The 144,179-nt window shown below is 39.2% G+C and overlaps 1 long non-coding RNA gene across 1 annotated transcript; it reads left to right on the top strand.

Annotated features, from left to right (window-relative positions):
- Positions 1–34,815: 34,815 nt before the first annotated feature.
- LOC134761498 (uncharacterized) lies at positions 34,816–127,799 on the top strand. The gene is made up of 7 exons (XR_010140179.1): positions 34,816–34,943; positions 72,887–72,963; positions 73,110–73,211; positions 79,726–79,865; positions 106,969–107,172; positions 122,276–122,420; positions 124,854–127,799. It is a non-coding gene; the product is annotated as an uncharacterized LOC134761498 (long non-coding RNA).
- The last annotated feature ends 16,380 nt before the right edge of the window (positions 127,800–144,179 follow it).

Here is a 144,179-nt window from a genome sequence, read left to right as displayed (position 1 = left end):
TGCAAAAATCACAAGCATTCTTATACACCAATAACAGACAAACAGCCAAATCATGAGTGAACTCCCATTCACAACTGCTTCAAAGAGAATAAAATACCTAGGAATCCAGCTTACAAGGGACGTGAAGGATCTCTTCAAGGAGAACTACAAACCACTGCTCAAGGAAATAAAAGAGGACACAAACAAATGGAAGAACATTCCATGCTCATGGATAGGAAGAATCAATATCGTGAAAATGGCCATACTGCCCAAGGTAATTTATAGATCCAATGCCATCCCCATCAAGCTACCAATTCCTCACAGAATTGGAAAAAAATACTTTAAAGTTCATATGGAACCAAAAGGGCCCGCATTGCCATGACAATCCTAAGCCAAAAGAATAAAGCTGGAGGCATCATGCTACCTGACTTCAAACTATCCTATAAGGCTATAGTAACCAAAGCAGCATGGTACTGGTACCAAAACAGAGATATAGACCAATGGAACAGAATAGAGCCCTCAGAAATAATACCACACATCTACAATCATCTGATCTTTGACAAACCTGACAAAAACAAGAAATGGGGAAAGGATTCCCTATTTAATAAATGGTGCTGGAAAAACTGGCTAGCCATATGTAGAAAGCTGAAACTGGATCCCTTCCTTACACCTTATACAAAAATTAATTCAAGATGGATTAAAGACTGAAATGTTAGACCTAAAACCATAAATACCCTAGAAGAAAACCTAGGCGATACCATTCAGAACATAGGCAAGGGCAAGGACTTCATGTCTAAAACACCGAAAGCAATGGCAACAAAAGCCAAAATAGACAAATGGGATCTAATTAAACTAAAGAGCTTCTGCACAGCAAAAGAAACTACCATCAGGGTGAACAGGCAACCTACAGAATGGGAGAAAATGTTTGTAATCTACTAATCTGACAAAGGGCTAATATCCAGAATCTACAAAGAACTCAAACAAATTTACAAGAAAAAAACAAACAACCCCATCAAAAAGTGGGCAAAGGATATGAACAGACACTTCTCAAAAGAAGACATTTATGCAGCCAACAGATACGTGAAAAAATTCTTATCATCACTGGCCATCAGAGAAATGCAAATCAAAACTGCAATGAGATACCATCTCACACCAGCTAGAATGGCGATCATTAAAAAGTCAGGAAACAACAGGTGCTGGAGAGGATGTGGAGAAATAGGAACACTTTTACACTGTTAGTGGTACTGTAAACTAGTTCAACCATTGTGTAAGACAGTGTGGCAATTCCTCAAGGATCTAGAACTAGAAATACCATTTGACCCAGCCATCCCATTACTGGGTGTATACCCAAAGGATTATAAATCATGCTGCTATAAAGACACATGCACACGTATGTTTACTGCAGCACTATCCACAATAGCAAAGACTTGGAACCAACCCAAATGTCCATCAATGATAGACTGGATTAAGAAAATATGGCACATATACACCATGGAATACTATGCAGCCATAAAAAAGGATGAGTTCATGTCATTTGTAGGGACATGGATGAAGCTGGAAACCATCATTCTCAGCAAACTATCACAAGGACAAAAAACAAAACACTGCATGTTCTCACTCATGTTCTCACTCATAGGTGGGAATTGAACAATGAGAACACCTGAACACAGGAAGGGGAACATCACACACCAGGGCCTGTCATGGGGTGGGGAGAGTGGGGAGGGATAGTATTAGGAGATATACCTAATGTAAATGATGAGTTAATGGGGGCAGCACACCAACATGGTGCATGTATACATATGTAACAAACCTGCACGTTGTGCACATGTACCCCAGAACTTAAAGTATATATATAAAAAAAAGAAACAAAGAAGGCCATTGCATAATGGTAAAGGGATCAATTCAACAAGAGCTAACTATCCTAAATATATATGTACCCAATACAGGAGCATCCAAATTCATAAAGCAAGTCCTTAGGGACCTACAAAGAGACTTAGACTCCCACACAAAAATAGTGGGAGATTTTAATCCACTCCACTGTCAATATTAGACAGATCAATGAAACAGAAGGTTAACAAAGATATCCAGGACCTGAACTCAAATCTTCAACAAGCAGACCTAATGGACATCTACAGAACTTTCCACCCCAAATCAACAGAATATACATTCTTCCTAGCACCACATCGCACTTATTCTAAAATTGACCACATAATTGGAAGCACTCCTCAGCAAATGTAAAAGAACAGAAATCACAACAAACTGTCTCTCAGACCACAGTGCAATCAAATTAGAACTCAGGATTAAGAAACTCACTCAAAACTGCACAACTACATGGAAACTGAACAACCTGCTTCTGAATGACTACTTGGTAAATAACAAAATGAAGTCAGAAATAAAGATGTTCTTTGAAACCAATGAAAACAATGTGTCTCTGTGTCTCTGGGACACATTTAAAGCAGTGTCTAGAGGGAAATTTATAGCACTAAATGCCCACAAGAGAAAGCAGGAAAGATCTAAAATCAACACCCTAACATCACAATTAAAAGAACTAGAGAAACAAGAGCAAACAAATTCAAAAGGTAGCAGAAGACAAGAAATAACTAAGATCAGAGCAGAACTGAAAGAGATAGAGACACAAAAATCCCTTCAAAAAATCAATGAATCTAGGAGCTGGTTTTTTGAAAAGATCAACAAAATTGATTGACTGCTAGCACGACTAATAAAGAAAAAAAGAGAGAAGAATCAAACAGACACAATAAAAAATGATAAAGGGGATATCACCACCAATCCCACAGAAATACAAACTACCATCAGAGAATACTATAAACACCTCTACTCAAATAAACTAGAAAATCTAGAAGAAATGGATAAATTCCTGGACACACACACCACCCCCCCAAGACTAAACCAGGAAGAAGCTGAATTGCTGAATAGACCAATAACAGGCTCTGAAATTGAGGCAATAAGTAATAGCCTACCAACCAAAAAAAGTCCAGGACCAGACGGATTCACAGCCAAATTCTACCAGAGGTACAAGGAGGAACTGGTACCATTCCTTCTGAAACTATTCCAATCAATAGAAAAAGAGGGAATCCTCCCTAACTCAATTTATGAGGCCAACATCATCCTGATACCAAAGCCTGGCAGAGACACAACAAAAAAAGAGAATTTTAGACCAATATCCCTGATGAACATCGATGCAAAAATCCTCAATAAAATACTAGCAAACTGAATCCAGCAGCACATCAAAAAGCTTATCCACCATGATCAAGTGGGCTTCATCCCTGGGATGCAAGGCTCGTTTAACATATGCAAATCAATAAACGTAATCCGCCACATAAACAGAACCAACAACAAAAACCACATGATTATGTCAATAGATGCAGAAAAGGCCTTTGACAAAATCCAACAGCCCTTCATGCTAAAAACTCTCAATAAACTAGGTATTGATGAAACACATCTCAAAATAATAAGAACTATTTATGACAAACCCACAGCCAATATCATACTGAATGGGCAAAAACTGGAAGCATTCCCTTTGAAAACTGGCACAAGACAGGGATGCCCTCTCTCACCACTCCTATTCAACATAGTGTTGGAAATTCTGGCCAGGTCAATCAGGCAACAGAAAGAAATAAAGGGTATTCAATTAGTTAAAGAGGAAGTCAAATTGTCCCTGTTTGCAGATGACATGATTTTATATTTAGAAAACCCCATCATCTCAGCCCAAAATCTCCTTAAGCTGATAAGCAACTTCAGCAAAGTCTCAGGATACAAAATCAATGTGCAAAAATCACAAGCATTCTTACACACCATTAACAAACAGAGAGCCAAATCATGTGGGAACTCCCATTCACAATTGCTTCAAAGAGAATAAAATACCTAGGAATCCAACTTACAGGGGACGTGAAGGACCTCTTCAAGGAGAACTACAAACCACTGCTCAAGGAAATAAAAGAGGACACAAACGGAAGAATATTCCATGCTCATGGGCAGGAAGAATCAATATTGTGAAAATGGCCACACTGTCCAAAGTAATTTATAGATCCAATGCCATCTCCATCAAACTACCAATGACTTTCTTCACAGAATTGGAAAAAACTACTTTAAAGTTCATGTGGAACCAAAAAAGGGCCCACATTGCCAAGACAATCCTAAGCCAAAAGAACAAAGCTGGAGGTATCATGCTACCTGACTTCAAACTATACTACAAGGCTACAGTAAAAATCAGCATGGTACTGGTACCAAAACAGAGATATAGACCAATGGAACAGAACAGAGGCCTCGGAAATAACACCACACATCTACAACCCTCTGATCTTTGACAAACCTGACAAAAACAAGAAATGGGAAATGGATTTCCTATTTAATAAATGGTACTGGGAAAACTGGCTAGCCATATGTAGAAAGCTGAAACTGGATCCCTTCCTTATACCTTACACAAAAATTAATTCAAGATGGATTAAAGACTGAAATGTTAGACCTAAAACCATAAACACCCTAGAAGAAAACCTAGGCAATACCATTCAGGACATAGGCATGGGCAAGGACTTCATGACTAAAACACTAAAGCAATGGCAAAAAAAAAACCCAAAATAGACAAATGGGATCTAATTAAACTAAAGAGCTTCTGCACAGCAAAAGAAACTACCATCAGAGTGAACAGGCAACCTACAGAATGGGAAAAAATTTTTGCAATCTACTCATCTGACAAAGGGCTAATATCCACAATCTACAAAGAACTCAAACAAATTTACAAGAAAAAAACAAACAACCCCATCTAAAAGTGGACAAAGAATATGAACAGAAACTTCTCAAAAGAAAATATTTATGCAGCCAACAAACACATGAAAAAATGCTCATCATCACTGGCCATCAGAGAAACGCAAATCAAAACCACAATGAGATATTGTCTCACGCCAGTTAGAATGGCGATCATTAAAAAGTCAGGAAACAACAGATGCTGAAGAGGATGTGAGGAAATGGGAACGCATTTACACTGTTGTTGGGAGTGTAAATTAGTTCAACCACCATGGAAGACAGTGTGGGGATTCCTCAAGGATCTAGAACTAGAAATACCATTTGACCCTGCAATCTCATTACTGGGTATATACCCAAACGATTACAAATCATGCTACTTTAAAGACACATGCACACGTATGTTTACTGCAGCACTATTCACAATAGCAAAGACTTGGAACCAACCCAAATGTCCATCAATGATAGACTGGATTAAGAAAATGTGGCACATATACACCATGGAATACTATGTAGCCATAAAAAAGGATCAGTTCATGTCCTTTGCAGGGACATGGATGACGCTGGAAACCATCATCCTCAGCAAACTATCACAAAGACAGAGAACGAAACACTGCATGTTCTCACTCATAGGTGGGAATTGAACAATGAGATCACTTGGACACAAGGCAGGGAACATCACACATCAGGGCCTGTCGAGAGATGAGAGGCTGGGGGAGGGATAGCATTAGGAGAAATACCTAATGTAAATGATGAGTTAATGGGTGCAGCAAACCAACATGGCACACATATACCCATGTATAAAACCTGCACATTGTGCACATGTACCCTAGAACTTAAAGTATAATAAATAATAATAATAATTCTAACAATTACAATAATATGGCTCACAGTCACAAAATAACACTTCAGAAATCTTCTCTGCAGTTTCACATGCTCCTATCATGAGAGCAGACACCAGTCTTACAGCCATATTGGTATTTTGTCCAAACAGGATAAAGCGCCATTCAGTTGCAGTAAGTTTGCGTATTTACTTGAACTTCTAAACATGGCAAAAATGACAATATTATGAAATGACCGGTGTTTTCAAAAATTCTTGTTGAGTAAATAGAAAAGCCACATATTTGTCCAGAGTATTGATCAGCCTTCTCTAGTGCCAGCCAAAACCTAGAAGTCTGAGGCTTTTTGAGAATAACTACTTAATTTATTACAGTAATCATAATACAAAGCATTAGCAACATAAGAAAATGAATCTCTTCAATATTGCAAGCTTCAAAGGTTGTGTTTGTTTGCTATGCTTTTATAAAAAATCCTAACCTGTCCTTCTGGCTCTCTTATCACTGGGTTTGGCCTGAGAAGAGCCAAGGAGTACTCACAAACCAATCCATGAAAATAAGAAAGCACAAAAGAGAAGTATAAATTAGGTCTCTTATTCCACTTGTCAGTCTTATGACCCTCAATGCCATGACCCCCCACTGTCTATAGAAACTTGAACTTCGTGTCCAACAGTCTAACTCCAAGGGCAACTTTCGAATTTACTTCCACCCTGCACTGTCAGCATGCCCACTTCTCTCAGGGACACAGACTAACTCACCAATCTGGACACCAGTTTGGTGGTTTCTGGACTCTGTGCCTTTTTTCACATTGTCTACTTCTTCTTGGTATATCATTCTCTACTTTTGTTGATAATATTCCTCCTCCACAGCCCAACTTCAGTGCTCCTCTGCCATTGAGTCCTCTTTAGACTCTCATTTGGAATTAATTCATCTCACTTCTTAAAAGCCTTCAATGGTTTCCCATTGAATGGAGGAGAAAATTTTGCATCCTTTTGCCTTATGATCTGCCTGGCTATCTTCCCTATCTCATCCCAAGTCATGATGCCCCAGTCACCCTGGATCTTCTTAATTTTCCAGGATTTCCCTAGAGTATTCCAGTCATACATCCCTTACACTCTGTATTTCCACTGCTTGGAAGGCTTTTCCCTCGGCTTTTCTGGAAACTGCCTCGTTGGCAGCTGGAAGGTCTCAGCTGAAATGTTACTTCTCCAGAGGTCCTTCCCTGACACCTAGTAGAGCTATACATCTGCCCTACTCTAGTACTGTTACTGTATACTATTAAGATGTGTTCTCTATCTTCATACACCTTTTCTGAATGTATAATTACATATTTATTTGTTTAATTGTCTAATGTTTCTCTTTCCCACAAAAAAACGTAATTTTCAAGAGGTCATGAACTCAATATATCTCATTGATACAACTCTAGATCTCACATTTAACATGATGCCTCACATTGTAGAAGTTCAACAAATATTTTTTGAATGAATGAATATATCACTTCTTCCTCTACACATTTATAACATAGTTGGATCATAAGCTGACATATATTACAGATGTTGACATTAGTCTTGTATCTCACACTAGATTACAAGTTTCTTTATAGCAAAGGATCATGAATAAACGAGATAATGCTTGCAAAGCACCAGGCCCAAATTAGGTCCTCAATCAGCTTTTGCCCTCATAAGGTTGAACATCAGAGACTATGTGGAGGTGGACAGTCTTGGGTTTTCATAAAACTTCGCCTATTCCCGGCTCCATAATTTTGGCCAAATTTGTTCAGTTTCTCTGGGCCTATGTATTAGTCCATTCTCACAGTGCTATAAAGAAATACCTGAGGCTGGGTAATTTATAAAGAAAAGAGGTATAATTCTCATGGGTTCTGCAAGCTGTGCAGAAAACATAATGCTGACATCTCCTCAGCCTCTGAGGATGTCTCAGGGGACTTACTGTCATGGCAGAAGGCAAAGGGGAAGTAGTCCCTCTTATATGGCAAGAGCAAGGGGGACAAAGAGAAGGGGAAGGTGCCAGACATGTTTAAACAACCAGATCTTATGAGAACTTTATTATGAGAACAGCACCAAAGGGATAGTTCTAAACCATTCATGAAAGATTCACCCCCATGATCCAGTCACCTCCCACCAGACCCCCTCCAACACTGGGATTACAATTCAACATGAGATTTAAGTGTGGACACAGATCCAAACCATATCAGCCTATCTCCTCATTTGTAGATTGTTAATGATGGTACTTACTTTACTGGGTGGTTGTGAGAATGGTATTAGCTAATGAAGGTCAACTGCTCAGCACAATGTCTGGAAAGTAAAAAGTGTTCAATATGGTGGCTATTACTATTACGTTATTCATACCAAGAAACAGAAAAGCTGTGCAAGACATCCAGGAGCTGATCTAGTACTGTTGGCTAGGCCTTGATGTTCCCTTTTGGAATGTAAGCAATTTCAAAGAGCATCAACCTCAGACATGGTCACTCTGCGACCACGATGGAGTGAGACAAAGACAAGACCATTCCATAATATTGTCTGAACACAGAGAAACTTCAGCATTGTTCAAACTGCAAAAATGCTCAGTCTCCCCTCCCTCCTGGCTAATGTGAATGATTGCTACTTCTTAATCAATTACAGCCTTAGAACTGTTCTGGCATTCCCTTCTTCTATATAAGACTGATTTAGATACTCAACCTCCATCTAGTCTCTCCCTCTAAATAAGATTTCTTTAGATACTGAATCATAGGATTATTCCTACTTCCTGACAGCACCAATTCAGAGGAAAACTTCTTCCTTAAACTCTCTCCCAAATCACCTAATACAAGCTTGTGTCCTACAAGTCCTTTCTAACACTCTCTTACTGAGATGACTTATAGTTCCTCATGGTGTGCATTCTCTCTCACTGAAATTAGTAATAAACCCAACTTGTTCAACAACAGTATTTTCCTGGTGGTCTTTGGCTGAAGGGCATTAATCATAGTCATAAGAGTAACAATATCTATCATTTATTGAGCATTTACCAGGGCCTCTTCTAAGCAATTTATATGTGTTAATTTACTCAATTCTTCAGTCAACTTTAGAATGTAGGTAAGAAAAACTAAGCTAGGAAGAGGTTTAAAACTTTCCTGAAGTTAGACAGTTAATGAGTGATGAAGCTGGGCTACAAACCAAAGCATTTAGATCCTTACCCATCACTCCTTACTGTGCCTTCCTCGGTCCTATCACCTTGCTTTGAACAAAGAGATCACTTCAAATTTATAAGGATCTGAAGCCACCACAATGTGAAAGGCATGAGGCAGAACTCAGCCAGCATACCAGAGACTTCTTCAACATGTATCAGTGGCGATTTCCTTAACATTATTATGGAGGCTGCAAAGAAGTATACATCATAGTCCCTGACCTCAAGGAACTTATGAGCTAATTGATGAGACAAGATTTAAATGCACAAAAGTTTCAATAACAATACAAGCTGCAATATGAGAGACACATTAAGACAGAAGAATGCATGATTCAGTGTCAAATAAGGTGTGCAGATGGCACTGGGAGGGAGCTCGCTGTGGGCTACATGCTCAGCCCACACACTCTAACCCAACTCAAAACCATAGACAGGAAATCAGACAAGAGGGCTGCCTTGTCAGAAACAGACAGAAAGAAAAAGAGTAAAATCTTAATGGAAAGAAATCTATTAAAATTATATTTGCAGGATATGTGGCTAGATGGCTTTTAAATTTTACTTTTTGGTAATTTTTTTGTTGAGGAATTATAACCCAGTCTCTGAAAGGGACTCATGTGGTTATGTCCAAGGGACTCGATATCAGGAACTCTCTGGGAACACACAAGCAGTACAAAGTTCCCTTCTCTTAGGGCAAAGCTGAGCCCTGGCCTGACCCTATCTATCCTCTCATCTATGGATCACTCTCAGGTTCATGTCATTGCATTCTGGTGTCATAGAAAAACGTTCATGACAACTCCAGACACAATATCACAGAAGGATTCTCAGCCATTGAGGGCCATATTAAGATAGCTTATTTCTGTAAGGAGATAACCAAGCTCTTATAGTGTCTTACAAAGATTCATGGAGTCTTCCAGCACTTTTGGACTGGAAGAGATAAAGTATCTCTCTTGAATGATTTAGTAAATGTGTCAGAGCAAGGGCTTTGATATCAACTTGGGCAATAACATTAGGCAAGTTATGTAACCTCTTTATCTGCAAGTAGAGTTAATGACAATAACCAACTCATAGGATGATTGTAGGGTTAAATGGCATAACACTTTCAAAGGGCTAAAGGTATCCAACACATAGAGTACATTCTCAGAACATGTTAGTAATCAATATTATTGTTATTATTCTCCATATCCATATTGTTCTTAAGGACTAGGAGAAATGCAAAAGAAGCATGAGACGTGTTCCTTCTGGATACTTCCAAAGACTCTAAATTAGGGATTTACCCATCCTGATAAGGCAAGTAATTCAGTTCTATTATGTAGCTGTCATCCTATTATACACAGGTTTAGGAGGCTCAGTTGCCTAAATTTGATTCCCACCTCCACTACTTACTTGGAACTGTGGCCATTTCCTTAGCCTATCTCTGACTCAGTTTATTTATAAAAGCAGTGGGATTAATAATGGCCCCTATATCTTAGGACTGTTGTGAAGAGTAAAAGAGATCATGGATACAGAACGAACCCTGAGAAATATCCAGTACATCATTGGCTCTCAATGGGTATTATTTTTTATCATCATCATCATCATCATCATCACTACCATCCTCATCATTAAGTATATCCTAGACTTTGCCTTTTACTTCCAGAGATTCAAGCTCAATGATCTCTGACATGTCCCAGGCAGCTGAACTTTCCAAAGGTTTATTTTAGAACATGTGCACTGTTGGAAAAGACAAAGTTTTTCACTCCATTCTAAAGTACTTGATGGGGATGGTGTACACTGCCAGCCACTCTTGTCTTATGAAAAATGGTCCATATTTGCAGGTTTGCCAGCTGAGGTCATGGATCTAGTTCTTGGTGAGAAGGAGGAGGAGATGGAGAGAAAGGAGAAGAAAGAGAAAGGAGAGGGAGAAAGGCATGCTACCGGTGCCTATTGGGATTGAAATCACAGTTGCATCTTGGCTGAGTGATTTGGGGCAAATTACTTCACCTCACTTTTCACATTCAGAGGCAGTGCTAGTGCCTCTTTTCTAGGCACGATTGAACTTTAAAAGAAAGAATACATCTATGAGTACAGTGCCTAGCACATATTATATTCTCAGTAAATTGCAGCCAGGTTATCATTACAGATGTTCTCTGTCCTATAAGCAAAATAACTGATCAGAGACCACATCAGGATAGCATTATCCACCAGCTAAGAGGTCTAACATTATTCTTGTATCCTCTTTCTTTTTATAAAAATTTAATATTGAGTTCAGACTATTGGGGAGAGCACAACTGCGTTCTGTTTCAGGTTTGAATGTGAAAACCATACAAGTGCAGTGGAAAGGGTTTTGGAGAAATTTAACAGACTTGCATTCTAGTGCTGACACCATTTACTTTCACTTCTGAGTCTCAACCTCTGAAATTAATATTGGAGGTTAAGACTATACTAGATTATATGTAAAGATCCCTCCAGCCATTCTCCCCTAGTATTCTAATTCCTTAAAGCAGTACTTAAGAAGGAGTACCTCATGTGAGATTATTGGGTCTCTTGTGATAAAATGGGTATTCCTGGATTCCCACCTAGGTTTACAGGAATCAGAATCTTTAAGCCCCTAGTGGGAACAAGGCTTAAGGCCAGGAACACACACACACACACACACACACAGATGGAATTTTGCTCTTGTTGCCCAGGCTGGAGTGCAACAGCGTCATCTCGGCTCACCGCAACCTCTGCCTCCCCAGTTCAAGTGATTCTCCTGCCTCAGCCTCCCAAGTAGCTGGGATTACAGGCATGCACCATGATGCCCAGCTAATTTTTGTATTTTTTAGTAGAGACGGGGTTTCTCCGTGTTGGTCAGGCTGGTCTTGAACTCCCGACCTCAGGTGATCCACCTGCCTTGGCCTCCCAGAGTGCTGGGATACAGCCACCATGCCTGGCCCAGGAACATACATTTTAGTGACCTTCTCAGAGATACACTGCCTGAACTGCAGAGGAGACAGACTTTGAGGTAGTGATGGAAACAAGAGAAGGGAAATGGTAAATAAGAGGGAAGTCCATTCCTGCTCAGGTACATCACTGTGATTTGAACCACATGTAGAACTTGCTGGACACTTAACCCATTAAGATTGCTGAAGATGCCAAGAAGAAATATTTATAGGCACTTTTTAACATAGTCTATAAAAGAGGAGGTTGATTCAAACATAAATTACCTACCACATCATTCTTTAACCTCTAAATCTTTCTCTAATGACTTGAAAGGCAGCTTATTAAAGCAAAGTGCATGTTTAAGTACTAGATATACACTGGTTAGTTTACAAACATCTAGAGAAACAGAAGTTACTAAAACTGGCAGGTTTGCTAATAAAAAAACAGCAAACAAAGAAATTTTAAGAAATTTTCAGTCTGGGCAAAATGGCTTAAATATTGTGGGATGTGATTTTCTCTCTTTATCTCAGATCTACCTTCTCCTGAGTTGGCTCCATTTTCTGGATAAATCTTCCCTTGTAATAGCAAGATGGCATCCAGGAGCCCCAAGGATACATCATATCCTGTCACAATCCCAGAGCAACTTGGGAAGGCCAGGTGTCTCTATTCAAGCTGTTTTAGGATCTTGGAGTAAGCTCTCATTGGACTAGCTTGAGTCATGTCATTGCCACTAAGCCAATCATAGTGGCCTGAGGATTCTCCTATGGTGATTGGCAGCTTATGTCACATGGCTACTCCTAGAACTGGGATGTAGGGTTCACCACACTCAAAACACAGAGTGAGAATCGGTTTCTGTACACAAAAACAGGGTGATGTTACGAGGAAAAATAACATATGGTGGTCAGGCAAATCAACAGATGTCCCTTGCAACATCTTAAAGTAGCAAATATCTTTTATGGGCTGAATACACATTGTTTTTTAACTGTGTGGTAAATTATGCCTCACCCAGTATATTTTCTTATTTGCTTTTTTTTTTTTCTGTGTGTATGATCCTGTATGCATTTGACACACACACACACACACACACACACACACTGTCTTAACAGCCAGGGGAAATTAGATGACATTTAGTGATGGAAAAAATGAGCACAGTTTTGATCATTGTTTAATTTAGTAAAAGAACAGCTCCACCTAAGATTCTTCCTGCCTATTGCCAACAGTGACAAAGTAGCTGGAGATATTGCAAATGTGCTTCTGAGACCTTCTGCAGCTGTTGCAGAAGTGGGACTGAAACCAAGCTCAGGGAGGGTAATCACCAGGAAAACATTTTCTGTCTCTTTAGAATTCCTCCAAGAGAAATCTTTGGGTTTGTTCACCTCTGAATTCCCATTACCCAACATAATGGTTAGCACATAATGGATACTCAATAAATAGTTATTGAAAGAATGCATGAATTAATCAATGAATGCTTTCATTTTTAGAACTGGGTTTTAGTCAGAAACAGATTTTCAAAATTACTTAATTTGTGGAGCTATTTTATGAAACAGTATGGTCATTTCTAAAACGTAAAAATGTTTTTAGAAATATACATTCATTTCTGCCCCCTCTTCATCGTTTACAAAGGAATAAACCCAATTGTGGTATTTAACAGAACAAAATGGCCAGGCGATGGTAGAATATTTTTATTCACAGACTGAATTGTATAGGATTTCCAGATGCTCAAAAGCCTGGTGCTATTCAATGTTTCCTATAGTGTAGGAGGGCAAAGGCAATGAAATACAAAACTCAAGAGCGAGAGTTACTTTGACTTTAATTAGTTATACATTCTATACAGAATTGGTTTAAAATTTGCCTAACAATGAAAACCTCTCAAGAAAGATATACAGAAAATAGAACTGAATTAAATTTCAGAACATTCTATCAGTTTTCAGATACAGAGTATCAAGAGCTGCATTTATATGTCTATATCAGAATTCTAGATGGAGGAAACCGAACTGAAAAAATATCAAACACCATCTCCAACCAGGGTGTATCCAATTGCATCAGAGTTGGAAAGGGTGAATCACAAAATATCTAAACTCTTCTCAAAATTATTTAATTTTGTTTTTGTTTTAAAAAGGAGGCCTAGACCAGAGCCACTAAGTTATGAAACCAAACTAAGAATGACAGGTGTCCCAGTTATTTATAGCTGTATAACAAACTACCCCAAAACTGACTGGCATAAAGCAACCACTATTTTATTATGCTTGCAAATATTGTGGGTCAGGAATTCAGACAAGACATGGTGGAGATGACTTATCTCTGTTTCATAATGTCCAGGACCTCAGCAAGCTGAGATAATTCAGCTGAGGGTCACTAAAACAACTTAGGGCTGAAATCTTCTGGAAGCTTCCTCATTCACATGTCAAGGCCTAGGCTGGTATGATGTGAAGGCTGACCTTCAGCTAGGACTGATGCCCAGAGACCCTACACATGACCACTCTGTGTATCTTGGGCTTCCTCACAGCATGGTGGCTTCAAGGTAATCAGACTTCTTACATGTTGACCAGGACTGGGTCATGTGCACTTGCTGAACCAATCACAGACAAGGGGAATGAGATTATTAGTAACCCAATCAGGCCCACTTCTGGGGCTGGAGATGGGGTCAAGTTTTTCAAGGCACAAGTCTTCATGGGGGAGAGGTTGATACCTGAACAAAGTCAGGGTTCCTCTAAGAAAAAGGAAGGAGGAATGGATGGTGGGTGGTATCAACAGTGTCTGCTACCCTCTTCTCTGGTCTGCTGAAATGATTTCAACTGTTTTCTGTTTGCTTCATGTGATGGTAATTTCCTCATTTTATTTCTCTCTAAGATCTGAGGAATGTGGCTTTCTAAGATGGTAAAACTCATCTCAGATATGAAGTAAACTATTAATCACTGGGATGAAAAGTTTTGGAGAAGGTGAATACTATTTGTTTAAGAGAACCAGACAAGCCAGTGCAAATATTTCTCGAAGTTTATTCTGTAGACAATTAATTGTTTGTTTGTGTGTGTGTGTGTGTGTGTGTGTGTGTGTGTGTGTAGGGGAGGAAGTAGATGAAGTGGGAGAGAAGGTTCCATTGTTTAAAAAAAAAAGTCTAAAAATGCTGCATACTCTTTCCTGTCTTCTAGAGTCACAGTGTGAATGAGCATATTTAAAGCCTGGAGAAGTCCTGCAGCAGAGCAATCTGTTGTTTAAGCCGGTGTCCCCAGCCTCTTTTAGCTTGGAGCACTTCTGAGCATATCTATTAAAACCCTGCAGAGCATGTATGCTATCACTTCTTGAGACATACTGATAATATCCTCTCTTGACTTATGACATAAGAATTTTTTTTTTTGAGATGGAGTCTCACTCTGTCGCCCCGGCTGGGGTGCAGTGGTGCTATCTCGGCTCACTGCAAGCTCCGTTCCCTGGGTTTACACCATTCTCCTGCCTCAGCCTCTCTAGTAGCTGGGACTACAGGTGCCCGTCACCATGCCCGGCTAATTTTTTGTATTTTTAGTAGAGATGAGGTTTCACCGTGTTAGCCAGGATGATCTCAATCTCCTGACCTTGTGATCCTCCCACCTCGGCCTCCCAAAGTGCTGGGATTACGGGCGTGAGCCACCGAGCCTGGCCATGACATAAGAATTTAATGTTCTTAAGTTAATGCTCTTGTAATTAATATGAGTATTAATTTAAGCATATCAAGAGTATTATAGTTTTAAAATCTTACCAATTAGTGTTTTTCTTGGAGTTCAATTAAATAATCGATGTCCAGAATATAAACGTGATGTGCGTAAACACACACACACATACACACACTCATATATATACATATAACTGTATATATATGGAGAACTTTGACTGAAGTCAGCACAGCAGTGGAGTGAGTCTGAGGAAGGTAAACATTTCATCTGTAAGATGGTGGGTTGTAGGTGTCTCTAGGACCATCAAGTGGAAAGTTTGAACAAATATTTGGATATAGATGTACACATCTAGAATTTCAGAGATGCCAGTTTCAGCTCAAAGGTGTGAGAAGAACTCATGAGGAGGCTGGGATTGAGCATGTGAAGAGGTTGAGGAGGGAGGGCAGTATGTTACTCATCCAGTGGAAATTTCGGAGGGCATAGTGGGAAGGATTAGAAAAGAAAGGTGTTTGGCCAGGTGTAAAGCATGGAACGAGAGCACATGAAAGGACAAATGACAGAAGAGCTAACATGTCTGAAAGTGGCCAAGAGCATAAGGGATGTAGGCATGCTGGGTCTAGCTCTCTGCAAGCTTTCTAAGGCAAGGAGGCAGCACATCCTCTGGTAGCAGGTGGGGAACAGAGGTGACTTGTATGGGTACAGGAAGAATTCTTAATTTTGCTGTGCCATAAACCTGCACAAATTGCTCACTAGTGAATGCAGAGGACCTTCACTGGTCCTGTGTTGGCTGTCGCCTTATGTATCAGTTCCTCTCCTCCCCATTCCAACAGCTTCAATTTCCCTAAAGAATCAACTCCATTCTGACCTCCAGCATTAGAAGATGTGATTATGACTAAGCCTACCTGAGCACCCCATCTACCTGGCCGCCGTGATTAGTTCAGGTTAAGCAAATAACCTGAGCTGGTCTAAGAACAATTCTCCGGATTTTTCTGAGAACACTGGGACAAAAATATATTCCCATTTCTGTAGCATGTGACTAAGGAAACAGATATGCCAGAAGCTGCTGGCAGCAATGTTTTGAATATGAAAAGATCCAGTTTTAGGATTAAGATGTCACAGTAGAAGGTAGACCAGAAAGACAGAGAGAAACAGGAACTCTGGCGGCATGATCTGAGCTGATGGATAAGTCCTCACCTGAAGCAAGTCCTTACTCTGGACTTTTCATGTTCATGAACCAATAAAGTACATTTATCATTTAGGTTAGATTGAGTTAAAATTTTACTAATTTCAATCAAAAATTAATCGAAGTATGATACAGAGAGATTCCAGTTTTTGATGGAGTCAGCTGTGTACTGAGCTGATTACACAGGCTGTCAGAAAGACATTCTGGGCTGGAGGCTCTGGACATGCAGGATCCTGGGAGTGATTGATTAGATCCCTTGTCTTGGTTTACTTAGATTATATGCCAGTCACTTGTGAAAATTTATGGTCCAAGTGGAATTCTTCAAAAACTATTTGTACAACTGTAATTGGATATCTAATATATTGGTCAGCTGGATGATGCTTTCAAAACAGTCTAATAAGAAAGGGTGGTAAGTTCTTAAACATCATGATCAGCAGCTGTAACTGATTGTTGGCATGAGCTATGCTTCCGTCCTGGAGTCATATTCCACATGACACTGATATCAAGTCACCCACATTTATATGAATTTATTGTCTTATATGAACAGAAATTCACCATTCACTAAAGCAGCAAAATTTAACATCAAAGCTGGCATCATTACACATAACATATTTCCTTTGTAAAGTAAAAGATGTATTCAGGGAGAGCTCTAATTAGGTTGAGTAAACAGTGGGCTATGAAACATTTCTTTCAGGAAAGAGAGGGCAGCACAAGCACCAGCTCTAACTTTCAATGAATTTAATGCAATGAGCTGTTCTACTAGACAAGGGGTCACAAAATCTGGCCTATGGCCTGTCTTTGTAAATACAATTTTATTAGAACATAACCATGCCCATTCATTTACATATGTTTATGGCTATTTCCATCCTACAACAGCTGAATTGAGTAGTTAGGAAAGAGACTGAATGGCCTGCAAAGACTAAAATATTTACTACCTATCTCTTCATAGAAAAAGCTTGTGGATCCGTACTATTAGTCTGTGAATGAAGGCAGAACTATATGATTTTCATCTTTGTATATATTCTTTACTGTATATTGGATGCTCATCAGATATTAATCATTGTGCTACTGCACTTAACATTTTAAGTCCTAAATAACTCTATGGGGTTAGATCTTCTTCTCTTGGTTCTACAGAAACCAATGAGGCAAAACAATTTTATTGAGGATACACAAGCAATAATTCCCAACCTGGAAATCAAACCCAGATCTGCCTGTCTGACCCTGTGCTCTTAACCACTGCACATCCTACACTGTTTCTCCATCCCTTTAAACAGTTCTAGGTTCATAAAATGACTCAATACTGGATGTTGAATTGAAATGGAATCAGAATTACTACTTTAAAATATTTGGTAGTAATAAAAAATTATTAAGGTAAATAAGTCATTTACCTACCAGGGAATACCTTGCTAATTGAATTCACATAAATGGCCTGGGGAAAATTGGCAAGAGGGAAGCAGTTCTTTCCAATAGGAAGGAAGAGTCTCATTGGCCCTTTTCATACAAACTATCTGCTCAGTTTTGGTCTCCAATGGAAGCATTGACAAATCAATGAAGTTGACCAAAAGAAAGAAAAACAGAATGATTGTTAATAGGATGATATCCTTGATTTATGAAAAAGAGAGTAGAAAAGTCCACCATCACTTCAAATGGGATAACTTACTACTTTTGTGTTGCGTTTTGTGCTGGGGTGACTCAAACCAACAAAACATGCTCTGCGGCTCAAGGCTTTACACAGGTGAAGGACCTCACTTGCTTACAATGACTAATGAACAGATGCAATGCTTTTTGTTTATTCCCCAGCCTCAGGATGGCTAGGTCATGTGGATTGCTATACCATGGCTTGCTACTGCGCCTCTCCCTTCCCACTTTTCTCATTCTGGGCTTTCTCAAATGTGATTTTTATTTTCATTTACATATTTTTTGAGATGCAGTTTCACTCTTGTTGCCCAGGCTATAGTCCAATGGCGTGATCTCGGCTCACTGCAACCTCCACCTTCTGGGATCAAGCAATTCTCCTGCCTCAGCCTCCCAAGTAGCTGGGATTACAGGTGCCTGCCACCATGGCTAATTTAGTATTCTTAGTAGAGACAGGGTTTCACCATGTTGGCCAGGTTGGTCTTGAAGTCCTGACCTCAGATGATCCACCTGCCTCAGCCTCCCAAAGTGTTGGAATTACAAGTATGAGCCACCGCGCCTGGCCTCAAATGTGGTTTTTATAGATAAAACTATTGCCTCTACAGACAAAATGCAAAGATGAGTTGCAATAGTAATGGAGAGGCACTACTGGATTAACATTTTATCTTTGCATTTGAGAAGACTCCCCTTCCCAAATCATATAAGCAAGAAAAAGGTAGCTATTTCTATGGGAAGAATGAAACAAAGTTTTCAGTGCCAGAGGCGGTTTTGGATTATACTTTGCTTATTATTGTGGAATATTATTTTTTTTAGAAAAGTAGAAAGCTCTGGGACAAAGGCCTCAAACACACTATGAACATTTGTAATGGAAACCCCCATTCCATGTGTACTACAGTCCCATTTCCAGAAAAAAACCTTGTCATGCCAGAAGCCAGGGTTGTTTTCTGTTATTAAGCATGCACTGGGATTATCAGAGGCACCTTGGAGAGTCAGGGATGCTGCTGGAAGAACATTCTGGGAAGCAGATAGGAAGATAGTTACAGAGGTATATCTCTGGGGTGTCTTGGTGCCATTGCCAGTGTTTGCATTGTCCCAGCTAACATATGGATTCTTTATCATTTTTTTTTTATCCAAAAGCAGAAGTTAGCAGTAATGCTATAAAGGCTTCACTCCTCCACACAACACTAATTTTAGGGATTCATCTTAGAAAAATTTTCTTTCAGTTGTCATTTTTTTTTCTAGACAATTGCAAACAAGCCTATCTGAGCTTTTCTCATCCATTTTGGAGAACAAAAACATTTTTTGACTAAGGCAAAAGTTGTAGAAATTACTATTCAGTTATTATTTAACTAAAATTCCCCATCTTCTGTAGGCCTCCTCCAATAAGTTCAGCCAGCCTTGATGTCATTTTCCAAATGACTCACAGCCTTTGCTTCTCATACCTTGACTTCTCAAAGTGTTGTTTTTGGATTACCTGCATCAAAAACACCTAGGTGAGCACATTACAAATGCACATCTCTGGACCTTACCTCAGTCATCGTGAATCAGAATATCTGAGATGAGACTCGGGCATTTTAGCAAGATGCCGCGATTCTTCCACTCACTGAAGTTTGAGAATGGTGGTTGCATTGTTTTCATTTTGACCATGAGTAATTCTCAGATGATCCCTTTATATGTCCTGTTGCAGTCACATGGGCAAGTTATAGCCTGCATAAAAGCACCTGGTCAACAGGGAGGGAGGATAAAATCAAGATGTTCACTCTGGTGCAAGATTGTGCCCACCAGAGGAAGAAGGTGCTTTTTCTAATTTGCACAAATGTCCCTTGGTTGCTCACTGGTTACCCACAAGCCTACATCTGCCTGGAAGGGTCATCTTTTTCTAATTTACACAAGGACTCTGTGTGGGCTGGCAGTGCCCTACTTGTAGGTCTAATTTGTAAAGCCCATGAGACAGCCATTGTGTGTTAAGCTTTTTGTCCTCCTTCCCATTGTACCACACACACCAGTAAAACTCAATATTTGTAGAATCAAATTGAAAATGCTAATAACATATTAATACTAGAGAAAGAAAGACAGTTTTATCACTCAAATAACAATAGTCTCCTTCATTTCTCTTCTCCCCTGAATTAAGCAAAATCAGCAGAATTTTCCACTGCAGACCACAAATTGAACATACAGTCTGTGTGGGGGGCAAAATGAAACTCTTCTTTTCCTTCCTAGTGGAAATAAAACTTTTTGGCAGTAATTCTTGGATTGTTTTCTTTGGAAATTGCATTCATGTGATTTTCAAGATGTTTCCCGGGCTTTGTTGAAATTTGATCCATTTAACAAGAAACACATAACTCAATTCATGTTAAAATTCTCAGGGTTACTTAAGAATAATTATGAGTTGTCCATGTGTGCTAGAAAAACAGTCCAGACTTCCTCAAGAATGGGAAGATTATTTGTCTCTCTAGGGTAATGTTTCTCCTGGTTAAGTATGCCCAGTGAGAGTTTGCTCAAAAAGTGACTCCAAGTTTTTCCCTGCAAAGTAGTAGACAGGCTTCATGAGTTTCACTCCCAAAGCCATTTTCAGAGGTGATTTATCATGTGAACCAAGGGTCTCTATGAACTTCTATGGAAATGACAACATAACATCTCACACACCTAAAGAGAGTGAGACTTGGGCTGAATTCTGAGATGTAATGGTTGGATTTCAACTAAATCATAGTTTTCTGAGCTTACTTTCTTGGCTAGCCTTTCCTTCACTTGTACCCTTCTTTTTTACTAAACCCTCTAAGCTACAGCTAAATCAGATGAAGCCCCGTAAATCTCCCTTGCACTCATGCCACTCCTCTAACACAGAAATGGAATCCCCTGAGCGTTCATGGACTCACAAGCAGCAAAGATGAAATACATGGAGAAGTGGGGTTGGACCCACTCCAGCCTGCGAGTTGAAGCTCCGCTGTGGCCTAGCAAGTCAGGAAATGTTTCTTGTTCCACCAATATTGAAAAAAAAAAAAAAGGGGGGGCGGATCCCTATTCGTCTCTTTCTTAGCTGAGCCTCTTCTGGTTGGTTACAGATAACACACACCCATTAGTTAGGGGTATTCATTGCAAAGATACAGGAGTGTATCATAGAACCCAAAGTCCGCAGAAAGAATGAGAACCAGAAATCAGTGGTCATCAGTACACAGGCAGTGTTTTCTCACCACTCTTCATCTTTGCTTCTCTCACTTCATGCACTAGCTTCTTAACCCAGTTCTACACGGGGAACACAGTATTCTCTGGTTTAAATTTTCTGTTTCAAAGGTCAGCCCAGATTTGCTTTTCTTCATCCTGATTCCAAATTCCCAAGGAAGGGAGGTTGATTGACTCATTGTAGATCTGTAACCTCTTCTGGTATAGTCATCTGTGGCTAAGGATAGAGTCAAGCTGGACCAGCATGAGTTCTGGGAGCTTGTCTCCATTCCCTTCTGGATGGTGGGAAGGAACATCCCTGAGAAAGCAAACTGGGCAGAAATTGAAAAGGAAACCTGTAAAATCCTAATGTCTATGATCCTAGAAACAAAATAGCGCTTTAGGTTCATTTATCCCAACCACCCATTCATGGTAGGGATAAGTTCTGCCACACACTTGACTAATAATTGATAATCCTTCAGCCCTGCTTGATTCCCCCGCATGAGGATGGAGAGTTTACACCTTATGATCCATTTAACAAGAAACACATAACTCAATTCATGTTAAAATTCTCAGGGTTACTTAAGAATAATTATGAGTTGTCCATGTGTGCTAGAAAAACAGTCCAGACTTCCTCAAGAATGGGAAGATTATTTGTCTCTCTGGGGTAATGTTTCTCCTGGTTGAGTATGCCCAGTGAAAGAGTTTGCTCAAAAAGTGACCCTGAGTTTTTCCCTGCAAAGTAGTAGACAGGCTTTATGAGTTTCACCCCCAAAAGCCATTTCAGAGGTGATTTATCATGTGAACCAAGGGTCTCTATGAACTATGAAGTCTCAGTATTATTAACATTTCTTTCTTAGGTTACAACAAAAATTCTTGCAGCAATGCCCATCCAAAGATCGTTCTAACTATTAAAGCAGCTTGTATCTCTAACTTTGAAGTGATATATATATATAATATACATTATAAATTACGTATATTCATATATAATATATTATTTATAAATTCAGGAGCTTAAAAAGAGGTTAGCAAGAGGAAAGATGGTATGAGAAAAAGAGCATAGGTTCTGGTGATAGACTGCCAATTTTCAAATCACTATTCACCAGCTCTGCAACCTTCAACAAACACTTGATCCTCTATTTCTTCAATTGTAAAATGATCACAGTGTCATGAAGATGAAATACTGTAAAGTGCAAAGAACATTCAGCTAAGTGCCTGACACAGAGTTGAAGCTCAGTATGTGTTAGCTGCCATCATTTTCCTTTAGCATTACTCACTTGTAGAAATACAACAAAATCACATATTTTCTAGGCCTTCTGTCATTCTGCCACTGATATTTCTCAGTTTGACCAGATAACTTTCCTCAAAGGACCTTGTCCATACCAATGTGTAAGGCAATGACAGCACCAAAATGTTTTTCAGACATAGCCTGGGACTTGTTTCTGGTGAGCAGGCTGGAGAAACATTCGTGCTTCACAGACCACCTGTCAAAGGGGTGGGTACCATTCTATTTGTTATTCAAGCATGAAGCTGAAGCCTTCTCGCTCAAGCTGTAATGATGGGAACTGAGTGGAGAGACTACTGCACGTATAGTTTACAGAATTGAAATACAGAAGTTGACATTTTATGATTTTCATAATCTTTGTGAGTAAGTGGTGTAGCCAAAGTCAAGGAGCTCTGCATCTGTTCTCACCTCTTGGGATTGGTGTAAAGGTGTAGAGAGAGAAAAGAAATGGAAACAATTGGAGATACCTGAGGGATGCATTTGCTCTTTCCTCTCCCTAAGGAGCCAAGGAGGGTTGCATAATATCAGGCTGCCCTAATGCATGGGGACAGCATTACTCCCTAGGCTGCAGGTGCCCTGAAAGCAAGAGGTACCAAGAATGTGGTCAGCTAACATCTGTTTAAGAGAATTACTATTGCATTTTGGCCTTGCTGTGAATAGTGTGCCTGTGGATCTTCCTGGCAGCAAAATGGAGTAGAATTGAGTGGGTATCTTGAAGCAGAGCTTCTTCCATGTTCTGGGGTCACTGAGGGCTTTGGGAATTGTGCCTGGGCCACATGAACCACATTGGTTTCCATAATGCTTGCTGGGCAGCCAGAACTTGGCAGATGTATCCCAAGATCTTACTGCTGTGCAGAGATATAATATTAAAAAAGAAAAAGGGGCTAGAGGAATGTCACATGTCCAAGCTAACCATTTACTAAACACAAGATCTATGTGAGGCATGATCTTTAAATCAGCAAACATTTACTATGCGCTTGCTATGCACTCTATATATGGCAGTGCCATTACAAGGGAGGACAGAATGTATCCAAGAGCACTAGGAGTGTAGAATATAGCCAGATTCTACCTGGGGTCAGGGAGAACTGAGAAAGTTTCTCAGAAAGTGTGATATTGATGAATGCCTTAAACAATGGTGTCAGTTTCCAAGAATATGTAATCACATGAAAAATGCCCAGGGTGTAATGCTGAGTGAAATACATATATACTAAATATTTTATAGCACAATTGAATTTGATTACACAACCATAAACAAAATATAAGCAGACACTTTTTTCTATTTTATCTTCTATTTATACCTACCTGATGAATAGATGCAATTATTATCTGCATTTTGTTATGTATTTAAGAAAAAAAAGAAAAACCACCAAAATGTTAATCTGAGTAGTTGATTATGAGTGAATTTGGTTTGCCTCTTAATAGGCTATTATAGCATTTAAGGTGTCAGATAAAAATAACAAACATGTTATTTTAAATAGACTCTTACATATATGGCCAATTAATTACATATATGGTCAATTGACAAAGGTGCCAAGACCATTACATAAGAGAAAGGATAGTCTTTTCAACAAACGGTGCTGGGAAAACTAGACATCCATATGCAAAAGAATAAAGGTAAACCCTTACCTCACACCATATACAAAAATTAACTCAAAATGCATCAAAGACCTAAACAAAAGAGTTAAAACTCTAAAACAGTTAGAAGAAAGCATAGAGGAAAATAATGACATTGGGTTTGGCAGGGATTTCTTGGATATGAAAACAAAAGCACAGACAACAAAAGAGAATAAATAAATTAGGCTTTATCAAAATTAAAAACATTTGTGCATGAAAGTACACTATCAAGACAATGAAAAGGCAACACATAGAATGGGACGAAACATTTGAAAAGCATACATTTGATAGGAGATTGAATTTCAGAGTATTTTAAAAACTCCTATAACTCAACAACAAAATGAACAACCAGTTCAAAAATGGGCAAACAAAATGTGGTATATACATTAATGGAATGTTATTCAGCCATAAAAAGAAATGAAATTTTGATGTGTGCTAAGAAATGGATGAACCTTGAAAAACATTATGCTAAGTAAAATAAGCCAGATGCAAAAAACAAATATTGTATGATTCCATTTATACGAGGTCCCTAGAATAGGCAAATGCATACACACATGAATTATAATAAAGGTTACCAGAGGCTGTGGAGGAAGAGAACATGGGAGTTATTATTGGATTGGTACAGAGTTTGGAATGATAAAAGAATTCTGAAAATAGATAGTGGCTACAAAAAAAAAAAAAAAAAAGAATAAGATACTTCCTGAGGAAGGAAAGATACTCCAGGCACGGAACAGAGAAGTGAAAGCATGGAAGTGTGACTGGTCCCATGTTTGAGTCCAGTGAGGCTGTGTCATGGGTTGTATTAGAAAGAGAGGCTAGTGTCTGAGGCCTGGTTGAGCAGGGCCCTGAATGCCAGTCAAAGAGGGGGAATAGCTTGAAAAAAAAAAAGGCTCTCAAGCTTACTTTTACATGCTAGACTTTTATCTAAAAATCCCTCAATTGTTTTGTGCTACTCTTGAAATAAAATGTAGGCAGTCCAGCTGTGATTGTATTCACAAGATATTCTGGAATCTTTTTTTTGCATTGGCTTGAAATGGTTTCTGGTTCCTTCAGATGAAAAACCCTTGAGTATGACATGAGCAGCCTTGGTCCATCCAAAGTCCAGCTCACTCCAAATCTCACCCTCTTCCTTCTGCTATTCAGTGAAGGCCAGGAAACACATCCTGGATGCCCTGCCCCAAAGCATGGGGCAGTGTTCTCACTCTCCCCACAGGTGACCTATTATTGCTAGGCCTCACTAGCCTTTCCCATGCCACTAAGGGACTGGGGAAATGTGATGACTCAGTTTTAAAGCTTACCACCCAAATTTTAGTGATGCCACTGAGTGTACAAAAGGGACATCTGTGTTTTCCCTTCCATGTGATAAAGTTACTACTCATAATGTTTGATTTTTCATTTTTCGCAACCCAGGACAAACAAGAGTCTTGGGCCAGCAAACATTTCCCAGGCATCATCTCATAAATGCATTTCCACTTGAAACAGTCCTTGGAACTTGGTGCTAAACTTAAGGCCTCACTTATGGGGTTGTCTGAAGACCCATTTTTAAATGAATATGAGGTTTCCTGATTCTTGATTGAGCACCTACCAGGAACAAGGCCTATGGGATATACACAAATGAATAACAAGACTATTGCCGATAGGATATATACAAAGGTAGGGGTGGAAAAGATAGATATTCCCACCTAACTCAAAAGACAGAGGGAAGTCATTACCACACCAGATACACAAATAAAGCATTGCATGGAACTGCAGGGGAGGATCATTCTGTTCCACGTCAAAAATTGCAATTGATATGACCCTAAGATGAATACAGATTCAATGAAGAAAAGTGTTTCAGCTTAGGAAGCAACACGCACAGAGGCAAGGAGGGAAAATGTTCTAGGAGTGAGGGGCTTTCTGACATGGCAAGAACTAGATTGCCTGGAGCTATGCTGCCCAATATAATAGCTAATAGGCCCACAAGGTGATTTAAATTTAAATCAACCAAAATTAAATAAAATTTAAAATTCATCTTCTCAGTTGCACTAGCCATATTTCAAACTTACATAGATTAGCCACATGTGGCTAATGGCCACTGTATTGGACAGCACCAATATAGAATATTTCTACCATCACAGAATGTTCTATCGGACAACAGTAGACTAGAGAGGAACAGGAACAAGAAGTAGTTAGAGTTGAGGCTTATTCCTTACCTAGACATTTGGTAGAAAAAGTCAACATAAATTTTAAATTTTAGGAAAGTATTTTCATATAGTATGCTATGCATTGACTATTGCTCCAGATGTGAACCAAATCACCTGATTCACATATGTGATTTCTCTACCTTGTCAGTCAAGATGATTAGATTATGCTGCAGTAACAAATAATCCCTTATCTCCATGGTTTAATACAACAAAGAATTATTTCTTGTGCTCACTACATTTCCAACATGGGTGGTCACTCAGGGAACCTGGCTTGTGAAGACATCATATTGACAAACACTTCCTTAATTGCCAAGACAGATAGAAAAAGAAGGTTGGTGCTGAGCACCAGCAGCTAAATGCCTGAGACAGAAGTGACACACATCACTTCCGTTCACATTTTGTTGGCCAAAGCAAATCACACAGCCACCATCAAGGGAGTAAGAAAGCATCTCTTCATGTCACCAGAAAGAGAGACTGCAACCAGAATACTTGTGTATAACCCTAAAGACTGCCACTTATGGTAATAATCAATTACCCACCAAGATGGCCAAGCAGAACAATTGACCACAAGTGTAAAAAAAATGTCAGAGCTGCAAAGATTGACAGAAATCTGACCAATGAGAGGCCTTAAACAACATCCAGGGACTGTTCTAGAATAAGTACCACTTATTTGCTTCACATTTCTGGGACATCATTTATAAGAAAGAAGAATGAGAAGCCACAGCCATGACTGTGGGGCTTTCTTCCCTTCCCAGAACTGCTCCTTATGTAGCTGTCTATGCCACAGTGGCTCCAACTTTTCTATAGGAGGGGTCTAAAAGCACAAACCTAACCAAGAGGAATGGAATGAGATTTGTCTTAAGGCTGGGTTTGCTTAGCAAGATTGCTGTTTTTACTTAGAATGAATGTTTATTTGGAATGGCTTATGGTGAGGGGACTGCTGACCAATGTTATAGGAGGTAAAACACTTTCAAGCCCCCACCTTGCACTGTCACCAGTCTGTGACCATGGAAGGGAATCAAAGAAACATGTGTTGTTCTGCTTCAGACCAAAAAAAAAAAAAAAAGGGTAGCCCACTAGGGTGGCCAGCCATAGTGGTTTGCCTGCGACGGAGTGATTTCCCAAATGATTTACCAGTGCTTTGGCAACTTTTTAGTTGCCTGGGAACAATCCCAGGCAAACTGAGATGGTTGGTATCCTATGGCCTAGAGAACACGCAGCTCTCAGACATATTTTATTTTGTCATTGGGTGTTATTTTTAAGTTTCAGTAAGTTACGATCATTTAAGAATTAGGTTTCCTTACCCTCCAGATACATGCCTCTTTAAACAATTCAGAAGATGTACCCACTCTGAGACCTGTATTCCCTCAGGGCAGTCATCAACCAGGGACAAGTGGTGGCAGCTGCCCCCTTTAGACAGTTCATGTTCTTCGCATGTCTTCACAGACCTCACCTGAGCTGTTTTCACTTATTTATGTCACCTTTCGGACCTGAGGCACAAGGCTGCACATTAAAAACACCCAGGTGGCCTTTACAGTTCCAATATTTAGACTGTACCCCAAAACATCCGTATAAGGATCCTAGGTTGGAACTCTGGCATCCACATTTTTCTTAATACGGTAAAATACATATAACATAAAATTCAGCATTTTAACCATTTTGAATATACAATTCTGTAAACTAAATACTTTCATATTGTGCAACCATCACCACCATGCATCTTCAGAAGTTTTTTTCATGATTCCGAATATAAACTCTGCACCCATTAAACAATAGCTCCCCATTCTTCCCTACCCCAGCCTCTGGTAACCACTGTTCTATTTTCTGTCCATAAATTTGTCCATTCTAGGTAGCTCACATAAGTGGAATCACACAATATTTGTCTTGTTGTGTCTAGTTTATTTCACTTAGCATAATATTTTTAACGTTCATCCATGGTATAGCATGTGTCAGTATTTTCTTCCTCTTTAATGAATAATATTCCATTGTAGGTATATACTACATTTTGTTTATCCATTCATCCTTCTATGGACATTTGAGTTATTTATTCTTTTTGGCTGTTGTAAATAGTACTGCTATAAACATAGAGGAACATGATTCTATTAGAGTCCCTGCTTTCAATTCTTTGGGGTGTATACTTAGCAATGGAATTGCCGGATCATGTTGTAATTATGTTCAATAACATTCATATTTTTAAAGCTCCCCAGGTGATTCTATTGTGCAGACAAGACTGTGGACTTCTGTATTAGAACTTGTAAACTCTGAAGAATCTACACTTTCTCGTTTCCGTGCGTGTGTGGCAGGGAACAAATGAACATCTTAGTTAATTCAGCCATAAAATAGGAGTTTAAAAACAGTTTTGAGAATACATAGAATGTCTTTCTGCCATCTTCCTCAAGCCTCTGAAATTCTCTGCAGTCCTTTATTGGATGCTTCCATCAATCTTTCAGAAGAACTACCCTCAAAGAATATTTCAAATTTCATTATATATACTGCTTTAAAATTTTAACTCAATCTGTAGAATTTTATAAAAATGCACTGGATTAGAAAATGACACAAAAATAATATCCACTGGTTTTCTTTTATAATATCATGCAACTAAAGTGACACATTTTGGAGTAGTACTGTTATTAAAATGCAGCCCTGTGACGGTATGAATGTCACTTATATTTAAAAGGAAAGTAATTTTACATTATTTGCTCTCTTATCTTTTGTCCTAGCAATACAGAGAGATTTGTGGATTCAGTGACTTCATCAGATGGTCTTATTCCCTCTACCATACTACTTTAAATTAAGACTGGAAGCTTTTAGAATCCTTCTTCCCAGGGGAATTTATGAAATGTCAAAATGGTCACATCAGCCACTTGGGGCTGGCCTGGGAATAAAGACTTAATTTGGCCATGGGAATAGAAGAGGGATATTTCCTTGAACTCCTTTCGCCCTCCTGGTCTTTCTCCTATGAAAACATTCCATTGCGCTGTATCATTGTCCAAACAGAAACACAAGCAGCTGAACTCAATTTATCAGGGAGCTCATTTAGGTATCATCTAGGGATAGGAAACCCAACTTCAGTGACTTGAACACTGAAGGGAGGTTATGAATTCATGTAATCAGGAGGAAGAAGGGTAGGCTTCAGATGAAGTGAGATCCAGAGGTTCAATATTCCCATAGTATGCACTTTCCCTCTGTTGGGTATCCTATAGTGTTGTCTTCATCCTAAAGTGGCTGCCCAGCAGGTCCACACTCTCCCCTTATGTGACCAAAAGATCTGCTATAGTTCCGTATTTTCCCTCTTTACACCACACTGCCCAGAGGGAGTCATGAGGGTCTCCTCTAATAAAGCTAGCAACGTCCCCTCCTTGATTGGGAGGCACCAATCCCACCCAAATCAGGTGACTGAGAATGGGAAGAGCCTGTTCTCCCATAGGAAACTCAGCATCCTTTTACCAAGAAAAGAGAGCAATCGATTCTGGGCAGCAAACAGCATGTGTCTATGATGCCAGGTGTGTTCTGTCCAATGCAGAGCACAGCATGACTCTTAACCCCCCTTGTTCCCAACAACGCTGTCCAACGGAACTTTTTGCAATCACAGAAATGTTCTCTATCTATGCTGTCCAGTGCAACAGCTACCTAACTATGTGTGACTGACTATTCAGTACCTGACATGCGGCTAATGCAACCGAAGCACTTGATTTTTGAGTTGTTTTAAAAAGTAAATTTAATTTTAATAGCCATATATTGCTAGGGGCTGCCATATTGTGCAGTGCAGTTCTAGAAACTGATACTCCATTAAAGCAACAGAAGATCACATTCGTTTCTCTGGGAAGCACATAATATCTATGGCATATAATGGAGCATATTATCAATAAGCTTTCATATCTTTTTTCTGTTTATGAGGTTACTGTATCATGTCTTTGTCATTCTGTATATTTGCAATTAATTATTTAGACTTAAGTATAAAATTTTACATTTATTTCAGGTTAAGTTTTCAGAGGATCCCCATCCTTAAAGATATTTCTTATTCTGAATTTTAAAAATTCATAATATTACTTGCTCTACCAATCCTATGTTGGTCTCTATCATGAAGGGAATCTATCCTATAGCGGAGATTTTTTTAACCTGTAGATTATGAATGGCTTCTAAGAGGACATGAAACTACTGAAGATTTTTGTGTGCGTCTACTATGCTGTTTTTGTTCCCTCCAAGGGAAAGTTCAGTTCATTAAGTTTTCAAAGATTAAAATCAGTCATCAATAATTTGCACCTTTGCACAAATTATTAAAGCGTGGCAGAAATCTATGACCTGCTGTTAAAAATGGCCATCCAGGTAAACAGGTAAACACCAGTGTTTAAACTACAGGCTCTGTCTCTGGTCCCTGACTGCTGCTCACCATGTGGCAGAGCCACAAAAATCAGAAACTTACACATGTTGGTCTCTTTCTTTAAGTTTTGACTTCTTCCTCAAATTTGCTAACTGTTGTTCACGCTCTAGAGCCCTTGGGTAGTTTTTGTATTTTGTCTACAGTTTATAGTTGTTATGTGTGACAGTGTCCTTCTTATTACATTATGCATAACATTTATTTAACCAGCTCTCTATTAATGACCATTTAGAATCTGACTTTTTTTTCCAGTCCAATCATTTCTGAAATGAACATCCTTATTTGTGCCTCTTGAGCAAGAATGCAACTAAAAATTGAGAAGTGGAGATGTAGCTTACGGAGTAAGTACATTAAGATTATAAAACATGTGGCAGAAGGTCTGAAAACCAATAATTTTATCATAAATAATATCATCATATGAATTAACTATTTGGTATGAATTAATATACATAATAGAAGTCCAACATTTATTCATTGTATCAAATGTACCAAAATGCTTTCAGACAGGGTGGCCGCCCTGTAGTTACCACCAACATGCTTTCCAAAGTGCCTGAGTGCTGCCAGTGCCCTGGTATATACAGCTAAAGGAACTTTGAATTTTTTTCCTCTGGAACATTTGAAGAAGAGGCATTTCTATCCATTTGTAGTGAATTTTACATGACTATCAAAAGTCACAAGGCCAGAGAAAGTGGAAGTAATTGGGCAATCCAAAGCACTTATTTATCCTTGATACTCTTGCTCACATCTTAAAACTGGGCTCAGGACCATAGGGACCATCCCCGCATGCTTTGCCTTGTCTCATGCTGTGAGGCCATCAGGGAAACATTGTATTTGTACAATCCCGGAGCCACAAAGTTTGCAAAAGTGCACACTGTGAGGACAGGATGATGAAAAGGAAGCTCCTCTCAACTGTCCACCCCTAATTTATGCCAGCCCCACTCTAAACAAACAGCAGCCTTCCCAAAGAGCAAATGTTAAGGATTATTAAACCTTCATTTCTTAATTTCCATTTTGATTCAAAAATCGCAGCAGGCTATGATCTTATGATTCTTTCCCTATGCAGTTGGAATTGGTGATCTGACATTTATAAGCTGGGAAAGGTAGGGTTTTTCTTTTTTTTTTCCTGAGACAGTGTTTTGCTCTTGTTGCCCAGGCTGGAGTACAATGGTGCGATCTCGGCTCACTGCACCCTCCGCCTCCTGGGTTCAGGTGATTCTCCTTCCTTAGCCTCCTGAGTAGCTGGGATTACAGGTGTGCACCACCACGCCTGGCTAAGTTTTGCATTTTTAGTAGAGACGGGGTTTCACCATGTTGGTCAGGCTGGTCTCGAACTCCTGACCTCAGGTGTTCCACCCATCCCGGCCTCCCAAAGTGCTGAGATTACAGGTGTGAGCCACCACGCCCCGTTATGGCATTAAATATTCTTTTTCGTGATGGTGTTTCACTTTACAAATGGCAAATATATCATGATGTGACCTGCGTAGAAGTGTTTTGAAGGGAGGTTTGGGAGTTCTGAAAAATTCACCTTGCCGTGTGGCATGTTGAAAGCCCACTATCACGTCTGATGCACTTTATGCTGGCACCATGCACCATATTGGTGAGAGAAAGCTAACCAATACGGGGAAAGACTTGGAGTTTCCGTTTCATATTCAGCAAAGTTGTTTTTCTAATGAATTCTAAGAACATAACAAAGATGCCATTGGTATCAAGCTCTTTCATATTTTTTTTTCAGTCAGGTGTTTATGCAGGAAATACTAAGCATTCACATGTGCCAAACCTCAATCTAGACCCTGAGGGGAATACAAACATGAAATATCCTTAGACCAGCTTAGGGTAAGGTCCTAGTTAGTTTCTTGCTCAGGAGAGCTTCCAAGGTCAGGCTCAATGTGGCAGTTCAATGTGGCAGTATTGACATTTTAAGAGAAATACAGTTTGTACCTTTCTGGAAAGAATATAGAGCATGTGAATGTTAAGTAAAAAATTACAACTGTGTGAATTCACAGTGACGTGAAAGATCTCACCCTGCTTTATAACTTAAAGCCAGCTGAGTTCGTGTCCCTCCCTCCCCATTAGACAGTCTACATCCAGTGAGCAATGAGCCTCTTGCTTTTTATCCTCCCAGTTCATTTCATTCTTTCTCCTCCCTTATTGACGGAGTGACCCCTATGTGCCCGGCACCCTGTAAGAATAGGAAATGCACACTATGCCCCCGGAACTCTTGCTTATGCTACCTGAGGATTTGAAGGCAGGCTTTACCTTCATAGCTCCTACAAGGTGATCATGCCTTTTCCTTCTCTTAGCAGAGTTCTAAGAATGCCCAGGACCATAAATCAACAAGTTGTCCATGGCAAACAATCTACCAGGGCTTGGGGATATGTGGGCAGTATTTCTCTAGGGAACGAAGGCTGGCTCAATAGCCAAAGTTTATTGAAGTGCTCCATACATTGCTTAAGACTAGAATTCACAGTCAACTGCCTGGGGTGGCTTTCACTCCATCCTTCCTTCCAAGAACCACAGAGATGAAGTAAATGAGCCACAGGAATAGGGATTTCTTCCAGGCTGGATGGAGATATTACAACCCTTCTCTCAATATAAGAGTTGGCTTGAAAAGGCAGCATTCACTATTGAGGGGATAACTCTAAAGAGGGCTTGTGGTTATAATGGTTTTATGATTATTTTGGATCTTTGTAAAGACTTCTGTGTTTGGGTAACTGATTCCACACTGGAGAGATCACACAAACATTCCTTAACATTAGTCTGTGGCTTTGTTAGACAGAATTGAAAGAGCTCTGTGTCCATTCCAGTCCCCAGTCATACCCAAAATCATCTGTCATTCACATGACTGTGGATTTTTTTTTTTTTCAAAATTAGACTCTTACTCTTCTGGGGTTTTTTTTATTTGTTTTTGGTTTTTTTAAATTACATATACAAAAACAGTCTCCAGGAAGTCTGTGCTATGTGTTGAAAACAAAGGATACTTAAGTGAGGTTGTTGTCTTCCAAAAGCCTATAGATAAGAAGGTAATATTTGCTAGTTTAAGTGCAAACATACATACACATACATATATATGTATAAAAACAAACAAATAAACAAGTTGGAAAAATATCTGTCCCATTTATCTATCATTAATCAATGGATCAGGAAATATTGCCTGAGAAGCTATCCTTTGGGGGAAGTCTACACTATATGTCGAAAATAAAGATGTTTAAGTCAGGTTACTGTCTTCCAAAAACCTATAGATGAAGAGATTTTTCATTGAAATACACACATACATACATACAAATAAATATTGCATGTTCTCACTCATATGTGAGAGCTGAAAAAATTGATCTCATGGAGTTGGAGAGTAAAATGATGGTTACCAGAGACTGGGAAGAGTAGTGGGTGTGGCAGGGATTGAGGAGGAGTAAAAACCCAGTTAATGGGTATAAAAATATCGTCAGGGAGAAAGAATAAGATCTAGTGTTCAGTGGCACAACAGGGCAACTACAGTTAATAATTTATGGTACATTTCAAAATAAGTAGAAGAGTGGAATTGGAATGTTTTTAACCATATTTATGCTATATTTCAAAATAACTAGAAGAGTGGAATTGAAATGTTCCTATCACAAAAATACGATAAATGTTTGAGGTGATGGATACCCCATTTACCCTGATTTGATCATTATACATTGTATACTTGTATCGAAATATCGCATGCATCCAATAAATATGTACAACTATTATGTATTCATAACAATTAAAAATTTAAAAAAATTTAAAAGAATTTAGCAAAAAACCCCACACAGACATACATAAAAAAACAAATCACAAGGTTGGAAAAAAAATACCAAAGATGACAAAAGATATGCATTGAGCAAATATTTTCAAAGTATTTGTTTACTAGGCATGTTCTAGTGCCAATAGAGAGCTTTTAATTTAGGGAGATAGACAAATAATAAACAAGTAAATATATAATTTCAGGTAATAGAAAGTTCTACAGAGAAAAAATAAAGTAGGATAAAAATGAATTATGAGAGAAGTGTGATATTTACATAGAGTGTGGTCAGGAAAGTCCCCTCTGAAAAGGTGATATGTGATATTAGGCCATGTGAAAATGTGTGTGGGAAGTAGTCATATGTCCGGATCATGCAGGACCCTGAAGATAACAGAAAGGGCTCTTCATTCTGCTATTTTCAGTAAGATGGAAGAGAATTTGGGGGTTAAAGGTGAGGACTGGCATGGCCTAAAGTGTGTTTTAATAGGATCACTGTGACTTCTGTGCTAAAAGCATACTGCAAGGGACAGAAGCTGAAGCAGGAGGTGAGTTAGAAGGTTCCTGCAATATCCAGGTGAGAGCTGATGATGGCTTTGCCTGGGCTGGCAGTGGAAGTGATGAGAGGTGGCTGAATGAATATTTCGAGGATAGAATTAACAGAAATTGCTTATTGGTTAGAAGTGAGGTGTGAGAGGAAGAGAGGAGTCAAGGAAAATACCAAGGTTTCTGCTTGAGCAATTGGGAAAATTGGTAGTTAAAATAAGGAAGACTGTATGAGGATCTGGACTGCATGGAGGTAGAGATGAAGGGAGGAGTGGTGAATGTCAGGAGCTCAGTTTTGGCACACTGAGTTTGACATGCCTATTAGACTTCCAAGTGGAAGTGTTAAGTATGCAATTGGATAAACAGGTCTTGAGTTCCAGGGAGAGGTATCAAATTGGGGATACAAATTTGGGTGTATTTAAAACCTTTATACAACCTGGGAAGTGTATATAAAGAAAAAAAAAAAGGTGTATATAAAGAAAAAAAGGACTGAACTAAGAGTGGTCCCAAAATTTAGAAGTCAAAGAATCAGAAAGACTCTGCAAAAGAGATTGAGAAGGAGTGGTCTGAAAGAGAAAAAGAAAACCTGGCACATATGATGCCCTGGGATTCAAGAGAAGAAATTATCTCAAGGAGGAGAAATTTATCAACCATGTCAAAAGCTATTGCTTGTGCAAATAAGGACTGAGAAATAAATTAAAAGCTAATTAAAGTAAAAAAAAAAGAGGTAGAAGTATATAGCTAAAAAGTGAATACAGAATATTAAATAGAATGTCTAAAAACAAACAAAAAAACCCCAAAAAACTGGTCTACTACAAAATAAAGTGGGAAAAAAGAGAAAAAGGCAAAAGAAGATATAGGACTTTCTTAAATAAAATATAGGACATATTTAAACCCAAGCATATTAGTAATTATATTAAATATAAACTGCTAAGTACTCCAATTAAAAGGCAGAGACAGTCGGGCGCGGTGGCTCATGCCTGTAATACCAGCACTTTGGGAGGCCGAGGCAGGTGGATCACGAGGTCAGGAGATCGAGACCATCCTGGCTAACATGGTGAAACCCCGTATCTACTAAAAATACAAAAAATTAGCCGGGTGCGGTGGCGGGCGCCTGTAGTCCCAGCTACTCAGGAGGCTGAGGCAGGAGAATGGCGTGAACCTGGGAGGCGGAGTTTGCAGTAAGCCGAGATCATGTCACTGCACTCCAGCCTGGGCGGTAGAGCAAGACTCAGTCTCAAAAAAAAAAAAAAAAGAAAGGCAGAGATTGCTAGACTAATTAAAAGTAGCAAAATTCATACATATGGTGTGTACAAGAAAAAAACATTTTAAATATAATGACATAGGTTACAAGTAAAAGGATGAAAAAGGTATACCATAAAAATACTATTATATAAGAAAACTGGAGTGAGTATATTCACATCAGATAAAGTAGACTTCAGAACAAAGGGCATTGCCAAAGGAAAAAAAAAGGATATTTCATAATGATAAGGTTAACTTGTTAAGATAATGTTATAACCACAATGCAAAACCATGTGTTCCCACTGGAATGTTAAAATTTAAAAGACTGATAGCATCAAATACTTTTAAGAATGTAAAACAACTAGTATTCTCATACATTGCTGATAGGAGTGTAAAATGGTATAGCCAGTTTAGAAATCAGTCTACTAGTTTTTCATAGTTAAATTTATATCTACTTATGACCCAGCAATTTATTCATATGTATAGAGCCAAGAGAAATGAAAACATATGCTTTTAAAAGATGTGGAAAAGAATGTTTATAGGAGCTTTGCTCAAAATAGCCCCGACTTCAGACAACCCAAATTTCCAGGCAGGAGAATGGAAAAAAATATGATATAATTATAAAATGGAGTACTACTCAGCAATTCAAAGGAATGAATCACTGTTACGCATAGCAACGTGAATGACCCTCCAAACTATTTTTTTTTAGCAGAAGAATTCAGATACCAAAAAAAAAAATGCGGTTTTTGCAATTACTTTTAATTTAAACTTTTAAACCATAATTATGAAGTCCTGGGACAAGCAAAGCTAATCTACAATGATAACTCAGAAGAGTATGTACTTCTGGAGTAGTGGGTTGGTGACAGGGTTTAACTGGGATTAAGCACAAGGCTGCTTTCTGGGATGATGGAAGTGTTCTTCAGCTCTATAGGGGCATGGTTACTTCTCTATAGTTCATCTCACTGTATGATTATTATAACTCAAGAAAATTGTTTATGTAAAAGGAAAAAGTTTAGAAATAAAATATTTTAAAAGTAAAAAGATAGAGATCTATGATACTTGCCACTTATGCACAAAAAAGCCAAAAAATCTCTATACTTCTATAGATACTATGCATATGTGTAGAATTAAGAGACGCATTTTTACATTAAAAGAATCTGACTCAGTAGCTGTTCCTGTCTGACTCAGCACTAATCATAACTAACAATAGCATTTTCTCGCTTACATTTCACAACACTCTTTATGTAGTGGTTTGTTTTACTTACTCCATTTCACACATAAAACAACTGAATACTAGAGAGTAAAAGTATGACCAGGGTGATATCATTGTTGAGCAGTAGAGTTAGAACTTGACTGCATGTTTTTATTACTCCAGAGTTGGTGCCTTTAAGCACCACGTTGTACTTCTTTTCTAGAAGGGACACAGGCACTCTCTAAGGGGTCTCCTGAGTCTCTGAAAGATCTCAGACAATCTCACCATGTATTCTCTCTGTCTCCAATCATGCTGTCTTCTGGGGCTTCCAGATTCTATCTTACCCCCCTGTACCTGGTTCTAAGCTTCCTACCTAGCTCCTTTAGACCGATGCTTCATTTAGAGTCACTGCTTGGCTTTTGTCTTTGGTTTTATGCCTATGTACTATCTTTTGTCTTTGGTTTTATGCCTATGTACTGTACTACTCACTAAAACAAAACTCAAATGTGTTGGATCTTAGGAAAACCAATCCTTATTAATCAGAGTTTTAAAAGTCTGACTTGCAGATTCTGATAATTCAACTACTTTGTGTTTTCCAAAATTCAAAATTTCTAAAGGCTAAGGCTAGATCTGGCAAGAAAGCAAGAGAAATAAGTAATAGGTTAGAATGTAAAACAAACAACCTTTCAGCAAGCTATGCCTTTTAACCCTGGGAAATACTCTGGTGCCTTAGAGAACACAGGTCAGTGTATCGCTCTTCCACTTTATTAAATTATTAGTATTAAAAAATAACTGAGCAAGCAACAAAACACAGCACAGTGCTTTCTACAAATAAAATTTAATTTGCTATCTCAAGAGCTGCTGGCTTTTATCGCCATAGATTGGAGCATGGTATTTTCAGGGATAAAGTTTTTTTCTTCTTTTTATCTAGTTTGGAGGAAACATGGCCAACATTAGTTCCAAATATTTTATTTCAAACATAAAGCACAGAACCAATACTAATAAACAACAGGCTCTTATGCCAACATTGGTGCATGTTTTTGTTATTGCATTATATTCCATGAGAGTTATTGTGCATAATTAAATAGAAAAAAAACCCCTTGAACTTGGAATTATAAAACCATCACCACAAACCAAAGATTCCACTTGATGTGTATTAAGTCATTAAATTTATTATAAAAATAAAGAACGAGAGAAAAAAATCTTTCCCTTGTAAATCATTAAAAATGCATGAGAGTTGAAAGCAAAGCAAACAGCCCATACGTTTGCTTAGGGAACTACTGCTGAAGAAGGCACTGCAATTCAGAACAGAAAATAAGGTTTTGTTGAAATCAGAATGCCCTGTTATCCAAATGACTACCACGTGGGCTGTTGGGTAGAAAGGACTTATAAATTGGTCCTGGCATCCTGTAATAAAAAAAATGCTTGGAAGGTGGCTGCAGTCTAAAGGAGCCTCATGATTGAACAATTCAAAGGATGGGCTGCCATGGGATCTGTGAATGGCAAGAAGATCCAGAAAAACACATGCTGAGTTAGGACCTGTCTTCTGGACAAGGGTCAAGATGCACCACCTTCACACCAATAGCAGAAACAATGGCTTTACAGCCAGTTATTTAGGTATCAGTCTATTCATTCTGGAGGATCGCCAAATTCATGTCACAATTCAGTCTATGTCACCACTGCCTATCTGCTCAGAAAAGCTTTTGTTTAATATGCTATAACCATGAGACATTAATGAAATGGGCAGAAGTAGACAGAAACGGACCAGGTGGCACATGTGTCAATCAGCATTCTTTCCATTGCTAGGAAGATGTTCATTCAAACTGGCTCAGGTAGAAGCATATCTTTACTGAAAGGAAAGTCTAAGACAGTCCAAGACTGGTGTATTAGTCCCTTTTCATACTGCTGTCAAGAAATACTTGAGACTGGGTAATTTATAAAGAAAAAGAGGTTTAATGGAATCATAGTTCCACATGGCTGGGGGTGCCTCACAATCATGGTGGAAGGCAAAGGAGGAACAAATGCATGTCTTACATGGCAGCAGGTAAGAAAGCATGTGCAAGGGAACTGCCCTTTATAAAACAATCAGATCTCATGAGACTTATTCACTATCACAAGAAGAGTATGGGGAAACCCACCCCCATGATTCAATTACCTCCCACCATGTCCCTCCCACAACATGTGGGGATAATGGGAGCCACAATTCAAGATGATATTTGAGTGGGGACACAGCCAAACCACATCATTCCACACTTGGCCCCTCCCAAATTTCATGTCTTCACATGTTAAAACCAATCACATCTTCCTAACAATCCCGTAAAGTCTTAACTCATTTCAGCATTAACTCAAAAGTCCACAGTCCAAAGTCTTCTCTGAGACAAGGCAAGTCCCTTGTGCCTATGAGCCTGTAAAATCAAAAGCAAGTTATTTCCTAGATACAACGAGGATACAGGCATTGGGTAAATACATCCATTCCAAATGAGAGAAACTGGCCAAAACAAAGGTGCTACAGGCCCCATGCAAGTCCAAAATCCAGCAGGGCAGTCAAATCTTAAAGCTCTGAAATGATCTCCTTTGACTCCATGTCTCACATCCAGGTCACTCTGATGCAAGAAGTGAGTTCCCATGGTCTTGGGCATCTCTGACCCTGTGGGTTTGCAGGGTATGGCCTTCCTCCTGGCTTCTTTCATGGGCTGCCATTGAGTCTCTTTGGCTTTTCCAGGTGCAAGCTGTTGGCAGATCTACCATTCTGAGGTCTGGAGGATGGTGGCCCTCTTCTCACAGCTCCACTAGGCAGTGCCCCAGTGGGGACTCTTTGTGGGGGCTCCAACCTCACATTTCCCTTCCATACTGCCCTAGTAGAGGTTCTCCATGAGAGCTCTGCCCCTGCCACACACCGCTGTCTGGATACCTAAGCATTTCCACACATCCTCTGAAATCTAGGCAGAGGTTCCCAAACCTCAATTATTGACTTCTGTGCACCCACAGGCCCAACACTACATGTAAGCTGCCAAGGCTTGGGGCTTGCACCCTCTGAAGCAATGGCCTGAGCTTTACATTGCCCCCTTTTAGCCATGGCTGGAGCTGAAGCAGCTGGGACACAGGTTACCATATCCTGAGGCTACATAGAGCAACGGAGCCCAGGGCTAGGCTCACAAAACCATTTTTTCCTCCTAGTCCTCTGGGCCTGTAATGGGAGGGGCGCCATGAAGACCTCTGGCATGCCCTGGAGACATTTTCCCCATTGTCATTGTCTTGGCGATTAACATTTAGTTCCTTGTAACTTATGAGAATTTCCACAGCTGGCTTGAATTTCTACTTGGAAAATGTTGTGAGTTTTTTTTTTCTATCACACTGTCAGGCTGCAAATTTTCCAAACTTTTACCTTCTGCTTCCTTTTTAAACATAAGTTCCAATTCCAATTCCATATATTTGTTAATGAATAAAACTGAATGCTTTCAAGAGCACCCAAGTTACATCTGGAACACTTTGCTGCTTAGAAATTTCTTCTGCCAGACACCCTAAATTATCTCTCTCAAGTTCAAAGTTCCACAGATCTCTAGGGCAGGGGAAAAATGCTGCCAGTCTCTTTGCTAAAGCATAGCAAGAACCACCTTTGCTCCAGTTCCCAGTAAGTTCCTCCTCTCCATCTGAGACCACCTCAGCCTGGACTTTATTGTCCATATCACTATTAGCATTTTTGTCAAAGCCATTCAACAAGTCTCTAGGAAGTTCCAAACTTTCCCACATTTTTCTATCTTCTTCTGGGCACTGCAAACTGTTCCAACTTCTTCCCGTTACCCAGTTCCAAAGTTGCTTCCACATTTTCAGGTATCTTAATAGTAGTACCCCACTCTACAGGTACCAATTTACTGTGTTAGTCTATCTTCATACTGCTATGAAGAAATACCTGAGACTGGGTAATTTATAAAGAAAAAGAGGTTTAATGGACTCATAGTTCCACATGGCTGGGGAGGCCTTATAACCATGGTGGAAGGCGAAGGAGGAGGAAAGGCACGTGTTACATGGTAGCAAGCAGGAGAGCATGTGCAGGGGAACTGCCCTTTCTAAAACCATCAGATCTCATGAGACTTATTCACTATCATGAGAACAGCATGGGAAACCCCCCCCCGCCACCATGATTCAATTACCTACCACCAAGTCCCTCCCATGACACATGGGGATTATGAGAGCTACAATTCAAGTGAGATTTGGGTGGGGACACAGCAAAACCATATCAACTGGAGACCAAGTTCAGTTAGGCCACTTAGAAAACTCTATTGGAAGATGAGGCAGAGAGTCTCCCCTCCTTTTCTGCTTCACACAGAGTCACATGTAGGCCTTTTAGAAGAAGGGGCTATATGTGAATAGAGTACATTTCTATTAGTCATCTATTTTTCTAGGCTCACTGGACATATGGTTTTTTAATCCATGCCAGTTCTTTCTGATCGAATGATGGCTTTGCTGCTCCTTTCTAATTTAGGTTATTTGTAGCATTGGTTTGTCATGGCCCAACACTGGCCCCAACTTTACAACTTTACGTCCCATCTAATTGACTTTGCCTTTCCCCTTTCATTTTTGTTTGTTTGTTTTTTAGAACAAGTTGTTCTGGTTTGAATCAAGGATTTATTCCTGGCCCAATCAGTAATGGCCAGAAGAACTCGTCAACTTCCCAATCACCAGAGATCAGGATGAAAACAGATTCTCTGAGAAAGGGATGAGGACATGGCAAGCAAATTGACTGGAATATCCACAATCATGTCAGGCTCTATGAACAGCCCTAAAATTATCAGAAATTGAACTTGCAGAAAATATATCCTATCCCAGGGTTGAAGACATATATTACTTAAATAATTACTATAGTTCTTCAATTCTAAAACGAATATATTTTTCACATTTTAACATTTTTCAAATTGAGACATAAGACTGCAATCAACCTGTACATTTAACACAGTGTTTTCCCCCTCCACATAATAGCTGCTATTAAATTGATGATGCATCTTAAGTTAAAGTTTCTCTAAAAATTAAGGAAACATGGAAAGCATAATTCCACTGGCTCACAGTTTTGTCAAAAGTGAGAAATTAAATCTTTTTATGTAAAATTACTGTTAAGCACTATCTTCCTAATTGTTCTGTTTTTGTCTCACTTTCATGGGGAAGATGACAATTTCATCATTTCCTCAGGTAATTCCCCAATCTCATTGTGTTACTCTGTCCTCTGGTATCATGCCTAAATCATGTCTCCCTGGATTAACTCATTATTCCAATTAAAGTCCTTGATATATGTCAAAGACATGCCCTTATTTGTGACAAAGCCATAAAAAATGTGTTGCTTTAATTCCCTCTATAAATCAGTTTTTCTACTCCATTCCCTTAATTATGTGTCAGTTTTCTCTGGAATCACTCCAATGTCTAGGATTTTTGTTCCTTAACCCAGAATGTTTCCAAAATATAAGTGTGGGATACCAATATGGTCTGACAAACCTGCTCTTCCTCTTTAGTGATACCCTTTACACCCAGTTCCAGTGACTCCTTTCTCTTTGTCAAATGATTCAAAAAAGAACCAAACTATCTCTAGATTCATCCCACATGCTTATTTGTAGGGGCATTTGTTCATCATAAAGACTATCCAATTTGAATTATTTTTCTATAGATAGCTAATTTTTCACTTTTTATCCTCCTATGGAATCTCTTATTATTATTTTTAACTCCGGAGTTATTTATTTAGTCTGGTAGTTAGCACCAGGTGCTGTGGACTGGCATCATCAAGGAGTGGAATGGTATAACAGGAAGACCATCCTACCCCAATAGAGGTTTTTGGTTTTTTGTTTTGAGACAGGGTCTTGGTCTGTCATCCAGGCTGGAGTGCAGTAGTGCAATCTCAGCTCAGCGTAACCTCTATCTCCTAGGCACAAGCGATTCTCCTGACTCAGCCTCCTGAGTAGCTGGGATTATAGGTGCACACCATCAAGCCTGGTTAATTTTTTTTTTTTTTAAGAAATGGGGTTTCATCATGTTGGCCAGGCTGGTCTCAAATTCCTGGCCTCAAGTGATCCACCTGCCTCGACCTCCCAAAGTGCTGGGATTACAGGCATTAGCCACCATGCCCCACCCCGTATCCCAGTAGAGTTTTAGTTCAGGTTGTAGTACTGACACACTATTTGGCTTTAAAGAAGGATTTAATGTCTCTGGGCCTAGCAAGCGGTTAGGAAGACAGAACTGGGTGATTCCTAAGACTTTTTCAGTTCTAACATTCCACAGTATCATTTCTTAATGGTCTGGTTAATATCTTTTCTGAGTTCTCATAGGCTCAAAATCAAATGAAGTCCTGGACCAACACCTGTAATATCTCGCCAAGCCTGCATTCATTACCCATATTCTACATCTGTCAGGAGGTGACCATCCAGGCTCTTTCAAAGTCCATACCAAATGTACATGTGTGTTCATGCACACACATGCATGCACACACACTTAGCTTCGAAAGTGAGCATTTATGAAATCCAGTCCCACAGAAGTTCAGCTCTGTATCTTTTTCCCTGCTGGATACGCAAGAAAAAAGAAATGGTGTCCTTGTCCTTCACTCTGATAAGAAGGTGGCACACTGCCTTCCCCTCTGATAATCTAAAGAAGGAACTATTTATCTGGAATGATTTATGCTATTTTCTAATATTCTGATTATAAAAACGGGTGAATATACCACAAACTTACCTTCACAGACTGTGGCCTGCCCTTTGCAATCTTTTTTGTGTATTTTTGGTTTAGGACATCCCTCCTTCATGCCCAGTCCCCTTGATAGGAACCAGCCATGCCTGGACTGAATAATCACCATTATATGACTTCTCCCTAGTTTTGCAGTTTAGAATTCCATTCGTTTGGCTTCTGGGTTCATCTCAGATCACAATTCTGCTTGCTAAATGAAGAAGTAACTACCCAAAATCACATAGGCATGTATCAACACCTTTAATCTCCTAAGGCATATTGTCCTGACCTGCTGATTCATATAGTATGTGTTATGCTCAAATTACTGAAGAATTCCCTTACCAGCCTTTTGTCAATAGTTATTTTTGCAAGGTCTTCGTTACTTTCTAATTGACTAAATTCATTTTCTTCATTTCTTTCATTAAAGACAGGCTTAGAAGTGACATCAATTATGTAGCTTTTCTAATGGCTTTCTTCTTTCAGGCTTGTCCTCGTTTCGAAACAGGTCTGTATTCTACCCTTAGCTTGTATCTATCTATCTATCTATCTATCTATCTATCTATCTATCTATCGATCGATCGATCTATCTATCTGTCTATCTGCCTACCTACCTATCTAGCTACCATCTAGCCATCTATCTATCATCTGTATTTGTGGATTTAATTGAGATTTTGAAAAGTCGCCAGTAACTGGATGTCTAGCTTTATAAACTTAGGTATGAATAACATTCCTCCTAGTAAGATTTTCCCCCTTGCCTTAGTGCAATATGCATGGAACTACATGGCTGGACTAGGAGGAACCCAGCCTCTTTATTTCCTGACCATCATTTTCCCCTGATCTGGGCTTCTAAGATCAAGTCATCCTTGGTCTTTTTTACCTAGTGGATCCAAAAGTTTGATGTGCCTTCTTGAGGCTAGAAAATGCCCTACTACTATATAAAGTTCATTGCCCCAGAATGAACTACATCCCACTGGGCTCTGGGTGCTGCATTCCTTGCCAGTGCAAGTTCCTATTGAAGATTCAACAGGTCTTTCTTCAATGGCTACGTTTAATTTGTTTCATGGCAAAAGTGCCCTGAATGCCCAAATTATAGTTGGGGTGTGTGTGTTTGTGTATGTGTGTCTTAATTCACTGAAAAAGTTGCTTCCCAAGGTTCAGTATTGCACCTAGAAGATCTGAATCTGTGCATGTTCCAGGGTCGTCTGTTCCCTGGGCCCAGAAAAACCATTCCCTTTACCATTTTAATGGAGGGTTGAAGTCCTAGATCTGTGTCTTTCCAAATTATGTAAATAACCCTCAGTCATTCATTTTAGGAGCCTTGAAACCTCCCTTCACCAATGAGTCAGTAAGAGGCACCCTGGCCACTTTACTAGATGGAGACAGCCTAGAATTATAGAGAAAAGGAGGGGCTCCATCATGACTCTCTTAGAAGGTCTTCAGGCTCCAAGGAAAATGTTCTTCCCACTCCTTTGGGCTTGCTTAGCAATCGTTTTTCTGGCCAGATACCTCACTGTACACTCTAAATATTCTTAAACATTAAAGCATTTTGCTAGTGACTTCTTTTAGCATTTCCTTCTGAGACGCTATCCACACCTGGCTGACAATTTTAACCGTCTGTGTGGCTGGCCAACTTGGCTCAACAAACCACAGTAAGGGTGTGGGTGTTTTTCATTGAATAAACTGCTTTTGCTGTTTTTACTGGCTTGACCAGTCAAGCAAATTAAAAGAAGTTGCATGTGCTTTTAAAAAATTAAACCATTTTGGGCACTTTGATCAGTGTTTTGTTGAAATCTAACTGATTTTTACTTGAGTTTGACACAAGTTGAGGTTTAAAATTGCTTTCATCTATAGACCTCCCCTTTCTATGAATAACCCATAGAGCCAGTCAACCCAGTATCACCATTCAGCTTGTCGGTTTTGCCGTCTGCTACTTGGGCATAAAATCTAATGGTCCCCATTCATTGCTTAAGATCAAGATCTTTGAATATGGTAAGACCCTGAGGGGGTCTTTAGCCTGGTTTTGCCCTGCACTAGCTACATGATCTTGGGCAAATTACTTCCCTTTCTTCGTGCTTCAACCAACAAATGTGAAATGGGTTATTACTTTCTCTGTGATAAGTGCTCTTGTGGGTACAAAGATTATCAAAATAAGATCCCATGATCAATTAATTTATATTCTAAATGGAAGAAGAAGACAAAGGCACAAATAAGCACATTGAGTAGTGAGTTCATGAGACATCTACAGAGGGCCATGGGGGAATTAAAGAAGGAGAGATTACTTCTCTGGGGAAGAGGGTTATCAGGAGGCCTCCTTAAAGAAGGTGATATTTAATGAAGAGTTTGATTCAACAGGCAGCAGTAAAAATAAGAAGAAATCAGCAATAGCAATAGCAATAGCAGCTAACACTTTTAGAATGTCTCCTGCAAGCCAGACCCTATGCTGAGCAGGTGACTTGTACAATGTCACTCAACCCTTCCCACTGCCCCATGACTTAGGTATCATTAGCATATTTTATTTACAAGGCGGAGAGAGGTTCAATAACTTGCTGAAGAACACGCATCTTGTAAGGTTGTGCCTAGATTTCAATCCAGAGCTTGTGTTCCTAACCACTGGGGATGTACTGCTTTCAGATAGTTGGAAAGGGGGTGACAATAGAACTAGTAGGAAGAGTTTATACACACGCAAAGGAGGGCTGCAACAGTGTTCAAGGACAACTGGGTAATTATGTTTGGCCGCAGGAATACATGAGAGAAGGGCAGGAGTAGGAGGTAAGGATGAGAACACAAGCTGAAGTCCCCATAGGGAGAGATGGCCTTTAGGAGCCCTACAACCAGAGTAAGTCACACAGTCAGAGATGTGCTTCAGGAAGACGGATTTGGAAAGGACGGTCACTAAGGCTGACCTGAATGGACTTTGGACTGGTTGGATTCAGGGGAAAGGAAGGTCCCTAAGGCTGAACTGAATGGACTTTGGACTGGTTGGATTCAGGGAGATGAAGGTGGGGCATGATTGCCAAGTTTCCATCAGGAGACAATGTGGAGGAAAGCATGTTGATAATTAGCAAGTGCCAATCAGATGTAAGATTTCTCTTTTCACTCATGCTCAAGTTGTGTAAGAATAGGGATTCACCATGCTTTTCTCTCACTAAAGAATATTCAGAGTCCCCCAGAAAATCTCCCTCATGGAACAGGGTGGCAGCAGGGACACCTTCCAATGTCCTTTCTAAAATCATACGTCCATGCAGTTTCCTAAGCCACAAACACAACACACATAATGTTAACTGAGTTCTTCATCCCTTCACATCCCTGTCAAGAAGAGGGTTAGAGGTAAAACAGAAAGGTATAGGGCTAGGGGCCAGTTTGAAACACATCCTAGTCACTTTCAATTTACATTATTTTGGACCAAGTCACTGATCTCTGTGCACCAAATTATCTCGTTAAATCCTCTTAACCACTCCAGGAGACATAGTTAATCCCATTTTGCAGGTGCAATAAACTGAAGCTCAAAAAAATTAAGTAAATTACCCAGTGGAAGGGCTGGGGTATGAACTCACATCTGCCATGCTCAAAAGACTGGGGGTTATTAGATCACTAAAGTCTTTAAAAATGTAACATTAATTTATTTGTAGTACTGACAGTCTCTATCTTAAGTACTCTAAAGTACGTGTAGCTCCTCAAGTGACCTTCCAATACTTCTTAATCTTATAACACAGAAGTTTCTAGAATAATTTTTCCAAGCATCTTAGGTTTTGCTGAAAGAGGCTCTTGCATAATTCCAACCCTGGCAAAACTCTCTTAATGATGTTATTTTACACCATAGGCATTGTGGTTGGCCTGAGTCAGCCTTTTTTTTTTTTTTTTTTTTTTTTTTTTACTTTTGATTTTTTTTCTCCCTCTACCCCCTTCTTTTCCAGTCAATATTCATTTTAAATGCAAGAAGTCAGTCTCCTTTTTAGCTGACGAGGCTGGTTGTTCACACATCTTTCGGGTGTATAACTGACAAGTGTCCACTTAAGTGTGGGGCTGATTCTAAAGAATCCCCTGAAATGTTCAAAGGAGAAAATGCAGGGGAAACCAGGAATTTGCTGAGCAATGAATGTGCTGATAGTTACAGCCAAAGTGGTTCCTAAATGTTGTTCTGAAAAGCCTGGTGATTAGAAAAGGTGAGATTGGCAGCCTTCAAGCATTTCCACTCCAGCCCCCTGTGTCTTCTTTACTAATTCTTTCATGGATGAGAGGAATCTGCCCACCTGGGGCAGCAAAAACCCCTCTTCCAGATGCAACTCTTCATCCAGCCCCAATCTCACAGCTCCTTTTCCCTCCTAGTGCACTCAATAACCCTCTCTTTGTGGACAAAGTGCCTGCTCGGTGGTGTTTTAATCCTGACTGCACATTTGAATCACCTAGGAAGCTTTAAAAAATGTAAGTACCTTTGCTCACTAATACTAGTTGAAATTGTGTTCATGGAAGCGGGTCCTGAGGTCTGCAGGTTACTCTAATGTGTAACATGTTCAGATCTACCATTTTAGGGGGTCAGAGCTCTGGGCCAGGGTAATTCTGAAGAAGAAATGTTTCAGTAAAAGTTTGTCTTGAGGTCTCACTGTCATCCTTTTTCAAGAGTAAGACATGTTATTAGAGAAAAAAAAAAAAAAAAAAAAAAAAAAACCTTACATTTAATCAGGAGTTAATCTGATTTTCCAAAAAGCAGAAAGCAATACCCATTCTAATTTTGAAAACAAAGGAGAATCAAGCAGCAACGTGTATTAAGATCTCACCATGGTAGCTTTATTTTCTCCACTCCCCTTCTCTCCATCCCAACCAGGCTGTATATTTTTTTGAGAAGATGGCATCTCGCTCATCTCTGCATTCTTCAGGCAATATCTGGCATAGGGTCTGGTACTGAGTAGATATTCAGTAAACGTCTATTAATGGAAGTGAATCCGTAATTTACTCTTTGCAACATATGTAGAAGCTTCTGCAACCATTGGCCCAGCCAAGGTGAGGCTCCTATTCCCTACACACTATGCGGAGATGCAAATACTCTTCGCAAAGCGACTTTCCCACAGCGTCTTGTTGAACTTGACTTAGTTTCTCACAGACTGTATCCTTAACACCAATTTCCATTATATGAATGTATGCCAATGATCCCTACAGAGATCAAACACCTGAAGCCTAGTCCAGGTTTGCTTTAAAAAAACAAAATAAAATAAACTTTTACATTTTAGAATAGTTTTAAATTTCCAGAAATGTCACAAAGAGATTACAAAGAGTTCCTGGATACTCCTTTCCCAGATTTCCCTGTGGTTAACATCTTACATTACTATGGTACATTTATCAAAATAAGGAATCAACACTGATACATTACTATTAACGAAACTCCATACTTCACTCAGATTTCACTAGTTTTCCTCTAATGACATTTTTCTGTGCCAGGATCTTATCTAAGTCTTTATGTTACACTTAGTTGTCATGAATTCTTAGCCTCCTCTGGTCTGTGATAGTTTTTCCGACAACCAGATTCTTGTATTTGATGACCCTGACAGTTTTGGGAAAAGCTAGACAGGTTCTTTGTAGAACATCCTTCAATTTGGGTTTGTCTGACATTTTCCTTCATGGGGTCATGGATGGGTTGGGAGAGAAAGATGGCAGAGGTGAGGTACCTTTCTCATTACAGGATGGTGCCATTCCTTTCAGATCTTTGGGCTTTACTTTTGAGAGAACTATGCTGTAATGGTAGGCCTAGAGTCAGATGGCCTGATCCCACACGCTGTCTCCACTACCTACTCATGTGTAATGTCAGGCAAGTCCATTGTTCTCTCCAAGTCTCACTTGCTTTATTGGCAAGCTGGAGTAACAAATACATCAGTCGTATATGTTTATAACATTCACCACAGTACCCGGCACATGGTTAAGTGTTAAAGAGATGATAACTATTCTTACTATTTATCATTGTTAATCATTATCTTGATAAAATTTTCCCCATGTTTTCTACATTGAATATGAGAGATGAACAAGGTAATATTTAAGGCGCCTTTAGGTTATAATATTCTTGGATTATGGGTAAATGTATTCAGGTATTTTGCATATTTTTTAAAAAATGGATTCATCACTGTATGCTGTTTCACAATTTCCCAGTCTAATTTTCTAATTACCCTTTGTAACTGAAAGCTGACTTAGCAATTCTGCCAATACTGGTTTAATTGGGTTTCTCTATAGATCAGAAGCAGCTACAAAGTATGAAAAAACAGTAGACGTAGAATGAGAAGATGTGAGTTCAATCAGGAGATGGGAGTTGACATTATCGGTTGTTAAGTTAGTTTGGAGTGTGTTTCAGTTCTAGGGATGGGTTGACCTTGATTCAGCCAGGCTCCCTTGAATGAGTCCATCCCAATTAGACTGTAAATTATTTGAGAGAAAGTGGCATCTACCTCCATGGTAGATGAAGGGCTGAACCAAGGGTGTGACCTAGGATGATGAATAGAATGTGGCATGGCACAGTGTGAAAAAAGAGGCACCTTATGGAGCATTTAGCAAGCCTAGTCTAACAGGCGAGAATTGTCTAGCATGGCTCCAGGGCTCTCCCTAAAGTATGGCTGGCAGTTCAACCTCAAGTTCCTCATCTACAAAGTGAGAATAAAAAATTCCCAGCTTCTGGAATTACTGAGAGGCTCTAATGGGACCATATACTTGGAAAAGCGTTATAAACGTGAAAAATGCTATTTAGATTTACTATTACTTGTGAATGTCTAGGATGGAAAACAGTGAATAGTAAGTGGAAATGGGCTTATTATATTTACACAAGCACATAGATTCTTTCTGTCTACAAAGGTCAATGACATGGCCCAAGCATGAGCCTGGCAAAGGTGAGCTTTGCTCTCTGTAATGCTTAGGAAGTTTGAGTTTAGGAACTCTTGTAAATCTTGAGGCCACTAGGGTAAACCTTGGAACGACTCAGTCAACCAATGGATATACAGGAGTCCAGATTCAGTGGGTTGGGAATTAATGGGAAACTTGCTTCTCTCAGATAACAGGCTCTGTTAATTAACATTTTAAATTTTAATGTGTCAATAATTTAGGAGCCTAGTTTGCTTAGGTTGTGGTTTGGTTCCCCCCCCCCCCACCCCCATGAAGAATAATATTGCAAGGGCAAAATCACTGAGCAGAGAATTTCTGCAAGTTTATTAGGAAGGTGAGAGGAGGTTTGTAGATTATCTTAACATAGTCATTTCTTTTGTTGCAGAGGCTGGTTCCTGATTTTTATTTTATGAGCTCAGGATGATGAATCTGATCCTAAAATCTGAGACACATGTCTTGAAATTGGGGCTATCTCAGAAAATAGAGGTAAATGGTAAATAAGAAGTTTTGCTATTCAATTATTGTCCAGGTTACTGCATTTAGACTGTACCTAAAATGAACCAATATAGTCACCTAGAAAGTGAAAATATCAATAAACACATTGTTTCATCTAGAGCAGGAGTTGGCTAACTATAGCCCATAAGCTGAATCCAGCCCTCCTCCTGTCTTCATAAATAAACATTTTATTAGAACAGAGCCATGCCCATTTAGAGTATGCATGCCCCCCATGGCTGCTTTCACACTGTTGTGGTGACAGAGATGGCAAGACCCACAAACCCTAAAATATTTACTATATGACCCTTTCCTGAAAAAGTTTGTCAACACAAGACCTGAGATAATTTTAGGCAAAGATTGTTTTATTTGAATTGTTAAGTGTTCATTTTAATATGTATTAGAAAAAGATAAAACTGCCAATATGCAGTTTTATTTCATAGATTTTTGTTATTGTTGTGAGGACAAGTTAAATAAGATAAATAAGGAAAACTCTGAGTCAGTTTAAGGAAGAATACTACATAAATAATACAAAAAAAGGTCACAGTAAAATGTAAAACTCTAATATTTGAGAAACACAGACACATTGGGCAACAAACAATTTAATTTGTTTGATTTTTGTAGTGAATTGACCTCTTTGGTTCCAAGAAAATTGGCCTGAGAGGTTTTTAAAAAGTGTCTTTTTAACTTATTTCTAAGTCTAAAATAGTTTGGGCAGAAATTAATCAAGTAGCATTAATGGTTTCCCACTCCTACACATGAAGAAGAGATATAGATTAACACCTCATTTGTAGTAACACAGACATAAGCAAACCTGTTGTGGTGGGGGAGAAGAAACAAGAAAAGAATTTTTGAAGTAAAGCCTTAATTCTAGTCTTTGATCACCAGAAAATGGTCTTCACTAACTGGAAAATTCCTTAAGGTGTGAAATCAGACCTTAAAGCTGTATGCTTTGTCATGTGATCATGAACAAAAGAACTCAAACTAATCTGGTTCTACCACCAGTGGGCAAGTATGTAGGCTATAAAGAAAACCATGTACAGCCCCCATAATGTACCACCTTCAGCTCATTCTAGGCCCGTATTTCTCTCAGTATATGCCATGGAATATTTGTAGGTTCATTTTTTTTAAGAGTTCAGTAGCCAAATAACCTCATGAAAGAAACACTGATTTAAACAGAGTCAAATCTGCTCAGATTAACTGCAGAACTTTCCAGGATCAGCATAGAGATAGAGGTTGCAATTTTGCCCAAATCTTTCTGACTATAGAACTCTTTTCTCATGGGGCATTTTGGGAAAGGCCTCTTTTAAGGATCTAGAGAAAAATGGACATAGATAGGCATCAATATGACTTGGGGTCTAGAATTTATTTTATTTTGACTTTTTTTTTTGGAATTCCTTTTCTTTTGTTTGTATCATCAATCTAATGAGAAGTGAGTTTCATGGCAGCAGATGGTACAGCTTCCAAACATGAGAGGATTTGTGCACAGAGAACACTTGGGAACTTTGAAAATCAGTCTGTGTTAAAACTCTTAGGAGACTAATTAGACATAGATACCAAAATCCTTAAAATTGTGCCTTATCTTGCATTATCTTCAGTCAGCAATTTCACTTTTACAAATTATCCTTTGGAAATAACCAGAGATATACGTGTAAGGGGATTCCCTGTAGAGTGATTTATAATACTAAAAAATTAGAAACAATTTAAACGTTCAATAATGAATGATTGTTGAGAGGGCTTAAATATATTGGAATATTAAGTAGGCAATAAAAATCATAGGACTATAGAGTACTTATTGACATAGGAAGTTGTTTATAATATTTATAACATATGTAAGGGAAAGTACTATTAAATGGTATTAGTAGTATTCTACTTTTATACAACTATGCAAGTGAATAAACATGAAGGATATTAAAAAGACAGGCAGTATAAATAGTGAGATTATTTTGGGTGGTGGAATTTTGGGGAAAATATTCCTTAATTGTGCTTTTCTGTTTGCCAGTTATCCTGCATTGAGCTGATATCATTTAATTAGAAAAAAAGTTAGACACAATCACAGTAGAAAATCTTACAAAAACAGATTTATCCTTACATCACTTTTTCCAAAAGGACCCACGACATGGAACATCTCACAGATGTACCAGGTTACATACCGCTAGGACCAGAAAGGATTTTCTTCCAGGTGCAAGTATGGCCAAGGATGATACCAGAGCCCTAGAGGTTTCATGCTAAAAATTGCTCTTTGTGTTTGGTCCTGTTCAGAAACACGTCAATGTGAGGAATGACTGGGCCAGTATCTCAGGAAATGACCTCTGGTTTGTAATCCACATGGACAATTTCCCTGTAGCACATCAAAGCCCTGAGTCAGCTTGTCCTATAGATCTGCTCCCCCTATATGTAGCTTAGATCTCCACGGTCTTGTCACTTCCTTCCTCTGTCCACATTTCACCCTGACATGACAATGCCAGAAGTAAAGTATTTGAGTCAGAGTCAAGCTGGAGAATGACCCAGTGTAGGCCAGGCATGGCATCCCAGTTGCTTCTGCATCGGATAGCTAGCCCTATTTTCACCTTGTTGGGTAAAACGAAACTAGCCAGCACAAATCTCTGTCCACTGCATCTTTAAAGATTCTTCCAATGTCAAACATTATTTAAAGAAAGAAATTTGTGACCCTGCTGGATGGCACTGGCCTGAGGTGGTTTGCTATGAACTCACTATGTGACCTTAGACAAAAAGTCTCCCTGTTCTAGACCTCAGTTTCCTTGCCTATTTAATGAGATGCCTTGATTCACTTTCAAATGTTTATTGAGTTTCTACTCTGGGGCACAAAGGTGCACAAGACAGACATATCCCTTGCCACAGTGGAGCTTACAGTTTAGTGGAATAGACAGACCACATTTTAAAAAGCAAATCTAAAGTAGTGTGGAAGTATTCCACAGAGGAGAAATTATAGAGATTCCACTGAAACCAAAGGACGGGCAGCTAGGCCAGAGTCAGGGAGTCAAGGAACATCTTGGCACCAATAATATCTGTGATGGTTAATACTGAGCGCCAACTTCATTGGATTGAGAGATGCAAAGTGTTGTTCCTGGGTGTGTCTGTGAGGGTGTTGCCAAAGGAGATTAACATTTGAGTCAGTGGACTGTGAAAGGCAGATCCACCATCAATCTGGGTGGGCATAATCTAATCAGCTGCCAGCGCAGCCAGGATAAAAGCAGGAAGATGAAGGTGAAAAAACTAGACAGGCTTCGTCTCCCGGCCTACATCTTTCTCCTATGATGGATGCTTTATGCCCTCGAACATCGAACTCCAAGTTCTTCAGCTTTGGGACTCTTGGACCTTTGACCGCAGACTGAAGGCTGCACTATCGGCCTCCCTACTTTTGAGGTTTGGGGACTCAGACTGGCTTCCTTGCTCCTCAGCTTGCAGATAGCCTATTGTGGGACCTCACCTTGTGATTGTGTGAGTCAATGCTCCTTAATAAATTCCCCTTCATATATACATCTATCCTATTAGTTCTGTCCCTCTAGAGAACCCTGACTAATACAACATCTGAAAAGTGACTTCGAGAAGACATACTGAAATATGAGTAAGAGTTAGTGAAAGAGGGTGATGGGAGGAAACAATTGCCTACCAAAGGCCCAGAAACAGGAGGGTAACTGATTAGTTCAACAGGTTAAAAGAAATTCATATAGTCAAAATGGAGGCTGCAAGAGGGCGTGGAGTGGGATGAAGGCAAGCCATGTCAAAGTTTAGATGGGTGCTGTCCAATAGGTATACAATGTGAGCCACGTGTGTCATTTTAAATCTTCTAGTAGCCATATTTTAAAAGTACAATGAAACAACTGAAGCTAATTTTAATAATATATTCCAGTTAACCCAATTATCTAAAATATTATTTTAATATGTAATCAATATAAAATTATCCATAAGATATTTTACAACTTTTTTTCTACTACATCTTTGAAATCCGATGTTTACATTTAAGCTTATCTATGTTCTGAATCATCACATCTTGAGTGCTCGGCAGCCTCACATGTGGCTATTGCATTGGACCAAATAGGTTTAGACTTTATCCTTAGGATGACGCAAAGCCACCAAAGGGTGATAACAAGGGATGAGATGCAATGATCACCAGGCTGCTATGTAGATAATGGATCTGAAGGGAAAATGTGAGAAGCAGGGAAACTGGGAAGGAGGACACTAAATAAATCTATAGAAAACATTTGGTTAATGGCAGGGAGAATAAATAGATCTCGATGGAGTCAAGAGATATTTCGGAAGAGATTTAAACATCTTGACATGCACATGAGCCCATGAAGCACTCAGACCCAAGAGTTACTTCACAAGGCATAATGATGTATTTATTTTTTCCCCTTTGACCTCTTCACGCTGAAAGTCACAGGCCTGGGTGAGAAGTCACAGAGGCAAGATTGGTTTCCTGGGAGCCGTGTAGCAAATAATTTTGGTGAATGGTTTGTGGTGCTGTTTTGACCCTTTACAGTCTGTGGAGAGTGAGATAGAGGAATCATCAGAGAGCCTGAGAGTGATTATCACTTTTTTTCTCCTCTTTCCATCAGCTGACACATTGAATTTGTGAAGAGATGAGGGGAGGAGGAGATAGGTGGAGAAAACTGCTTCTTAGGAGTGATTACAGCCACAGAGGGACTTGAAGAGACATCCTTGGACCCCATATTTCTTTTGCCACCAGTGACTTCCAAATCAAATGAGTCCAATCTGCAGATCAAAATGAGATTTTTCTTATTGACTTCCCTGAAAGCTTAGCCGGCTCTCTGCAAATCGAGTCATGTGTATCCTGCATCCTCATCAACCATTGCTGATCGCAGGGATGTCGAAACTGGGCCAAGATTGGCAAATATGTCACTGATGCATGAGGCTAGGGAAAATCCAGCTCTTATTGGCCTGGCAGTGCTGACCTGGTTTGTCCATAAATGAAGAGCAAATGCAATTTGCAAAACACATAGAACTGATAAGGGATTACAACAAGGCGGGGCTGAAGCTGCTTTTCAAAGAGCAGGCCCTCTTGAAAAGGGGACAAAGCCGATTTCAAGATTGAAATCGGACAGTGTTTCTTAAAGCGTGCTCTGTATGCCATCTTTATCATAATCATCTGGAGTTTATTTTAAAAATATGTATCTGGGTCTAACCACAGGCCAGTTGAATTAGAGTGTCTGGGGGTAGGGCACGGGAAAACTCCACATTTAACAAGCCCCCAGGTGATTCTTGTGCACATTAAATCTAAGATATCCTTGAAGAAGGAAAGTTTTTCCACCTGGGTATTGGAAAAAACACTGAATTTGGAGTCAGCCGACTTGATCCTTCATATGGACTCTGCTGTTAACTGGCTGGATGACCTCATAGTGAAGGGGAAAGGAAACGGGATGTGAAATCAGAAGCAGGCACAGGCCTACCTTTCACAGAAGATCTGTGTAATGACAGTTAATAGCTAAGCTAAGTCTCACCTTCACCACCAGAAAATGCAGAGCTGGGCTCAGGTGACCTTGAAAGGTGTGGTAGCTCTGACGGTCTATTTTTTTAAATCACCTAACATCACTTTCTTCATCTGAAAAATGGGAAGCTTATGTTCTGTTTTGGCTATGCTTTTTGGGGGATTCAATAAAACAATGTACATACATTTAAAAATATGTACATACATTTAAAAAATATGTACATACATTTAAAAATATTTTTAAAGGTTGACACAGTATGGAGAAGTAGTATTAATTTATGATAGTTATCTCTACTTACAGCAAATTTGTCAAACCAATGCCCCATGGACCACATGTGGCCCAGGATGGGGGCTTTGAATGCCACCCAACAAAATTCATAAACTTTCTTAAAACATTATGAGATTTTTTTATTTTGCTATTTTCTTTTTTTACCTCATCAGCTATTGTTAACATTAGTGTATTTTATGTGTGGCCCAGGGAAGCCAAAAGATTGAACACCCCTGACTTAGAGTATTATTTGTCATAAGACTTCCTACACTGATAAAGTCTCCTTAAAAGCATAGTATTTTTTTTTTTTTAGCAACACTGAAATCAAGGTGCATTTTACTGTTTATGGCATTTTCCAATTACAATAGGCAACAATATTTCTTCCTTATTGCCACACAAAATAATGGTGCATCTTACAACTGATGGCATCTTAGATTCTGTTAAATACAATGTATTTTTTACAGAGTTGGGGGTATGTGTTAGCGATACACAGGTTCATATGGAATTATGTTGTTCTCATAGCTTTCATACATTAATTTTTCCAGTCGCTCTACCTGCTAAGTATCAGAACTTTTCATGTATTATGTTTTTTTCTTCTTCTTCTTCTTCTTCTTCTTTATTATACTTTAAGTTCTAGGGTACGTGTTTTTGTTTTTGTTTTTGTTTTACAAGGCACAATACCAAGTACAAAGGGATTTTGTGTTTGTTTTCTACAGCTCACATAGTGTGAAATGGGCCATGTTAACCTCTACTGATCCTCTGTTTAACACTACCACCAGCCTTGGAGAGGATAAGAGACTCACTTTGTAATACTCCAGGTTTTCTTTCCAAATATTCAGAAACAGCCCTTATTAATGGCTATACCTTAACTTGGCATTCAAGTCTATCAATAATTTGGCCACTGTCTTCTTATACCTACCCAACACTAGCAAAATTTGATTATTTGATGACATACTTTATATTCTCCTGACTTCACAACTTTTTGCTTTTTTGTGCCATATCCTTGCTCTGAAATGTCCCCTTTATCACCAATATCTGCCTAACAGATTCCTACCTATAAAAATATTTCAACTACTCAAGAAGCTAAAGCAGGAGGATCACTTGAGGCCATAAGTTCGAGTCCTGCCCAAAGAACATAAAAAGACCTTCTCTCTTTAAGAAAAAAAAAGTCATGGATACATGCAAATATTTAGCTTCAAGAATGTTGACTTTGCTGCTGTATATAAAAGCAAAAGCAAATATGCAAACAAAAATGGGACATGACATAAATGTCCAACATTAGGGGTTTGATTACATAGGTGCAGTTGTACAATAGAATACTACATGCCAGTTCATGTGTTGTTTTAAAGACTGTTTAAAGACATGGAATTATTGTCATGATATACTACTAAGTAAAAGAGAAAAGTACCATTATAAAAAATCATCTATAGATAAAACATAAATAAAAACAGATGAGAGAAGGATACACACTGTTGGTTAGGATCTAATTTTTTATCATGTCATAGGGTGATATGGTTTGGTTCTGTGTCCCCACCCAAATCTCACCTTAAATTGTAGTAATCCCCACGTTGTCAAGGGCAGGACCAGGTAGAGATAATTGAATCATGGGGGCAGTTTCCCCTATGCTGTTCACATGATAGTAAATGAGTTCTCATGAGATCTGATAGTTTTATAAGGGACTTCCCTCACTTCACTCTGCACTTCTCTGTCCTGCTGCCATGTGAAGAAGGACACGTTTGCTTCCCCTTCTGCCATGACTGTAAGTTTCCTGAGGCTTCCCCAGCCATGGGGAACTTTGAGTCAATTAAATCACTTTCCTTTATAAATTACCCAGTCTCAAGCAGTTCTTTATAGCAGCGTGAGAACAGACTAATATATAAGGAGTTTATTATAAGGCCACACAGAAGAAAGGAAACACAGGGAAGTTCTTGGAACCAACATGGAGATATCACAGAGAACACAACATCCTACACACTATTCAAAATTGCAATATTGTTACAGTCACATAATGCAACTTCTCTCAGCTTCTGCTTCCCTCTCCGCTATTTTTTTTCTATTTCCCAGTATGTGTCTCAAATTCCACATATGAGTAAGAGGGTCTGATTCACTCACTTAGTCATCACCTCATACAGAGCCCCTGCACTGGACAAACCTCTCAGGCCAGGCTACTTCATGGCCAGTGGGCTACTCAGCCCATACACTGGTGCCTTTGGCCTTGATCCAATCAGTTGTGTGCAGGGTGGCATGATTGCCTGACAGAACAAGGAATTGTAGAGGTCAGGAATTGCTGAGGCTGCTCCTCTGAAATGGGGCTGAAAGTAGAGCAGACACTCCAAGACTCATACACATTCTTTTCCAGTACATTCATCAAAATAATATTTGTGGTTATGACTGAAGGATGAGGGAAAAATAAATTCATTACAGTTGGATTTGGCTCCATGAGACAGAAAACCCCAAATTACAATGGTTTCAACACAGGAGGGTTTATTCTCTCAAGTGGAAGAAGTCTGGGATGGCAACTCACAAAGTCATTAGGAATTCAAGTGCATTCTAACTTCCTGCTCTTCATCATAGCACATAGTATGGAAGTCATTATTTATGTTCACTAATACTCTTTTTCTTCCCTCGTTTTGGGAACATGATAGGACTTCACTTCCTTCCCCTTTGAATGTTGGTATGTCATGTGACTTGCTTTGAAAAATGAACTATAAAGGGAAGTAACATGAATCGCTTCTAAGCAGAAGCTTTAAGAGTCAATGCACAATCCATTATACATCCTTCCACCTACTACTGTGATTTTAAAAGCACATGTTGAGAGAAAGCTGCCATCAGCCTGGGTGATGGAGTGACTCTAGTTAGCACAGGTTCTTTGTTGAAGTCTATTGGATATTTAGGTAAGGTAGAAATAGAATATCATTAAGGTTAGGGGACTGTTTGTTATTATAGCATAACTTGGTCCATTCTGACTAAATACATAGAGGCATCATCAAAATCACTTCCTGGTCCACTCTGGCTGCTAGAGATTTATCCATCACCTTCATGTCCCATCAAGAAGGAAAACTAGAGAAGGGCAAAAGGGCCAAGCTTCCTAGTGAAGCCATCTCCCTTATGGAGTCTTCCTGGAAGTCCCACACAATGTTTTAACTTACAGTGCTCAGAATTTAGTTACACAGCCAATGTATTGATAACTGGCTGCAAAGGGTTCTGGGTAATGTAGTCTTTTAGCAGCACATTGTTGCACTGAATGTAATTAAGGCTGAGTTTCTAAGAAGGAGAAAAAAGATATTAGATAATCAACCAACACCATCTGCCATAAAATATGACCCTCATTTTCTTCTTTTATTTATATTTTCTTAATTTCTTAAATAAAAACTTTTATAATTTAATATAAGAAAAAAGTTATTGGGACCCTCTTATTTATTCATCAGGACAGCTCAAAGTCTCTCTTAATCACCCCCATAGAAGGCCAGTCTTTCCCCTCTAAGTTCTCCCGAAATCTCATATGCCCCACCCTTCATTTTCTGATCACATTTGCCACCATGTCATAGTTTCATACCTACCCTACAATAGATCCCCTGAGGGCAGGGCTCAGCTCTTATTTCCTTCAGTCTTCTAAGATTCATTTCATGTATGGTAGATGTTCTATATTGGAAGGAGGAAGGACAAAAGGCTATTTCTCAACTGCTATTTATTTTTATTTTAAAATCCCAAATTGGAAGCAGAATTAGCTAATACTTTCTCCAGAGTAAGTACATTAAGGAAGTGCCTAAGTGCAAAGCACCACGTTCCTATCCTGGTCAGAGTTCAGACAGTAAACCAGCTCCACAGACATCTAAGAGGGGCAACAACGTGACTTCCATGGAAACATGGACAGGTCAAATCTAGGTATGTTTGAACTTAAGAGACATATGGACAGATTGTTCTGGCAGCTGACCATCATGAAGACTAGCACAGGAATGTCATCCAGAGGATGCCAGAGCTTCCCTCCACACTGCCCATGCCTCCTGGCCACCTTGCATGTGACACCTTTTTAGAATAAAGTGCATGATAGCATTTAGTAGCTAAAGTCCCTGAAATTGTATCCAAGTAAATTTCATAAAAAATTTCAATCTACAGCAGAGTATTGTGGGAAGAACTTGATGTACTGGCATTACCCTCTAGGCAAAAGTGTTTTAAATAAGTAAGAGGAGACTGAAAAAAGTCCCACATAACTGGGGCAGGAAAAAGGATCCTTATTCTAGAATGGCAGTCCAAAATAACAAATTGAAGAGCTACCACCCTGAGTACTTGTCATATGTGCTATGCACTAGGCACTAAGCTAACCACTTTATATATATTGCTCATTTTATTCCTACAATGTCCCCATATGACTGGTAGTATTTTAACTCCTATTTCTAAAAATCAAGCTAACAAAAGAGCTCAGGGCTTTTAGGAGATCAGTTATAGTAATGGTCCCATTTAAAAGCCCCCATAGGCACATTCTTTGGTGACTTTGTGGTTCCTCTTATCAAGGGATTGAGCCTATTTTCCCATTTCTTGGATCAAGGCTGGTTTCATAATTGCTTTGGACAAAACAGTTTCATAGAAGCAACAGTTCTGAGCTCTGAGGACAGTGCTAGTTCTGAGTCTATATCTTGAGAGGGCTTGCATGCTTCTCTTGTCTCTCTTAAAACTTTGCTACTGCATGTAAAAAGGCTGGGCAAGCCTGCTGTATTGTGGAGACTCATGGAGCAGAGATGAGTCATACTAGCTGGGATCATCTTCAATCAGCCAGCCCCCAGCTGACTCACCAGCTGACCACAGAAGTATAAGGGAGCCCAGCCAGGTGCAGCAGAACCACCCAGCCAACCCCTAGACTCTTGAGCAAAAATAAATGTTTATTGCTGTATGCCACTGAGGTGTTGAAGTTGTTTGTTAAGCAATATTATTGTGGCACTAGAAAACTGGTAAAGGGATAAATAAATAACTTCCTCAGGGTCACCTACCTAGTAAATGGCAGAGCTAAGGTTTGAACCAAGTGTGTCTAACTTCAGAACCTGCCACGTGTGCAGAAGACTCGAGAAAGAAAAAGCCCCTCGCGATATGAAAAGTTCCTCAGGATCTCCAGTCTCCTAGTCAGAGGCCCTGTGTTCCAACCTGGGGTCTCTGTTAAGTAGTCCAGGCCTCTGGACCTTGGTTTCTTTATCTTTAAAATGGGCATAATAAATATTTATTTTAACAAGATTCCTGTTAGCATCCGATGAGTTACCTGATGGGAAAGCATTTCACAAATGGCTATGCAGATGCCGACTGGGTTAATGATCAGGCACATCATCCTCTCTACCCCTGCCAATACTCAACTACCCAGGGCATCTCTGCCTGGAAGAGGCTTTGCCTGGAAGTCCTCCACACTTCTCCACTCAGATTAATTATGGAGTGTGGGTGTGCCTGTGGAGGAGAGGATATGGATGGTTTGTCTTTGCAGCAGTCCCACTGCTGATAGCAGGAAAGCTTTAGCTGAGTTTGAAATGGGATAAAAAGGGAGAGAAAAAAAAAAAACCAACAGCTAAAGCTGCTATCAAACTCACAGAGGCCCTTAATGGTGATTTAATGCTGGAAGATCTAGCTTGCCACAAGACTGTGACAGGACCGCATTTTTTTCTGTCAGGTTTAGGTGAGTGGTAGTGTGGCCACATTTAAAGGCGACAGAGAGGGGTTTGTGGAAGAGGCATTAATCACATACCTTGGAGCATGGTCTGGACTATGAGCAGAATTAAAGGGACAGGGAGACCAGGAGATGACTGAGGAATGACGCTTGGGGCTGAACATTATCAAGGAAACACAAAAAGGAGGGCAGATCCACCCCTTGCCTGCACTTACTCCTCTCATTTTTATACCTAAGATCCTCATCCCTGCATCCCTCGCACTCATTCCAGCAAAGCCTTTACAGAGGCAATTTAGTGTCCCTGGTGGTTCCAGATGTGGTTTCAGCATGCAAAAGATCAGAATTCAGAAGCACCACATGCACACCTTACAGTGTCTAGTTAACTCTTCCTTTCACCTTTTGCACATCTAAATACTTTTGAAAAACATACTCAGATTTAATATTTAACCCCAAAAACTACCCAGTACTGTGCACATACCAGCATGCATTTATTCATTCACTTATCAAACACTATTTGCACTGCCTATTATGTGCCAGGCACTGTGCTAGGCCCAGGGGATGCAAAATTGAGTGACATATGGTACCTGCCCTCAAGGAGAACCCAGCCCATCAGAGAAGCATAATTGGAGGAGAAGGCTTATCTGAACTTGGAAAATCAGAAACTGTTTCCTGGAGGAAGTAACATCTGAGCTGAGGTATGCAGGATGAGGGGGCTGAGAAGCATGCACAGGCACAGAGGTAAGAAGCAGCATGGTGTGTGGGGTAACGGGTGTAGCTGGAGACACAGGGAAGAGAACCAAGGGGCTGGAGAAGAGTCTGAAAGGTAGGCAGGACTCAGTCACTGTGGACAGGTGGGAGCTTGTAAGCCAATTAGAGGAGTCTGCAGGTGGCGTGAGACCAGCAAGGGCTTAAGCAGAGAGGTATTATGGTTTAGTTTTCTCCACCTCTACGACTGGCACCACCCACCTGCTTGTGCCAAAAACCTGAGTCAACCTCATACTTATCCACCTCTCTCCTTTCTCTGCATAGCCAATCCATTAGAAAATCCTATACATTCTTCCCCTAGTACATAGCCACTGGTCTTCACCTCACTGCCCCCATACCTCCCAAAGCCATCTCCTAAGAGCTCCCTACTGCCACCCTGGCGTATCCCTGTTCTCTCCTGCAGACAAAGTCCTCTTTTCTAAACATAAATCAGAATGCATCTCTTTTCTGCTGAAAACTTCCCAAGGGCTTCCTGAGGGCTAAAATTCCAGCATCTATCTCCTTGTGCTCCACAGTGCCTTATGTAATCTGGCCTCTGCCCACCCCTTTGGCCTCCATTCCCTGAACCCCCGGCTCACCCACCCCGCCCTGGCCATGTGGAAGCCCCTGCCACTCCTTCAATAACGGGCACTCCGGCCCAACTCACATCTCACTGCCTTTGCTCTGATCGTCCTCTGCTTAGTACTCCTCTATCTCACATCATCCTATGATTCACTCTCAGTTTATTCAGATCTGTGCTCAAATGTCTCCCTTTCAGAGTGGCTTTGTCCAGGCTCTCTAAAATACCCAACCACTACCCCAAGCCCTACCATCCATTTCTGTCTCTTATTCTGCTTTACTTGGGGAGGCTGAGGTGAGTGGATCACTTGAGGTCAGAAGTTCAAGACCAGCCTGGCCAGCATGGCGAAACCCCCTGTCTACCAAAAATGCAAAAATTAGCCGATGTGGTGGCGGGTGCCTGTAATCCAAGCTACTCAGGAGGCTGAGGCAGGAGAATTGCTTAAACCCAGGAGGCGGAAGTTGCAGTAAGCCGAGATTGCAACACTGCACTCCAGCCTGGGCGACAGAGTGAGATTCCATCTCAAAAAACAAAACACAAACAAACAAAAAAACACTTATCCAACCTTAAATTGCATTGCTTGTGTATTTGTTACTCTCTTATTCTCTGTCTTCCCTTCTAAAATGTTCCGTGAGCGAAGACAAATATGTCTATCTCATTCACCGCCACATCCCCATCCTTTAGAACCATGGTCTCGGCTCATAGAAGGTATTTAAAAAAAAAAAAAAAGTTTGTTGAGGTGGAGCATACAGGAAATGAGGAAATGAGCATGTTTAAGGTAAGATGATGAATCCCCTTTTGGAATGGTTGTGGTATCTAAAATCCAGGCTCCATAGCTAAATTCAAATTTTTCTTTACTGTTCTGCACCCACGCCTCTCCCTGACACAAACCCAGATCCTGAGACCACTTTCTAAGGTCTTTAAAAAATAGTATTTTACCTCTCTGAATCCCATCTGTAAAACAGGAGTAATGAGACTTCCTTAAAAGGTAGCTGTGAGGAGCCAATGAAGGAATATCAGTGAGATTTACTCCACAGGCCTGATGACAGATTTAGACTCCAGGAGATCATCACAGGATATTTTAATTTGATGGATACATAAATATTATTATACTATATTCTGACATTTAATATCTATTTGAATTTAATATTTTTTTCTACTAGACTATAAAGACTAATTCTTATTCTTTTTATGCTTCTTCATTTCCCTACCCCAGTGCCTAGCACAGTGTTTACTGTTTATTTCACAGAAAATAAAGAGCTTCTGCTCCAGAATCAGGAGCACTCAGGAATTTTTGGCTTTGTTAGAGCCATGACCCAGCAGGACACACTGATTCTCTGACTGCCCCATCACCAGGATCCAATTAATCCTCCCCAACTCCCTGATCTCCTGTTCCCCGACCTCTCTGCTCCTGACCACAAAAGCTACTGAATCCTTCATCTCAGTCACGACTTCCTAGAACATGTGCTTACAAGGACATGCATGTCTTTCTCTCTTTCTCCGTACTGACATGGTCCTAGGCTGAGGTCAAAATCAGACACACTTCTCTCTTCCAATGTTATACACACACAGACACACACACACATTTTCTTATTCCAATATACCCTTTTGAAAAAATTAAAGCAAAGCTGTATATGCTATGTGAATGATGATTTTTTTAAGATGTAATAGAGCTGGTAAATCATTCCTTTTTGTGACTTGGGCAGAAGTCAAATGAGCAGAAGGCATTCTTTTTCACAGTTGCCTATCTTTCATGGTAAGCCATCCCTGAGTTTACTAAACAGATTTTCTACCAATTAGCATTTTGATTATTTCTTAGTTTTTGCTATTCAAAATTCACTGTATACATAGATGGGCATAACTGTAGGATGGATTCATACAAGAAGACTGGCAATTGTAGGTATGCTGGAAATTTGGGTTTCTATTGCCAAAAAAATTGCACCAATTTAAATTCCAAACAATAGTATATGAGTGGCTGTCTTTCCAGTATTATCAAATTTTTTATAACTTTGCAAATAACTTTAATTAAATAACGTAATGTAAATAGTTACATAATATTGATCAGAGGTAATATAATTTATGTAACCATCCCCTATTAAAGGCCATTTGGTCTATTTCCCATCCTTTGCTTTTAGAATAATTCTTTAATAAATGACTCCATACTTCACAACACAGTTTTAATTCATAATCCTTTTAGAAATTAATAAGAAATTATTTCTAACAAAATTTATGTTGTTTCTATCATGGATTGCCATCTGTCAAAAAGCATTACTATACAACAATTATCAAACTGAGGTACAAAGAAGAGGTCCACACTGATAGTCACTGGCAGAAACTAACATATAAACATGTTGTATTTGGCCCACACCATTATTTTTCAAAGTGGAATGAATCATCAGCATTAAAATCATCCACGTGTTGATGTAGTTTAGAAATCACTTCAAAATCAAGATGTAGGGGTGTCTCTTGAATAACTAAATACTTAGCATTTAGAAGTCAAACTAGTCATGTAAATAATGAGAGAGGAAGTATTTGAGGATAAGACAATGGGGAGCAGTGGTGAGTGTGGGCTCACATTCTTGCACAATAGTAGTTGCTGGAGGTGCATAAGAGCTGCTCAACTCAGATGTGAATGGGCTTCCTGAGTCCACCACACAACCAAAATGGCGACCAAGGTTACTCCATGTCTTTGAAGTTGTAACAGTTATCAGTTTTCATAACACATTCTGTATTTTCTCCTCCACAGCAGAGTCTAGAAAAAAAGTGAAATATTTTTTGTATTCAAATAAACTCGAAATAGTAGGGGGAAGAAAACTAGGTCTACACTCACCACCACTCCCTGTTGCCTTATACTCAGATGATGCTTCTCTCATTTACAGGACTAGTCTGGCCTCTGAGTGCATTTGAGTTTCCAATTGCATATTTAAAAGAAACAGACCTTCCCCAAAGTCAAACAGTCCAAAAGCTGTCTGTTATTTCCCTTCTTTCTTTATTAAATACCCCCTCCATTTGTCAAATTTTTTGATGTTTGGACTGGAAAGCATTATTTGTTTTTTAATACCATTTCTTTAAAAAAAAAATCCTGAGTCTCTCCGACAGACTTTACAGCTAAAGTAGCCAGTCCGTTGATTCTGGAGGAAGAGCAGCTGGCAAAACTAATCAATGTTGGGCATTTGCATTTTTTTTTCCTTTTTTATGGTCTCCCCTGGTGCTGGGAGATTGGTTTTCTGTGTTGGAAGGAGAGCATGGAGAGCAGCTGCTGTCTCCTGGTCTAGTGCATAGTAAAGGAGAACGCGTGGTGCAGAATTCATCTACCAAATATCCCAACAGGTTAACCAGTTCTGGAGTGAGGAAGTCACAGCTCTTGCTTTTGAAGGTTCTTTGTATTGAGTATAAAAGATTCTGTGTTTCTGAGAATAAGAAATTTCTCTTCAATTTCACTCTATATACTCTAGGCAGCAAGATGATGCTTCTTAGACGTGATGATCTCCTACTGACGAGGTACTGACAAGAAAAAAAATTAAATTCAAGAATGAACTTGAGAAAAATAAACATATGCATGCTCCTGAAAACTGGCAGTAATGTAATGTTCACTACATGTTAGTAAGGGTTTTCTATCTTCCAGGTATTGTGCCTAGTGCTATGTGTGCAATATCTCATTTAATTCTCTCAACACTGAAAGATAGGTGCTTGTTAACCCTGCTTTATAGATGTAGAAACTGAAGATCAGAAAGGCACAGTGATTTCTGCAAGGGCTCTGAGTTTGTAAATGACAGAGCTGGGATTCATCTACGTCTTTCTGCTTCCCTTATACCCTCATCTAAATCCCTGGAAAGCTTCTTTTGTAGAGCAAGCATTCTACAAAGAGGTTTGCACTGGATTCTCAATGAGGACCACTGGGTGTATTCTCTTTGGAATCTACAATGCTGCTGACGATAATCATTCAGGAAGGAACATTTTGATCCTATCCTTTATGTAATTTTTTTTTTCCTTCCACATATTCTTCACAAGAAGCAAGCTATTGTTGGCCGCCTTCTCCTCAAACAACACACAATTGAAGTAGCTACCCCATGACCTCACTTCTAGTTTGAAAGGTTTTTTTGTTTTATTGGCCACTTTTCTTCCTGGCACTTCTAAGCTGTCCTTGATGTCCTAAAAAGTTAAGTCACTACTCACTAGCACTCGCTGCTGACAGCACACCATTCACTGCAACTCCTTGGCAAGAGGTCACAGAGCCACATGTAACTCAGGTCACCTGTCCTGTAATCTATGAAGCTGAAATTCAGGCTCTACATCTACTTCTGTCCAAAAAAGTATTTAGTTATATTATTGTTTTAATAATTTTTTAGTTTGCATACAGTAAAATTCACTCTGTGGCATATAGTTCTATGAATTTTAACAAATCCATGCTATTGTGTAAGAGTTTGGTAAGAAAACTACCACAATCAAGATACAGAATACTTCCTTCCTCCCCAAACTAGTTCCTAATTTTATCCCTTTGATGTCACCAGCCTCCAGCTCCTAACTCCTGCAGCCACGGGTAATTCTGTGTTCCCTATAAATGTACCCTTTCCCATAATGCCATGTAAAATGTAATCATGCATTGGGTATAGCTTCTTTCACTCAGCATATGCATTTGAGTATGCTGAATTGTACAGCTCAAATGATATGTGTTGAAGGAGTTGAGAGCAGGAGAGCCATTAAGGAAACTTTCATGTTGGTTCAAATAGTCTAGCATAGAATTCTTGGAGAACATATTCCATCAGTTTAAGCTAATTATAAGCTTGCTGCCTGCTATTTGAGATTGCATTTGAAATTCGTCCATATTTTTATGTGTATCAGTAGTCTACTCCTTTTTACTGATGAGTAATATTCCACTGTATGGATGTTTCACCGATTGTTAATTTATGTACCAACGAGGGACATTTGAGTTGTTTCCAGTTTTTGATGATGATGATTAAAGCTGCTATAAACCTTTTTGCACAGGGTTTTTGTATATAAGTTTTTATTTTATTTATGTAAATACCCAGGAATAGGATTTCTGGATCATACGGTAAATTTGTGTTTAATTTTATGAGAAACTGCCAATCTACTTTCCAAAGTGACTGTAATATTTTGCATTTTCAGTAGCAATAAATGAGAGTTCCAGTTGTTTTACATACTTGTCAGCACTTGATACTGGCAGGTTTCTTTTTTGTTTTTGTTTTGTTTAGCTATCCTAATAGGTGTGACTCTCATCACAGTTTTAATGCAATTCTCTAAATGACTAACATTGAGTATCTTTTTATGTGTTTATTTTCCATTCATATATCTTCTCTGGTGAAGTGTCTTTCAAATCTTTTGCTTATTTTAAAAACTGGGTTGTGTTTTCTAATGATACTTTTATAATTTAAAGACTGATTCATTTTAAATTGATCTTCCTTTCAAATTTAAATATCCCAGAAAAACAACACATTAGGCTTCTGTGAATCACCAACATCTCATTATAAATTAGTTTTATCCATTCACTCAAAAGACATAAGCACCTATTTGTAACTCTTTGTCTTGGTACTATGAATGTAAAAATAAGCAAACACAGTCCACTTTCAAAGAGACTTTGCTAGATACATAGGAGATGGCTTACCAGAATAACCACACATGACTACAGTAAAAGGTGGAATATAATTAGTGCTCTGTGCGATTATATAAGCAAATTGTTAAGAGAGATTCCAGGGTGGGAGGGATGATATCTAGTTGAGTATTTGGCCTTGATTGATGGGTACTATTTTGAAAAACAGAAATATAAAGGTAGAAAAAATATTTCAGGTAAAGATACAACCTAAGAAAAGGTGAAGGACCTACAGCTAAAATTATACTTAGTGGTGTAAACTGATTGCTTCTCCCTTAAAATTGGAAGCAAGACAAGAATGTCTGCTCTCACAGTTTTTATTCAACATTACACTGGGGTGTGAACCATAGAAATTAGACAAAAAAAAAAGAAATAAAAGTCATGCATAATGGAAAGAAAGATGTAAAATTACCTCTATTTGCATGTGACATGGTCTTGAGCACAGAAAAATCCTAAAAAGTTGACTAAAAAGGTATTAGAGTTAATAAATGAGTTCAGTAAGGTTGCACGACACAAGATCAATACACAAAAATCAGTCAAATTTCCATACACTAGCAATGAGCAATCCAAAAATAAAATTAATAAAATAATTCTGCTTACATAGTATCAAAAAGAATAAAATGCTTATAAATAAATTGAACCAAAGAAGTGAAAGATTTGTACACTGTGAACTATAAACTATTATTGAAATAAACTTAAGAACTAACTAAATGGAAAGATATCCATGTTTATGGGTTGGAAGGTTTGATATTGTTAAAATGGCAATATTTCCAAAATTGACCTACAGATTTGTTAGGGCTCAGAATGCAATACCCCAAAGTATGGTGCCTTGGCATGCTGAGTACTTTTTAACTGAAGGAGATAGGAGAGCCTCAAAAGCAAGAAGATCTCACCTTCTTCCACTTTCCTGCCTCCCATTCCTCTTTCTCCCCCAAATCAAGTGACAAAACCTACAAGGATTACTGTCTGGGTCACCCCTGAAAGTAGCTGATAAGACCTTTCTAAAGCAGGTGTGCTACTCTCGACCCAGAGGAAAGGAAAGTTACACAAAGAGGCCACAAAGAATCTGAACAAACAAAACATGCAAAAAAATTGAGTTGGACTTCTGCTGCAAACAACGTATAAAAATTAATTCAAAATGAACTATAAGGCCTGAATATGAAACTATAAAACTCTTAGAAGAAAACACAGGTATGAATCTCCATGACCTTGAATTCAACAGTATTTCCTTAGATATCACACTAAAAACACAAGCAAAAAGAGAAAAAAATTAGATGAAAAGGACTTCATCAAAATTATAAGATTTTATGCTTCAAAGTATACTCCCAAGGAAGGGAAAAGATAACCCACAGAAAGTGAGAAAATTTTGCAAATCATACATTTGTTAAGGGACTTGTATCCACACTGAAAAACATTTTGGACAGTTCTTAAAGAATGAAACAGAAATACACCACATGACCCAGCAATTCCACATCTAGGTATCTGCCCAAGAGAAATGGAAACCTATGATAACACAAGGCCTTCACGTGAATGTTCACAGCAGCATTATTCATAACAGCCAAAAATGGAAACGATGTGAATGCCCATAAACAGATGAATAGATTAATGAAATATGACATATCCATACAATGGAATACTATTCAGCAATAAAAAGTAATGCATAATGATACATGCTACAACATGGATAAATTTCCAAAACATTATGCTAAGTGAAAGAAGACAGATATATTGTAGGATTTTATTTATATGAAACGGGGTTGGGAACAGAGTGTGAATGGGCATGATGGATCTCACTGCAGCACTGCAAGTATAATGACCATGATTGCACAACCCACTATAAGTCTTAGAAATCACTTAATTGCGCACTTCAAATGAGTTAATTTTATATATAAAGTATACTTCAATGATGTTTTTAAAAATTGCCCTTACAGAAGTAAACTTTAAATCAAGTTAGCAGACCTAGGCTGAGATATACGAAGCCATCTTCAGAAGGCAGAATGGCTCCCAGACCAACAAGACTTGACTATAGTCAGACTAAATGTAATAAGAAATCTATACAAATAATGTGCCATTGGAATGTGGGGAGGCGGGTGGTCACTTTTGGGACTGTAGATAAAGGGGAGAAATAGCCTTGGTTTATATGGGGATATTAGGGTTTCCATTACTCCTGGAATGAGGGCAGTGGTGGAAAGGAAGAGGGATGCTAAAAAGATAGCTAAGAGTCAGCTGAATGATTCCCCATGCACTGAGTCCAGGCACCAAGTTCTGGAAAGCAGTTGTTAGTTAGCTCCCATGTAGCTTTGCTGCAGGGTGATGATGCACTGACAGGCCAGGCATAGTCCTTCCAGACTGTGGCCTTGTTCTTAGTAAATTAACAAGCTTAACATTCTTGGTACCACAGCAGTTTCTGTGGACCCTGTTAATGTTAACCTATCCCTGTAAAACCCAGGCTTCTGAGCTTATGGGGAAGAGAGCTGAGCTGGAGTGTGGAGAGTGGCACATTCCCCATAGCAGATGTCCCCAGAGAACAGCTCCAAATGATCAGAGACCTCTCCAGTTGGTACCTTCTTTCCTGATGTGTGTTCCTAGACTGTGGTTGGCATAGCCCAGCGCAGGTCAGTAGAGCATTCTGGATAAGAATGTAAACTCTGGAATCAGAGCGCCTGGGCTCAAAGTCTGTGCTACTGCTTACCAAGGTGGGCAACATTGGGCAAGCTACTTAATCTCTCTTAGCTTCAACTTTCTCACCTATGAAACACAGTTACTAAGAGTACCTACCTCACATGGCTGTTAAAAGGACTAAGTAAGATCATGTGAGAAAATGGGTGGATTTACCCTGTACATAGCAGGAACAGTCAGTGGAAAAAGGTGAGCACTTAGCACAGAGCTTGTCACAGGGTAAACACTCAAATATGAGCTATTATTCCCAAATTGGCACTCTCACCATATATTTCTGTTTTTTAATTGATTTTCTTACAATCAATGCATAACATTTCAGTTCATAATCAGAAAACAATGTTATTCAAAAAATTTGAAATATGATTTGTGTTCCTCCAGGAGGGAAAATAGAGAAGAGTAAGAAAAAGAGACAGAGGAAGGAAGAGGAAAAGAAGGAAGGATCCAAAGATGCAAATGTGGGACATTTTAGAAGAGCAGAACGTTGCATTTCAGCCTTCCTGTCTGATATATCCCGTCTGGTGACTGCATTCAGAAGAGCCCTACCAAGATTATTTTCATGGAGTTATTTTGCCACTGTGTATTTCACACTTCATCTTTGCAGGAGAATGGATGGATTTACTCGGCACATAGCAGGGGACAGTCTGTGGAAAGAGGTGAGAAGGATAATCCAATAGCAAAAGTGAGGGGTGATGAAGAGTGAAAGGTACCAACATCCTCTTCTGCATATTCCTCTCCACTCTCTCAGTATTGGAATCTAAGTCTGAAGTTTTAGACAAGGCTCAGGGACAGCTTAAACTGTAGATGCAATTCCCTTCTCTAGTCCTAAAGGCTCCCAGTCAGCCCTAGGCCTTGTGTAGGGAGCTTCCAAATGCCTACTCAAGGTTTAATTAATTTTCTGCAAAAAATGATTGGTTGACATGACAGCAATAAACATCAAATTCCATTAATTAATACTGAGACATCAGTGTCCGTGCTGCTTCTCAATTACACATTCAGAGGCAGCCACGCTTATGCTGGCATCAATTTGGTCGTGAAGCCCAGTAAGGGCTGTTAAAATGGAAAGAGGACCAAGGGGAGGGAGGGGTAGGGGGGTGGCATCTGTTCTTATGCAGAGATAATCAGCTTGGAAGAATTCACACTCCAAAGCCCACTCCCCAGAGAAGGGTTTAAGAGACCTAGATGAAAGGATTTAAATTTGGTTGGGTGAGGCATTTTCATTTTGCTGATGGCCTGGAAGGGAACTATCAGCTTGATGAAAACAAAGCTTCCCTCGGGTTCTAAGACATACTCTTCAAACTGGCTCCCCTCCCATTGTTCTTTCTTGCTCTCTTTCTTTTTTTCGGAGCTACAGTCATCTCCAATTTCATGGTAATTCAGAAGAGAGTCAAAGGGGAACAAAAAGCAATCTTTACTTCTTCCACTCAAGAAAAAACCCTAAAGGGACCACAGCTCCCATCAGGCACATGCTTTAGGGCCTGGAGACAAAGTAAAATGTTCTCATGCACACATGAAGGGTTAGATCACGGAGATAAAGCAATGTGATTAAATCTTGATAGATTTTTGTTTTAAGAGTGAAAAGGAAAAAAAAAAAAAACTGGCCTTGTTTGCCTGGTTACAAAGAGTGCCGTTGGTAATCCCTGGTAAATTAGCATCTTGATGAGCATATTTTCACTCCCCAGGATGAAGGCACCAAGGAAGAATCTATTTGAGGCCGTCTCCGGCCCATTCGCACATGGTGGCTCCATCCCTGTCCCTTCATAAGCTCTGCCCCTGGAAGCAGTTGTTTCATTATTCCAGAGATTTTATGATAATTGTTTGTGACTTCAATTTAGAGATTACAAAAATAAAACCCTAGCCCCACCCAGCCTCAGAGGGCAATAGGTAAAGTTGATCGTTGTTACATTTCTTCCATACCTTTATAGGGAAGTATTATTCCCTTATTAATAAGTTAATGATCTTTTCCACTTTAAGGATGGAGAGACAAAGACCCAAAAAGTGAAGCAGTTTGCCCAAAGTCGCTCTCCAGATGGGTTACAGGTCCCTAACAGATACTGAATGTTCAGAACAAGGGAGCAACGGAAGGGCGTGGGCTGAAACAAGAACATGCTTACTGCATGCTCCAGCTGGGCCTGGAGGCTCCAGGTACAGAGGCTGATGGAGTTAAGATAGGGAGGACTCTTTATTATGATTTATTTCTGTCACCATGTTTCAAAAGGTTGGAAAGAAGGTGACTGGTCTAGACTAAAAAGTATGGAGCTGCACAGATAGAAATTAAATGGTAGAGGTTAGGATGTAATGATTTTGGATTCAGATGACCTCTGGTTATAAAAAAAATAATGAAGAGAAAAGAAAAGGCCAATCTGACACAAAGGATTGGACCTAATGTTGAGAAAGGAGTCAAAATATTTCATTCTATTCCCAGGCCCCATCACTAACTTGCAAACAATCTTGATCACCTCACTTAATCTCTCTGATCCACAATCTCCCATTTGTTTGAGGATACTTGGTTAAACCTGCTCTGTTATTGGGGTTGGGATGGGATAAGAACCAAATGGCATTTGTTGAGCAGAAAACTCCATTCATTTAAAAAAACCTATACATGGGGTGGAAGTTGGTTATCTACCACTTAGAAAACAATGGCTAAGGCTAATGAGCTTTTAATATGTCCCAGGCACTAGGCTAGATATTTGGCAAACTAGCCCATTCAATCTTCACAAATATCCTGTGAAGTAAGTACTAGCATTGCTCTAGGTTGCAAGATGAGGAAACTGAGGGTCAGAGATGTCAAGATACTTGCCTGAGAGTTGCACAACTAGTAGGTGGCTGAGCTGAGATTGAAAACAAAATTTGTCTAATTCTGGAGCTTGAGCACTCACACTCTGGGCCATTCTACATGGCAAAAGCACTCCAGCATAATTCAGAGAAAGCCATCACTCGCCTCCATTGAACACTAGATGAAAAACATCAAATGGGAGCATACACTTGCAAAAAGAAAACAATTTCTGGCCCTAAACAACCTTCTATTTTCCCCAATCAGTACATTTTCAATCCCATGTCTCAGATGAGAGCCTACAGGGAAAGAAAGCAAGTAGAGAGGTTTGGGGAAGACACAGCCCTGAAACATCCTGAACGCTCTATGGATCAGCATGTGGCTCCTTCTGCTTGAGTTCATTCCAAACAAATCCACTAAAAGCACCATCTTAATGAATATTTTATACAGTTATGACATAGTGAGTCCCATTTAGGAGGGGCTCGTACTGAAGGCTGAGACAATGAACTACTCAAATAGCCAACTAATCAGCAAGGCCAATAGAAATCTGGTCGGGGGCACAATAGTTTCACAGAAAGAAAAAAAATGAAAGTCATATACCCTCTTCTTGCTGGTTTAAGATAAAAAAAAAACTCTACCTACCATGTTCAAATACAGCCAGTCATTAGGAAAAGTCAGCTGTTGGAGTAATTCGTTTGTGTTCCTTGGCCCCTTCATGGCTTCTGAAGAAAGTCAATGTACAATTTGCTTGTTTCTGTTAGATTAGGTTCTATCTTTGAGCTCTTAGTAAGCATGCACATACTTACACTCAAACACACACACGTGCCTTAACCTACTTCCCCTAGAAACAAACTGGAGGAAGGAGAGAATCCTCAGGGACAAATTCAATGATACCCCAGGTGCTGTTTCCCCAAGTCTTGCCCCTGACGCAGGAGAACCTGGTGTGATTCAAGGACTTTGGAGGAGAAAAAGGCTGATCCTACAATCCAGAGAGCAAATCGGTGGCCTGGGTGTCAATGCACCCTGTGGATGGATTCTGTTTGCTCTGCCAGCCTTGACTTGCCTACTGATTTTGTTGTTGTTGTTGTTTTATTTGAGACTCGGTTTGACTCTTGTTGCCCAGGCTGGAGTGCAATGGCACAATCTTGGTTCACTGCAACCTCTGCCTCCCAGGTTCCAGTGATTCTCCTGCCTCAGCCTTCCAAGTAGCTGGGATTACAGATGCCCGCCACTACGCCTGGCTAATTTTTTGTATTTTTAGTAGAGACAGGGTTTCTCCATGTTGGCCAGACTGGTCTCAAACTCCTGACCTCAGGTAATCCACCCGTCTCGGCCTCCCAAAGTGCTGGGATTACAGGCGTGAGCCATTATGCCTGGGTTTGCCTACAGTTTTTAAGAAATTTTAATTCATTGTTAACATTTAAAAATGTAGAGCTTTCACAAACTTTTCTAGGTTTCTGAGTTCTCTTGAAAGATGAAGAGAGCTGACTGACATCACAGAGCCTAATTTCTGTACAGCCACAGTCAGCCGGAGCCAAGTTGTTGCTGGGAAAAGAGCTGGGATTCCCAGTTCCCAGCCTCCACGGTGTTTCCCCAAACAGAAACACAGGATCCATTGGCATTTGTCACTACCCTTGTGTGGCTGTTTTCCTTAGAGTTAAAAGGAGAGCAAGGTTTTTTTTATATCAACATCTCTATCTAATGTGGGAAAGTGAATGGCAGATTAGGATAGGCATGTATTTAAAGAAAAAGGAGAGGAAACCATAAGCCTAATTCTGTGTGGGAATAAAGACTATGCATTTGTGTTCGATTTAAAGTAAGGTTCTCACCTGGTCCCTGTGGGCATTTGAGATTGACACCCTGGTCTGAAGTTACTGAGGATGTCTGGAAATTGGTCTTTAGGCTCTGTTTTCATTCCCATAGTTCCAGGTGGCTTCTTTAGTACTTGGCCCATTGCCAGGCATATAGGAGATGTGCCAAAAAATAAAATGCATAATGAACTAAAATTGCATTGCACCCTTTTCCCCTCTTCATTTGAACAGATATCTGGGCACCACCTACCCCATGGTACTATCCTCCTTTCTTGCTGATTTAAGAATCCTTTTAGAGCCTTTTTGCTGTCTATACAGCTTTATTTCAGGACCAATCAGACTGGAAAGAGCCTGATAATGGGATCACATAGAGACTTTAGTGACTGGTTTGATAAAGTATTCACTTAGAGACCAGCCAAACTTAGATTTGAATTCCAACTTTGCCACTCACTGTCTTAACCTGGGTTTCCCAAGAGCAGGGCCTGAGATAAAGATGTGTGTGGAGGCTTATTAAGGAATGTGATCCCTGGAATAAGGGGCGGGAAAGTGAAGTGGGAAGGAGGAAAAAGCAATGCAAGGAGGCCTGAACTGCTGCAGGCAATTGGTTACCTCATACAGGAGCTTCCGAGGAGCCTTCTGGAATGTGTGTTGGATCCATCAGCCAGCAACAATGGCCTTTACTAGCTCCTGCCCACAGCCCCAGGGTATATCAATATCCTCATGCAACTCAATATCCTCATGCAACCAAAGGAAGCCAGAGAAAGTGGCAAGGCCAAGAAGATGTGAGGTGCTGTACAAAAGATGTCCTATACAATGACCTTGGTCGAATTACTTCATGTCTCAAAACCTCAGTTTCTCCATCTGTAAAAGCGGAAAACACTAGTGCTTCCCTTTTAGAGATGAAGGGAGGAGGTAATAAAATAATTCATGTAAAGCCTAATAAAATGCATAGCACATAGTACATGTTAATAAATGGCAATTTCTAATATTCTAAGAACTGTGCATCCTAGAGGACTTTATCTGAGAGCTTACGGCAAAAATCAATGAAAGTGAACAATAGTAATTACAATCTCAGCATTCGCCTAACAAGAGATGGCAAACTGGCTGCTACTAAGCCAATTCTGTCTCATAAACGTGTTCTTTTGCGCCCTCCCCACGCTATATATATGTATATGACATATAATATATGTATAACATATATTTTTAACAGAAGTTGATTTTTTGCCAACACTTAAATTTCATAAAATTTCACATAAAATAAGATTTCTAGCTTAACCTTGACAAATAGAAAGATTTGGCCCCGCCGGGCTGGTATTCCCACAGCCAGCTAGAGTGGAGTAGTGGTGACCCTTTCAGATGGGGCACATCTTCTCCAATTATCCACCATCCCTCTGTGTCCACTTCACCCATTCACAACCTGTCTGCCCCCATCGACATTTGCATTTGAAACCCCTAGTCTGATCTTTAACCTAGAAAAGCAGGGTCCCTGGAAACTCAGCCAGGACCCAGGGACAGAAAATGCCTGGAAACAACAAGGCTTTGTTTTCCAGTAAGAAAGCAGAAGAGCCACCCGAGAGCCAGGGCCGTGGAACTCAATGTCCCTGTGATGGAGAGCTAAGTGGATCCTGCTGAGGTGAGAGTGTGTGGTTCCAGCGAGGCTGGCTATTATCAACCTGAGGCTGAGGTCACCCCAGCTGCTCCTGGCGCCTGCAACTCTGTTTATTTCATTCTGGTTCATACCAGAGATTTATTTTTATGAACAGTGAACATTTTTTGTAACATTCCCTCATTTAACCTTCATTATCAAAGTCTCTGCCCAAAGCCCATATAAGCACCATTATTGCCCATATAACATTTTCCAACACAAACCATTTAAGGCATTTTTTTCCATTTTTATTTATTTCTCTTCTGTTACATTTCATTTGAAATGTGCATGGGGGAGAATGTGTCTTGTTTTTATGTTGTCTCATACAGACCATAAGCCCTAATGGTGGGGGCTGCCTATTTTGGAGGTTAATAAGCAATGGGGACATTCGTCATATGGAACAAACAAGCAGGATATGCTGGCCTCTTAAAAAAGGACTAGAAAGGAGTTGTGTATGACTGAGGAAATTGAAAAGAAAATAACCCAGCTTCTTTGTGTCTTCTGAAAGCCAAGAAAACAAGAAGCATGGTGGCTCCAGAGCAGGAAGCTGGGAGTATTAGGAGCACAGTGCTGTAGGCTTGCTTCTCAGATCACCCATTAATAAGCAGATTCTCCATGGAGGGTGACAGTATGCCTTGTATCCCTGAATCCTCCATACCTGGCCAGTATCTGGTGCACAGTGGGTAATTAAACAGTTTATACTATGGATCTTAGAAACTCAAATGACATAAGAAAAATTAGTAATATATTGGCTCACATAGTTGGAAAGTTCAAGTTCTTCAGGCATAGCTGTATGCAAAAACTAAAATAGTGTCTGCTATGGTCTGAATGTGTCCCCCAAAATCCATGTATTGAAATGTAATCCGCATTGTGGTATTAAGAGGTAGGGCATCATGAGGGCCCCGCTCTCATGAATGGATTAGTGCCTTATCAAAGGGCCAGAGGCAACTAGCTTAGGCCTTTTTTACTCTTCTGTTCTTTGGCCGAGAAGGGACACAGATTTTGCCTCCTTTTGGCCCTTTTGCCATGTGAGGATGCCACCATGAGGAGACACCATGGATGGACAGCAAGCCCTCACCAAATACCAAATCTTCTGGCACCTTGGTCTTGGACATCCTGGCCTTTGGAACTGTGAGAAATAAATTCCTATTGTTTAGAAATTAGCCAGGCTCAGGTATTTTGTTATAAAAGCAAAAACAGACAAAGGCAGTGTCTTTAGCTTCTCTGTCTCTGTCTGTCTCCTGAATATTCACTCTTCCTTTCTCTCTGATGATTTTACTTTAAGCAGGCTTTCTTCTTTGAGGAGTCAGATGTTCATCAAGAAGCTCTATGCTTATATTCCTACAAATTCAATAACTCCAATGATAGTGGAAGGAAGGAGAGAAGGGAGGGAGGAAAAAAGAAAGTAAGAAGGAGAGGGAAAGAATAAGTCTTTTTTCCAGCATTTTCATCAAAGCTCCTCATATCAATCATCTCAATAGCCCAGTTTGGATCCTTGAACAAATGACTATGGTCCGAGGTAAGAAATGCATTCATTCGAAGGTTAAGTCAAAGGTTAGCCTGCCCTCCCCACAGGGGCTGAGACTGGAAAAGGTAGAATGCGTTCTGTGTGGGCATAAGCTGCAGACCCCCACCACATAAAGGGTGGATGAAGCTATTGTACGAAGACAACAGCCAGCTAGGAAACCTTGCAAAGTCCATTTAATTCATTGCCACAAACACGTACTGCCTCTTACTATGTGCTAAGATTGTGCTAAGGTCTGAAAAGGCAAAGTTGCAAAGCCATTGACAATGATCTTGACAAACCTAACACCTGGTAGAGGACACAGCTAACAAATCTTTAGGAACCCCTGTGCTGGAAAAAGCAGTGGAAGTATGTACAAGGTGCAAGGGCACTTCATCTGTTGGGAATTCTGGGAGCCAGTGTGGAACATATGCCTCCAAATTATTAAACAAGCAATTGTGGGGGCTGATGGTGAGGAAACTGGGGTACTTACATATGAATTATGTTGATCATTGGCTAAGAGCTGCTGGAGGGTAAGGACGTAATTCCCCAGGCATTTCTGGCCTGCCATATGTGTGGACACAGGGGGCTTCCAAGGTTCTGAAGGGAGGGGAAGGAAGGGGAAAGGAGGGGAGGGGAGGGGGAAATTGGACCAGCAAATCCCTGAGGACCTAACCAACTCTAAAATCCTAAGAGGCAAGATTTAGTCTAGCAATCTGTATTTTATACTTCCACACTGGTTTGTCTCCATTTTAAAGCAATCTAAAAATGCATGGGAAATGGGTATGTGGTAGGAGGTGGAGGCAACTGGAAGAGTGAGACGGTTAATGATTTTGTGGTAGAAAATCCAGGACTCCACACAAAAATGTAATCATCATAACAGCCTAACTTGTTTATAAAGGATCTGTTTACTTTTAACCCTAAAATCTTGGCCCCTGCACTTGCAGGGTACAATAATTACAGACTATGGGCCATGGTAAGAGGACCCTCAAGGCTGTGGTTTCACGGAACAGATGAAGGTCACTGACGCCAGAGGATGGTTATGCTCATGACCAAGTGCTCTTCCCTTTGTGCACAGCCAGTGTCAGAAACCAAGAGGTGGATGTAGTAAACCAGGCTTCATAGAGAAAATTAATTTCTTTTCTCCATCTAAGGGCTCAATTCCACATCACGTTAGTACTTTCAAAGCTTCCACCCAACCCAGTGAGGTTGGTTATATTTGCTTATATTATTTTTAGCATTTCCTACCTTTGGAAGTATTTTACTGGCAGTTAAATAGACAGGACCCCAAAATATTATTGCAACAGGCCCATAGCTCTATGTGGCTACAGTTTCAGAGTAGGGCTCCCCATTCCAACAAAACCTTGTTCCCCAGAAATCTGCCCATAAAACAAAAACTCCCTGTGAACCCACACTAGGCCCTGTACAGAGCATGTGAGTTCCCAGGAAGAGGTTTATCTTCTTCTTGTTTCCTAAGATGTGTTCCGATAAATTAGATTTCTCTAGTTTTGTTCCTTCCTGTATATATGAATTGTGTTGATCATTAGCTAAGGGATGCTGGAGGATTCTTTTTACATTCCATAGAGCACCACCACTGTTGTTTCTAAAGGAAGCTCAAGAATTGCATTTAATTGCAAAGGATGGGGCATTTAAAGTGGGGAAGTCTGGGGATGATTTTAAAAATCCCATAAATAGACATTAGTGTGTCTTTATTAGTCATATCGGTGTTCCTATTTTATTACTCACATTAGTGTTCCTATTTTACAAATTAGGAAACTGATTACATCTTCTTTTTAAAAAATATGATACAGAAAAAATGTTAAAAATAACAATTCTAACTACTACTTCTGTGACTATTGCTACTATGATTAATATTAACAATGCAGTTAAACATGAATAATTTAATTATTAATTAATAATCAATCATGGCCGGATGCAGTGGCTCATGCCTGTAATCCCAGCACTTTGGGAGGCCAAGGCGGGTGGATCACCTGAGGTCAGGGGTTCGAAACCAGCCTGGCCAACATAGTGAAACCCTGTCTCTACTAAAAATACAAAAATTAGCTGGGCATGGTGGCACATGCCTGTAATCCTAGCGACTCGGGAGGCTGAGGCAGGAGAATCCCTTGAACCCAGGAGGCAGAGGTTGCAGCGAGCTGAGATGGCGCCATTGCACTCCAGGTTGGTGACGGAGCAAGACTCCATCTCAAATAATAATAATAATAATAATAAATCATTAATTAGTTAATTTAATCATTGGTTTATTGAAGCATTATTGAACACTCAAAGTTCAAAATAGTGCTAGACATTATTGATAAAAATAAGAGAAACAAGAAATTACAGTCAGCTATATCCAAACAGTATTAGGGCATAAGACCGTACCTTGGGAACAACTGTATGCAGTCAGTTTCCTTAAGCAAAATACTATCATTGCTCAATACTATGTACCTAGAATGAAAAACAGAGGAAATGAAAACATGGGATTCTTAACTAAATTCTTCCTCAATTTTGACATGTGTTTAAAATGTACAAATAAAATTTTTAGAAAGCTTCAGAATAAAAGTGATATGCATGTATCAAGCACTTATGCTAATAGAACTTCATAAGAAAGAGGTGCTTTTTTTAAAAGCAGCAGTAGTAATAAAAGCTTAACTTTTGTTTTTACTTTAATTAGTGTAAGTACTAATTTGGAGATACTATATGCTGATATGACAAATAAAGTATCTAAAATAAACACATACACAATCATTTTCCAGGCCTTAAAGACATACTGATATTATGCTGAGTCTTGTTCTAGACACTGTCATGCCATTATTTTTACTACATAAAATATGAAAATGTATTAATCTAAAAGGAGTAATTTCCTTGACATGTAAAGAGTTTTTACAAACTAATAAGAATAAGGTTAATAAACAGCACAACAAGAATAGCAATAAAACAACCTAATATAAATTAGACTAACATACAACCCAAGAGAAAATAGGAAGAAGACATGAAAACAATTTACGATAAAATGCTTTGGCTTGTAAAATGTATGGCAAAATGTTAACCTCATTTAAATCAAGCAATGAGACACCACCAGTTAAAGTTTGAAAGACATTGTCAGGGAACATGTATTTCATTGTCCCCTAGTTTATAATAAACATTGCAGGTAGCTCAAATGTTGGTCCCAATGCTCTTCATAAAGATTTCTATTGTTTTTCCCTCTTATTATTCTTTTATCCCCAGGCTGTGATTTTTCTCACTTTGGCCTTTTCATATTTTCCCTCCAGCAACAATGTTGGCTATGTCTGCACAGAATTTCTAATCCAAAGAGGTGATTCAAAATATTTTGGAGGTTGTGTATGCAGCATCAGAGAAAAAAAGTCCCATGCGTCTGAATCAGTTTACACCTAAGGGCTCATTAACATTAAGAAGCCCTTAGGTGTAAATGCTGTATTTCCAAAGTTATCAACAGTTTTTTAAAAAGAGTTGCCCAGATGAAATTGGCAAAGCTATCATTTGCTGCCAAACATCAGTCAACTAGGGAAAAAACAAGAAGGAGGAAACCATTTAAATAAGTGTTATTCTTAATTTGGATACATTTTTAATTTTTGAAAAATATGGGTTACCTTATCTATAAAATCAACCAATACTACCTTCTTAAATTTGAATGTAAAGGTTTAAATGTAAATAATACTTGTTAATAATCATGTACTGCCTTATCACATTTAATTATTAAAATAACCCTATGACATAGGTACTATTATTAATTATTCCCAATTTACAGATGAAAAAGCTAATGTTTACAGAGATTAAAGAATTTGCCCCAAATCACATGACTAGTAAGTGGCAGAGCGGTGATTTGATCCCAGGTAGTCTCTTTTTGAAATCCAGTTTCTTAAGTACTCTACTATTCTACCTATAAACTCTTGCTATGCCCAGAAAATAATTTTGTTTTCCCTCATACTGAGGATCAGCATACATTTTCATAGAGATAACTTTCCTTTCTCAGAATCTACTGCCCCTTTGAGTGAGACTGGAATTTGGTGATATTTAGAGAGGGCAAAGGGCACCTTCTCTGTGCTTTCCTTACTTCTAAGTTCTCCCAATGGACTAGCTCCAGACACTTCTCTTGATTAGACACGATCCAAAATGTTCTTTTTTGCTTCTGCTTCTAGAAAGCTAATCATCCCAAATCATTAAGCAAAATCCCCTTTAAAAATTAGTAATAGACCAAGTCCCGTGGTATCATCAGAGGTTTGGCTAAGACCACAGGGAAAGAGCTAATGTCTGCCATATGCAAAGACTTCTTCACAGATACTTGCTATAGGACCTAAGGATACACAATAAAAGCAATCATGGAGAAATAAATTTCAACTCCACTTGAATGAGCTTATTAATAATTAGAGTTTTCAGCCAGGTGCGGTGGCTCACGCCTGAATCCCGGCACTTTGGGAGGCCAAGGCAGGCAGATCACGAGGTCAGGAGATCAAGAGCATCCTGGCTAACATGGTGAAAACCCGTCTCTACTAAAAATACAAAAAGAAAAAAAAAAAAAATTAGCTGGGCGTGGTGGCGGGCACCTGTAGTCCCAGCTATTCAGGAGTCTGAGGCAGGAGAGTGGCGTGAACCCGGGAAGTGGAGCTTGCAGTGAGCCGAGATCGCGCCACTGCACTCCAGCCTGGGCGACAGGGAGAGATTCCATCTCAAAAATAAAATATAAAAAATAATTAGAGTTTTCTCAGGAAAAAGTGAGATCCTCTGTTACTGGAGTGATGCAAGTGGAGAATGAATAAATACTTGGCAGAAATATAAAGGAGCCTCAAATCTCAGGTGAAGAGTTAGATTAGTTAAGAAGTTTTCAACTTTGCTTCTTGATACATTGCTAGGTCGATAATCACTCATATGGGCTATCACAGGTAATTTATTACTACTAATAGAGAACATTTTTTGATTAATTTTAAAATCATATAAATTAAAGTGGATCTGTATTAGTTCTTTGATTACAAGCAATAGAAACTATTGGATGGGTATGGAATAGCTCAGATAATTAAAGTTTTAAAATCGCATATACCCAGAAACCATATTATTTTTATAGTTAGTAAACTTGCCTGACCTACATCCATGGGAGGTTCTTATCATTGTCTACATTATCCCTCCTGTGTGTTGTGACAGAGTGAAAGCTGAGGATCATTGTATGTTTGGTTTTTTAAGATTTCTTCCAAGCCTCAGATGCTGTGATTCTGTGGTTCTGCAGGGTGGGGGAACAATAACACCGAGCAGAACTGTTCCGGCCTCAGATCCATACTGGGTTTTGTGCGAGCACGATTAACCGGCCATGTTGCTAAGGCTAAGTCTCTGCAATTTATGGCAGTAGAAGGACAGGCCAGCCCTTTGGGTTCCCTCTGAGAGTTGCAAGGGATAAAATAATGGAGTTACTTTGTTTCTAGAAGAAACCAGGCTATCTGTGTGAGACTCAAGCAGTGAAATCCAGGGAGAGAAAGAGAAGGAAGAGGAAGAGAAAGATCTTTACCCTAGCACTGATAGAAGGATTTACTCACCCACAAAAGTGCATGAAATAAGGATTGATCTGAGGAAATTATCTTAGACAGCATGAAGTGTGTGTGAGTGTGTATGTGTGCATATATTTGTGTGTATGTGAGGAAAGAGGGGAAAATCTAGTTTAAAAAATCAAGCATTTTGAAGAAAATGTTTGTCTTTGCTCTTCATGGAGTTTTATGTGACTTAGATTATTTTCATATTAATTTTCTTTCATTCAGCAAATACATACTGAGCACAAAGTGTGTTCCAGGCTCTGGATTTAACTAGAATTAACATATAAATCTCATTCTTGCTTACTCAGTTCCTCAAAAAGCTGTGCTGTCTAGACCTAGTGAAAGCCACCTTTGCCTCATGAGAGTTACCTGTGCAGTGACCACACATTCCAGCTTGCCTGGGGCAATCCCAGTTTACACATGCGGCCCTAACATACTTATTTACAAGAGCCTCTTTCACCCTCAAAAGTGGTTGAATGAATTTCCAGCTTCTATCCCAGGATGTAGAGAGCTAGGAGAGCTGCTCACAGTTACAAAAATTAAAATAAAAGAGCCAGACTAACTTCAAATTCATGAAGTTTGAAAAAATCCACTGGAGAGTTAAAGTAGCAAACTCTTACCCAAAATCTAGAGAGACGGCAAGAGGAGAGATGTGAGCACATGCTTACATAGGGAAGAGAACCATCCGTCCACACACCTAAGATCCTGGAATAGGGTTTATGTTTATGACTGAGGATTAATGAGAACAATTGAGATCACATCCCCACATTCAATCGTCACTAAGCTGGTATGCTTCAGATAACATATAAGAGAAGGATACTGCTGTTTTGAAAAGAACAGGTGAGAAATAAGCATGTGAAAAAAATGCTTTGTGAGGCACAAAGAGAAGACCTAAAATTCAGAATTGAATACAAATTTCTCTGTTTTTGTACTACAACCACAGGTATATCTACAATAATTTAAAGCCCATGACACTCTGAGGGTAACCACAGTAACAAGAAAAAAAAAACAAAACTAAATGCAGCCAAATCCCTAATATAACTCAAACTCCCATACTTAAAGCCTAGCAGAGGAAAAGACATGCCCAGTGTAAGTTTAAAAATCTACTTATTTCAGTCTCTACTGTACTACACAAGATGTCCAGTTTTCAAATAACAACAAAAAACCAAAACACAAAGCATGCAAGAAGGCAAGAAAACCACATTCAGAAGTAAAAGAGTAATCGTCAAAACCGGATCCAGAAATGACACAGGTGTTGGCAATAGCTGACAGAGAATTAAAAAGAACAGTGATTAATATGCTAAAAGCTCTAAAATAAAAGGTGGACAGCATGCAAAATGATATGAGTAACTTCAGTAGAGAAATGAAACTACATGAAAGAATCAAGTAAAAAGAGTACAAATTGAAAACACAGGAGGAGCAGCTAACAATGCCTTCAGCAGATTCAAAAGCAGACAACATAGCTGCTGGAAGAATTGGTGAACTGGAAGACAGGTCAATAGGATTACCCAAATTGAAACAAAAAGAGAAAAATGAATGAGGAAAAAAAACACACACACAGTGAAAACACCCAGAAAAGAAAGAAGTCTATTTATTGATTGTAAAAAAAAAAAACAAAAAAAAAAACAAAAAAAAAAAACCAGAACCAAACATTCAAGATCTGTGAGACAACACAAATCACTCTAAAATACACATAATTGGAATCCCAGGAAGAGGAAGAAAAAGACAATGGAAGAAATATTTGAAGAAATAATGGCTGAAAATTATTTTTTTAAATCTCACTTATATAGGAACTTAATATTTAAATTGCTGTAAACAGAAAAGAGAAAATCTTAAAAATAACTAGAGAAAATAAGACATTTCATACAGAGGAACAAAGGTAAGAATTACAGCATACATCTAATCTTATATCATGCTAGCCAGAAGACAATGGAGTGATATTTTTAAGGCACTGTACAGCACTGATAGATAAACAACTGTCATCCCAGAATTCTATATCTACAGAAAATACCTTTTAAAAATGAAGGAGAAATAAAGACTTTCTGAGCAAACAAAAACTGAACTTTATTGGAGCATATCTGTTTACTAGAAATGTTAAAAGACATTCTTCAGGCAGAATGTTTTGAGTGGATGCTGTTAAGCTAAAGTCAGAAAAACCTAAACAAATCCTGTACTCTGGCTGGTAAATTTGTTTAACACAAGGGTATGGGTTAGAAATTCTATGGAATGAATAGATAGATACAGGTAAAGACTAGGGAAAGAAATATAGATGTGTATGTATGCATGAGTTAGTACACATACTAATATGTATATATTTCCTAACAATATCCACTGAGGGGACCTAGAAACAGTGACACTTCAGTAGCCATAATTATACCTTGTACCCAGACCTTGGCCTTTTAAATTATCTAATAAAGGAACCAGGCTCCTTGAATAACTGTGATACTTTCTGGGTGGGGGTAGGGGAAAATACACATTGAGCCTGAAATATCTTGTGGTGCAAGAAAGCAAGGAAGTTCTTAAAAATTTTTCTTTTAATGTAGGCATATTGGAAGGACACAGGAGGCAACCTGAAAACACTACCAATGGCTAAAATTGGAACAATCCAGCAACAAAATAAATAATTATAATAGTGGATTATAATCCAAAGAACAAAAACAAAACAGGAACTAATGTTGAATAAATAACTGAATAAATAAATAAGTGAGAAATGACTACGTTTTCTTACAGAATTCTAATTAATAATGTAAAAAGAATGAGAGAAATAGAAGATCACCGTTAGAACTTCACCATAATAATTGTTGCAGGCAAGACCCACCAATGGATAATTAAGTTGGTGAGTGAAACTTTACACAGAAATAAAATATCTGCATGAACTTAGAGTATATTGCCAAAAATATTTAGTAATTTTAGAGGGAATAAATAGTAAATTTACAGTAGAGAGTCCAGGCAGACAGCCAGGTGATCAATGTTAGCTAAGTGATCAGGGCTAATATTACTAGTAACATATATTGATGTTGCATGTCCCCTAGGGCACATTTTCTCTGTTGTAGCCTTCTCAACAATGCATAACCTCTAAATAATCAAGGGAAAAACCTCAGACAAACCCAAATTGCAGAGCATTCTACAGAATAACTAACAAGTGCTTTTCAAAAGTGTTAAGGTCATGACAGACAAGGAAAGATGAAGGAGCTGTCACAGAATGGAAGCGAATAAGGAAACGTAAAACTAAAGGTAACATGGGATCCTGGAACAGAAAAAGAACATTATTGGAAAAATTAGTAAAATCCAGATACGTTCTATATACTTAGGTTAACAGTATTGAACGAAAAATAAGCTGTCAGCATAAGTGTATACTACATGAAGGCTATATTTACTATTTTGGTAACGCTTCTCTAACTCTAAAATTATTTCAAAATATAAATTAGTTTTTCAAAAGTTAACAATGACTTATATAGTCACCCTAGTTAGCAGTTATATCTGGAAAGAACATCCTTATTCCCTGTAACTAATGTAACATCCTCCTATACCAGAAGGTTGTCATTTTAAAAAATGACTCTTTAACCAATTATTTTCTACTTATTTGCCCTCACTGGTTCTCAGGATTTTACCATTGTTCATTAATCCATTGGCCTTTCCTAAGGATAAAAAAACAAGAGAGATGGGGCACGGTGGCTCACACTTATAATCCCAGCACTTTGTGAGGCCAAAGTGGGTGGATCGCTTGAGCCCAGGAGACTAGCCTGAGCAACATGGCAAAACCTCGTTTCTATAAAAAATGTAAAAATCAGCTGGGCGTGGTTGTGCGCACCAGGAGTCCCAGCTACTCATGAGGCTAAGGTGGGAGGATGGCTTGAGCCCCAGAGGCGGAGGTTCCAGTGAACTTAGATCACACCACTGCACTCCAGCCTGGGTGACAGAGTAACACTTTGTATTTAAAAAAAAAAAAAAAAAAAAAAAAAAGAGGGAGAGAGAGAGAGAGAGAGAAATCATTCAAATGGTAAAGAAAATGCAGAGTATTCTGCTGGCTGGAAAAATCTCAAGCTGGGCATGGTCCTATTTTTGTTTGTCATTCCTCATTTGCATATGTGTGTAGATACATATGTATGTATGTATATTCTTATGGCTATCTGGGCCTATTGAGATCCATGAATTGTTCTCCGATTAAATACTATTTCCTCAAAGAGGCATTTTGGGACTTTTTGATATCTGTGTTCAATGTACTGCTGCACTTGGACCTTTTTCAAATTCTGTTTGTAACAGTTTCCTTGTGGCACAGAGGAAGATTTGAGGGAATCGTCAAGATAACCTCTCATGGCTTCCTCAATGGGTTTCAAGGAGAACAGCCCCAACCCCAGCTTCCGAATGGAGAAGGCAGGTCAAGGCATGTTGAGCTTCACGGAATCAGGCAATTTGGGAGCTGTAGGGGTCCATATCCTGTCACCTTTCTCCTAAAGGACTTGTGCTATACTATACATTGTTCTCCTTGAAGAATATCCGAGTCAACATCCCATCAATTAAACTTGAGGAAAGAGGTTGTGTTGGGAGGAGAAAGGAAGAGATGCTTTTTATCACCAGGCTGGCTGGTAAAATGGAACTTGGCATGTGACCAGGGAGGAGGCTCTCTGAGGCTGTTTCCTTGGCTACCATAGGGGAGAGACACCTGTCCATTTCTATGTCTTAGACATGTTGTGAGAGCAGAATGGAATAACTAAAAGTAAAATGGCATGAAAAAATGTAGACCAGGGTTTCCATTGAAACGTCAGGACTTTCTCTTGCCCTTTCTCTTCATTGCCCTCAGGATAAAATGAATATTCTTTGAAAGTGGTCAACAAAGCCCAACCAGCCTCTCATCCTGGTCACTCTTCTCTTCATCCCTTATCAGCCACACTGGATGGTCCCCCAAGCACTTTCCCACTTCATTGCCTTTGTAAATATTCTCTGCGTTCCTGGAGCTGTGCTCCCTGCTCTCATCCAGGCCAGACTCCCCTTCAGCTGAGTGATTCCTACTTATACTCCTGGTCTCAACTTTGATGATGCTTCTTCTACAAAGACTTTCCTGAACCTCACTTCTCTCAAATACCTAGAACTAAGTTTAATTGGTCGTTTAACTATATATATCCCCTGCCTATTATAAATTACTCAAATGGAAGAATCTGCCTTTTCACCCTCACAGATATCTCTGGCTGCTAACAGAGTCTAATACTCAATAAATGCTTGTTTACACCTAGTATGTACTCACACAAATTAAAAACAAAAATTAAATTTAAAAAAATAAATAAAATAAATGCTTATTGAACGAATGAATAACTGACAAATGAATAAATGCATGCTTTCAATACAAGTTCCTTGATATAGGTCCTTTTTTTTTTTTTTTTTTTTTTCGTGAGTCGGAGGCTTGCTCTGTCGCCAGGCTGGAGTGCAATGGTGCAATCTCGGCTCACTGCAACCTCCACCTCCTGGCTTCAAGTGATTCTTTAGCCTCAGCCTCCCAAGTGGCTGGGACTACAGGTGCACGCCACCACACCCAGCTAATTTTTGTATTTTTTTAGTAGAGATAGGGTTTCATTATGTTGGCGAGGACGGCCTCGATCTCCTGACCTCGTGATTCACCCACCTCGGCCTCCCAAAGTGCTGGGATTATAGGCATAAGCCACTGCGCCCAGCCTGATATAGGCCCTTCTTGGGGAACTCAAGTATAGAAACATTTAGTGAATATACAAGAGAAAACTGTTTAGTGGAGTTAGTCATTTTAAACAAGGAAGACTCTGAAGCTTAAATCTTCACTTCAATGTTATTATTATAACCAGTATTTTATAATAGCAGTATATCATAGAACTCAGATTTATCTATTCCAACTATATGCTTAGCAATTTGCTAAATGCTTTGTACATATTCGTGTTTTTCATCTTTCCTCAAACTTTATGAAATATATACTAGTTTCTATCCTCATTTAAAGAAAACAAAACCAGAGAGGTTGAGTGAATGGTCCAACGTCACCCAACTATTAGAGAGTAGAGTTATAATTTAAATCCAAGGCTTCCAGGGCCTAGTGTCTGAATTGTTAAAAATTATGCTCTTCTGCTTCCCCTGCCAGATATGCAAACACCAAAGTCTTTTGTGTCCCCAGAGTGCAGAAAAACTAGTTTAAATACAATCCTGGATGAATTCTCGACTTGAGGGTCTGTGTCTTTCCCCAGCATCTTCTCATTCACGAATAAGGTTCCCCTATCAAGTGGTTCTAATCACAGCTTGCTTCTCTCCTCCCAAAGCCAGGGCAACTATCCCTCCCCCAAATCCCTATCTGAACTGCTGAGTTTATGTTTTAATAAAATTACGTAGCTTCCACTCCCCCACAGATCCTCTTTTTTCTTCATTTGCTTCCAATAAAGAGACATTATTTGCTTGGGAGCTTTCCAGGGTAACATGAATCCATCTTTTGAAAACTAGTCCTTGCATCTGGGAAATTGAATGATGTTTTGGTGTTTGCTTAGCAAAAGAGTCGGTCTGTGGAAACAGCATTGTTATTTTATTATCTTTAATGCTTTTACGCCATATTAAACAGATTTAATTTCCAAAGAACTTTCTCACTGCCCATCCCTGCTTTTTAAATGGACAAGTCACTTGCTACTTTCAAACTGGTTGCCTTCAAAAGATGCCACTGAGCACTGATTTGGCCACTTAGCTGAATTAACCATGTGATCCATCTGTACCTTCCTCCCCTGCCCTCGAAAAACATGTGTTGCCTTTAACATAATGAGAAGCCCTTTTCTGATCAGACCACTTCTTGTAAAATTAAATACACACACATCCCAGAACCCCAAATCCATCATATGAATAAAACGGCACACTTTCTCAATCCAGACAGCAGTTCTTTTTAAAATGAGATGTCTGACACTACCTAATCCATGAACCAAAGAGATTTTTGATCACCCTAGTTTTTCCCAGTATTTCTTTTTATTCTTTGCATCAATAAATGGTGTAGCTGGGGATGCTACAGTGCCAGCATGTGATAGCCTCAGTAATCATCTCATCCAGAGACCAAGATTCTGCTCTATTTCTTTACACCCCAGGTAAGATTTTGAACCTTGGGAAAGCTAAACACAGCTGGTGTTCTCTATCCCTGAATAAAGGAAATAAAAATGTATTGCAAAGATATGGCTTCTTCATCTTAAAAAATAGAAAGTAAAAATAAGAATCTAGTTTTGAATTGAAAGATTCATATGGTAAGAGCCTAAACCAGACATTGAAACACATCACAATGATTACACTGGTTATTAATAATTGAGTGAGGGACAGAGCAGAAAGTTTCCTGTGAATTTACTCACCCCAATTGAATTTTTAAAATCAAAAGCCGAATTTGTTTACAGAATAGGTCCTTTAGCATAAACATGTAATTAATAATAAAATGTATAATAAACGGCAATAAGAGTTTATGGAACTGAAAGTAAACCCTTTGCCCATTCTAATAAGCATATTCTGTGTCATAAAAGCGGATCTAAAATCTAGAACAAAAATAAACCTAAGGTCTGATGCTCACAAAGGATCCAGTTTTATTTCATGTTCTTTATAACTAGCTGGAGGACAGGATCTTTGTCTTATACAAACTGGCGGGCATGGGATCTTAATGTGGAAAAGCTCCCCACTCACATAGCGATAAGAAAAAACTCATGGTTAAAAGAAAGAGCTTTGGTTTTGCTTTGTTTTCCATTTCCCCTGTTATAATCCATTTATACTGAAGATTTCAATTCTGCAAGCAATTACTGAGCACCTAGTAGGAACAGCTGACAGTGTTAGATGTGCACAGAATTACTGCAAACAAATTAAAGTAATAAAACTTTCCCCTTCTTCCTACCCTAACTGGAGATATATTTGTTATCAACAGCAAAAGAAGCAAACTATCAAAACTATATGTGAATATGTTCAGTGGAAACCTGTCTTTCCCTTTTTTTCCTTTATGCCTGATCATCTTTAACACTACCATTTAGGGTTTGATACTGATTGAGGATCCTAAGGGATTCAGAGAAGTATAGGAAATAGTCCTATTACTGTATAGTCTCACTAATGAAAAAGTAAAGATGCACAAAACCATGAGAAAACCAAGGCTTCAAGTTTAAGTTATATGTTCAATGTCATGTATGCAAAAAGTTATTGTTAAAGGCCTTCTTTCTATGCTTTAACCCAAGGTGCAGTACAAGATAGCATATGCCATTTGATTAAGAAAATAGAATCTGAGTAAGCTTATTGAATAACTGGGTATGGAATAAACTGGAGAGGAAGCTATGCCAGTCAAATGCAGTCAAGACATTGTTGCAGTTATTCCAGTAGAAGCTGATGAGGCCATAAACCTTTGATGCACATCTGAGTCACCAGGGGAGCTTCTGCAGCCTGCGCATGCCTGCATCACCCATTGATTCTAACTCTGTAGATCGTGAGCATAGCAAGGGCATGTGTCTTTTGTAAAAAGCTCTTTGGGAGAGTCCCTCCTTGGTTAAACACCACTGCCCTAAATTAGGGTGTCTCCTCTACCAAACAAAGCTTTTCTTCATATCCAGGCTCTGTCTTCTTGATGGGATCTCATTCTGTCACCCTGGCTGGAGTGTAGTGGCGCGATCTCAGCTCACTGCAACCTCTACCTCCTGAACTCAACTGATCCTCCCAGGTCAGCCTGCCAAGTAGCTCAGACCATGGGTGTGCACCACCACGCCTGGCTAAATTTTTGTATTTTTGGTAGAGATGGGGTTTTGCCATGTTGCCCAGGCTGCTCTGGAACTCCTGAGCTCAAGTGATCCACCCGCCTCGGCCTCTCAACCTCTCAAAGTGCTGGGATTACAGGCGTGAGCCACCATGACCGGCCACATCCAGGCTGTCGATTATCAGCTGTCTTACATTTGACAAGTCTACCACACTCAGAAAATGTGCAAATACACGATTTGCTGGCTTTTTTCTTTCATTATAGGCATAAATAAATGTTAAGGATTCAACACTATAAATCTTGAGAAATTAAGTCAAACCTACCAAGACCCAGACTTCTCAAATAGTAATGCCAAATCCCAGATAGAAATGTATTTTTGGTCAGTTTGCCTCATAAACTATAATTATTGATTACTTATTATTTGTCAAACATCCTGTTAAACACTTCACATATGTTATCTCATTCAGTCCTCACCACCACTAATATTATCCCCATTTTAAAGATGAAGAAACTGAAGCTCACAAGGTTTTAGCCATTTGCCCAAGGTAATGTACAGCTAATAGCTTATTTAAAAACCTCTGTGTTAACTTTAAGAAACAGTTCTATGATACAAAAAATAACCATTCTAATGTAAACAAAACAAAGTAAGCCATTGTTTTTGTTTTTCTCCTAAAAAATCATTTTTTAAAAAAATAAAGCGGAGATCGAGGAGGAGGAGCCAAGATGGCCGAATAGGAACAGCTCCGGTCTACAGCTCCCAGTGTGAGCGACGCAGAAGACGGGTGATTTCTGCATTTCCATCTGAGGTACCGTGTTCATCTCACTAGGGAGTGCCAGACAGTAGGCGCAGGTCAGTGGGTGAGTGCACCCTGCGCCAGCTGAAGCAGGTGGGAGGCATTGCCTCACTCGGGAAGCGCAAGGGGTCAGGGAGTTCCCTTTCCAGGGGTGACAGACGGAACCTGGAAAATCGGGCCACTCCCACCCAAATACTGTGCTTTTCCGACAGGCTTAGGAAACGGTGCCCCAGGAGATTATAGCCCGCACCTGGCTCAGAGGGTCCTACGCCCATGGAGTCTCGCTGATTGCTAGCACAGCAGTCTGAGATCAAACAGCAAGTCGGCAGCGAGGCTGGGGGAGGGGCGCCCGCCATTGCCCAGGCTTGCTTAGGTAAACAAAGCAGCCCAGAAGCTTGAACTGGGTGGAGCCCACCACAGCTCAAGGAGGCCTGCCTGCCTCTGTAGGCTCCACCTCTGGGGGCAGGGCACAGACAAACAAAAAGACAGCAGTAACCTCTGCAGACTTAAATGTCCCTGTCTGACACCTTTGAGGAGAGCAGTGGTTCTCCCAGCATGCAGCTGGAGATCTGAGAACGGGCAGACTGCCTCCTCAAGTGGGTCCCTGACCCCTGACCCCCGAGCAGCCTAACTGGGAGGCACCCCCCAGCAGGGGCAGACTGACACCTCACACTGGCGGCCAGGTACTCCAACAGACCTGCAGCTGAAGGTCCTGTCTGTTAGAAGGAAAACTAACAGAAAGGACATCCACACCAAAAACCCATCTGCACATCACCATCATCAAAGACCAAAAGTAGATAAAACCACAAAGATGGGGAAAAAACAGAGCAGAAAAACTGGAAACTCTAAAAACCAGAGTACCTCTCCTCCTCCAAAGGAACGCAGTTCCTCACCAGCAACGGAACAAAGCTGGATGGAGAATGACTCTGACGAGCTGAGAGAAGAAGGCTTCAGACGATCAAATTACTCCGAGCTACGGGAGGATATTCAAACCAAAGGCAAAGAAGTTGAAAACTTTGAAAAAAATTTAGAAGAATGTATAACTAGAATAACCAATACAGAGAAGTGCTTAAAGGAGCTGATGGAGCTGAAAACCAAGGCTCGAGAACTACGTGAAGAATGCAGAAGCCTCAGGAGCTGATGCGATCAAATGGAAGAAAGGGTGTCAGCCCTGGAAGATGAAATGAATGAAATGAAGCGAGAAAGGAAGTTTAGAGAAAAAAGAATAAAAAGAAGCGAGCAAAGCCTCCAAGAAATGTGGGACTATGTGAAAAGACCAAATCTACGTCTGATTGGTGTACCTGAAAGTGACGGGGAGAATGGAAACAAGTTGGAACACACTCTGCAGGATATTATCCAGGAGAATTTCCCCAATCTAGCAAGGCAGGCCAACATTCAGATTCAGGAAATACAGAGAACGCCACAAAGATACTCCTCGAGAAGAGCAACTCCAAGACACATAATTGTCAGATTCACCAAAGTTGAAATGAAGGAAAAAATGTTAAGGGCAGCCAGAGAGAAAGGTCGGGTTACCATCAAAGGGAAGCCCATCAGACTAACAGCGGATCTCTCGGCACAAACCCTACAAGCCAGAAGAGAGTGGGGGCCAATATTCAACATTCTTAAAGAAAAGAATTTTCAACCCAGAATTTCATATCCAGCCAAACTAAGCTTCATAAGTGAAGGAGAAATAAAATACTTTACAGACAAGCAAATGCTGAGAGATTTTGTCACCACCAGGCCTGCCCTAAAAGAGCTCCTGAAGGAAGCGCTAAACATGGAAAGGCACAACCGGTACCAGCCACTGCAAAATCATGCCAAAATGTAAAGACCATCGAGACTAGGAACAGACTGCATCAACTAACGAGCAAAATAACCAGCTAACATCATAATGACGGATCAAATTCACACATAACAATATTAACTTTAAATGTAAATGGACTAAATGCTCCAATTAAAAGACACAGACTGGCAAATTGGATAAAGACTCAAGACCTATCAGTGTGCTGTATTCAGGAAACCCATCTCACGTGCAGAGACACACATAGGCTCAAAATAAAAGGATGGAGGAAGATCTACCAAGCAAATGGAAAACAAAAAAAGGCAGGGGTTGCAATCCTAGTCTCCGATAAAACAGACTTTAAACCAACAAAGATCAAAAGAGACAAAGAAGGCCATTACATAATGGTAAAGGGATTAATTCAACAAGAAGAGCTAACTATCCTAAATATATATGCACCCAATACAGGAGCACCCAGATTCATAAAGCAAGTCCTGAGTGACCTACAAAGAGACTTAGACTCCCACACAATAATAATGGGAGACTTTAACACCCCCCTGTCAACCTTAGACAGATCAATGAGACAGAAAGTCAACAAGGATACCCAGGAATTGAACTCAGCTCTGCACCAAGCAGACCTAATAGACATCTACAGAACTCTCCACCCCAAATCAACAGAATATACATTTTTTTAAGCACCACACCACACCTATTCCAAAATTGACCACATACTTGGAAGTAAAGCTCTCCTCAATAATTGTAAAAGAACAGAAATTATAACAAACTATCTCTCAGATCACAGTGCAATCAAGCTAGAACTCAGGATTAAGAATCTCACTCAAAACCGCCCAACTACATGGAAACTGAACAACCTGCTCCTGAATGACTACTGGGTACATAACGAAATGAAGGCAGAAATAAAGATGTTCTTTGAAACCAACGAGAACCAAGACACAACATACCAGAATCTCTGGGATGCATTCGAAGCAGTGTGTAGAGGGAAATTTATAGCACTAAATGCCCACAAGAGAAAGCAGGAAAGATCCAAAATTGACACCCTAACATCACAATTAAAAGAACTAGAAAAGCAAGAGCAAACACATTCAAAAGCTAGCAGAAGGCAAGAAATAACTAAAATCAGAGCAGAACTGAAAGTGATAGAGACACAAAAAACCCTTCAAAAAATTAATGAATCCAGGAGCTGGTTTTTTGAAAGGATCAACAAAATTGATAGACTGCTAGCAAGATTAATAAAGAAAAAAAGAGAGAAGAATCAAATAGATGCAATGAAAAATGATAAAGGGGATATCACCACTGATCCCACAGAAATACAAACTACCATCAGAGAATATTACAAACACCTCTACGCAAATAAACTAGAAAATCTAGAAGAAATGGATGAATTCCTCAACACATACACCCTCCCAAGACTAAACCAGGAAGAAGTTGAATCTCTGAATAGACCAATAACAGGAGCTGAAATTGTGGCAATAATCAATAGCTTACCAACTAAAAAAAGTCCAGGACCAGATGGGTTCACAGCTGAATTCTACCAGAGGTACAAGGAGGAGCTGGTACCATTCCTTCTGAAACTATTCCAATCAATAGAAAAAGAGGGAATCCTCCCTAACTCATTTTATGAGGCCAGCATCATCCTGATACCAAAGCCTGGCAGAGACACAACAAAAAAAGAGAATTTTAGACCAATATCCCTGATGAACATTGATGCAAAAATCCTCAATAAAATACTGGCAAACAGAATCCAGCAGCACATCAAAAAGCTTATCCACCATGATCAAGTGGGCTTCATCCCTGGGATGCAAGGCTGGTTCAATATATGCAAATCAATAAATGTAATCCAGCATATAAACAGAACCAAGACAAAAACCACATGATTATCTCAATAGATGCAGAAAAGGCCTTTGACAAAATTCAACAACCCTTCATGCTAAAAATTCTCAATAAATTAGGTATTGATGGGACGTATCTCAAAATAATAAAAGCTATCTATGACAAACCCACAGCCAATATCATACTGAATGGGCAAAAACTGGAAGCATTCCCTTTGAAAACTGGCACAAGACAGGGATGCCCTCTCTCACCACTTCTATTTAACATAGTGTTGGAAGTTCTGGCCAGGGCAATTAGGCAGGAGAAGGAAATAAAGGGTATTCAATTAGGAAAAGAGGAAGTCAAATTGTCCCTGTTTGCAGACGACATGATTGTATATCTAGAAAACCCCATTGTCTCAGCCCAAAATCTCCTTAAGCTGATAAGCAACTTCAGCAAAGTCTCAGGATACAAAATCAACGTACAAAAATCACAAGCATTCTTATACATCAATAACAGACAAACAGAGAGCCAAATCATGAGTGAACTCCCATTCACAATTGCTTCAAAGAGAATAAAATACCTAGGAATCCAACTTACAAGGGATGTGAAGGACCTCTTCAAGGAGAACTACAAACCACTGCTCAATGAAATAAAAGAGGATACAAACAAATGGAAGAACATTCCATGCTCATGGGTCCATGCTCATGGGTAGGAAGAATCAATATCGTGAAAATGGCCATCCTTCCCAAGGTAATTTACAGATTCAATGCCATCCCCATCAAGCTACTAATGACTTTCTTCACAGAATTGGAAAAAACTACTTTAAAGTTCATATGGAACCAAAAAGGAGCCCGCATCGCCAAGTCAATCCTAAGCCAAAAGAACAAAGCTGGAGGCATCACACTACCTGACTTCAAACTATACTACAAGGCTACAGTAACAAAAACAGCATGGTACTGGTACCAAAACAGAGATACAGATCAATGGAACAGAACAGAGCCCTCAGAAATAATGCCACATATCTACAACTATCTGATCTTTGACAAACCTGAGAAAAACAAGAAATGGGGAAAGGATTCCCTATTTAATAAATGGTGCTGGGAAAACTGGCTAGCCATATGTAGAAAGCTGAAACTGGATCCCTTCCTTACACCTTATACAAAAATCAATTCAAGATGGATTAAAGACTTAAATGTTAGACCTAAAACCATAAAAACCCTAGAAGAAAACCTAGGCATTACCATTCAGGACATAGGCATGGGCAAGGACTTCATGTCTAAAACACCGAAAGCAATGGCAACAAAAGCCAAAATTGACAAATGGGATCTAATTAAACTCAAGAGCTTCTGCACAGCAAAGGAAACTACCATCAGAGTGAACAGGCAACCTACAAAATGGGAGAAAATTTTCGCAACCTACTAATCTGACAAAGGGCTAATATCCAGAATCTACAATGAACTCCAACAAATTTACAAGAAAAAAACAAACAACCCCATCAAAAAGTGGGCGAAGGACATGAACAGACACTTCTCAAAAGAAGACATTTATGCAGCCAAAAAACACATGAAAAAATGCTCACCATCACTGGCCATCAGAGAAATGCAAATCAAAACCACAATGAGACACCATCTCACACCAGTTAGAATGGCAATCATTAAAAAGTCAGGAAACAACAGGTGCTAGAGAGGATGTGGAGAAATAGGAACACTTTTACACTGTTGGTGGGACTGTAAACTAGTTCAACCCTTGTGGAAGTCAGTGTGGCGATTCCTCAGGGATCTAGAACTAGTAATTCCATTTGACCCAGCCATCCCATTACTGGGTATATACCCAAAGGACTATAAATCATGCTGCTATAAAGACACATGCACACGTATGTTTATTGCGGCATTATTCACAATAGCAAAGACTTGGAACCAACCCAAATGTCCAACAATGATAGACTGGATTAAGAAAATGTGGCACATATACACCATGGAATACTATGCAGCCATAAAAAATGATGAGTTCATGTCCTTTGTAGGGACATGGATGAAATTGGAAATCATCATTCTCAGTAAACTATTGCAAGAACAAAAAACCAAACACCGCATATTCTCACTCATAGGTGGGAATTGAACAATGAGAACACATGGACACAGGAAGGGGAACATCCCACTTCGGGAACTGTTGTGGGGTGGGTGGGGGGAGGGGGGAGGGATAGCATTGGGAGATATACCTAATGCTAGATGACAAGTTAGTGGGTGCAGCGCACCAGCATGGCACATGTATACATATGTAACTTACCTGCACATTGCGCACATGTACCATAAAACCTAAAGTATAATAATAATAATAATAATAATAATAAAAGAGTTCGAGATCAAAAAAAAAATAAAGCAACAAGGAAATTGAAAAACTCACCACAAACTCTATTTTTAATGAAACTAAAAGAAATCTATATCTACAGACTCTAAAAAGTAGCTGCAAAAAATAGTTGAGATCAGAAGCCCCATGGAAGGAAGTGAAGAGGCAACACACGGGGAATGTTGATAAGGCCCATCAGTGGAAATTCAAAGAAAGTGCCAACAAAAATATGGTATCCTATTGTAAGGGTCTCACTCAAAGAGCAAAGGTGTTTGCAACAGTGCATGTAAGAATTTGGGCAAGCAGAGCTGGATCAGTTTGGGAGAAGAGAGAGCTGTGCAGATAGTCATAGAAATAGGCCATCTCTGCAGGAAACAGCCTGTCTTTATGGCAGAAGAAGGCTACACTGATCATCTGCCATACCCCAACAGTGTGCCTCCTGCAAATATCTGTCCAAAGAAAATTCAAATAATGTAATGATGAGTAATTTTTTTAAAAAAGCAAAAATACTATGGGAAAGAATATGGAGAAGAGCAACAAAACTCAACACTCACTAGGAAAGTGTTACCATGGAGTAGACAGAAAATATGACCAGACATCATATTATGAATTTTAAACCATGAGGAATATAATTATGCCTCTGAAGGAATACTAGAAAGCAGAGATGCAGAGTCTCAGGAATTGAATGGTAAGACTGGAAATTAAAAGTGAACTGGCAGAGCTCAGTAAGGAAGATAAAGTAAATAAGAAAAATGAAAACCATTCAATATTGAATGAGCAAATGGGAGAAACGACACTGTAAGTCTTTCAGTTAAGAGAAATAGTAGGTAGCAGTAAGAAAGACAAACAAAAAGGAAAATAAGTTTAAAAAGATTAATAATTAAGGATAGGTATGGAAGAAAAGATAAGATATAGCAATTGCATAATTGGAGTTCATGGAAAAGAAAATAAAACAATGATTCAGAACACATACTGAAAAATATAATTAGAAAACATGTAGTCTCTGGTTAGTGGTGCTTTCTATTTCTATCATTCCTTCTGCATTTATCAATAGACTGCCATTGTAAGAAAGATCTGTCTCTTTTCTCCATTTACTTATTTATTCCATTTTGTTGATTTATTTATTCAATCATATATTTATGGAAGTATGGACTCACAAATAATTTATTTTATTCTACAGGTTGTAATGCAACCTGTCAGTACTAAGTTTTTGTTCAAATTGTTTCAGCACTGGATATTGGAAAGATCTTCAAGGTGTTTCCAATGTCCTTTCAAACATGTCCTCATCCTTTCTTAAATACTTCCCTACTTTTGAAACCACATATTTTCCAGGCTCATCTTATATTTTTCCTATCACATCCCTAGAATCCACTATCGTATTTCTTAAAGGAGCTCTGGTTCCTGCTGCTGGAGGATGATATATAGAAGCCATAAACTGAGTGCCAGATGTGCTCAGTGCTACTGGAGTATCTAGCCCCTCTCATTAGACATAGCCAGAAAAGATATGTATGTATGCTAACTTATGCATACACACATCTATATTTATTTCTGTATCTGTCTGTATATATTAACAACTATAGGTTCATTTTGATATTTCTAATTCTAATCTAACAAATACAAGGCTTTTTCCCTTTCCCTTTTCCTTCCTCCTTTCTTTATTATAACTTGTTCCCTGAAAGTGAAAAATGTGCTTTCATTATCTATATTTATTAGTCCAATTCTAGTATAAACACAAAGTAGATTCAGAATTGCTTGTCATATCTCCATAAGAACCAAATTTAGAAGCTAGAGTACAAAATTTGTGTAAAATTAGTTATGTCTTTAGCCTTCTAGTATGCAATCAAAAGTTATGAATATTATGAATTTTCATATGAAATTCAAACTATTTCCAAAGTTAATTTTTTTCTCCATCCCTTTTAGTGTGATTAAGCTATTCATTTGTAATACAGTTAGAGTTCATTTGTATTTTTATATTCTAGTTTGGATCCCACCTCCATCCTGATGGATTTTAACTATTTTTTTAATATGTGAAAAATTATCATGGTTCTAAGAGTTAAAGCTATATAAAAATGTATACTTGAAGAAGTATTGCTCCCCACTTACCCTTATGCCCCATTTTCATGCCCTCATTCTTTTCAACTTGTTACCATCTATCCACGTTGGTAAGCAGTCTAATTAGTTTCTGGTTTATACTTTCTGTATTTATTTTGCCCAAATGAGCAGATACATGTATATTTTTAATATTTCTTTCTCCCTTGAAGAGTATAAATACTCTTTTGACCTTTGAAAAGATAATTATTTTAAAAATAAAATAAAAGATAAACTCCCTAACCTAATGAAGAAAAAAGAGGACACAAATATTAAAAATAAAATTTATAAAAGGGAAATAACTTCAAAGTGAGAAATAATTTTGCATAAATCAATGTCAATAAATTTGAAAGCACTGATGAAGTGGATAACATTCCTTAACAACATATTTTATCAAAACAGACCTCAGAAAGGATAGAAAAATGTAAGCAGTATGATTTCCAAAGAAGACATAGAGGAAGTTGTTTGGCTATAACCACTACCTCCATCCCACCTCAAACCACATGTCCAGATGATTTCCCAAACCACATGTCCAGATGATTTCATGGGGGAATTCTTTCAAATCTTAAAAAGCAAATAATTTCAATTCTACCTAAAATGAAACTAAAGCCTAACAAAAATTGAGCATGTGCACCTACACATAAGCACATATGCCCACACAAACAAGAAAATGATAGACCAGTCTCACTCATGAATATTGATGCCAGCATTTTAAATAAACATTGACATACATAATCTAACATCATATTTAAAAAATGCAGTTGACCAAGTGGGGTTTATTCTAAGAATACAAGAGATTTTCAATATTATGATATCTATTAATCATACCATAATATTACCTATCACACTAATAAAGATATAAGCATTAAAACATTATAACTATCCCCAAAAGTGCTAAAAAGGCATTTGACAGAATTCAATCATTCTTCACAAAAACATTTAATAAAATAGGAATAAACTATATTTTATCTTGAGCCAATGGTCATTGGAAAAATACTAGACTCATTTTGCTCAACAAGAGTTCTATTGGCATTAGACTCATGGGTCACTCATCCACTAAATTCCAGGAGAAAATTTCCCCAATTATTATAGAAACAAAATATACCTCATGCATTCCCAAATGCCCCTCAACACCATGGATTTAAAGTAAAAATCAAGACAAACATGCACTATCATCACACTATTTTTAACATATTATTAGAAATGCTGGGCAACATAATTAGAAAAGAGAAAGAAAATAAATGTATGAAAATTAGAACTAAGGTAAACCTATCACTTTTTGCAGATTACATTTATGTACCTGGAAAACCTAAGAGAATTAACTAAAATGGCTACAAAAAAGTAAAAATAAAATAGTTGAGTAAAGTAACAGGACTCAGTAACAGAAATCAATAGCCTATATGTATAAACATATGAATGAATACAATGACCAATTAAAAGACATCATGGAAAAAAGAACTTATTCACATAAGCACAACACAGATAAAATACTTTGATGAAATTAATTATAAATATTGGACACAAAACAAGAAAACTTTAAAACAGAACTGAATGGTACAAAATAATGCTAGAATAAATTAAAACTGTATTTATAATATTAGTGAATAGAAATACTCAACAACATAAAGATTACTATTCTTCTTAAATTCATTTATAAATGTAATATGATCCCAATAAAAATACAACTTTTTTTGTGGGGATAGTTACAAATAGATATTCTCACTCTAATCATCCTATGAAAAAAAATAAAGAGAAATAATAGCTGGGAGAACTTTGTGTGGGTGGGGGGATCTCTTTAAAGAATAATGAGAGCAGTGTATCCTTATTACATTAAAATATAAACACTTTATATTTAAAAAAAGAATAGTACAGCCACTAGAATAAACAGAAAGACCAATAAATTAGTATAAAAACTCCATAGAAGGTGCCCAAATACATATGAGAATTAGTGAATAATAAAGAAAGCAATTCAAATAAGTTGGAGAAAAGCTAGATTATTCTATAAATGGAGTTTAAATAACTCTGAGCATAGAAATCTTGAAAAAAATAAAGCTGGAACCATAGTTTACACCATACAGCAAGGGAAGTTCCAAATGGACTTTAAATTAATTTAAAAAAAAAAACAGTAATTCATTTAAGTACTAGAAAAAACATGGAAAATTCATTAATAAATCTAGATGAAAGAAGGGCTTTCTAACTACTATTCAAATCCAGAAGTCATAAATGTAAAATTTGCTAGATACACTTTTAAAAAATTCCTTCTGTGTGGGAAAAAACCAAACTTTTACAAATATCAAATTGGGAATAAACATTGAAATTCAAACCACAGTCATAGGCTTATTGCCTTAACATATAAAGAGCTCCTAGAAATGGATATGATAAAGGCTGATAGCTCAGTATAGAAATGTAAAAGTGATATAAACAGTTTACATAAAAGGAAATAAACATGGCTCTCAAGAACTCAAGAACATAAAAAGATTTTTCAAAAAAGATGTTCAACCTGCAGCCAACAGACAATGGCAGATCCCCTCCTGATGTTTATACTCCTGTGAAGTTCCCACCCCTTGAGTGTGGGTGGAACCTGTGACTTGCTCTAACTAACAGAATATGGCACAGATGATGGGATGTCACTTCCATACACCATTATATTACATGAGACTCCATCTTATTCGTAGACTCTGCAGATACTTTCTCTCTCTTTTTTTTTTTTAACTTTTATTTTAGGTTCAGTGGTACATGCGCAGGTTTGTTATTTAGTAAATTGCATGTCACAGGAGTTTGATGTACACATTATTTTGCCACCCAAGTAATAAGTATAGGACCCTCACCCTCCATCCTCAAGTAGGCCTCACCCTCCATCCTCAAGTAGGCCCCAGTGTCCTCTATTCCCTTCTTTGTGTCCACATGTACTTAATGTTTAGGCTCTCACAGTGAGAACATGTGGTATTTGGCTTTCTAGTCCTGTGTTAGTTCACTTAAGATTAATTCCTGTGTTAGTTCACTTAAGATAATGGCCTCCAGCTGCATCCATGTTGCTACAAAGGACATAATCTTGTTTTTTAATGGCTGTGTAGTATTTCATGGTGTGTATGTGCCACATTTTCTTTGTTCAGTCTACCACTGATGAGCATTTAGGTTGATTCCATGTCTTTGGTATTGTGAATGGTGCTGCAATGAACATGAGAATACTTGTGTCTTTGTGCTAAAACAGTTTACATTCTTTTGGGTATATACCCAATAAAGGGATTGCTGCATTGAATGGTAATTCTCCTCCGAATTCTTTGGGAAATTGTCAAACTGCTTTCCACAAGGGCTGAACTAATTTACATTCCCACCAGCAGTGTATAAGCATTCCCTTTTCTCCACAACTGCACCAGCATCTGTTATCTTTTTGACATTTTAATAATAGCACTAGTGTGAGATGGTGTCTCACCGTAGTTTTGGTTTGCATTTCTCTAATGATTAGTGATGTTGAGCATTTTTTTAATATGTTTGTTGGCTGCATGTATGTCTTCTTTTGAAAGGTGTCTGTTCATGTCCTTTGCCCACTTTTTAATGGAGTTGTTTGTTTCTTGCTTGATTTAAGTTTCCTATAGATTCTGGATATTAGACCTCTGTCAGATGTGTAGTTTCCAAATATTTTCTCTCATTATGTAGGTTTCTGCAGATAGTTTTTACACTGCAGAATAAATAAGACAGCCTGTTGGAAGGCCCACGTAGTATGGAACTGAGGGCAGCCTCAAAAGTGGCCACCAGCTGATAGCCAAGAGCCAAAAGGAAGCTAGAGCCTCAATCCTACAACTGCAAAAAATATATTTCTGCCAACAACCTGAGTGATGTTGGAAATGGACTCTTCTCCAGGTGAGTCTCTAGGTAACAATTCAGTCCTCACTGACACATTGATTGCAGCCTTACAGAGAATCCAGTTAAGCTATGCCTGGAATCTGGAGCCACAGAAACTGAGAGATAATAAATGTCTGTTGTTTTAAATCTCTAAGTTTGTGGTAATTTTGATGCAGCAACATAAAATGGAATACAAGCCTAACATCATGAGATAGCTACAAATTAAAAGTAAAATGAGATAGTATCCATTACCATAACACAATCACAAAAATCCAAACATTTGTTAATATACAATTTTGCTGAGCCTTTGAGAAAACATACCCTCTCATATATTGTTAGTAAGAGGGCCAACTAGTACAATTCCATGTGAAGGGTAGTTTTGCAATGTCCATAAAAATTATAACTACTTTTTGTCCAAGTGATTGCAGTTCTTGGAATTTATCCTACCAGTACACTGGCTCACAAATACAGTGCCCTACATTTGGGGATTACTTATAATAGCAAAAAATGGCATTTACTGGGGATTTTTATAGCAAAAAATGGAATCATTCTAATTGTGTATGATAAGAGACTGATTAAATAGATTATGGTACACTCATATAATAGAACACTATTCAGCTATAAAAAAATAAGATTAAATAAATAAATAAACAAGGAGGAGACATCTGGTCTCCAGAACAGGAAAAAAGCTGAACAAACTGCAAATAAACAACTTTTCTGAGATACATCAGAGATCTGAGGTCACAGGGCAAATTGTCAAACTGTCTCCCAAAACTGGAGAGATAGGAGAATACAGAGAATCAGACTTAGGATAGCAGCTTTAGCTGGAACCTGGTAGGAACATTCAAAAGGTAATTGACTAATTGCTGGAGCCTGAGCTTGGACTAGCTTGAGATATTAAAAATCTCTGGTGCTCAGCCTTAGGTGGACCCCACACTTTCATGAGTTTTACCTCCAAGAGCCCCAACAGGTTACCAGAGTGAAGATGGGGTAGGGGATATAACCCTGATCTGTCAGTTTAGGGAAAGGAAAAGTAACCATTTAGAAATACACCCAGAGCATTGTATTCTGAGTAGTGAAGCTCTATCCTCAATGGAAACTATTTTACGGAAGCTCAACTAACTTCAGAGGTGAGAAACACCTTGTAGCCTCTGCTAGCCTTCCTGACTCACCTAACCAGAAAAAAAAAAAAAAAAAAAAGCCAAGATGATGCATTTTTGAACGTTACAGAAGAAGGGCATAGGTCCACTAAAAGACTAAGACCTAATCACAGGTATATAGAATGCTTCCCCACATCCCAAACCTTACCATCACATCAGCAGGGCTCATGTGTAATAATGAGGGAGTATAGCTGAAAGAACTGCAAAGCTCTGACTCTATTTAAGAAGGAGTATCTCAGCAAATGCACAGATACACAGGGAGACAAAAACAAGGACACTACAGGAAATTTTAGCCATTGCAAGCAGTAAACCCAGCCTTTTAGCCAGATCAACATAAAATCTCACACTAAAGCGTTGTTTATCTCAGTTCCTTTTACCTAATATACTATGTCTAATTTTCAAAAAAAAAAATTAAAGGCATGCTAAAAGGCAAAAAATACAGCTTGAAGAAACAAACCCAGTATCAGAACCAGACTCAGATACAGCAGAGACTTGGGAAATATCAGACTGGGAACTTAAAATAACTGATTGGTAAGCTAAGGACTCTCACAGAAAAAGTAGATGACATGCAAGAAGAGATGGGTAATGAAAGCAAAAAGATGGAAACTTAGCCGGGTGCAGTGGCTCACTCTTGTAATCCCAGCAACTTGGGAGGCTGAGATGGGTGGATCACTTGAGGTCAGGAGTTCGAGACCAGCCTGGCCAACATGGTGAAACCCTACTTCTACTAAAAATACAAAAATCAGCTGGGCATTGTGGCCCACGTCTGTAATCCCAGCTGCTCGGAGGCTGAGGCACGAGAACCACTTGAACCCGGGAGGTGGAGGTTGCTGTGAGCTGAGATTGCACCACTGCACTCCAGCCTGGGAGAGTGAGATTCCATCTCAAAAAAAAAAAAGATGGAAACTTTAAGAGGGAATTTTTTTAAGATAATAATCAAAACCACTGTAACAGAAATGAATAATGCCTTTGATGGGCTTATGTGTAGACTGGATATAGTTGAGGAAACAATCAGTAAACTTGAAGATATGCCAATAGAAACTTCTCAAACTGAAAAACTAAGAGAAAAAAATTTTAAAAGAAGCAGAATATCCAAGAGCTGTGTAACAGTTACAAAAGATTACATATCTGTAATGAGAATACCAGAAGGAAAATAACAAGAAACGATCAGAAGAAATAATAGGTAATAAAAAAGCAATAATAAGTAATAGTGAAGTAATAATGGAGGAGAATTTTCCAAAAATAATGACACACATCATATAGATATTATACTCAAATTGTAGAAAGTCAACATAAAGAGAAAATCTTGAAAGATACATACACACACACATACACACAGAATATGTGCCCATGGTTTAGTGTCCATATAAAAGTGAAATTAAATTAATGATCTATGTATATTGCAAACTCTAGGGAAAACAATGAAAGAATTTTTAAAACAAGTATAAAGGATATATTAAGATAGGAGAGAAAATGAAATTTAAAATGTTCAATTAAAGCCAGTGAAGACAGAAGAAAAAGTGGAAGACCAAAAAGAAATAAATACCAAGGGTAATGACTACAAAATAGTTACAAATGGGACCAATATCAATACAACTATATCAGTATTTTAAATGTTAATGGTCTAAATATACCAATTAAAAGACAGAGACTGTCAAAATGTATTTTAAAAAAAACAAGACTCAATTATATGTTGTCTACAAGAAACTTACTTTAAACATAAAGACACAGAAAGATGAAAAGTAAAGGAATGGAGAAAGACATACCATGCAAACACTAATCAAAATAAAGCAGGAGTTGCTATATTAATTTCAGATGAAACAGACTTCAGAGAAAAGGAAATTATCAGAGATAAAGAGGGACATTACATAATGGTAAAAGGGTCAATTCTCTAAAAAGACACAGTAATTCTTAACATGTATGTGCCTAACAACAAAACATCAAAAAAAATGTGCAGCAAAAAGTGATAGAACTGCAAGGAAAAATAGATGAGTCCACTATTGTAGTTGGAAACTTCAAAACTCCTCTCAGTAATTGACAGATCCAGCAGGGAGAAAATCTGTAAGGGTATAGTCAAACTGAACAGCACCATCAATCAACTGGATCTAATTGACATTTATAGAATACTTTATCCAAGAACAGCAGAATACACATTCTTCTCAAGCTCACATGGAACATTCACCAAAATAGGCTACATTATGGGCCATAAAATACATATCAAATCATTTAAAAGAATAGAAATTATGCAAAATATGTTCTCAGACCACAGTGGAATTAAACTAGAAATTAATAACAAAGATAGTTGGAAAATTCCAAAATATTTAGATATTAAACACTCTTCGAAATAACCCATGAGTCAAAGTATCAAGAGAAATTTTTAAATATTCAAAATTAAATTAAAATACAACTTATCAAAACTTTTGGGATGAAGAGAGGACCCAAGATGGCTGACTAGGTGCAGCCAGGAAGAGCTTCTCCCACTGAAAGACCACACCATCAAGAAGAATGGCACACTCTGAGCAGATCTTCAGAAGGAAGGCATTGAGAATGGACAAAGGGAGGACAAATACTCTGGGCTGAAGAAGGAGGAAGCTGGGAACCCTGCATAAGATTGCCAAGCACCAGGACTCATTCCTGGCCCTGCGCAGCTCCTGGGGAAAGGATGAGTTAAATAGGCATGAGTGGCCCACTTTCACCACGAACCTCCAGAATCCTAACTGCAGGAGACCTCATGATCCCCATGGACATTTGAGCTGGCAGGAAGTGCTGTTTAGAGAGTTGGAAGGAGCAGGACTCCAACCTTGAAGGAGCCCAGAGGGTATGACATGGGAATGGCCGAGTGGAACCCAGCAAGGAATGCTCATCCCCCAAGGCTTGCCACACTCCTGTAGGTGGCTTTGGCCTTTGTTGACTGTCAGAAGTGGACAGGACAGGGATATCTTGCCATGGGATGGGACCAGTATGATCTGAGCAACCCCCCCCCCCACCACCACCCAGGGTTCCTGCCTGGCTGCACCCACTTGCAGCCTCAGATGCCCAACCAGGGCACTTCTTAGTGGCAACCACCATAGCTCTTTCACTGGCACATTCTACTTAACCATCAGAGAGCTTTTTGCAGATGGGTCCCCCACAATGTGCATTCGCATGTAGTCTCTCCACATTGCTTTTGCCAGCATGTGCATGTCTGCAGACCTCATTGTCATCACCTCACCTCCACTAGTGCATATGCACACAGATCCCACCACACCAACACTACAGGTGCACACACACAAGCATGGACCCTGCTGCCATCATCCTAATGAAGTGCTTTCCCTGGCACCACAAGCCCCCCCGCCCCAGCCCCCAGCATTGAAGTGCTGTTGCCACCAGACTGGGAACACCTTGGCCCCTTCAGTGCAGCAGGTACTTAACCTCTAGCAGCCAAACAAACCCATTGGCATGGTCCAAGCCCTTTAGGGTTACAACACACTGCTCAGGAGTACTGAGCTGAGATTTGGCCCTCTAAAACCATTCAGAAACAAAGCCAGTCATCTAAACCCAACTTATACTACAGACAAATCCTCCAGAACATCAAAGAATATAAAGGCAAAAAGCACCACCCAAAGAATAGCAATTTCAAAGATTAAAGGAACATCAGCCCACACAGATGAGAAAGAACCAGCACAGGAACTTTGGCAACTCTAAAAGTCAGAGTGTCTCCTTACCTCCAAATGATTACACCAGCTCCCAAGTAATGGTTTTTAATCAGACTGTGAAATGACAGAAATAGAATTCAGAATCTGGATGGCCATAAAGATCACTGAGATCCAGGATAATGTTGAAAGCCAATTGAAGGAATATAAGAAATCCAGTAAAATAAGTCAAGAGCTGAAAGATGAAATATTCGTCTTAAGAAAAGGACCAAAGGGGTATGATAGAGCTGAAAAATGAACTGCAAGAATTTCATAATACAATCAGAAGTATTAACAGCAGACTAGACCAAGCTGAGGAAAGAATTTCAGAACTCAAAGACTCTGAGATGGGTCCTTCAAATCAATTCATTCAGACAAAAATAAAGAAAAAAGAATTTTTAAAAATGAACAAAACCTCCAAGAAGTACAGAATTATGTAAAGAGAGCAAATCTATGATTCATTGGTGTCCCTAAAAGAGAGAGAGGGGGCAAGAAAATTTGAGAATATTGTCCACAAAAATTTCCCAAACCTCACTAAGAGAGGTCAACATTCAAATTCAGGAAATTCAGAGAATCCCTGCAAGATACTATACAAGACAACCATCCCCCAGACACATAGTCATCAGATTCTCCAAAGTCAACATGAAAGAAAAAATACCCACGAAGAGAACCCCATCAGGCTAACAGTGGAACTTTCAGTAGAAACCCTAAAAGTCAGAAGATATTGGGGGCCTATATTCAGCATCCTTAAAGAAAAGAAATTCCAAAGAAGAATTTTATATCCGGCCACACTAAGCTTCATAAGCAAAGGGGAAATAAAATCATTTTCAGACAAGCAATTGCTAAATGGAATTAATTACCATGAAACCTGCCTTACAAGAGGTCCTTAAGGGAGTGCTCAACATGGAAATGAAAGACTGTTACTGGCCATCACAAAAACAAACTTAAGTACAAAGACCATGGACACTATAAAGCAACTACACAATCAAGTCTACATAACAACCAGCTAATAATACAATGGCAAAATCAAATCTGCACATATCAATATTAACCTTGAACATACTTGGGCTAATCACCCCGCTTAAAAGGTATGGACTGGCAAGTCAGATAAAGAAGCAAGACCCAATTGTATGCTGTCTTCAAGAGGCCCATCTCACATGCAATGACACCCATGAGCTCAAAGTAAAGGGATGAAGAAAGATCTATCAAATAAATGGAAAACAAAGAAGAGCAGGGGTTGCTACTCTTATTTCAGGAAAAAAAAAAAAAAAACAGACTTTAAGCCAACAACTATCAAAAAGAACAAAGAAGGGAATTACATGATAAAAAGTTCAATTCAACAAGAAGACTTAACTATCCTAAATATATATGCACTCAGTACTGGACACCCAAATTCACAAAACAGGTTCTTAGAGACCTAAGAAGAGACTTAAATAACCACACAATAATAGCAGGAGATTTCAACACTTCACTGACACTATCAGACAGATCATCAAGGCAGAAAACTAGAATTTGGGACCTAAACTCAACACTTGACCAAATGGACCTAACAGACATCTATAGAACACTCCACCCAACAAAAGAATATACATTCTTCTCATCTCCCTATGGCATATACTCTAAAATCAGCCACATACTTGCCATAAACAATTTTCAACAAATTCAAGAAAACCTAAATCATACCAACCACACTCTTGGATCACAACACAATAAAAATAGAAATCAATACAAAGAAAATTTCTCACAACCATACAATTACATGGAAATTAAATAACTGACTCCTGAATGACTTTTGGGCAAATGACGAAATTAAGCCAGAAATAAAAAACTTCTCTGAAATTAATGAAAACAAAGATAGAACTTCCAGAATCTGTGGGATACAGATAAAGCAGTGATAAGAGGAAACTTTACACCACTGAACACCCACGTCAAAAAGTTAGAAAGATTTCTAATTAACACCCTAACATCACACCTACAGGAACCAGAAAACCAAGAGCAAACCAACCCCAAAGCTAGCAGAAGAAAAGAAATAACCAAAATCAGAGATGAACTGAACAAAATGGAGTATAAAAAACCATACAAAAGATCAATAAAATAAAAAGGTGGTTCTTTGAAAGAATAAATAAGATTGATAGACTGCTGGCTAGACTAACAAAGAAAAAAAAAGAAAGAAGATTCAAATAAACACAATCGAAAATGACAATGGTGAAATTATGACCAATCCCACAGAAATGCAAAAAAAAAAACAAAAAACAACCCTCAGAGACTATTATGTGTACTACCCACACAAACTTGAAAACCTAGAAAAAAATGGATAAGTTAATTTCTGGAAACATACAACCTTTCAAGATTGAACCAGGAAGAAATTGAAACCCCGAACAGACCAATAACAGGTTCCAAAATAGTAATAAAAAACTTACCAACCAGAAAAAGCCCTAGACCAGACAGATTCACAGCGAATTCTATCAAATGTATAAAGAATTGGTATCATTTCTACTGAAACTATTCCAAACAATCAAAAAGGAGGACCTCCTCCTTACCTCATTCTATAAGGCCAGCATCATTCTGATACCGAAACCTGACAGAGACACAACAAAAAGAAAAAACTTCACACCAATATCCGTGATGAACACAGATGCAAAAATCCTCAACAAAATGCTAGCAAAATGAATCCAGCTACACATCAAAAAACTAATACACCATGATCAGGTAGGATTTATTCCTGGAATGCAAGGTTGATTCAATGTATGCAACATAAACAACATATGCAAATCAATGTGATTTATCATGTAAACACATAAACACTAAAATCAAAAAACACATGATCATCTCAATAAACGCACAAAAAGCTTTTAATAAAATTCAACATCCCTTCATAATAAAAACTCTCAATAAGTTAAGCCAATCAAAGAAACATACCTCAAAATAATAAGAGCCATCTGTGACAAACCCACAGCCAACATCATACTGAATGAGCAAAAGCTGGACACGTTCTTCTTGAGAACCACAACAAGAAAATGATGCCCACTCAAACCACTCCTATTCAACATAGTCCTGAAATCCCTAGACAGAGCAATCAGGCAAGAGAAAGAAATAAAAGGCATCCAAATAGGGAAAGAGGATGTTTAACCGTCTCTCTTTGTAGATGATATGATTCTATAGCTAGAAAACCCCATAGTCTGCCCAAAGGCTCCTAGATCTGATAAACAACTTCAGCAAAGTTTCAGGATACAAAATTAATGAATGAAAATTAGTGGCATTTCTATATACCAATAACATCCAGACTGAGAACCAAATCAAGAATGCAATTCCATTCACAATAGCCACACAAAAAACCAAAATACCTAGTAATACAGCTAACCAGGGAAGTGAAAGATCTCTGCAATGAGAATTACAAAACACTGCTGTAAGAAATTAGAGACAACACACATGAAAAAACATTTCATGCTCATAGTTAGAATCATATTGTTAAAATGAACATACTACCCAAAGCAATTTACAGATTCAGTGGATTCCTGTCAAACTACAAATAACATTTTTCAAACAATTAGAAAAAACTATTCTAAAATTTATATGGAACCAAAAAGGAGCCTAAATAGCCAAAGCAATTCTAAGCAAAAAAGAACAAAGCCAGAGTCACATTCCCTGACTTCAAACTATACTACAAGACTACAGTAATCAAAACAGTACAGCACTGGAACAAAAACAGACACATAGACCAATGGAACAGGTTAGAGAACCCAGAAACAAAAATGAACACCTACAACCATCTGACCTTTGACAAAGTCAACCATAACAAGCAATAGGGAGAGGATTTCCTATTCAATAAAGGGTGCTAGGAAAAGTGGCTAGCCATATGCAGAAGATTGAAACTAGACCCTCTTCTTTCACCATATACAAAAATCAACTCAAGATAGATTAAAGACTTAAGTGTAAAACCTAAAACTATAAGAAACCTAGAAGAAAACCTAAGAAATACCACCCTAGACAAAGATTTCATGATGAAGACTCCAAAAAGCAATTGCAACAAAAACAAAAATTGACAAGTGGGACCTAATTAAAGAACTTTTGCTCAGCAAAAGAAACTATCAGCAGAGTAAACAATCTACACAATGAGAGAAAATATTTGCAAAGCATGTATCCAACAAAGGTCTAATATCCAAAATCTATGTGGAACTTACACAAGTCAACAAGTGGAAAACAACCCCACTAAAAAGTGGGCAAAGGATATGAACAGACACTTCTGAAAAGAAGATATACATGTGGCCAACAAGTATATGAAAACATGTTCAATATCACCAATCATTAGAGAAATCAAAATCTAAACCACAATGAGATACCATCTCACACCAGTCAGAATGGCTATTATTAAAAAGTCAAAAAATAACATGGTGTGGTTGCAGAGGAAAGAGAAAGCTTACACACTGTTAGTGGGAATGTAAATTAGTTCAGCAACTGTGGAAAGCAGGTTAGAGATTTCTCAAAGAACTTAAAACAGAACTACCATTCAACCCAGCAATGTACACTTATGTTTACTGCAGTACCATTCAACCCAGCAATGTACACTTATGTTTACTGCAGTACTATTCACAACAGCAAAGACATGTACTCAACCTAGATGCCCATCAATGGTGGACTGGATAAAGAAAACGTGATACATATACATCATGGAATACTATGCAGTCATAAGAAGAATGAAATTATGTCCTTTGCAGCAATATGGATGCAGCTGGAGGCCATTATCCTAAGCAAATTAATGCAGGAGCAGAAAACCAAATACTGCATGTTCTCCCTTACAAGTGGTAGCTAAACACTGAGTATACATGGACACAAAGAAGGATAGACACCAGAGCCTACTTGAAGGGGGAGTGTGGGAGGAGGGTGAGAATTGAAAAACTGCATTTATGCTCACTACCTGAGTGACAAAATAATTTGTACACCAACCCCCATAACACAAAATTTACCTATGTCACAAACATGCACGTGCATCCCCTTAACCTTAAATAAAAGTTGGAAGGAAAAAAATGTGGGATGCAATGAAAGCAATGCCTAGAGGCAAATTATAGCAATTCCATATATTAGAAAAGAAGAGAGATCTAAAATCAATAATCTAAATTTCTACCTTAGACACTAGAAAAAAAGATCAAATGAAATATAGAGTAAGCAGAAGAAAAAAATACTATTTAGAGCATAAATCAATGAAATTGCAAACAGAAGAACTACAAAACCTAAAAAAAAAAATCAAAAGCTGGTTCTTTGAAAAGGTCAATGACAGTTATAAACTTCTGGTCTGGCAAACCAAGAAAACAAGAGAGAAAACACAAATTACTAATATCAGAAATGAAAGAAAGACCGTTGGTATTGTTTCTGTGGACATTAAAAGGATAATAAAGGAATATTATTAATAACTATATGCCTTAAATTAAATAACTTAGATGACATGGACCAATTTCTTGAAAGACACCATCTATTAAACTTCCACCTCACCCCAAAAGAAATAGACAATGTGAACAGACTTATAACAGAACACAAAGCCCAGATGTTTTCCTGATGAATTCCACCAAATATTTATGGCAGAAGTGACACTAATTATTTACAATCTCCTTCAGAAGGCAGAAGCAGATGTAACACTTCCTAACTTGTTTTATGAAGCCAGAACTAGCCTAATACCAAAATAAAGACATTACAAGAATGGAGATTACAAACTGATGTTATGAATATAGATACAAAAATTCTCAACAAAATATTAGCAAATTGAATCCAATAATGTATGAAATAATTATTCATTATGAACAAAAGGGAGTTCTTCTAGGTATGCATAGCTGGCTTGGCATTAGAAATAAATTAGTTTAATCCATACCCTTTACTCAATAGAGTAAAGAAGTCGTATGACTATATAAATGAATTTTGAAAAAGCATTTGTCAAAACCCAGCCCACATTCATAATAAAAACTCTCAGCAAGCTAAGAAAAGAGGCAAACTACTCCAACTAAATGAAGAGTATCTATAAAAACTCTATAGCTATCATCATACATATTATGACTTTCTAGATACCTTCTCCCTAAGAATGGGAACAAAGCAAGGATATCCCCTCTCATCATTTGTCCTAGTCCGTCACGGCTGCTCTAACAATTAACCATAGACCGGATAAATTACAAACTAAAGAAATTTCATTGCTCAAGGGGTAAACACTGGGTTCTTACCTGGTAGAAGGGGAAGCAAGCTTCCTTGTACCTCTTTTTTAAGGGCATTAATCCCAATCATGAGAGCAGAGCCCTCATGACCGCATTATCTCCCAAAGGCCCCACCTCTTAATACTATTGCTCTGGGGACTGAGTTTCAACACATGAGTTTTTAAGAGACATACACATTCAGATCATAACACCACTTCTATTCAATAACCTACTAGAAGTCTTAGCTAATGCAATAAGACAAGAAAAGTAAGAGATATACAGATTGGGAAGGAAGAAATACAACTGTCTTGTTTTCACAGATGACATGATTGTTTATGTAGAAAATTTAAGAAGAAATCAGCAGAAAACATCCTGGAACTAATAAGTGATCATAGAAAGGTTGCAGGACACAAGGTTAATACTCAAAGTTAATCACTTTTCTATATAACAGCAATGAACAATTGGGATTTAAAATAAAATACACAACACTATTTACATTAACACTTCCCCAAAAGTGAAACAGTTACATATAAATATAACAAAAATATGTGCAAGGTCTATATAAAGAAAACTTTAAAACGCTGATGAAAAAAATCAAAGAAAGTCTAAATAAATGGAGAGATAGTCTATATTTGTGTGTAGGAAGACCCAGTATTTTTAAGTTGTCAGTTCTTCTCAAGTGGATCTAGAGATTCAACACAATCCCAGTAAAATCCTAGCAAGTTATCTTGTAAATGCCAAGAAAGTGACCCTAAAATTTATACAGGAAATACAAAAGACTCAGAATAGCCAACATAACACTGAAGAAGAACAAGTTTGGGAGGGCTAACACTTCACAAATTTAAGATATATTATAAAATGACAATAATCAAAATAATGTGGTATTGATGAAAGAATAGACCTATAGATCAACAGAGATCCCAGAAACAGAACCACACAAATATAGCCAACTGATCTTTGAAGAAGGAGCCAAGGTAATTAAATGACAAAAAAAAAAATTCTTTTCAACAAATGGTGAAAACAACTGGGCATGTACATACAAAAATAAATAAATCTACACACAGACTTTACATTTTATAAAATTAACTCCAAATGGATCATAGACCTAAATGTAAAATTAAAAACTATAAAACTCCTAGAAGATAACACAGGAGAAAATCTAACTGACCTTAGGTTTGGCCTTGAGTTTTCAGATAGAACATAAAAGCAAAATCCATGAAAGAAAAAAAAAAAAAGGATGTTGGATTTTATTAAAATTTAAAACTTCTGTTCTTCAAAAGAAACTTAAAAAGGAAAAGGTAAGTCATATACTGAGAGAAAATATTTGCAAAACGTATCTGATAAAGGAGTTATATCCAAAATATACAAAGAACTCTTGCCAGGCACAGTGGCTCACGCCTGTAATCCCAGCACTTTGGGAGGCCGAGTCAGGAGGATCACCTGAGGTCAGGAGTTCGAGACCAGCCTGGCCAACATGGTGAAATCCCATCTCTACTAAAAATACAAAAATTAGCCAGGCATGGTGGCAGGCGCCTGTAATCCCAGCTACTCAGGAGGCCAAGGCAGGAGAATCGCTTGAACCTGGGAGGCGGAGATTGCAGTGAGCCGAGATCGCACCACTGCACTCCAACATGGGCAACAGAGCAAAACTCTGTCTCAAAAAAACAAAAAAGAACTCTTAAAACTCAACAATACAAAATAACAAACAAACAAATTTAGTGAGCCAAAGATCTGAATAAATGTCTCACCAAAGGATCTATACAGAGGCAAATAAGTATGCGAAAACATACTCCACATCATATGTCATCAGGGAACTGCAAATTACAACAATGAGATACCACTACACACCTATTAGAATGGCTAACCTTCCAAAGACAGACCACACAAAATGCTGACAAAGATGTGGAACAACAGGAACTCACAGTCATTGCTGGCGAGAATGAAAATTGGTGCAGTCACTTTGGAAGACAATTTGGCAATTTCTTCCAAAGCAAAACTTAGTCTTATATGATCTAACAATTACACTGGTTAGTATTTATGGAAATGAGTAAAAAGCATATGTCCACATAAAAACCTGCAAATGAATGTGCATAGTAGCTTTATTCATAATTGCCAAAACTTAGAAGCAACTAAGATATCCTTCAATAGGTAAACAGAAATTGGTATATCCATACAATGGAATATTACTCAGTAATACCAAAAAAAAAATACTAAGCCACAAAAAGTCACGCAGCAGCCTAATATGCATGTTATTAATTGAAAGATGCCAGTGTGAAAAGGCTATATGTTGTATGATTCCAACTATGTGGCTATATATTGTATGATTCCAACTATGTGGCTATATAGTGTATGATTCCAACTAGATGATATTTTGGAAAAGGCAAAAGCATAGAGACAGTAAAAAGATCAGTAGTTGTCAGAGACTTGGAGTGAGGGAGGAAGGGACGAATAGGTGGAACACACAGGAGATTCTTAGGGTAATGAAACTCTTCTGTTTGGTACTGCACAAGAATGGATACATGACATTATCCATTTGTCTAAACTCATAAAAGTGTACAGCACACCAGTGATCCCTAATGTAAATTATGACTTTTACTACTGATAATGTATCAATACTGATTTGTCAATTGCAATACATATTTATACTCAATTTTTCCATAAACCAAAAAACTTCCCTAAAAATTGTCTATTAATTTTTTTAAATAATGAGAAATCTATATATTTATATGGAAAGATCTGATACATGGATAAGAGAAAACGGCAAGGGTAGAACAGTGTAAAAATGTGTTGCTTTTTACATAAACATAGGGGAAAATAAATGTTCATTCATATTCACTTGTTTATCCATAAAAAGCATTGGAAGAAAACCTATGGAACTAATAACAGTGGTTACCTGTGGGGCTGACTGTTGAACTGACTGGAGGAGAGAGAGTTATGAAAGAGAGAATATGTGAATCTATGTCATGTGATTGTAGCATTATTTATTTTCTAAATTATATTTGTTTAAAAAACAAGCCCCTCAGAAGGTTTGTCTGAGCTCTGGGGAAAGCTGCACTTGAATGTTCTAGAACTAATATTTTTATTTAACACTGTGAATAACTCTCCGGAATCTACCCTATAGAAATTCTTTCATGTGTGCACAGTGTGTTCAAAGAAACTACAAAGATATTCACTGCAGCATTATTTGTAATAGACAAAATTTTGGAAACATCTTAATATGTATCAACAGTAGAAGTGGTTAAGAGAATAGTACTATAGACACACTAGGCACTGTGATGCATCAGTTAAAAAGAATAAAGTAACTTCGTATGAATTGTTGAAAACACCCATGATTTATTGTAAAGAAAAAAAATTAAGTTGCAGAAAAACATGGACAGAAAACTTTTTAACTATAATATGATTTTGTTTGTAAATGTAATAAAGACCTTGAAGGATATACAACAAACTGAAAACAGTGCCTACCTCGGGGGAAGTTATAAGGGTAGGAGGGGAGAGTCCTGCTTTTTACTCTACTTCCTATTGTTTGACTTTTTTTCTTTGCAACTACGATGCATTGCTTTTTATGCATGAATACACACATAAACCTTTTTTAAAACCCAATGGAGTGTTCGTGTCCAGAAGCAGCAGCCATCTCAGGGACTGTTTGTCATTACCTCTATTCATTTCTTTCGGACCAGGAAGGGCTAAAGGAACCTCAGTGTTCTCTGTAGCATTGTTAACCGGGGCACTGAATCTAACTTGCCATACCCTGTAATTGGATCCTTCCAGTAAAGCTGCCTCAATAAAATGTCCCAAGTGCAGCAGCCAAGTGTTTAGGAGGCACATAGGACCCTGGTGGCAGCCTTGGAGGTAGGGGTGGGAGCCTGCGCCTGGGGCCTGGGTCTAAAATGCTGTAGGAGGCATGCATTAAAGTCCCAGCAAGCTTAACTAGCAACAGAGGGGCATGTCTGCATTTTTCATGCAGGCTTAGAGAGACTTGTTTGCAAGGCTCAGGATCCCTGGTGAGCGGTTTTCTGTAGCTTCAGTTACAGCACAATTTCAAAAGTATTAATGCAATGAGACTTTTGTATAACTACATTAGGAAAAGCAAAAAAAATAACTCTGGTTTCTCCAGCAGGCATTCACAACTGCTAATAATGAACATATCTCAAGAAGGAAGTGATTGTCGATAATTATCCCCTAAATCCCACCTCATGCAATACCAAAAATGATAGGCAGAGAAGGGCAGATGACTTCCTCTTTGCTTGGTCTGTAAGCACGATGTAAGTTCCATTCATATGGTCTTTCCTTTTATTGTTTCATCTCCCAGGGGCCCTGAATTCTCTTGTGATCTAAAGAATAAGCTCTCCATCCAGCCATTTTTTGTTTTAAGGTTTCAAAACCCAAGAGCTGAATCCAGATGTGGCCTTTTAAGTCAAGCCAGCTTGGAGTTATAGGCTGTTGGTGCCTAATGCTTGTCTGTCTCAGTTCCCCTCCTTCACACAGGTGGAGTAAAGGCCTTCAGATATGAAATTACATGGAGGTGTCAGTCACAGAGTAGGGACCTGAATTTTGGCCTCTGGAAATTCCATTCCAGATTTCTGAAGCCATGTGTTTATTCATTCTTATCCTCACTCATTTCTTCATTCAACAAATTCTTATTGAGCGCCTACTATGTACAGAGAAGGAAAGCATTAGAGTTTAAAGTGCTAATTTTGGAAACAAATTGCCTAGGTTTTCATCCTAGCTCCAATGCTTATTACCTGTGTAATCTTTATCGAGTCACATAACTTCTCTATATCAGGTTTCCCATATTTAAATGGAAATAATGGTGGAACCTATCTCATAACGTTCTTAGGAAGACTAGAGGAGTTAATATATGGAAGGGACTTAGTATATGGTATAATGATTGCTACTGTTGTCTTATTTTTATCATTATGTACCAAACGTTATGCAGTGGATTCGGAATACAATGATGAACAAAACAGACAGGGGCTTACTTTCATAATGTGCATTGACTAGTGGGGAAGAGCTGGGACTTAATCTAATCAGGATGGTCAGACAAGGCTGACCTGAGAAAATGATGCAGTTCTGAAATCTAAAGGAGTTAACTAGGCTAAATGGGAAAGGAAAGTTTTTTGAGGGAAGGAAAAAGAATGTGCAAAGGTCCTGAAACAGCTGGAGCATAGTTTTTTTTATAAAACTGCAATACTGTGTGTGTGGCTGGAGCATAGATATCAAAGAGAGGGCAAGATGAGGTTAAGTCCTGTTAAGTGTCACATCTCCCAGGCCCTTGCAGACCACTTTAATGAGTCATCATTATCCTAGAAATAATAAGAAGAATTGGGGGGCTTTAAGCAGGGAAACACCATGATTAGATTTCATTTTAGAAAGATCTCTCTGGCTGCTAAATAAAGAATCAATTGGAAGAATGTCCTTTCTCAAATATCCAGTGTCTCTCTTTGTTGACAATCATGGTAAATAAAGGGAGGGCATGCATCAAGGGGAAGAAGTCAGTGACTGTCTTCACAGAGAGAGGTGCAGAGAGGCTGGGTGGTGGGAGAGGGCCAGATGGGAGGTAAATTTTGCCTGCTTGCCAACTTAGAGTATTGCACAGCCAGTGTTTCTTCTTTAAATGGTCACCATATTGAATAGCGACAGGAGTAATTTTTTTTTTAAAGCAAAGGAATCTCATTCTGGACATCTACAGCAAAAAGGGAATTTGTTAGAAGATGTGGAGGCATCCTAGGATCAAAGGGAAGGCTGCAAAACCAGGCTTAAAATGAACAGAGTCCAAGCAACTCCAAATCACTGGTAGAGGAGCCAATGAAGAAGAAATCTCCACCTGTCTGCTCCTCTTCTTCCCTGCCCATTTTTTCTGGAATGGTTGCTAAGCAGCTAAAACCCAACAGGTGTCCACTAGAATATTCATTCTTGGAAGCATCGTCCTCTCCTCACACCTAATCATCTCCACCACAACCTCTCCCAACTGTTCCCAACACATCCCCTCAGATATGACAGTTTTCGCCACTCTTCCAGATTCCCTGCCATCAGATCCGTCTTTGTAAATGATAACATGTAGGGGTGCCTCCACATTCCACCCTTCAGCCATGGGCTCCCACTTTGTTTCCAAATTTCTATTTTGCTTTCTGCTTCCTGATGGTAAACACGCATCTGTATTTTGAATTTTTTTAAAGACAGTGACAGTAACCTGATTGCTGGCTACGTTCAGGGATATGTGGTAGGGTCAGAGAAAGAGCATTAGGTTTGCACATAGAAAATGAATTCTGGCTTCTGCTCACTAATTATGTGACCCTAAATAAGTCACTTACTCTCTCTGAGCCTCAGTGTCCTCATCAATAAAATGGGCATGACAACAACAGTTACTTCACAGATTACAGGACAATCAAAAGAAATTGTGAATGTGAAAACACTTTAAACCAGTCGTTCTCAATACTGGCTGTGCTTCAGAATCTCTTGTTGTTTTGTTTCCTAAAAGACAGATGACTTTCCCAGACCTACTGAGTCAAAATATCCAAGGGTAAGCCGCAGACAGCTATATTTCTAAAAAGTTTCTAAAGTGATTCAAATGTGCAGGCAGAGTTAAAAAAACATTCTGGGTATAACCTTTTGGATGCACGCTGCTGTCCAGCAACACTGACCCCACTGTGGTCTGGCTACTATGTTCTATCCCTTCTCCCTGCTGTTATTCCTAGGCATCTCCAAACCATCCTCTGCTTAGACTTCCTGGGAAGCCTTCAGTGATTGTAAATCAGACACATCAATGCTCCACTTGAATACCTTCAAGTGCCTCACAGTGTTCTTAGGATGAGGAACAGATGATGACTTGAGGCCCTGCAGGATTTGGCTGTGCCGACCTCTGACCTCAACCCCTCTCACTCCCTCTTCTCCTTGTGTTCTGGCCCACAGTTCTTTCTCGTTCTCCAACACACCAGTTTCCCTTTCCCTGGGGTCCTTTGCACTTGGTGACCCTCCTGTCCAGAATGTTCCACTCCAGACCTCTGAATGTCTGGATTTTTCTTAACATTGAGCCAGAGGGAGACCTCCCAGACCATCCAACCTCAATTACTCCCTCCTCACCTGTCACCGTCCATCCATCACAGCACCTGATTTATTTTCTTTAAGTCACTTACCCTTCTCTGAGATCATTCATTTATTCATTTTCTTATTTCTATCCATTTTTTCCTGGCTAGAATGTAAGTTCTGCAAGAGAGGGATATTTCAAGTATAGGTGATTGATTTATCTGTAATGCTAAAATTGCCTGGCACATAGTAGGTGCTTAGTAAACTAATCAGAGCATGAATAAATAAATGCACATTTTGTTATCTAGGGCAAAGGAGACTCATATCTTGCCATCCCCCGATGGTTTAGCCAAGCTATAAAATGACCAGAATTTCTACTTTGATTCACCTTCCAGTTGCTGAATTGCAATTCCCAAAATTCACAGCCAAGCACTATCAGGTGACCATAGACTCCAAAAGGTATCATAAATTGCTTCATATGTTTTCTTCTGGGGCTTAGGCAATGAACTTGATATTTACTGTTTGGCAAAGTCTTTCTGTTTTACTTTGTTGGTAGGTGTAAGTTGATTTTTGCAGCCAAAAACACCTCTTTCTGGCTGGCTTCCCTGTTTTTCCTCCTTTTACTAGCATACCCTGGAGTAGTATAACCAAGCTGAGGTGAGTTATGTGCAGGGAAATGGGCCTTAATGAATAGAAAATCCATGGAATTCATTTGATGTTAGCACATTAACACTCTCTTTGCCAAGTCTTCCAAATTTCAACTTTTCTGCACAAAAAAATAAAAATATTGGAGGAAGGTATATCTCTTTTAAGACCATGATCTTGGAATTACATAAGCAATTCTATACCCTTTTTTGTAGTGAAACGTGCTCAAAAGCAGTGAACTGTCATCAACAAACCCCAGACGCAAATGTCAACAAGCCCCATTGGCATAATATATTGGCAGGGGCTTGGGCCATGACGTCAGGTATACTAGGTGCTGTGGCTTATTGTCTGTGGATCTGGGGCAAGGAACTTAGCCTTCCTAAGTCTCAGGTTCCTCATCTGTAAATTCAGGGCAATAATAGCACCTGTGTCAAATCATTAACCATTGTTAGGATGAAATAAAATAGATGTCAGGTGCCTAGCATATTACTAGAACGGAGTAACCATTCTATGCATGTTAGCTGAAAACTAAATAAATTAACTAAATAAGTGTCATTCCCCTGCCCCTCCTTTTTAGATTTCATTTCCCTGCTGTGCTCTTCTATGCTATGCTCTCCTTCAAGAACGCTGAATGATGGGATCGATTTGGAGAGAAAAATGGTCCCAGTTACAATTGTGGTCCAGCCTGGAGCCTAGTCTCCTAAAAAACAACTATCATTTTCATATCAGAAATTCCCTGATATACTGTAGAACATAGTCTCTCACCCACCAAATAGAGATAATAATATACCCTGCAGGCTGAATATGGAGTCGAATTATTCTCACGAGTGTTTCCTGCAAGATCTTTTGCCAGGTCCTGGACATATTACATTAAAAAAGACATGGGCCCGCCCCCACGGATCACACAGACTCACTTCAAATCTCAATTCTGTCTCTGCCTGGCAAAAATGTGAGCCAGTCACTGGGCTTGCTGAGCCTCAGCTTTGTCCTTTAGAAAGGGATATCTGGCCTCCCACACCCTCTGTGCTGAATGGGACTTCAATAAGATAAAGCATTGCTAGTGGTCAGAATCCAACTCTGGATAACTTAAGCAGAAAGGTATTTTTAGAAGTTTATCAGGTTACTCAAACTACCAACCCAAAGGCTGGAAAACACACAGTATCCAAGGGCCCCACAGCTACTTGCAAAAGGAACGCCTGCAGAGAACATAGTCACTGCTAGATACCAAGGCCCTCACCACAGAAAGTTGCAGCCACCACCATGAATAATTAATTCCCTCCAAATTTACATCCTGGCTCACAACCCAAAGGCCCAGAGAGGAACATCCAGTTGTCTGAGCCTAGATCATGAGTCCACTCTCCAGCTGCCAGGGGTTGGGGAGAGGGAAATCGAGACACTGTCAGTTTCCAAAGTGGGAGGCAAGTACTGCCTTCCTCCATCCCCCAGGTTGGAGGGGTATGTGGGTGCTGAGCAGTCCCCCAATGCCAAATACCCACTGAAGGATATGAAAGTACTTTGCACACCATGGATAGCTGTGTCTTTCTGAATCATGCTGACTAGGCAGAGTTCAACCGCCTATGAGTAGGGCTAATGAGAACCACAGACCGAAGGAGCACATTCATTGTGCTTTAAAAGAAAGAAGAATGAATTATCCATACTCAAAAGAGATTTACTGTAAGAGCCCACGGGCATTTCCTAGAAAAATTCCAATAGTTTCATGCTGTTAGGACAAGGCATTTGTGTACTTCTACAGGGGAAATGGCTTAGTGCTTTATTCACTAATATCAACCTGTCATCTCATTACTATTGATCAGCACTGGCTGGCCACTGGCATGTTGGGAGGGAGCTGATTCCTCAAAGATCAGCCCTGACCTGAAAATCCTCCTGCCCAGTGCCAGGTACTTTCTGAGAGCTCCAGAAAATTATCCAGCCAATGGTGTCTTCCCCTATAGCCTCCTCTGCCTCAGAGGGTGGGAAAAAAAAAAAAAAAAGAGTGACTCCACATATGAATTGAGAGAGAGAGGTATTTTAAACACTGCTGGGCACTGTCTTAACAGCTGCCTTCACTCGGTAAATATATTTGTTACACAGTGCCAGGAAATTGTGAAGGAGAGCGCAGAAGAGGGAGAAACAATAGCTATCTTTGGAGCCTGAAGTCTTGCTTGGAGTCACTCACCACCACGGCACCATGCCAAAAGCACGCTTTTCCCCACCGTCTCAATCCTCCAATGTACCTCTGCATCTTTTTGTAATAAGCAGCCTTGAGTGCTGTCATTTAATACCCATACACAGGGCTCCCCAGAGCTTGGAAACTCTTGCAACTGTCTCCTTGATAGGCATCTAAGAAACAAATGAGGAGAAAGGATGTCTAAAGGCTCCATTAACATTGTTAGGTTAGAAACGTTGACAATAAGTCAATTCTTTTTGACATGACTGTCCTGGTAATGAAGGGACATTTCTACATGACTCTTCCTAATGTAAGATAAGATATGGATGGCCTCTGATTTTTCTGACACGTGTCCAGTATGTCAAAGGGGTGGGGACTGGTATAAGAAAATGGGTTGTTTCAGTGACACATTAATAGAAGCCCTGGTTGGGAGATTAATGATAATGCTACCTTGGGCTTGAATATTCTGGCAGCTCACCTGGGAATGTAAGCTGGAATTCCTAGAAGAGGGGGTTAGAAAACCCAAGGGCCTCCACTTAACACCCAGATGAAGTTCCCTCATTTGCCCATAGAATCGTAGAAAACCACAGGGAGGAGGGGAATTGCCCATGCTCTAGAATGTTATTTTTCGTCTGCCTCTGGCTGGGTTATGGGTGGGAGTAATTAGATGGGCCTGGTTCTGACCTGTCAAAAAGAATGGATCTGCTGAGATTGGTGGCAGACCCCTTGAGCAGGCAGGAATGAGGCTGTGTGGGAGAGTACACTAGCCAGGCTGGCCAGGAGGCTAGAGCAGGGAAAGTTGGCCCCCATAATTGGACGAGAATAGAACAGAGACTCCAGAAGCAGAAGTTGAAAGACCAGCAATTTCAGCATCCAGTGGTCTTTCCCCAGACACTGAGCCTGCCCCATAGAGCTCCAGGAGTTCTTAGGAGGTCACATTTGGTAAATAGAAACAGAACTAAACAAAATCCAGCCTCTGTGCTCCCAACTCACCTCACCCTACCCTACTTTTTCCACAGCATTTAACCACCTTCCAACATATAATGTAATTTACTATCATGTTATCTTAGGTGTAGATAAGCCTCAGGGCATGGCTTTTTGCTTTGTGTTCCAAGGCCTACAACAGTGCTGACATATAGTAGGCACTCAATAAATACTTCCTTAAAAAATTACTGATTTTAAAAATTGCTAAAAGTCAGCTGGGCACAGTGGCTCACGCCTGTAATCCCAGCACTTTGGGAGGCCGAGGCGGGCAGATCATGAGGTCAGGAGATCAAGACCATCCTGGTTAACACGGTGAAACCCCGTCTCTACTAAAAATAACAAAAAATCAGCCGGGCATGGTGGCGGGCACCTGTAGTCCCAGCTGCTCAGGAGGCTGAGGCAGGAGAATGGTGTGAACCCGGGAGGTGGAGCTTGCAGTGAGCAGAGATTGCGCCACTGCACTACAGGCTGGGCAACAGAGTGAGACTCCGTCTCAAAAAAAAAAAAAAAATTGCTAAAAGTCAAATATTTCCTTTTTTATTTTTTAAGGACAGGGTCTCACTCTGTTACCCAGGCTGGAGTGCAGTGACACAATCATGGCTCACTGCAGCCTCAAACTTTTGGGCACAAGTGATCCTCCCACCTCAGCCTCCCAAGTAGCTGGGACTACAGACCATACTCAGCTAATTTTTTTTTTATTTATTTTTGTAGAGACGGGGGTCTCACTGTTACTCAGGATGGTCTCGAACACCTAACTTCAAGCAATTTTCCTGCCTTGGCCTACCAAAACACTGGGATTACAAATGTGAGCTAACACACCCAGCCATCAAATGTTTCTCTTTTGAAAAAAAATTATAAAATTAGTTAAACCTCTTTGGCAACTTAACCACACTATATGAATAAGAGATGTTGTTACATTATTATTAAATTTTAAAATCATCAAAAAGATGCAAAGGAAACAGCAAGTACTTTGGAAAAGGTGAGCATTCTAGGGAAGGCACTAAAAGCGGAAGATTGATAGGTTTGCCCTATGAACAATTGCTTATGCATTTTCGGGCTTTAACTCCCTTCTTGGTAATAATACAGACAGTTATGGTACTAATGAAAGTAATAACCATCAATGTTTATGAAGTCCTGATAATGTCCCAGGCCCCGGGGCAAAACAGTTTAGATGCATTATCTCACCTAATTCTTAAAGCAACATATTAGGCAGTTGCCATGATTACCACTTCTGTTTTACAGATGAGGAAACTGAGTCACAGAGAGGTTGAGTAATTCTCTCACAATCACACAGTTATAATAGTACAAGGCAAGGCTGGGCACTTGAACTCCAAATTTTCTGATTCCGAGCTCTCACGTCAGGCCCTATGTCATACCTCCTGTTTCTCATTCTCTCCTTGCCTCTTTGTCGATCACTTTTCCTCTAGTCCACACTGGCAAAAGGAAAAACCTTAAAAGGTGAAGAAATCATTGTAGTCTTAGGAAGGAGAAAGGCAGAGTCATCTATGTAGACACATTGCAGAGGACTCAAAATTGCTTTCAACCAATCTCCCCCTTACCCTCGGAACACATAATGCTAAAGATGCAACTAGGAGAGTTGTATGAACTCAAAAGATGCTCATTGGACTCCTTTCTTTAATCAATTTAATATCAAAGGGTTAAGAAAATGCTTCTTATGAAATAGCCCAACCCACCACTGAACTGTATACCTGATCCGCCTCCCTTCTCGGGCTGCCTCTTGATTTATTCTGTCACAGCCCCACCTCAAGCCTCATGGGGCAGATGGTGCCAGATGGTAAACTTATAACAACTTCTGCAATCAAACTGCGGAGAGGTTGCCAAACTCCCTTCCTCTGATCCCTAAGAGTCACTGGAAGATGCCTCGGGTGCCCCATGGGAGGGAGTGTGATGGGGAGAGGGTGTACTTCAACCAGAATGTGGCTCTGCTTTTATCTGCTTCACACCTTGAATTTCTGAACTAAGTTTGTTTCTAAAGGCTCATCTGTAACAAAAGAGAAGAGTATGAAATCACAAGACAGAGAAACACAGTTTATTAAAAAGAGACCTTGGCTCACAGTTGAGAAAATTGGGTCCTCGTTCCTCCTCTGCCATTGCCTTGAACAAATCACTTAACTCCTTGGGACTCAGTTTTCTCATCTGCAAAATGAGGAGATTTTGTATCAGTATTAGTTAATTAGTTGTGACAAGTGTACCAAAGTGATGTTCACAATATGGCAAACTGAGTATGGTGTAAACGGGAACCCTCTGGAATATTCTTATAGCTTTTCTGTCAGAAACTATTAAATATTTTAAAGTTTATTGAAGTTAAAAAAAAGTTGAGCCTCATAAAATCTGTTTCAGTTTTTTTTTTTTTTTTTTTTGAGACAGGGTCTCATCCTGTCACATTGTCACCCAGGCTGGAATGCAGTGCCACAATCATGGGTCACTGCAGCCTTGACCTCAAGTGATCCTCATGCTTTAGCCTCCTGAGTAGCTGGGACTACAAGCAGGCACCACCATGCCCAGCTAATTTTTTACGTGGAGACAGGGTTGCACTATATTGCCTAGGCTGGTCTTGAACCCCTGGCCTCAAGCAATCCTCCCGCCTCAGTCTCCCAAAGTGCTGGGATTACAGAAGTGAGCCACTGTGCCCGGCCGATATTCCAGCTTTAAAATGCACCTGATGCTATCCATTCTTTAAAGAAAACTACCTCAGTAAATTTTTCACGTCTCTTTGGTTAGAATTTCAGTTTGCCATTTATTGACTTTCCACTATACCTGGAGATGCAGAGGAAAACTCTAATTTCTGGAACGGTTTTTGATAATGTTTTATCTTATAAAATTAAGTTCGTCTGGATCCTGGAGGCACCTAACTCTGGGCATCTTCTGTTGTAGAGTCTTGGGATTTTTTTTCAGCCATCCTTACTCCCTGGTCTTATATATACTTACTATATTGGTCTACAATACGTACCACAACTATGTGTATGCAGTGTACACACACACACATATGCACTCACACACACACAAACACTAAACTAGATAGATAGGTCAATATTATAGTTTTACTGTCCTAATGTTATAAACCTGTAAAGTCATGCTGATACTTTAAGTAAATGAAGTAGACAGTTCAAGACTTAGTTAAGTTTAAAAAGAGAAGTCTCAGTTATCAAAAATAGACTTTTCCATATCAAATTTCAGCCTTTGGGTTTCACCATCATCTCCTTGGTTATTTCCAGACCACCGATCAGCATATGACTATATTTTGCTGGTTCCCAATTGACATCTCCACGTAAGAAATTCTTGTCAGAAAACTACTGATGTTCACAAATGATTTTAATACACATTGGGGTTTTGAGAGTATATGGCAACAAGGGGAGTATGGTGTGTTGGCCCCAGTTCTTATTTCACTGAATAAAATGGGCAAGTGTTTGCTTCTTAGCAATGCTTTCTATTTCCCTTCTTGATCCCAGATGCCTTAAGGATAGTTAATGACAATACTGTCTTGGGGGCTTTCAAAGTCCCCCAAACACTTGATTCCATGGGGCTTGGACCAATCTATAAATTGGGTGTTTGGAACCAAATTGCACAGCTATCACTGACTAGAGTGGCCATAGTGAAATCGTAGCTACCTGACCCGCTTACTTGAAAGGCCTTTAAAAAAAAGAAAATCCATTAATCAATTTGTTTCTTGAGGCAACTTAGCAACAGGGATCCCTGCAATAGATTGGGTGCTTTTGCTAATGAGCAAGATGGATTGAATAGTTAGTTGCATCAACTTAATTTAATTTTTAGGCTATTGATTTTCATTAGGAAGATTCAATACAACCTTCCCACCTTCCTATAGACATCCTTTTCCCATTGGTGATATGCTATGTTTCACAATTGCCCCAGTGGAATACGTCCAGAAGACTATTTCAACGTGTCAAAAATTGGAGGAATCTGTGGTAAACAGAACTTCCCATTATTAGGAAACCAAGACAGAACAATTTCTAAGCCCCATACTTCAAAGATCAACCCCCCATTTTTTAAAACTCATACCCATTACAATGTTCTCTAATTATATCTTCTGTATATACCCCCTACTCAAGAATATTTGGGTTGAGCTTCGATTTCTTCATTAATTCACTTCTTCAACAAATATTTATGGAGCATTTACTTTATCCATGTACGATACTGAGGTATCCAGATACAGAGCTGAGGATAATTTGGTAAATAAAAGAACCAAAGATCTGCCCTTAGGAAGCTTAGCCTTTACTGGGGAAGACAGATAATTAACAAGTAAATAAATACATACATAATTACCTAGTGTGGTAAATGCTATGTTGAAAACTAAAAGAGAAGATAATAGAGAATAATATGAGTGAACCAACTGATTGATGTATGTTAGGAAATAATAAAAGTTAATACGTATTGAGTATTGCTCTGAGTACATATATTTTCTTATTTAAACTTCTTAACAATCCTATGAGGTAGACACATAATAGCCTACATTTTTAAGATAAGGAAACTGATTAACAGAGAGTTTTCGAACTGATTAAGGAGTTTGCCCAAGGACACATAGCTAGCAATTAGCAGGTTCAAATTTTGACCCCAGCAGACCTGCTCCAGAGTCCACACTCAACCACTGCACCACACTGCCTTTTTGGAGAGATGCTATTTACTCTGACAGCTGAAAGCTTGCAACGAGGCACCCAGACAAGAAGCAGGGGCAAAGCATTCAGCGAAGCTGGAATGGTGTGCATGAAGTTCCAGAGGCAAGAATTCTGCTGGCGTTCTAGGAGGCAGGCCAAGCTGCCACACAGGGGGTAAGAGATGAACTTATCTTCTGCAAGTGTACAACAGAAACATTTTAAATATGTTTTTTAAAAACCACGTCTATCAGTCTCAAATCAGAGATTCTAAAACATCCCCGTTGAAAGTTGTCATAAATGGGCTCATCAAATCACTGAAAGGATAATCCTGGCCTCCGAATCTCAGTGGTACATGGAGCGCTTCTCTCTCACTCTGCAGGGAGAGCCCTTGAACCATTTTATTTGACCTTGTAAGACTGTTTAGTGTCCATCCATAACCCCAACTTTGAACTTCTTGAGAGCAAGACACCATCATATTCATCTTCATAGCCTTAGTTCTAGCACAGCCTGTAGTACAGAGGAGGTAAATAAAGGAGGAAAACACGGCTAGTGACTGGATGCATGACAGTGCCTCATGTATGGCCTGCAGACAACAAATGTTTCAGAAAGGGAAGATAAGGGCTTGTTTACCTCTGAATGACGAGATGGTGGGGGTCAGGGCACAGAATCACCAGCTAGAGTGGGGTAAGTGTGAAATCATCTGAAAGTTCAAGGCAAACACCCCCACACCTAACTGTAGGCTGGATTCATAGGGGCAACCAGCTTAGTTCTCGGTTTCCCTCTGCCCAGAGAGCACTGTGTTTATGAGCCTATTCAGCTGCTGGGAGTTCCAGGGGGAGATGACTTCAGAAGTGTGATATTTAAGAGCAGGAGGAAGGAACGGCTTGGTAAGGATGCTGGGCCTCTATTTATTCCACTCCGTATGCCAGGCTCCAAGACTTCTCGGCGGATTCCCATTTGTCTTTCTCCCGTGGAATATTTCAGATTTACAGTGCCATCTGTTGAGGAGCGCGGGCCCAGGCAGCACAGTTCAGCCCGAGGCCCTTCTGCTGCCCAAGGCCGGGAGGTGGCCCAGAGCGGCTGGTGCCAGGCTCGTGACTTCCCCGCCCGAGCCAGGCTGAGCAGCCTCCAAAGAGTGATGGATTAGGACCCCGACAGGGCTACCTCCTCTTATTCCTGCGTCTGGATTGGTGGCATAGGCGCGATTTCTGGTCCTCCTTGTTTGTCTGCGTCTTGCACACTCTCACTCACGTTGTTGAAAACAGTCTCCTGGCTCGGATCTGGGCTCCCTGGGCTTTCGCTCTTCCACTGTGTACATTAACTCCTCTCTCTTCTGGCATTTTCAGAAACTGCCTTTGCCAGGGCTCTAGGGGGTGGCTGCTGAACTCTGCAGCTCTGACTAAGGAATACACCATCACAAAATTACTAGAGTATCATTCAGACAACAAAGGGCACAATGCTTCAAACACTCAGATGCTGTTCTGGAGTATTTGGGATCTACCCATTTGTCCCATTTCACCCAGGAAAGCCTTTGTATTTCAAAAGCAAAGCTATCTGCCTGCCTGGAACTGACACATACAAATGCACCCCGGCTCCTTTTGCACAGCAGGCACCACTGCAATCAACAGGCCATGTGCGTGCCCTGGAATTTGCCATCGGGCCATCCTCCAGCATCCCAGGCTGGAACAGTAACCAGCGGAAGTACAGGATTGATGGGCAGGAATCTGCTCTGTCATTCAACTTGCATCACCTCCTGCCTGAACAGCACATTCATCTTTTCAGAGTGCTTTCCTGTGCCCATGCTTCTTCTAATTGGATCTCATAAAACCCTGGGAAACGCACAGAGTGGGTCTCATCACTCCCACTCTCATTTGGCTGACAAAATTCAGGGAGGACATATAATTTGCCCAAGGTCACGCTTTTCTCAGTGGCACATGATCCAACTCATCATAATCCAGCGTTCTTCCCTCCATATCAGATTTTCACTTCGCTTTCCAATAATAAAATAATGGTGCTTCCACCAGTACCACCCAATACATAACTAGATGCTTTACTTTATGATTTGCTTTGGGGATGTCAAAGCCTTAATTCGGGAGTATTTTAGTAATTTTAGTAATTCACACTTAACCAGTTTAGAATCATGTTAGAATGGACTGGCCCACTTTGCCTTAAACTATCTATGAAAAAAAAAAAAAAGTGTGGGCTAAACAATTTGCTAAACCACCATCACCATAATAATGACTGGAGCAGCTAACATTTAGTAAGTGTTAACCCTATACCGACATCTCTTCTGCTTTTCACATACTTCAATCTCAATGAGTCTATGTGGTGGATAATATTGTTTTTACCATTTTACAAGGAAGAGAATCGAGGCACAGAGAGCTCAGGTCACTCTCACAAGGTCCCACAGTTAGTCTGTGGCTGAAACAGGATTTGAACTCTGAACTGCAGAGGCCATACTTCTAATCAATTTCACTACAAATCAGATAAGATTCTCAGAAGGACAAAGGGAAATTGAGGGAGCACAGAGTTAGACAACAACAGGAAAAACATAATGCCAAGAACTCTTAAAGCTCAGTTCTCAGTACATGATACGCTAAATATAAAAGGTTTTTCTCTATTCTTTAAAACAGGCCCTGAGGAATTATGTCTCATATCTCCAAAGTCAGAGAGTATTACTGAATTACTACATTACCTATTCTCTACTCAGGCTCTCACCCTACAGTCACCCTGCCCATCATGTGTGTGTTGCATGTTCCATAGCAGTCATTTAAAAATAGATGTACCCCATCACACAGTCTGTTTACAAGAGTTCTCAACCCTCCTTCCATTTGCATGTTTAAGATTACAACTTCATCAGTGTAAGCAAAATATCATGGACTGAAAAAGTCATGAGATGTGATCAAAAGCCAATGAGCCAGAAAAGGCAAATATGGCTGTACAAGTTGCTCATTTCTGTGAAAACAAATAAAATTTTAAATGTAACAATGTCAGCAGTTTCTTTTAGCGGCGGCAGAGATTGTCTCTCCTCTTCCTTGGCACAACAGACGTTACATTTAAGCTCAACTCAGATATGCAACTGAGTCTGAAAACACTGGTACCTTGTGTAGGACGACATTAAAGGGACAACCAACCTAGGCTCTACAGAAACCATTCAAAATTCCTAAGAATTCCTTCGAAAATGCAAACATACTAATCACTAGTCTGGTCCTATGTTTAACAGGTTCTCCCCAAATATATACTTTATATATTTTTGCTAAGATGTGAATTAACGTACTCCTTTTTGACTTTATTAATTGAGACATAATTCTGCCAATTGCTATGAAAATTGAAAAACCATTGGAAAATTCACAGTGTCATATTCAAATCTTTGCAAAATCTCAAACATTTCTCTCAGACTTGCTTCTCTTTAAAGTGAAAAAAGAAAATGACAGAGAAAAGCAGACGCAGCTGAGGTGAGATTGTTTATTTTTTTATAATCCTTATATATGCAATTTATTTGGGAAAAGGAATGGTTTGAAGAATAGATGGACCCTTGGGATATGTAAGGTGATTCCAAGGTAGGAAAAACAAAGTATCCTTCTAACATGGAAAGTTTGTTTGGTCGGTTGTTGTTTTTTTTTTTTTTTTTTAGTGAGCCAAGACCAGGATGCTTTTATTTAATGGAATGAATTGTGATAGAAAGAAATAATAAAGGAAATATTAGAGTGTATTATATGTAATAAGGGGAAGCATTGCTTCAATAATTAACACATATATGAATGTTGGGATGAAATTATAAAATGTATTTATTCCTAGGAGTTATAGTGGAAAAGTCTTAAGACCATTGATTTAGACACACTGTGGAGACTTAGGAACTTAGAAGAATAATAGACATGCTTATCAATGTCTGCTTGAACCACAGCTACTTCAATAGAGCCTGCCTCACCCAAGTCTGCATGACATTACTCCATAATTCTTTTTTTTTTTTTGGCGGGGGCTGGGGGGTGGGATCAGGTTTGTTACATGGGTAAATTGTGTGTTATAGGGGTTTGGTGTACAGATTATTTCATCACTCAGGTAATGACCATAATAGGGTTGTTTGGTTTTTGCTTGTTGATTTGTTTAAGTTCCATACAGATTCTGGATATTAGACCTTTGGGTATTAGGCCTTTGCCCAGTAGTTTGCAAATATTTTCCAACAGTGGAGGTTTTGCCAACCAATTCTTAGGAACCTGAATTCCAAACACAACATGAGTTTATGGCCTCACCCATGAAACTCAACTTCCCAGTTATAAAGAAAAGGGGGATTGCAGAGGCTTATCATTAAGCAAGTTGACTCCAAATCCAATTTTGATGATTTAAGAATAAATGCATCCACAAGCTGAGGATTAAATTTCCTTTAACATATGCCTAAATTTAGAATCCTAGAAAAAGAAGCTCAAGAAAAAAAAATGCACTTCACATTTCCTTCATCCAAATGCTTTAGTAAAAAGTGTCTTAAGACATTTAAGAAGTAAAGCACATAACCAACAACTTACTGACCCCCAAAGATCTTGTTCTTGCAAATACCTAAAAGCTAAAGAGAAAAGCTTGAGAAGGAAAAAAAGAAAAAAAGAGAAAAAGAAAGGAAGAAGGAAGCAAGAAAAGGAGGGAGGAAGGAAGGAGGAAAGGAAGGAAGAAAAATAGGGAGGCAGGGAAGTGAGGGAGGGAGGTAGGGAAGGGAGGAAGGGAGGGAGGAAGGAAGGAAGGAAGGAAGGAAGGAAGGAAGGAAGGAAGGAAGGAAGGAAGGAAAGAAGGGAAAGGGAAGGAAAGGAAAGGAAAGGAAATATAGAGAGGAAGGAAGGAAACCTAGAGCTCCTCTGAAATCCTACTTTGGATTGTGAAAGCACAAGAATCTTGACACAATATATTGTTTTTTCTCTGTCATCACCACAGATCTGTATTTCAAGCTCAGAACTAGCATATTGTTTCCATCGAGTGGGATTAACAAAATTTGTTTCCAGGAAAACTTTAAAATGAGCCCTATGTTTAAGTCTCCATTGGTTAGGTCATAAAGAACAGCAATCAATTCCAAAGTCTGATGGCTGCTCATGGTGTCATTTGCTGCTTCACATCTGTTTTACTCGGAAGTGACGTTCCCAATTGAGTGTGTTTTCGGCAACTTCCCCATTAAATTACTGCAGTTTTATATAGAGATCATTGTGTACATTTCATGAATTCATGTAAAGCTAAAATAAATGGACACTTTCAAGCTTTAGAGTTTCCAATCTGATATTTTCCCCAAATATAATAGGACAAGAAGTGGAGGGGGAGTAGAAAAGAGGAATGGCTAGATAGCACATCTTTCAAGAAAATATGGCAAAAAGGAGGATTATTTTTAAGTTGTAAAAGTTCTGGACAGCTTCCCATTACAGATCATTATAGCATAAAGTATTATTGTTCTTTTTACAGAGTCTGGCTTGTTTTTATTCTCTCCTATAGATGCTTGGGCTGTTAGGTTCCAGCAGTCTGTGGTTTCACAGCTTCCTTGGCCAGCCAGGGCAGATGCTATAATTCTGTGTTGCTTTCCTAAAGACAAAGGTAGGAGGCTGTCAGCCTTTCCCCAACAGATGGGAGGCATGATAGTGCCCATCTTCACTCACAGGTATGATCATTTCTGCCCAACAGTGAATTGGTTCCCACCCCACTCCAGAGCTGAGCCTGGTGCAGTGGGAATTTCAGGTCAGAGGTAAAAGCAAATGTTTCTGGAGACATAGAAGAAGGGAGGGAGAGTTTAATCTCAGTCCTCCTGATTTAGAGTCCCAGGGTAAATGCCGCTATAACAAGGCTCCGAACCAACAACAGGATGACATAAGCTCTTCCATTTCTAACCCAGTTACCCACCAGAACCCAAAGCATCCTGAAGCTCATGATGTATAAATTTAATTTCTCTTTTATGGCCAGAGCAGTGTTTTCCATGATTTATAAATCATTTGGTCGGTGATTTCTTTGAAATCTTTGCCTCATTTATGCTCTTGACCTCTTGACCTCCTGATACATTTATTTATGCCAGAGATCTCTTTGCAGTGGTGCAGTTTAATGTCATTTGCCTGAGACTGGGTGGCTGAAAGGCAAAGAAACAAATACGAATGCTAAAGGAGGTTTGTGATGCAAAACTGTGTGTTTAAAAATAAGGATAAACAAAGGAAAATGTGAACACTTAAAACATATTCCTGCACTACTGATTTATTGCTGGAACCCTCTATTTATTGAATACTTTATGGGTATCTGATTATATGGCAGTTGATGGGGCAATGAGAGAATACTGATCCTCACAGCAAAAATATTTGCTATAAATGTCATGACATGCCTTGTCTATAATATGATTCTTTCCAGATGGTTATTTTTCAAGTTTCAGAAATGGAAAAATATGCCTTAAGACAAGTATACATAAAAATGATGCCTTTCTCCTTTGTCTCTTTTTGATTTTAGTTTATTAATACTCTGTTGTTTACCATGAAGCAATGTGCTAAAGAAATCTGGTCAGAATGATATCTGATTAATTGGGCAGGGCACTTCCTACATAGCTCTTTGCTGATAACCCAGCTGTCCAAGAACCATTTCATTATAAGAGATGCAGAGGCAGGCGACAGTCACAAAACCACTGGGAAGCTAGGTCTGCTTTAGCAGATTGGCACAATTTGTATCACTGGTGCTCAGAACCCATAGGGCTCACATAGCCCAGAGCCAAGGACAGCCTCTGCCTCTCAGGACAGCCTGTGTTTCTCTATGCCATTTACTCATCGTTGAAATGTTGTGAAGAAAATGGCTCCTCTTTAACTCCCCCTAATCCATTTACCTGATGCAGAATTAGTTACTCTGATTTTATATACATAGTGAAACACACACACACATGCACACAGACACACATAACCAGATATTGTATTACAGATGCTTCCAGAGGTAAAATATAATATTCTGCTAGCTGTTACAGTTAACAATACACTAATGTTGACCAACCCATTGTCGATATTTCAGAAGGCTAAGTGTTTCCGCTCTTCTGGCTTCTCTGCTTTATGAGAGAGAAAAGACGTCATTTGCACATTCAAATTACATAAATTCAACGACTGTGCATGAGCTGGTGTGGGGAGTGGATAATGAGAGGGAGAGAAATAACAATTTAAATAGTGTGTGTGATTTTGCCCTCCATTCCACTCAAGAGACACACACATCCTAATGATGGTGAATCAGGCTGCAGGAGTTAGTGGTTTCCTCCCCTGGTTTTGGCTTCCTGGCACCTCCTACTTTGTGAGCCCCTTGCCATGCTGGGTATGGGTCAAGAATAAAGCTGACTACATCGTCTGTTCACCTTACATGTTGATCCCTGACATGACCACTCTAAAATGGGGTTAATTGCAGTCCATGTCACAGCTAGGACTTCCAGGTGTACAGACAAGGTGAAAGGAACCAAGGAACATCAAGGTGAAAATCAGAGAGGAAAAAGTCCAAAGGCAAAACAGGCACCAAATAGGGATCAAGTTCAAGTGATCAGAAACACAAAGGTCGAAGTCAATAGAAGGTGACAAAATGTTAGCACTGGTTATTTCCTGGGTAGTGGCTATTATCTTCTTTATATATCTCTCCATTTTATAGCTTGTCTGCAATAAGCATGGATTAGTTTTATAAGAAGAAAACAAACTATTAGGACACTAACCGGCCAGGCATGGTGGCTCACACCCGTAACCCCAGCACTCTGGGAGGCCAAGGCAGATGGATCAGCTGAGGTCAGGAGTTCGAGACCAGCCTGGCCAACATGGTGAAGCCTCGTCTCTACTAAAAATGCAAAAATTAGCTGGATGTGGTGGCAGGCACCTGTAACCCCAGCTACTCGGGAGGCTGAGGTAGAAAAATCACTTGAACCTGGGAGGTGGAGGTTGCAGTGAGCCAAGATTGCACCATTGCACTCCAGCCTGGGTGACAAGAGCGAAATTCCGTCTCGGGAAAAAAAAAAAAAAAAAAAAAAAGACACTAACCGTAAAAATGAAAGTGTTTAAAAAAAGAGAGAGGGCCAGGCGCAGTGGCTCATGCCTGTAATCCCAGCACTTTGGGAGGCTGAGACGGGCAGATCACGAGGTCAGGAGATCGAGACCATCCTGGCTAACACAGTGAAACCCCTTCTCTACTAAAAATGCAAAACAATTAGCCAGGTTTGGTGGCGGGCACCTGTAGTCCCAGCTAGTTGGGAGGCAGGGGCAGGAGAATGGCTTGACCTGGGAGGCGGAGCTTGCAGTGAGCCAAGATCGTGCCACTGCACTCCAGCCTGGGTGACAGAGTGAGACTCCGTCTCAAAAAAAAAAAAAAAAAAAAAAAAAAGAGGGAGAGAGAGAGATTGTCTAATGCAGCCTGGGTCTGGAGAATGCAAAGAAAACGCCACGAATGGCACTGGGAAGTTCAAGTTCATCTTGCTGTTAACTTTTCAGTGTGATCCTGGCTCAGAGCACAGGACCTGGAGTCAGAGATGGCCAAGTTCAGATCCTGAATCTTCTACCTTTTGTTTGTGATTTTGAACAAGTCACTTAACCTCTCTAAGAAGTAGTGTGCTGGTAAACATGGAACAACCAGCTGTGGAAGGAGGAAGTGCGATTTGTAGCACTTGCCAATTTCCACAGATGCAAATGTTCCCACTGTGGCTAGTTTCAAGCTACTAACCTGTGGTCAACCCAGATCACAAAATTCCTAACAGTTTAACTATTGGCTCACTCAAGCTGGTACAAGCCAGCCCAGCAGACCACCATCTCTGAGTCTCAGTTAACATTACCTGAGTAACTACTCATAGGTTGATTATGAGATTTGAATAACACCAAGCATGTAAAATGCTTAGCAGAGTCCCAGGCTCAAGAGGAGCATTTCAATGTGCAGAATATCATAGAGAGAGGAATCTGCTTATGTACCTGTAAACTACCTTTGGAAAAATACATGACAAATTGGTAACAGAATTGTCTCTGAAGAAGAGAGCTGGAAGGCTGGAAGCACATCAGAGGCAGTATTTTCACTGTTTGCCTTTGATACCTCTTAATTTAGAACCACAAATATGTACTTTGTATTCTAAAAAGAAATAAAATTAAAATTATTGTGTAAATCACAGTAAGAATACAGTGATTTTTCTTCATGAGGCTGGCAGTACTAACTGACCAGCATGCTCCCCTGCTGAGACTCACAAGAACTACACAAAGGGCCTCAGTATATATTAAAACACAAGAAGCTCCCACCTGGGGCATGAAAAAAATTCAATTAGTAGGTTTATGTGAAAGAGATCATAACAGATGACACACCTCCAGTTTTTATGTTGGACTTTAGTTGACCGAGTTAATGTCAAATGTTAACCCCTCTTTGCACAGGGACTACAACATTTGTAGATGGTACAGTAACAATAATAGTGTCACATGCCTTCTTGATTTACTGAAAAACCAATATTATAACCACAGAAATGAAATGACAAAAAGAGTTCTCTATAATCCCTCTTACTTTTTGTATTTACCATCCCTTTCTTTTCCTTTCTGCTCCATTTTTTTTTTTTTTTTTTCCCCATCCAGGTCTCCAAACCCTTCCTAGCTTGACTGCTAGACCTTAGCATCCATTCCCCTCCTTCTGAAGGTTCTGTCACCTTTCTCTACTTAGGATAATTGGTGGAGAGTGGAGGATTGGGAAGAGGAGGTGGCAATTACATGAGCTTTCACAGCAGCCTGCCTCTCCTGCGGTTGTAGGGTCCCAGGTGTCTCTTTGGCTGCAGTTGGCTCCAACACACTGGCCTCACAGGGAAAGGAGAGGTGAGCCTTCTCTTTAGTCCTGAATCCTCAAAGTGGATTCAGGACTAATAGATTCAGGACTAATTCTCTTAATTCCCCACAGCAGTATTAGGACCTGGATCCAACTATTAACAAGATTGTATGTAAAGTCCAGGAAGAACAGAAGGAAACTACAACAAAGAAAAAAACCTTCCTCTAGACCTAGTATGAGGCCCAGATACTGCTTCTGGGAAACTCTAAGATACCTCCCAACCTGATCTCAACTGAGAGTGTAGTCAAACACATCTCCTTTTCTTATAGTCCAGATCTCACAGCCATGTCTCCAAGGGAGAAAATATGTTTTCCCTCAGCCCAGGCCATAATCTTTATTCCTAGGGGATCCATCCCTTACCAGGATGATCAACAGCACTGATACCCTTTCTATCCCAATGCAAACTCCGCCCTCACCCACAACCCAGAATCTGTGCACTTCTCCAAGTCTGGATCACCAGATCTCAAATCAGACATCAACAGACCAGTCCAGTCCTGGTGTCTGATTTGAGATCTGCTGATCCAGACTTTGAGAAGTGCACTGGTTCTGTGTTGTGGGTGAGGGTGGGGTTTGTGTTGGGATGGCATGGGTATCAACTACTCCCAGCCCAGTCTGATTCTCCCAGCATGAAAAGAAGACCCTATCTGCATATTCTCCTTGCAGTCACTTCCCTGGGAGGCAACAGTTCAAATAATAATCCCCAGGCCACCCCAGATACAGGTAACCAGAGTTAGGGCACAGTGCTGTCTTAGCTCACAGGGATATAAGAAACC

The sequence above is a fragment of the Pongo abelii genome, chromosome 4 (assembly GCF_028885655.2).
Source record: "Pongo abelii isolate AG06213 chromosome 4, NHGRI_mPonAbe1-v2.0_pri, whole genome shotgun sequence".
Taxonomy (NCBI): domain Eukaryota; kingdom Metazoa; phylum Chordata; class Mammalia; order Primates; family Hominidae; genus Pongo; species Pongo abelii.
This window is presented reverse-complemented; position numbering and strand designations above follow the sequence as displayed.